At 37.8% G+C, this 144,179-nt stretch overlaps 2 protein-coding genes and 1 long non-coding RNA gene across 8 annotated transcripts; 2 read left to right on the top strand and 1 right to left on the bottom strand.

Moving 5' to 3' along the window:
- Window positions 1-5,172: 5,172 nt before the first annotated feature.
- On the top strand, window positions 5,173-26,661 carry LOC111564639 (mortality factor 4-like protein 1). 5 transcript variants are annotated; one of them, XM_035945428.2, is made up of 14 exons: window positions 5,173-5,373; window positions 8,971-9,017; window positions 9,132-9,199; window positions 10,960-11,046; window positions 12,595-12,675; window positions 12,851-12,876; window positions 13,514-13,602; window positions 14,641-14,742; window positions 16,268-16,356; window positions 17,510-17,682; window positions 21,019-21,103; window positions 21,191-21,263; window positions 23,307-23,384; window positions 26,122-26,661. In XM_035945428.2, exons 1-13 carry the CDS (start codon window positions 5,334-5,336, stop codon window positions 23,346-23,348), a joined length of 1,002 nt encoding a protein of 333 aa, XP_035801321.2. In that variant the 5' UTR covers window positions 5,173-5,333; the 3' UTR covers window positions 23,349-23,384; window positions 26,122-26,661. The 5 variants fall into 5 exon arrangements, 4 of the variants coding, with proteins under 4 accessions (XP_035801321.2, XP_023120146.2, XP_035801383.2 ...); XM_023264378.3 differs by lacking the exon at window positions 23,307-23,384 and having other exon boundaries at window positions 5,174-5,373; XM_035945490.2 differs by lacking the exon at window positions 21,191-21,263 and having other exon boundaries at window positions 5,175-5,373; window positions 23,300-23,384.
- A 22,161-nt stretch (window positions 26,662-48,822) lies between these two features.
- On the top strand, window positions 48,823-109,920 carry uacab (uveal autoantigen with coiled-coil domains and ankyrin repeats b). Of its 2 annotated transcripts, none has more exons than XM_023264781.3 (19): window positions 48,823-49,021; window positions 79,815-79,945; window positions 87,575-87,663; window positions 90,039-90,103; window positions 91,887-91,944; window positions 93,953-94,023; window positions 95,452-95,558; window positions 97,439-97,620; window positions 99,003-99,040; window positions 99,513-99,569; window positions 99,768-99,875; window positions 100,295-100,327; window positions 101,369-101,461; window positions 101,687-101,717; window positions 101,818-101,867; window positions 102,288-104,996; window positions 105,225-105,377; window positions 105,800-105,865; window positions 107,435-109,920. In XM_023264781.3, exons 1-19 carry the CDS (start codon window positions 48,974-48,976, stop codon window positions 107,504-107,506), a joined length of 4,161 nt encoding a protein of 1,386 aa, XP_023120549.2. In that variant the 5' UTR covers window positions 48,823-48,973; the 3' UTR covers window positions 107,507-109,920. The 2 variants fall into 2 exon arrangements, with proteins under 2 accessions (XP_023120549.2, XP_023120628.2); XM_023264860.3 differs by lacking the exon at window positions 48,823-49,021 and adding an exon at window positions 78,944-79,084.
- A 10,748-nt stretch (window positions 109,921-120,668) lies between these two features.
- On the bottom strand, window positions 120,669-131,646 carry LOC129348677 (uncharacterized). The gene is made up of 3 exons (XR_008601306.1): window positions 131,226-131,646; window positions 130,448-130,606; window positions 120,669-122,025 (listed from the first exon to the last, which is right to left on the bottom strand). It is a non-coding gene; the product is annotated as an uncharacterized LOC129348677 (long non-coding RNA).
- Between the last annotated feature and the right edge of the window lie 12,533 nt (window positions 131,647-144,179).

Raw genomic sequence — 144,179 nt, 5'->3', positions numbered from 1 at the left:
GGGAATTACTGGGGTTGATTTGGGGTCTAGGAAGTTCTGCCTCTCGGTGATTCTCTTGGGTATTTAATGATACAAATTAGAGCTTTTGTCAGCAATTGTCTAATATATATATATATATATATATATATATATATATATATATATATATATATATATATATATATATATATATATATACATAAACCCATTAAAAACTAAAAATCGATTCCATAAAAATAAGAAATTTTGAGTATTGGGTCATTTTGGTAGAATTTAGTTTTGTTAGTTTTTCTTGTAAACAATAAACAAAAATATCACTTATACTTGTTTGTGTCTGTCTAATCCAGCCACACCTTTTGAAATATAAAAAAGATTTTTCCACAAATACTTGATAATGTTTGAGATCATGTAAAATTTTAAGGGCGTCTGAAAACTTTTTTCCATCGCTGTGTTTAGAATGTTTTTCCATGATAGCAATCCCTTCATGACTCAAAATGGCTCAAATGCAAAATGCTGCTTCCTTAAAAAACTGTTGAATCTATAAAGTCCCCACGCATCTCTCTACCCTCCCCTCTGTCGCTTCATGCAGCTCGAGCACACCAGCTCACCTACGACTCAAACACTGTAAATCTGCTCTATGGTACACAGTGGCACGTGGTGGAAACGCCCAGCCATGGTGTTGGCTGCTTATTTCTCTCACAATGTGCATGTAACATAAAAATATCAGAAGAACATGTTAACAAGGTTAAAACCCTCGGAAGTGGTTTCTAACAACCTTCACATGCAGCATTGATGCAGATGTTTCATAACTTGGAAAAACACTCTGTAAAGGTTTTCAGTGCTTTAACCCGAAGGTGAAGGTCAGTGCTCAGGTGTCTTGGTCTTGTGTTTGCTGTTTGTACATTTGATGCTGCGTTGCATTTATTCTGTGCTGTAAAGAAGAAATTATGATTCATTTGGAGAGCTTTCCATTTCTGGCAGCACAATGAGTTGCTGTCTGTGGTTTATCCTGCAGATGTGGCTCATCAGAGGGCAGTCAGCCCTTCGACATCCTCAGCGATGAGTCAAAATCACTTCTCTGTTTTATGACTGCCTCACATCAAATACGCTTTGGACAGATATGAACTAATTTGTTGTCGCATCTGTCGCGAAAAAACATTATACATGCTCTTAAAAGCTACATAAATTCCTTTTTTAAAATTGTAAAGCTTAACTATTAACACAAAGAAGTCCTCCCTTATGTACCCTTCACAGGAAACAGTATCTTACAGTGTATATAAACAGTATTGGCTCAGTGCTAGACTGTTGAGTGAATGTTTTTCACAGGCACTGTACATCTCCCTCTGACTGAATGTAACTTATGCAAATCAGAAAAGAAAAGTTGGATATTTTATTATGCTATGCTATACTATGCTACTGAGATGTTTATTCAGGGCTGATAGATTGTTATTAATGGAGGAAACCAATTTCTGCAACATGTTTTCAATAAAAATGAAAATCCTGGTATCAAAATTTAGAACAACACAAATTGCAACATAAAATTTTGTCAAAAAATCTTACAGCAGGTCCAAGTAGCTCATCTTCAGATTCATTTCATCAAAAATATTTTTTTAAACTATATCGACCCACCGATATTATCGGCCCGATATTGGCATAAAAATGTAATATCAGTCAATATCATTATCCTTTTTTTGTCTATTATGAAAACCAATAAAATAATGAGTGGATTTCGCTGGCATTTACCGGACTCATAGAGGGAGGGAGAGTGTGAACTGTTGTTTGAGGCAATTAAAGAAAATAGCTTTGGCATTTTTTCCATAACTTCAGTTGAAATTGTTTTCTTATTTTGGAAAGCCTTACTGCCTTTGAGAATGCATCCAATGGGGCATCACAATAAAATGAGGCATGTGATGGAGATATGTAATGTTACCTAAAATTAGTTCAACAGTCCACATATATTGGTATCGGTTGATATCGGAATCGGAAATTGAGAGTTGGACAATATCAGCACATCGGTTATTGGCAAAAATACCAATATTGGATATTCCTAACAAACTATACTGACAATTTAAAAAATGCTGTATATTGCCTTCGATAATCGGCCAATGACTGATGTATCCATACTATTAACTACTTAATGACTGTGTTCTGGTAGTTGATATTTATTTCTGCTACTTTTATTGCTATTCATTGATTGATTTTATAATATTATACATATCTAGCGGATGACAACGCCTGCATGTGAAGAGATGTTGTTCAGTTAGGAAAAGAAAATTGCAACAGCATGACTTCCACTTGATACAATGCAAAAATGCACTAAATGTATGTAGATTTATTGCTGCATTGAATATTTATTATTAAACAAATGTTTTCAAAACATAGACATATTTATTATTGTCAGGTAAAGCAATATTTTATGTATTTTTTGTATTTTTTCTAATATGTAAATGGCCCACATCATGGATAACATTGCGACATCTTGACCCCAGCATTTAAACTTGTTGGGTTTCTCTCTTACTGGACGGTATTTGAATGTGTCATATTAAGCGAAATAAACAAACAAAAAATATCTTTACTTAAATATTTGAACTTGTTGCATTACATGTTAGGATTTTATTTTATTTTTGGTTTATTTTTGATATCTTTCTAATTTCTGATCATTCTGATTCCAATTATTCTTCCTACTGTTAATACTCTTGCCAATACTAGTGCTAATAATAATAATACCTGTACCAATACTACTACTACTACTAGTACTACTACTACACAAAGGCTCATAGATTTTGCATCAACTGTCAAAAAGAAAAAAAAGTGGCACCAACTCCAGAAATGTCTTGAAGATTTTCATTTTAATTTTTTTTTTGGTCTTCCGTCAAGTGTTCTTGACATTCTATAATAATTCTTTAGTGTTTCTCACATCAGTTCCCAGTTCATAACACAATTTGAACTCGTTTTTTCTCCTCAGCAACAGATAAACAATATTCGAAGGGTTGAAAAGATGTTTACTGGACTTGGAAGGTTAATTAATTTCACACTGCAGCTTGTCTGTTCCTCTGGGGATGTTAGACTTGCAGCTGCGCTCAGTGGGGTTTTTCTGTATCTTTCACAAAATCTCAAACACAGGAGATTGAACCATTTATCAAGAGTCAAGACCTTAATTTATCACAAACACAATTATACATAGTGTAATGTGCAGTGAAATGCATTGATGAAATGCATTATCTCCAGGTTGATTCAGAGGTCTTCATTTTCACTACACACTTTGAGTCATTTTCTGCTTTTCTTTAAAATGCCACAACATGGGAAAAAATGTCTCTTAAGTTGGCCTTTCATAATCAAACGCTGCTTTGAGAAGACATGTTGCGGCTGCTCCCCGGATGTCCTGATTAATGATCATCGAATTCATTTTGAGGCCTGTTAGTGCGAGGAAAAATATGACACAAAAGTATGCTGTGCTTCAATTCACATGACAATGTGACAACTTAGTAAGTTCATGAGAAATGTGTGACCCTGAAAAACTTGTTTTCTGACCAGAGGCTGAGAAACTCGGTTGTGGTGACTCCATAAATATGCCATCCTTCTTAATCTGTTGCTCAACATGGCTATGTTTACTAAAATTAAAAAGGCTGTTGGGAAATTTGGAAACTTTCAGGAAGAAGGGGATCTTATACTCAGAAACAACTTCATATTAAAAGGTCAAAGGCCATGGTTCATGCATAGAAAAAACATCTTTTACCAAAGAAGCTGATGGTTAGAGGCTGTTAGTCAGACTAGACAGATACAAGAAAATGTCCAAATCACTGAATATTCCTTGAAGTACAGTTAAACCCATCATTAAGAAATGGAGGGAATACAGCACACGTATAGATTGACATAGAGCAGTCCTTCCTCAAAAACTGAGTGACAAAACATGACAAAAGCGTGAAACAAAATGACAAAAACGATACAGAAAACGATGAAAAAAGTAAAGCACAAAATTACAAAAATGAGACAAAAAACACAAGCAAGACCAAAAGGAAACACAAAATGACAAAAACAAGAAACAGAACAACAAAAACATGAGGCAAACAATAAAAGTCAGACAAAAAACAACAAAAGCAAGGCAAAATATTACAAAAATGAGACACAAAACAAAAGCGAGAAATAAAATGACAAAAAAGAGTCAAAAAATTTGACAAAAAAGTTACAAAGCAACAAAAAAATGGACAAACGAAATAAAAAAATGACAAAAGCATGAAAGAAAATGACCGAAACGAGACAGAAAAGAACGAATAAAGCAAAACACAAACTGACATGAATGAGACAAAAACACATGCATGACCAAAATGAGACACAAAATGACAAAAAAATGAGACAAATGATAAGTCAGACAAAAAAGACAACAACAAAAAAGACAAAATGTTACAAAACGAGAGACAAAGCGACAAAAGCTAAAAACAAAGTGACAAAAAAAATAAACGACACAAGCGAGACAAAAAGGAAACACAAAACGAAAAAACGTGAGACAACAGACAAAAATCAGACAAAAAAGACAAAAACAACAAAAACAAGACAAAATATTTCAAAAACGAGACACAAAATTACAAAATAACAATGGACAATCTGGTATTTTACTTTATTGTCAAAATGACAAAAAAAACTATTACGAAAACAAGACACAAAATGACAAAAGTGAGAAACAAAATGACAAAAATAAATGGACAAACAGACAAAAAAAGACAAAATGACAAAAACTGGACAAAAAAATGACAAAAGTGAGAAACAAAGCAACAAAAACATGAGACAAAATCAGACAAAACAACAAAAACAAGACAAAATATTTCAAAAACAAGACACAAAACGACTAAAGAACAATCAGCAAACTAGTATATTACTTCATGATCAAAACAACTTGTCATGGTCTAGAAATTATTTTTAATTTATAGTTTTACAAATTTACAATCTGCAGTTAATGTCTTCTCTGTAATTTTTACACTTTGAGGGCCGGATTGGACCCTCTGGAGGACCGGTTTTGGCCCGCGGGCCGCATGTTGGACACCTCTTGCCTAGCGTGACGTTAAAAAAACCGTGAGACATTATGCCATCCTGATGCGGTCTCAGCATGTCGAGGTATCCAGGTATCTTTGCTGTGCCTCTTCTGTGACTAATGTTCGTTTTTACGAGTCTGCGCAGGGACCCTGAACACAGCACGGCGCGGACGCTCCACGGCGGTCAGGTGACCCGTAGCAGGCAGGCCAGTCTGGGCTTCAACCGTCGCTTTGGCTCCAATGTCGGAGGTGTTTGTGCCTGGAAGAAATGGACTCTGGCAATGCACGCATTTGATCATTCAGAGATCCGATCAGCTGAGTCTGTGAATGGCGCCAAAACAGGACCCTAAACCTAAATTTCAAGAAGGTAGGAGTCGGAGGATGTTAGCGGCTGGAAGGGGGCGGGTTTGTTGTTGTTGTTGTTGTTGTTGTTGATGTCCGCCGCTGTAGCTCGACAATAGCGGTCTCTAGGGAGGCAGACAGCGGTTTTACGACAGCTGAATATGTGGACAGGTCAATTAAAACACACATTAAAAGTACCTAACGTATTATTAAACCAAATAAAGCTAGCTGAAGGTACGCCACGACGCTAATGCTAGTCTAACGGCTAGCTAGCTTGTTGCTATTGCTATGTGTTCGCTGCCTGTGTTAAACTGACGCACAAAAAGAGCCATTAATGTGCCTGTTTAACATATATTAGCTGAAAATCTGAAGCTGGGAGTTTGTGGAGTCAATATACTGCAGTTTTAGTCCATGGGCCCAGACCCAAATTTCCAGTATCGGTGTTCCAGTTTAACTGGTGATCGGGTTAACTGGCGATGGTTTCCGTCTCCAGATGTTTCGTCCGCAGATTCGTCACGATCAGACCTGGATTTACGTGAAATAAAGATACCAGATAAAGAAGACCTCGCCGAAAAACGCCGGCATCACTACTTAATAAAGTCTATATCCATGTAAATTTCATCTACAGACAGTAAAAAGAAACGTGCGGGCCGAAATAAAAAACACGTATTTTTCAAGTAGGTGAGAGGATTCGAAACCACGTAATCCAGCGATAAAATTACGAGACCACCGTTTTACTCATCGTGCTACTGATAAGCTCTACAAACACTCCGCTTCATCTACATAGATCGCTGTCATTCTGTCAGGTGTTTAACACCTGGTGATTGTTCAGGAATCACGTCCATGTCAACTGGAGATAATCACAACTTAACACAGGCTGCCTGGTTAAGAACGAGTCAGAAAACTATTTATTGTCTCACCAAGAAAACCCACAACATAGAAGCACGTCCACTGCTGTGTTGTGTGTTATTTTGTGTGTTTAGTGGAACAGATCCAGAGCAGAACTTCAGGTTTAACTCGGGTTTGTTCTCAGAAACACTCAGACCCTCAGCAGCCTCCCATCAGAACAACACGCAGCACAACATCAGCTGGATTTGCTAAAATACATCGGAACAAACTGAGACCACGTTGTTTAAACTAGTCACTCAGAAAACAATAAAAACTTGTTCAGTCATCCACGTCCTAACCGTCATTCAGTGCACGTTAACCGCTGAAAATACATTTTTTTAAAGGAAGGGATCCGACCTGGTCAAAACAAACAATATATTTGTGTGATTTGTGTCTTCCCAAACACCCTGGCTGGTTTAGAAATGGCAGAAGATACTTTTAATGATGTCGCAGAGGAAGACTAGAGTGAATTGTGGTGTTTGACAGTATTTGATTTAATGACATGTTCCTAATCCACCTTTGAGTACATGTAGGCTAAATATACAAATATGGCAGCACAATATCTTCAGAGTCCAACAGGAATATCTGTAGCTGTAATGTTCAAATGTGACTGTAGTCACTTCAATACCTCCAATAGGTGCTTATGGCTCACTGTGTAGAGTGAATAAACCATTGTTTGGTTTGACCAGATCGAATCCCTTTACTTCCTTTCAAAAAAATTATTGTCAGTGGTCAAAGTGCACTGAATGACGGTTAGGATGTGGATGACTGAACGAGTTTTTATTGTTTTCTGAGTGACTAGTTTAAACAACGTGGTCTCGGTTTGTTCCGAAGCATTTTATCAAATCAAGCTAATGTTGTGCTGCATGTTGTTCTGATGGGAGGCTGCTGAGAGTCTGAGTGTTTCTGAGAACAAACCCGAGTTAAACCTGAAGTTCTGCTCTGGATCTGTTCCACTGAACACACAAACTAACACACAACACAGCAGTGGACGTGCTTCTATGTTGTGGGTTTTCTTGATGAGACAATAAATAGTTTTGTGACTCGTTCTTAACCAGGAAGCCTGTGTTAAGTTGTGACTATCCCCAGTTGACATGGGCGTGTTTCCTGAACGATCACCAGGTGTTAAACACCTGACAGAATGACAGTGATCTATATGGATGAAGCAGAATGCTTGCAGAGCTGATCAGTAGCACGATGAGTAAAACGATGGTCTTGTAATTTTATCGCTGGATTACGTGGTTTCGAATCCTCTCACCTACTTGAAAAATACATGTTTTTTATTTCGGCCCGCACGTTTCTTTTTACTGTCTGTAGATGATATTTACATGGATATAGACTTTATTAAGTAGTGATGCCGGCGTTTTTCGGCGAGGTCTTCTTTATCTGGTATCTTTATTTCACGTAAATCCAGGTCTGATCGTGACGAATCTGCGGACGAAACATCTGGAGACGGAAACTATCACCAGTTAACCTGATCACCAGTTAAACTGGAACATCGGTACCAGTCGAGGTGACCAATTCTTTTTAGTGTTTTTAACCAGCTATATGTCTCTAGTTTGCATTTTGATATGAGGCCATTACAGACTCACAGCTTAATATATGTTATCACTCGTTTAATGGACACAGTGAAAGAGTCTGAGCCAAATGTCCTAACAACACGACAGGATGAAATTTGATAGGATTTTTCCTCATTACGAAAAAATAAGAAACGCCACATGCCACACATCATCATCTGTATGAATAACTTCACAGCACGGAACAGTACTACAACAAACTTGAGACCGAGAAAGATTTTGTTGCTATGGTAACAAGATTGTCTGTGACAAAAACAAGACGCAAAAAGACAAAAACAAGACACAAAATGACAAAGAAAGAAACAAAATGACAAAAACGAGACAACAAAAGCGAGACACAAAATGACAAAAGCAAGACACAAAACGACAAAAACAAGACACAAAGTGACAAAAACAAGACGCAAAATGACACAAGTGAGACACAAAATAACCAAAACTAATAAGCATGAAAAGAAAGTACAGACAAACAAGAAATGCATTCATTTGGGTCTGATGTTTAATTATTAGAATATATTAGCCTTTTCTCAAGCAGTTTTATTTGATTATTGACTCATATTAGATGTGATCTTTGCAGACAGTGAGGTTTAAATGAATTGTACCATACAGCGGTTATGGTGAATGTGATTATTGACTCATATTAGATGTGATCTTTGCAGACAGTGAGGTTTAAATGAATTGTACCATACAGCAGTTATGGTGAATGTGATTATTGACTCATATTAGATGTGATCTTTGCAGACAGTGAGGTTTAAATGAATTGTACCATACAGCAGTTATGGTGAATGTGATTATTGACTCATATTAGATGTGATCTTTGCAGACAGTGAGGTTTAAATGAATTGTACCATACAGCAGTTATGGTGAATGTGATTATTGACTCATATTAGATGTGATCTTTGCAGACAGTGAGGTTTAAATGAATTGTACCATACAGCAGTTATGGTGAATGTGACCGTTTCACTAATCAGTGATAAAGCTGCCAGTATGGAAAGACTCTCACATCCTGATGTACTCATGATAACCCAACGTACATTTTAGTAGCACTTAGGTTTGGTCACCTGAGATGGTTCCAGTATCTGGTTCGGCCCATGTACTATTTATTGTCTTATTTTGTGCATCATGTCTTGTTTTCTAACATTACTTTCCCCTCTTTGCAGGTGAAAGAGTCCTGTGCTTTCATGGGCCATTGCTCTATGAGGCAAAGGTTTGTTCAGCACTTTATCTGTGTGTGTTTGTGTTATTACTGGTGGTTTATTAACTGCAAAGCAAAGATGAGTTATTGACTGAACTGACCTGTGTGTGTTTTCTTGTTTTACAGTGTGTCAAAATCAACATAAAGGATAAACAGATTAAATACTTCATTCATTACAGCGGATGGAACAAAAAGTGAGGCTCTTTGGTTTGGTTTTGCTCTGGTTTGCTGTCTGTATTCCTCTCTGAGTGTTGATTTCACATCCACTACTGTATCAGTGGTTTTGGTATATGTGTGTGCCATGTATACGAGGCAAAAACGTAAATGCAGCATGGAATGTTTGATTAAATATCATCCATTCTTTTGACACCGGCCAGGGGTGTCAAACTCATCTTAGTCCAGGTTCCACATTCAGCCCAATTTGATCTCCAGTGGACTGAACCAGTAAAATCACAGCATAATAACCAATAAATAACCAATAAATAACCACAACTCCTAATGGTTCCTTTGTTTTAGTGCAAAAAAGTACATTCTAAAAATGTTCACATTTAAGGAATTATCTTTTTACAAAACATTATGAGCAACCCGAAATTTTTTAAGAAAAATAGATTCAGTTTCAACAACACTATGCCTCAGTTTATCATTTCCACATTACAACTTCCAAATCACAGAGTGTCTACAAAGGAACACAACATTTAGTCACAGCTATCTGGAACTGAATGATATAGGATTCTAATTTAAAAAAGACAAAAAACAACAGAAGTAAGAGACAATATTACAAAATGAGACACAAAACAACAAAAAATTAGCCAAAAAAATTAAAAAGTGACCAAAAAATGGACAAACGAGACAAAAAAATGACAAAATGTGAAACAAAATGACAAGAACCATCCAGAAAACAAGGGATAAAGAAAAACTCAAGATGACAAAAATGAGACAAAAAACACAAACGAGATCAAAAGGAAACACAAAACACCAAAAGTGAGAAACAAAATGACAAAAGAGACAAAAAATTAGACAAAACATTACCAAGCAACAAACTAACGGACAAGCGAGACAACAGAAACAACAAAACGACAAGAATGTGAGAGAAACGTTAAAAATCTGACAAAAAAAGACCAACAGCAACACAAAATATTACAAAAATGAGACGCAAAATGACAAAAGAACAATGAACAATTTAGTATTTTACTTCATAATCAAAACAACTTTTCATGGTCTAGAAATGATTTTAAATTTCTAGTTTTAATAATTTACAATCTGCAGTTAATGTCTTCTCTGGAATTTTTACACTTTGAGGGCCAGATTGGACCCTCTGGAGGACCGCTTTTGGCCTACGGGCCGCATGTTGGACACCCCTGACACAGGAAAATCAATTATTTATTGTTTCCGCACACTGTATCCCTGCAGCAGAATAGACGTCAAGAAACATCCAAGTATGCCCTATACTGGAAATGATAATTGACAAACTGAGACCAAGATCATGGACCAGAATTTGCATCAAGTAATGCCACGTGTCTGCGTCGCATAGAGTTAATGAGGTTGTCGATGCTGCTTCCCAAAGGGCTCGGTTAAGTTTGTGAACATTTTCAGGCACAGCATCATCTTCCATCTGAAGCTGTCAGAAATAGAAAATTTTCAGACAACAAATTGTTGAGTTGTGGACGATCAAGTGGCTCACTACAGGCCTAAATGATTTGTCGGCATCCAGCTTGTCCAAAGCTTGTTCTTGTCTTTCTTTTGTCATCTAAAGCTGCATTTTGAGGTGGAATTTTATAATCACTGGCCCAAACAGTGTCTTTGTGCTGGTCATTTAAAGCCACCAGTTATTTTTGGCCTTTTTCTCTAAGGTAAAAAGAAAACCTTTTGCATGCTGTGTTTATATTTTTGTTCATTTGTAAAGAGGCCAGTGTGATTGAGTTTCAAGGTGTGAGATGTTTCTTTTCTTTTGCAGCTGGGATGAATGGGTTCCTGAAAGCAGAGTTCTCAAATATGTGGACAGCAACCTTGCGAAACAAAAAGAGCTTCAAAAGGCCAATCAGTAAGTTTTCTTTTTTTTTTTTTTGCACACAGAGTCGAGACAACAAGGACGGTGATTTTGCAAGACGTGGATTGTTTCTGAGAATATATTTGGGGGGGGGTTAATAAAAGTTAATTATTTTAACTTTTTAATGCAGGAATTTCAAAGTTATTTTGCATGCAGCTGACCATGCAGGCTGCTAGTATATCATATATGTCTATATCTTGTCACAACTTCCACTGTGGATACCGGAGCAGATTCTAGTTCTGCAAACTATTCAGGAAATAGGCTACAAATCCCAAGCCTTAAGGATGGACCGTTGTCCATGTTTGCCTCATATATGCCTTTAAAATTGGAAACGCATAAATATTTACAATATCCAAATGTCCAAAATTCTTTATCTTAACTATTAAGAAAGCTCAGGGGTGCTTTTTGTGCTTTTCTGATGAAATTTAGGCCAGAACCAAGGGAAAATCACAAGAAAATCTCAAAAATGAATTGAAAATTTAAAAAAAAAAAAAAAAAAAAAAAAATCTCATTTGTAAATCAGTTTAGTTGATTAGGGTTTTATTTCCTCCAGCATAGTAGACAGAAATAAGATAAATAGAAGATAGAAATAACTGAAAAATTCACAGGCTTCTGTCAAGATAAGGCCTCTCCACATGCATGGTCAAACCTCTGCAGATGATCCAGAATACAGCAGCACGTCTGGTTTTCAACCAGCCAGAAACAGCTCACGTCACCCCGCTGTTCAGATCGCTTCACTGGCTTCCAGTTGCTGCCTGAATAAAATTCCAAACCTTAACACTTGCATTGAAAACTAGAAAGAAAACAGCTCCCTCCTACCTGAACTCTCTCATTCAGGTCTACACTCCCTCCATCTCATTACCCTTGGCCAACAAAAGGCTCCTGATCCAACCTCCACAACAGGTCCAGAGCTGGACTCTTCTCCTCTGTGGTCCCCGGTGGTGGAATTAGTCTCCAAACTCTATTCAATCTGCAGAGTCTCTCTCAGTCTTTAAGACTAAAAACCAGCTCTTCCCTGAACACTTTTGCACCTGACAGACTGCAAAAATATAAAAAATCCTACTTCGTCTACTGCCTGTAGACACCACGGTCCTATTATGACTGTTGAACTTGTTTTATGGCTCTTATCCAGGTTGTTTTCTCCTGACTAGATCCTTGCTTGTGTTGTTTCTACTCTCAGATGTGCATCGCTTTGGATAAAAGCATCTGCTAGATAAAATTGTAGAGTTGTAGAACTCAGACTTGTCTTCACGATATGTGGAACAATCATGTTTATGGTCATGCATCACCATCCAACAAAGAGCCATTCTGGCCTGAAAATACCCTGCTGATGTTAAGTCATTCAGAAGACATTTTCTCAAAGAGACTGTATAGTTACTAAAGAGTAAGATTGTTTGCACTCAGTAGTGCACTTTGCATTTTGCATGTATTATTTCCTGCTTTAGGACTGGAACATAGTGCTGTGGACATTACATTATATGTTCAGTAAAAGCAGTTTAAGCCATGTCATGTAATTTTCTTCACTCTTTCTTTCGTTCCCAGGGACCATTATGTTGAGGGAAAGATGAGGGGTTTAGCACCAAGCAAGAAGATTGCTGCTGTGCAGCAGAAAAATGTTGATCTGTAAGTGTGTGCTTTCATACCTCGAATGATTCATTCTGTAAGAGGCTGACCTGACAGCTGACAGAGTATTTAACAAAGTAGTGTCTGCATGCATGTACTGAATGTACCAGAGGACTTTACAAGGTACATATTTTTATTGTATTGTCACTTATAATGTCCTTTTTTTGCATCCTAGGAAAGTGAAAAAGGCAAAACAGAAGAGTAAGTAAAATGTTTGTACATAACACGTTTGTCCCAACTTTCATAAGACAAAAGATTTGGAGAGTAACATTTTAATATAACAACCAAATGTTCATATGCTAGTTCAGAAAGCTCCAAGTAATTTAAAGATGGAAACAAAATGTCCCATTATTTTTCTGTATAGCTTCAGTTTGTATTTGCATTTTGGGCTTTGTGTGTTTTATCACAGCTGTGGCTGTTAGTTTAAACAGGACATAACGTTATACATAATAGAAGAAAAATATTATTTGTGTAATACATTATGTGTATTTGCAGATTAGCCACTTTTCACGTTTAATCCTTTATGTAAAATGCACTCCATGCCATTAAGTCATTTGGAGGCACATTGAATCTGTGAAAATCACCAGGAAAACAATATGAGCATTAGTGAATTAGAGGCTGAAGTTCTACGTTAGGGCAGCTAAACGTACAAAACAAATAACATGCTGTTTTTCTGCTCATTCATTCTGTCTACTAGCTCTGTCCTATTTTGGGAATCTGTTGTGGATCTGTTTGGTACAAATAGAAGTTATGGAAACCAAATTGATCTCACAGACTTTTTAATTTAAGTCCTCAGTTCTGCAGGATTAATGAGTCGTGATGGATGTTTTGTTTTTAGCCCCCGGTCCGGGCGAAGGTACCAGCAGTGGAGAACCGCCCCAGGGACCACGGAAGAAGAGGGCTCGGGTTGATCCTACTGTGGAGAGCGTACGTATCATCAATTAATAGAAACATTATGGAGGCACATGATAACACATTCACCTCATTACACAGCTTCAACTGTCATGTTAATGTCCCCCTCTAGTCATTGATTAAACCCCAAAAACATCTCTGCGTATCAAAATGACATATTGAAATATTTTTTTCCACGGAAATGATCCCTTCATGTCTTGAAATGGCTTAGATGTAACTCCAGACATGAAACACAGACTGTCTGAATCTGCAGCTTTACGGTGAAAATGCTCAACCTTTGCTTCTTTCACTCATGATGTGTCTTCTAGCTCATAAAGAACAACAAAAACATGTTACCATGATGACAAAAAAGCAACCTGACATACCTGGAGGAAGCTTTTAAAACAATGGGGATTATTTTCTACAGTCAAATATAGCAAAACCTATAAAGTATGGACATATTAACTCTGTAAAAAATGAGAATTTCCCTATAGGCGGTCTTGGGCTTTTGTACAGTAATGACCAAAGCTGATTACTTGACTCAATGCTCTTTTATAAACCTGGCTTTGGGCCACAGTTGGATGATTACTGGAAGGCTTTCATTATAAGGGTATTTGTTATACTGTAGATCGGGTGAAAAGACTGACAGAGAGGAAGAAATAGCAGAGGATGGTGGCATGACACAGCCAACAGTTTGCAAAAACCAGGAAGCTGCTCATCGCCAGCGATCTGGACTGTTGTTAACACTTTTATCCTCTTTAAATAGAATCCCGGAAATTCCCAATTATACAGCTACAAAATATTAAAATATGTCAGAGTGAAGCTTTGCAGGTCATGTGTTTATGTGAAAGACAAAAATTTGAAATGTTCTGTACAGTGAAGGAGAGGTAAAATACACAAAAATAATTACCAAAATACAAGCCCAAAAAGTTTTTTATTTGTGTGTGTGTGTGTGTGTGTGTGTGTGTGTGTGTGTGTGTGTGTGTGTGTGTGTGTGTGTGTGTGTGTGTGTGTGTGTGTGTGTGTGTGTGTGTGTGTGTGTGTGTGTGTGTGTGTGTGTGTGTGTTTTTCTAGGAGGAGATGTTCACCAACCGTGTGGAGGTGAAAGTGAAGATCCCTGAGGAGCTGAAACCCTGGCTGGTGGATGACTGGGACCTCATCACACGACAGAAACAGGTGAGGAAAAACTGGAATTCTTCTACTGCTTTACTTCGGCTGTGTTGACCTGTGGAGATTTGAAATGAGGTTCAGATGGACATGCTGCTTTTAAAACGTACCTGTGATGAAATACAGGAATTTACAACCATTTTTATACTTATTGATGTTGACCTGAGCCAGATAGTGGATGATGGCTGTAAAAATTAATACACATTCTCAAGTTTTTGGACAGAAAATGCTTTTGAAGAGAACAGCTTGCAGGTTGTCAACTCCAGTGAATTCATATGTCTGAAAATGAATGAGAAACTAGATTTTTGAAATATATGACACAAGAATGACACATAGAGATGTTTTTGTTAGAGTTCAAAAAGCAGGTTCTCCTTGATGATTCCTGGTTTAATAAAGGTTAAATAAAAACAGAAAAACACACAACTTGTTTATGACGTCACCAAAGGAAGAGCATCTAAGTTGGTTTAGTGATAAGAAATATGGATCCCCACTGTAGTTTGGACACTGAAGAGGTCTAAAATGTATATTCATGGACATCTGATGAACACAGCTTTATAATTACGAGACTGCTGGTGCCACAGAGCAGCAGCTTCTTCCCTCATTTGAATCAATAAATCGACCCAGAGGCATTCACTTTGAAAATTAGTCTCTGAGATTCTACAGATTCCACACAAACACTTTGAATAAATGTCTTTTAAAGTGAAACACCATTTTAAAATACAGCTGCTACAAAAACTAATCCAACAGAAAAGGTAATTAAAAAAAAAGCTCAGAATTTAGCCTCGGAAGCTTCATTAAGCAATGAACTGTGAAAAATTCAACTTAAAGATGCTTAAAACATGATTATATGTCAGAGTGTTCATTTGATTATGTACAATATACTATAATACAACATATATATTAAAGTACAGAAATATTGTACATATACAGTATAGTACAGGGGTATTGTACATGTATAGTTTAAAGACATAAATAAGAAATGCGCTTTTCCTTTGCTTTTAAAGCGACATTTAAAGCGACATTAAATAGATATTTCAATATTGACACATTATTTACTTTTATTTTAGTTATAAGCACATTTCTTCTTATTTTTAAATTATTTTGTCTATATATTTCTGCTTTTATTAACCTTTTCTTTAATGAATTCATTTTTTGATTAATATTTCTTCATATGGCAACATTATTTTTTTAATTCCTCTTTATATTTCCACTTTTATTTGCATATTCTTTAATAGATCTTTTTTTTGTAATTTGGCACTCTCACTACTCCATAGATAGCACTGAACACAAAAATTTGTCTTATTCTATCAGAACCATAAAAATTATAACCTTCAAAATAGCACGAGAGCCGAGCAACACACAGGATGCACTAGCTGAAGAATGCAGCCGTATGTGGAACCTTTTGTGCTTCAACAATATCCTTCAAAGTAGATCTTTGAAGGATTTTTTTTTTTTTTTTTTTAAATCAACATTTTTGACAATGTTACTGATAAAACATTTTGGATAAAAAGACATATTTTCTGTGGCTTTGCAGTTATTTCATCTGCCTGCTAAGAAGAATGTAGAGACCGTCTTGGAGGACTATGCAAACTACAAGAAATCAAAAGGAAACTCAGACAATAAGTAAGAAAACACCAAGATGTTTTTTTTCAAATACGAAATGGCAGAGAAACGGTGGTGTCCTGTGATGATAATGTTCAGCGTGACAGCGTGTGTCCATTTTATCACCTGTTAAAGAAGAAATTTTACCCATTAATGTCTTTAACTTCCTTCTGTAGTAGCTGCTATATTTTAGTGCTATTTTTACCACTGCCTCAACCATAATTACACACCCTGTGGAATTCTGTGTCATTAAATGAACACAACAAGCAAATCATACACTAAAGTTCAAAAGTTTGGGGTCACCGAGACGATTCCATGTTTTCCATGTAAACTTCCATGCACTGACATAATTGCACAAGGGTTTTCTAATCATCAATGAGCCTTTCAACACCATTAGCTAACACAATGTAGCATTAGAACACAGGAGTGATGGTTGCTGGAAATGTTCCTCTGTACCTCTATGGAGATATTCCATTAAAAATCAGCTGTTTCCAGCTAGAATAGTCATTTACCACATTAATACTGTCTACACTGGATTTATCATTCATTTAATGTCATCTACGTTGAAAAAAAAAATTCTTTTCTTTCCAAAATAAGGACATTTCTAAGTGACTCCAGACTTGTGAACGCTAGTGTACATCAGTGTGATATTTTATATAGAAATGACATTTGTGTTTTTTTCTAGAATATCATTTAGTTTTATGAATCCCAAAAAATTATTGAAGTTAAATTTCCAAGATTAGGTGTTTGCTGTAAATACATAGGAACGTTAAGTTGTTTTGTTGTTGTTCAGTAATCTGGTCAAAAATACACGGATTTGAAATTGTTTCCTGGTCTGCTGCATTCATGCACTGTATTGGAGAACAAGATAAATAACTTTCTTGTTTTCAAGGATGACTCATTTTCTTGATTTTTTAAAATTTATTTATTGGTGGTTAACATTATATTTCACTGCTTTTCCACAGCAGAGTCACTGATTTACGGCATTACAGCACAACAGCAGCAGTACCTTTACAAATAGTAAAGGAAGAATCAAGAAGGACTTTAGCATTGATTCATCCCCAACCTTGAGCAAGTTTTCAAATCCATTCAGTTAATGGTTCTCTAAGGATGTGACTGCTACAGTCTCCGTGTTGGTTTTCTCCAGTGAATTCTCTCCTGTCCGTTCGTTTAGGGAGTATGCAGTTAACGAGGTGGTGGCGGGGATTCGGGAGTACTTCAACGTGATGCTGGGCACTCAGCTTCTCTACAAGTTTGAGAGGCCGCAGTACGCTGAGATTCTGGCTGAACACCCAGACATGCCGATGTCTCAGGTGTACGGAGCGCCACACCTGCTGCGTCTGTTTGGTGAGCACCTGTACAACACACACAGGAAACACACAGACGGTCAGCATGTAGGAAACTCACTCTCACATGTGAACACAGAACAACTAAAGTGCCTTCTGATGTTTTCTAAAGTGATCTATTTCTCTGCGAAACAAATGTGAAAGGTTTTCTGCAGACGCTTGTTTCATTTGTAATATCTAGACCAGGGGTCGGCAGCCCGCGGCTCCGGAGCCACATGTGGCTCTTTCATCCATCTGTTGCAGCTCCCTGTGGCTTTGGAAAATAAATAATGAGGATTTAATTCAAATTTATTTCATTTTACTTCGTTAGTTTTTAAATTGTAATTCTAAATTTGAGGATTGTGGTCATCTTGTAACATCAAAATAAAACGTGTTTAATGTTTCATCAGTCAAAATATGTGTGAGCTGAATCCTGTCGATCTTCGGATCCACATACGTATGTAAGCAGGTCCTCTCCCACATGAGCTGCAATAAACACAGACATCGCTTACAATCCTGTGTGAAGATGAAGGTGACGTAATACAGACGTGATGTTCAGATGCTGTACGTTGAGGTTACAGGAACAAAAATCACATTAATCAAGTCAGATAAACATTAGTGGTGGGACGGGATTAAAAAAAGAATCGAATTAATTCCAGGCTTTGTGATTAATTAATCGCTTTTTTTTTTTTTTTACCCTCCTCTTGTCCACATTTACAGGCACCAAAAAGTATTGTTTCCTTGTCTAAAAAAATCCAAAAAATCAGCAAACAATTCCCCAAATTTCTGAAAATTTGTAAAACTTTCAGGAAGAAAACTCCAATAATTCCTTAAAAGTTTCCCTTACAAGTTTTATTTTTAAAAAAATCCCCCAAATTTGGCAAGAAAATTCTTGTAAATATTTTCAAAAAATGAATAAAAATCTTCCAGAAAAATCCTAAAAATATGTAAAGTGATCCCATATATATCAGTAAAACTTCTAATATTCTCTTAAGAACATTCACATAAAAAATTATGTGAATGTTCTTAAAGAGATATTTTTAACATTTCTTTTTTCCACAAAAAATGTTCAAAGATTTCCTAAAAATGTTGAAAATGTGGACATCAGAAGTTTCACTGTGAAAATATATATTTTTCCCACATTTTCAAACTTTAAAACGGGTCAGTTTTGACCTGCAGGACAACACGAGGGTTAAATTAGAGTTTAGATTGGGTAAAATAACTTTGCAAATACCTGTAGTTGTGTCAGAAGCTACGACAGATAGGAGGCGGAAGTGGTTTGCTTTTTAAACATACAAGTTTTACTGCCGTCAGAGCAGCCTTCTAGTAAATTTCAAACGTCAAACTACTCAGATTGATGTTTTCAGATATCCACAACTACTATTTTGACTAATCAGAACTGAATTTTAATATCTTTGACTGCTGTTTTGATTTGTTAGAATGACATTCTAGTTACCTTAAATAAAAAAATCAGTCTAGTCACAGTTAGTTAAAGTGATTTGTTAATTCTGGATATTGAAACTTGGGTATTAAATGTTTTCCGCGTGTGTCCAGTGACTTAAAGTGCTGCCATTTGAAAATTGAATGCTCCACATTCAGATTTATGTGTGTGGTTTTGTCCATTGGTAAATAATCTTCTTGTCCAAGATAAATCCTACTTCTACAGTAAATTAATTTACTGCTATTAAATATTAATTATTAATTAATTAATTATTAATTATTCTACCTATTAATTTACTGCTTCTACAGCAATAAATTAATCCTTGACCAAGCTGTTATATACCAGTATTTTTGTGGTCATAGTCAGTTCTTTGGATCTTGGAAAAGGACTTGAGGTGAGAAACAATAATAAGAATTTATTCTAAATGAAAGTGTGAGTGAGAGTTCTACAGTTTCTTTTGATGCTCTAATTAGGTCACATTTTAAAATGACATGTAGGTAACAAATAGGCTCAATTATAATGACAGCTCCTGTTTATGATACGGCGAATGCAGTTATGGCTGCCGATGTTAAGCTGCACTACCGAGGGCTGGGCAATTACACGCTGCACACTGAAAATACAGATTTGTCATCTGGTAGAGGTTGCTATGTGGCTGTCCATTTTAATGCTGATTGAACAGCATTAGGGATCATATAAACCTGCTTTGCTTTTTTTGTGTTACTTTTGTGTACCTTGATTTGTAAAATATTTAATTTACATGACTAGCCAAGAAGCTATAGGAGCACATTGCATTCACAAAAAGACAAATTAAACCTTGTTATTGATTTATGATCTCATATTTATGAGGCATTCTGACCTACAGTCGCCTGTACAGCGGAGGTCACTTCACAGCGTCTCATTCTAGAAAAACAAGCTTGAAAGCCATGAGAGCAGACAGACAGAGGATGGCTCATTTCACACCACAGACTGCCGTGGATGCGAGCAACACTGTCAAAGCTTAAGGCGCAATATAGTGATGGAGTATCGTGTCCCAGTTGTGTGCAAACTCCATTTACTGTAGGCAGCTTCATTATGTACTGAACAAGCAAGTGATTGGAAATGCAGGGTAGGTGTTTGTTAAAGACCATGAAGGAGAAAACGAAACAAACAAAACTTTCTCCTTTAAAGAGAGAAAAATTAAGGGAGGTTTTCAGGGATTATTTTCAGTTTAAAAAGTTAGCAGTTATTCTTTCATGCCACGCAGTAGCGGACATGTTTCATGATCATGGGATGCAAAGACAACAGAGAAAGTGGAAACTACTGATTAGTAGTCCGAGGTAAATGTTGGTTATGTCAGAACTTATTGACATAAATCATTTCCATTTTTCATTATACACATCAACTCTTTTTGAAAAAGTCAATTTTCCTTCCTTCTTTCTTTCCTTCCATATTTCCTTCCATATTTCCTTCCTTTCTTCTTTCCTTCCATATTTCCTTCCTTCCTTCCTTTCTTCTTTCCTTCTTGCCTACCTTCTTTCTTTCTTTCTTTCTGTAAATACTTTTTTAGTTGAAAATGTATCATGAAACTTATCACTGTTGCAAAATAAAATCACTTTGAGGACAATTATTGTAGCTCTAAGTAAGGTTTCAGTTTTAGGTTGCAAACTGTTTTATTTTTTTTAAATAGCAAATTTACCTTATTATGAAGGTTTTGTCAACATGTTTGAAATATTTTGCCATCTGCTCAGACTCTGTATGTATTAAATTTACACACCAATATATAATGTAGAAGTTGTTGTCAATAATTTCTGGTTCCAAATGATTAGCCTAACAAACAGAAATGTTTATTTTAACATTTTTCTGTAACACACATCCGTTGTGACTCTCCTTCAGCCTCTTCCTCTGCATTGATCCTCTTATGTTTCCCTCCACCAACAGTTCGTATCGGAGCCATGCTGGCCTACACTCCGCTGGATGAGAAGAGTCTGGCTTTGCTGCTCAGTTACCTCCAAGATTTTCTCAAGTAAGGTTTAACTCCCACCGCGCCATCAGATTCCATATCATGTCTGACTGGTTCTCAAACGTTGTGTTACATCCTCATTCCTTTTAGTGCCGCCAGACTGGGTGCAAATCCTCAAAACGTGGACCATGAAATCGATTTTCTGCTCCGGATAATAATTTGTGTGAGAACGACTGTTTGCATCACAGCACATTATGACAGAAGGTGTTTGATATTGGCATGTCCAGGAAGTGGTTTAAAATGAAATATTAACATTAGGGATGCACCAATCCACATTTTTTCACTTCCGATCTGATCCCGATACCTGAATTTGGATATCTGCTGATCCGGTACCAGAGCTCTGTTTGCTTTAGTATTATTATTATTATCCTTATTGTTGATTTTATGTGAGGCTGTAATAAACTCCTCTCTACAGGTAAGTATGATATGTACAAATGTATGCAAAGTATGTCCCAAAAGGCAACTTGAGGTGAGTATAAGGTCAGAAAAACAGGTCATCATGTTAACAGGAAAAATCCCATCCTAAAAACAAATATGCAACTGTAAGGGTTTCAAATTGACTGTCAATATTTCTTAAATCCAAGACAGACACACACAAAGGGTAAACTTTTTGAACACAATTTCTTAGAAAATTAAAATGTCTGGTGTTCACTAAAGACTTTTCATCTCTTCAGAAAAGGGCTTCTCCATTTTAAACACATTTCAGCAGCTGAACCTGAAGAAAATCACTCTAAAACTGGACAAATGTTGAGTAAATTCTCTAATTATCTTAATGTTTAACGTAGGAGGGTTAATTTGCGGTGTTTCTAGCGTAAAATATTTCCACACAGCAGACATGTGGTGATGAAAAGTTGGTTAGCCACGGTGCTGCTCAATACTCGCCTGCTAGCTGGATGCAAAATGTAGAATGGATTTCCTGAACGGAGGCGTCACTCCTACAGAGCAGCCGGCAGGGAATCACTGTGGAGTCATTTCAGCAGACAACATTAAAGCACAGACGTGGATCATGGATCGAAAATTTACGATCAGTGAATTACGTTGGTATCGGAACCCGTAATTCACTGATCGTAAATACCGATGCTGGATTGGATCGGCCCCATCCCTAATTAACATTGGCCCAAAGCCAGGGTTTCTGCAGGGCATTAAAAAGCATTAATAGTCATTAAATTGATTTTGTGAAAATTAAGGCCTTAAATGACATTAAAAATCATTAAATTTGATTCTCAGTGGCATTAAAAATTCTTTCTGCAGTTTTCAAGAAAAATATTTGACAATAATAATATAATAATATATAATTACAGACTGCGATTCGTCAGATATGTGCATCTGTGTAAACATGCTGAAGCATTGCGAAAATTGTTCCGGCTGGTCGGGTACAATTGCCAAAAACTGCATGTTTGTAAAGTGTCCGGCAGACTGGAGCAGGTGGAGGAGAGCTGGGAAATGGGGAAACGCAAATTCCAGCAAAAATGGCAAGAAAACGTGGATTTCAGAGAATGACTACAGCCTGTTGGTGGTCAAAGGTGGTTTCCTGATTCAGAAATAGTGAAATGTAGGGACAGTTTTCATATAAAAATCATCTTTAAAAAAAAAAAAAAAACCCAAACCCATGTAATTTGTTGTGTTCACGGTCAGGGCATTAAAATTTTTACAATCTAGCATTAAAATGGCATTAAAAAGCATTAAATTTGGCTAGTTGATTTCTGCAGAAAGCGAACACTGATGCCACATGGAGTTTCCAGTTTTGGTTTCAAAATGTTACTTTAAAATAAATAAGCCATGTTTTACTTCTAAGGTAAAGCAGTTTTCATATTCTGGTGACAGAATGTACTTTTCTAAAGCTCTGTATTTTATAGCTGCGTCTTCCAGTGGCTCTCACAGTAAGAGCAGATGTGTTAATTCCACTGCAAGAGAGACCTGAAGTTCTCCACAAATAGAAGGAAAATATACACCAGTCAGCTACAACAATACAACCACGGAACGGGTGACGTGAATACCACCGATTATCTCGTTCAAGTGGCACCTGTCAAGGAGTGGAATATATTATTCAGCGAGCAAACAGTCCGTTCTTGAAATTGATGCGTTGGAAGCAGGAAAAATAGACGACCGTATGAATCTGAGGGACCACAAAAGGCGTCAGTTTGTTATGATTAGATGAATGGATATAAGCGTCTATAAAACGGCTTTCTTTGTGTTGAGCTTCCAGTATGCAGAGGCCAGAAATGTTGTAAGAAAGGACGACCAGTGAAGCAGCAGCAGCAGGGTCGTGCTGTGAGGAGCAAAGGTGAGGAAAAGTTGTTTAATCACACAAAAGAGCTGCAGGAGCACAAACTACTGAACACCTTAATGTGTAGGAGCACACGGAGCATCAGCAGCTTGTTGTGTAGCTGCAGATGGGTGATTCTAATGACCTCTGACACGTGAGACGTGGACAAAGGAAGAAGAAGGAGGAGGTCTGGTCTGATGAGTCATGTTTTCTTTTACATCATGCGGACGGCAACGTGTTTCTGTCTTGTTTACTTGGAGAAGTGATGGCAGCAGGATGCATTATGGGGAGAGGTGAAGCTGAGAGGCAGCGTGATGCTCTGGACCATGTTCTGCTGGGAAACCTTCAGTTCTGCAGCCACGTGGATGTTTCTTGACCACCTCTTTTTGACCACCTACACACCTTCATGATGACTCTTCCTTGAGGTCATCCACGCTGCAAGTTCCAGGTGTCGACTCGTCCTGCAAGTTCCCCAAATCTCAGTCCGACTGAGTGTCTGTGCGATGTTCTGGAAAAACAGGTCCAATCTCTGGATCCCCCACCTCACCCCTAACAGGACTTAACCCTCCTGTTGTCCTCATTTACAGGCACCAAAAAATATTGTTTCCTTGTCTGAAAAAAATCCCCAAATTCAGCAAAAAAATTCCCCAAATTTCTGAAAATTAGCAAAACCTTCAGGAAGAAAATTCCAATAATTCCTTAAAAGTTTCCCTTACAAGTTTTTTTTTTTAAATCACCCAAATTTGGCAAGAATATTCTTGTAAATATTTTTTAAAAATGAGTAAAAATCTTCCAAAAAAAATCCTAAAAATATCGAAAGTGATTCCATATATATCAGTAAAACTTCTAATATTTTCTTTAAGAACATTCACATAAAAATCAACCAAAATCCAGTGAAATTTGCTGAATTTTGCTTGATTTTTTTTTTGTGAATGTTTTTAAGAAACATCTTTAACATTTCTTTTTTCCACCAAAAAATGTTCAAAAATTTCCCAAAAATGTTGAAAATATGGACATCAGAAGTTTCACCGTGAAAATGTATTTTCCCCACATTTTCAAACTTTTAAACAGGTCAGTTTTGACCCGCAGGACGACAGGAGGGTTAAGAAATCTGCTCCCAACATCTTGACACCTGATACTACCAGACACCGTTAAATGTCTGTAAAGTTGAAGCTTTGAGCTGATTTCAGGCACAATTTTATGCTGTTGGTGTCGGCAATCTGCCAAAACTGCCTCTAAAATATTGTCAAGTTTGATTGTTTTTCTGAATTATTTAACTCCAAATCAGACTCTATTGCTTTCTGAACTGAACTGTTGACAAACTAAATGCAGTTAGTGTTTAGCATCAGGAATGGTTTGTGTGTTGCATAGAACTTTAAAGCAATAAAAAGCAATAAAAAAGAAAATAATTCTGAGCCAAAAATAAAAGACCTGCCATTTTTATATTCTCCTTTTCTAGACATAATCTTTTCAGCTGGAGCACCAGTCTACAAATTTGATAAATGGTGATAGAAAGGTTTTCTGTTCTTCTGTACTGATTTGTAGTATTTTACTCCATTTTATTTTCATTTCTCATCTCATAATCTCACTGAATGTCCTCCAAACTCGTTGAGACGCAGTAACACAAAAGCTTATGAACAATTTCTTACATACATATGTCTTTCTATAGGGTGTAGTCTTGAGCCAGTTCACCCATAGAAAATACAACTCTCTTTCCCATGAAGATCTTCTGTATATCTTGCAACATTTTATCGTCAAGCAGAAAAATCTTAAGTTGTGTTGTGTGTGTATTTTTTAGATCGGGGTGTCAAACTCATGTTTGTTCAGGTTCCACATTCAGCTCAGTTTGATCTCCAGTGGACCGAACCAGTAAAATCACAGCATAATAACCTATAAACAACCACACCTCCTAATGGTTCCTTTTAGTGCAAAAATGTGCATTCTGAAAATGTTCACATTTAAGGAATTAGCTTTTTACAAAACATCATGAACAACCTGAAATTTCTAAAGAAAAATAAGTTAAATTTCAGCAACATTCAGCCTCAGTTTATCATTTCCACATTACAACTTCCAGATCACAGAGTGTCTACAAAGGAACACAACATTCAGTCATCTGGAACTGGATGTAGTATTTAACTTTATGATCAAAACGACAAAAGTCAGACAAAAAACAACAAAACAAGATAAAATATTCCAAAACTGAGATGCAAAACGACAAAAAATGAGACAAACGACAGGAAACAAAACAAAGACAAAAAAGTGAGAAAGCGACAAAAAAATTGATAAACGACAAAAGTGACAAACAAAACTACAAAACAATAAACAACACAAGCAAGATAAAAAGGAAGCACAAAACGACAAAAACGAGAAACAAAATGACAAAGTCATGAGACAAAACAAAAGTCAGACAAAAAACAAGACAAAATATTCCAAAAATGAGTCTCAAAACGACTAAAGAACAATGAACAATCTAGTATTTAACTTTATGATCAAAACAACTTGTCATGGTCTAGAACTTATTTTAAATTTATAGTTTTATTAATTTACAATCTGCAGTTAATGTCTTCTCTGGAATTTTTACACTTTGAGGGCCGGATTGGACCCTCTGGAGGACTGCTTTTGGCCCACGGGCCGCATGTTGGACACCCCTGTTTTAGATGTTTGCTTTTATTCAGCTGCTCATTAGTTGGAGGTTTCCAGCTGCACCAATCACAGTCGTGCTCCTCAGTGACCGTCCGTTCTCCGTTTCCTGTAGGTACCTGGTGAAGAACTCGTCCACCCTCTTCAGTGCTGGTGACTACGAGGTCGCACCGCCAGAATACCACCGCAAAGCCGTGTGAGAGCTCTCAGCACAAAACGCTCCCTCCTTCCCAGATCACAAATCCAAACATCCATTACTGTCTTTTTGAGTGCAAACTTGGATGAGATTTTTCACTTGAACTGATTCGCTTCCTCCACACAGGTCTCAGGAGCTCGTCGCAGTTAAGGGAAAATAACAGGGAACGCATTTCAGCTGAATTGCTTTTCTGTTTTTACCCTTTCTCCGTGTTATATAATTTGTATTTTTTATTTTTTGCAATGAAAAATATGTTTCTCTGTGGTTCGTGTCCACAGGCAGCTCTTTGGTGTTTTTGTGCATTCCAGCTGGTAGATATCTGTTGCATGTGTGTATTTATTAGTGTTTATTACTGTTCTACACAGTCAGCACTCAGCAGTTCAAGTTTTTGTATCTGTATCTTGTGTATTTGTATCAATTTGTTAAAAAAAAAAACAAAAAACATGTTTTTACACAATCTCTACGTAGTTCGCTGTTTTCTTGTTCACATCCTGCTGCTTGTTTGATGTTTTAAATGTTCTTTCAAGATGCGATTTGCAAAAAATAATGGAGGAGAAGCTCAGCTGCTGTCCTCTGCTTCCACTATAGAATCTGGTTTCACATTGACCTGACAAGACTGTTCTAATAATATATTCCTGTCCTCCACTGATCTCTACAAGTCCAGGGGAGCATAAAGAGGTTATTTAGAGGAAGATGAAGCTTAGCTACTGAGGCTAGGAGAAAGGTGAGTCATAGTCTATAAACTGGTTCAAATCATACCTGGAAAGGTTAAGCTGGTGTATTTTTTTTTTCTTTTTTTAATGTTGCATTCACATTCAGAATGTATGGTCTTCATTTAGGGGCACCAAAAAATACTGTTTCCTTGTCTGAAAAAAATACAAAAATTCCCCAAATTTCTGAAAATTTTCAAAACCTTCAGGAAGAAAATTTTAATGATTCCTTAAAAGTTTCCCTTAAAAGTTTTAAACTTTTAAACTTTTAAAAATCCCCCAAATTTGGCAAGAAAATTCTTGTAATTTTCAAAAAAAAATGAGTAAAAATCTTCCAAAAAATCCTAAAAATATCTAAAGTGATTCCATATATATCAGTAAAACTTCTAATATCTTCTTTAAGAACATTCACAAAAAAACCCAATGAAAATCCAGCGAAATTCTCTGGATTTTGGTCGATTTTTATGTGAATGTTCTTAAGAAACATTTTTAACATTTCTTTTTTTTCCACCAAAAAAATTCCCAAAAATGTTGAAAATGTGGACATCAGAAGTTTCACTGTAAAAATATATATTTTTTTCTCCACATTTTCAAACTTTAAAACGGGTCAATTTTGACCTGCAGGACGACACGAGGGTTAAATGTTCTTTCAAGATGCGCTTTGAAAAAATAATGGAGGAAAATCTCAGCTGCTGTCCTCTGCTTCCACTAGAGTACGGTTTCATGTTGACCTGACAAGACAGTGAGCAAAGACATTTTTTCTGCATCTGTCGAGTTAATTAAAAATGTAAAGTCCCATGTGAAGCAAAAATAATCTATTCAGGTCTTAGTTCTTGCACTGCAAACATCCAAAATGCCTGCAGCCACAAACATTTGACCCACTGTGATTTTAATATTTCCTTTTTAAGATTTCCATGCTCAAGAAGAGCACCGCTGGCAGCAAGTTTCAACAACACAGATCTCAAGATCAATAAGAATAAATGGTAATAAGTTCAACAAATACAGTCAGAAACAGAAATTCAATTCTAAAGCAAATGTTTTAATTGTCTTTGAGTCTGAGTCTGGTGGACCATTTCAAAGGAATATGTTCTTGGAAGTTAGATTTAAAGATATAGAAGATACAGATCAGGACTAAAAAGTTAAGTTTTTGTTGTTTTTTAACATGATTTGTAGATCAGGGATGTCCAACATGTGGCCCGTGGGCCAAAAGCGGTCCTCCAGAGGGTCCAATCTGGCCCTCAAAGAGTAAACATTCCAGAGAAGACAGTAACTGCAGATTGTAAATTAGTAAAACTATTAAAATAATTTCTAGACAATGACAAGTTGTTCAGATCATAAAGTAAAATTCTAGATTGTTCATTGTTCTTTTGTGTCTCTGTATTATTTTGTCTTGTTTTTGTTGTTTGTTGTCATTTGAGAACATGAGAAGGTGTGTCCAAACGTTTGACTGGTCGTATACGTTCCCCCGGTGTGTCTGGAGACCCACAAAAGTTTCTTTCTTTGTCTGTAGATCAGAAAGTGTCTGACAGAGCTGCTGCTGGAGGACTCATTCTAATCCTCTGGGCTCCTCACTGAACAGAAGGTTCGTCTCATTTCTCTCTTTTGAGCCTCTTCATCTCCTCCATCCTCCTGCCTGCAACCCAGAATCAATCTTAGCGTGTCACCTTGAAGGAAGTCTTAATTCCTAACATCTGTCTTGAGGAGAGAGGAGATGGATCTTTTACCTTTTCAGTGACACACACCTGGAATATACAGTGTTGGGAGCATACATATAAATTATACATAGCATAAAATCCACTCCTTTGGGTGTACGATGAGCCTCTGACTGCAACAGAAGGATCTAGATGCTTTCACATTTGTCAAATGGATGAACCAGCAGCTGTGTCAAAGTGACCCAACCAGCTGTTGAGCTGCAAATGGACACCTAACAACCACTTTCACACATTATGAACAACCCCACAGTATGCTACAGAAACAGCTAGGCACTATCTGGAGTGCAGGTCAAACATATAGATGCAGCAGAGCACAAAGTACCATCATTTCCTCTGGAAGTAATCCAAAAAAAAAAAGGAAATAGGAATATTTAAATAGAGCGCAAGTGCCTTGAAATTGAGCCACAGTACCATAGACAGCACATGCTGCAGTTCACTGGTAGATTTTACAACATATATCCAAATAAAACTTCCACAGTTTCTTACTAACAATATGTAAAAATGAAAATGTAAAAATTCCCTAATTCATTTTATTTTGCACACCAGAAATCTGACCATTGCATAAACCCCACCTCAAAATTCTGTCTTAACCCTCCTGTTGTCTTCATTTACAGGCACCAAAAAATATTGTTTCCTCGTCTAAAAAAAATCCCAAAATTCATCAAAAAAAATTCCCCAAATTTCTGAAAAATGTCAAAACCTCCAGGAAGAAAATTCCAATAATTCCTTAAAAGTTCCCCTTATGAGTTTTATTTAAAAAAAAAATAATAATAATAATAATAAAATAAAAAATTTGGCAAGAAAATCAATGTGAGTAAAAATCTTCCAAAAAAATCCTGAAAATATCTCAAGTGATTACATATATATCAGTAAAACTTGTAATGTTTCTTAAAGACCATTCACAAAAAAATCAACCAAAATCCAGCGAAATTCGCTGGATTTTGGTTGATTCTTTTTCTGAATGTTCTTAAACATTTTTTTAACATTTCTTTTTTTCCACCAAAAACATTTCCCAAAAAGTTGGAAATGTGGAAGTTTTCACTGTGAAAATATAATTTTTTTCCACATTTTCAATCTTTAAAACGGGTCAATTTGACCCTCAGGACGGCACAAGGGTTAATTTTGCTGACATACCTGTATTAGAGTGAAAGGTTTATTTTGAATATCTCTTTTTTTAGTCACTTAATACATCAGAAAACACTGTACACAGCCAGAAGAAAAAGACGGAAAACAAAAAAATTTTGCCTTGTTTTTAGGAATAAAATGTCTTATGAATAAGGTTAAAAACCTTCAGAACAAAGATTTTTTTCTTTTTATATTATATTTTCTGTTTTGTTATTTTATTTTGTTTTATTTTATTTTGTGTTACCCTCACTTTATATGTGACCCTAATATTCTGTGTTGTCTTGTTGTTTACCCCCTTGTTGAATATCCAGCTGCTGTAACAACAGAGCTTCACTCTGTGGATTATTAAAGTCTAAGTCTATTAAGTTATTAAGTTTTTGTCCCGACCAGCTTCATTAGTTTGTTTTTTTTAATGACTCTGTTGAACCACAATTCAAAAGCAATGTCTGATTTTCATGAGTTAATTTTCAGTAAATTTTTATTGTTCTTTTTGTCAGTTTCAAGTTATTTCAGTGGCCATTGTGGGTTTTTCTTTCTTTAATGGAATTTGTCCAAGTGTGTATATGTCTTATATAAATATATGTGTATATAAATAATAGCCAGGAGATGAATTTACATAATTTATGCCGTTTAAAACTGAGACGTTCAGGCATTGCTCAGACCCGGACAACAACCTCTGGCCTGCAGGCTGTGATTTACAGACCCACATGTGTCCTCAGGTCGGTTTGTCTTTGTGCCGAACGGACGAGCAAAGGTCTCCATGGCAACAGCACTGTGGCTACTGTTGCCATGAGACACTTTGACAAAAGCAGAGACACACAGAGGGAGCGGGTAATGTTAAGTTAAATATTTCCTCAAAGTGTGGAGGAACATTTAATCAACAGGAGACGCTTAATTATTGATCCTGGCAGGAATTTAAACATCATGTTTAATGTCATTCAATAACAGGACGACGATTCTAGTTACAGTCCATTTATTGCTACCACAATGTCACCATGTTTGCTTCTAACTTATTTATTCATTGACTGATTTCTTTAGTATTGTATGAACAGATCAGGATGATTAGAGACCACAAGGAGGCAGCATTTCATCCTCATTTTGATTGATTTTGGCTACTTCCTGTAGCCCTCTGTGGATTTAGATTACACTTAATTAGGGTCCGAGCACCGACTGGTGCGAAGACCCTATTGGAATGCAAGGAATTATTTATTATTATTATTATTATTATTATTATTATTATTATTATTATTATTATTATTATTATTATTATTATTATTATTATTATTCTTTTCCGGACTTTTGAATTGCCTTTTGGGTGGCCTTATCATACCCCAAAACGCGTCAAACTTGGCATGCTCATCAGGCCTCGCGAAAAATTTGATATTTTATGGGAGTTGCGCATGTGTGTGGCAAAGTGGCTCCATAGCGCCCCCTGGAAAATTGAAAATTTGGTCATTAGGCCAACTTGCACGATGTTTCATGTACAGCTACAAAATTTTGTATGCGTATTCAGCACATCAGGAAACCCAAAAAAGTCAATCATGACCACGCCCTAACACCAACAGGAAGTCGGCCATCTTGAATTAGCTGTAAATTTTTCAAAATTAATAACTCATCGGGGATAAGTCCGACAGACGTCAAATTTGGCCAATATATGCAAACACGCGACCTGATGAAAAATTATCAAAATGTTCATTTCATTTCAAAGGGCGTGGCCATGGCGACTCCCAAAAAAATGGATCCTTCGCCATGAAACAGGAAGTGGTGTCTAACTCAGCTGTACATGCTCCAATCTGCCTGAAATTTGACATGTGTGATCAATGTCCAGCCCTGACGACATCCATGCGGTCATGTATATTCACAGTCATAGCGCCACCTTGTGGTAGCAGGAAATTGACATTTTTCACACTTTGATGTACTATTCTTAGCACGTTGATCAGATTCACCTCAAATGTGGTGACATAAGCCTGAACACATTGATGATGATTCCCAAAGAAAATGGTGACTCGTCGTCAAGGGGCGTGTCTGTGGCATTGCGGCGAATTTCGATTTCTCGCCATAAAAATTGAATTATTAATATCTCAGCTGGAAATGATCCAATCCGGACCAAACTTGATGTGATGGACACCAGTCCGGTTCTGAACACATCCACATTCATAAATTTAGAAATACTCATAGCGCCACCTATTGGCAACAGGAAGAAATTGTCATTACATATGCACGTGCCATTGCCTGATACTTTGTCATATGATTCTGAAAATTGGTCAGGTGAGTGACCACACATTGACGATGGCACAGTGTGAAGATTTTGACGATTCATAAAACGCTGTTGCCGTGGCAACGTATCGTTGCCGGAATAAACAAAGTACTTTTTGACAGGTTAAAAATGCTCAAATGCTCGCCAAAATTGCCACACATATCTGGACCGGCAACCCATTTCAGATTTTAGGGAAACTGCACATGTGTTTGGCAAAATGGCTCCATAGCGCCACCTGGAAAATTTCAAACATTTACTACGGCCAGTACGTGTCACCTAGAATTATGAAACTTGGTAGGCATATGTAACTCGTCAAGACACACCAAAATGTAATTGACAGCCATGCCCAAAACCCAACAGGAAGTCGGCCATTTTGAATTATATGTCATACGTTTTGACGATTTTGGGTCATTTTTGTACATTTTCAAAAGCTATAAACTCACATAGGGTAACACCGAGAGAGCTGAAATTCGGCCAGGATGTAGTCCAGGCATGGGTGATCAAAAGTTATGAAAATGCTCACCTTAAGTCTGAGGGCGTGGCCATGGCGGCCTCGTGAATTTTGATGCTTCGCCATGAAACATCAACTGCTGTGTAACTGCCCTAAACATGCTCCAATCTGCCTCAAACTTTACAGGTGTGATCAGAGTCCAGTCCTGATCACATCCATAGGCCGACATAAACTCTCGGTCGCAGCGCCACCTGGTGGTTGGAAGGAAATGCTCTATAACTAGCCTGGACATGGTCCGATCTGCCTGAAATTTTACGTGTGATCAGAGTCTGACCCTGATCACATCCATAGGCCAATATACACTCTCGGTCGCAGCGCCACCTGGTGGATGGACAGGAAAAGCTCTAGAAGTAGCCTGAATATGCTCCAATCTGCCTGAAATTTTGCACGTGTGATCAGAGTCCAGCCCTCATCGCATCCATAGGCCGACATGCACTCTCGGTCGCAGCGCCACCTGGTGGATGTGCGTGGATTCGCCGACCAGCAAGGATGCGAGGACCCGTCCAACGCTGCTTGCAGCTTTAGTTTACTTTTTGATCGCAACAACTTGTCAAGATATGGAAATGATTTTAATTTGATATTCATTTCCACGTGTAGTAATCCTGACACCACAGCATACAAACTAAACAGGAACTATTAAGGAAGAAGTTTCGGTTATCTCCCTGCCTTGTAAATGGAGAAAATTTATTTTTAAAAAATGCATAAAAGTTTTCTTGGTGCATGAACTGAGGCTGCTGACTGACCTTATATTGCACAATGTTCAATGTCTTTAAATATTTTCACAGTAAGGATTCATCTGTCGATCTATCTATACCTGAAACCTGATCCTCTGTATATAGTCTTCTACATGTTTATTTATTTTTTTTTTTTTTTAAGAATAAAGTCATCTGTATATAATGCTATGGGCAATTTTTGCACCGTTTTTTTCTTATTTATTCTTGCACTGCCTTTATACTCTTATACTTTCTCCTTTCCTAAGGAAGAAGTTTCGGTTATTTCCCCAGTTATGTTTGAAATGTAACATTACTTCTTCAGCTCAGTGCATCAGTGATCATATTGGTTTAGTGGTTGGAAGTCAATAAAACATTAGCGTCAGTCAAATTGAATGCGTCAGTGGATGGAAGTGGTGGTTGCCTTGTGCTGCTCTTCACTTGACTGCAGCTCCATGGCTCCATCTGCTGGACGGACAGAAGTGCAGCAGCTGATGGCAGCTTCTTTGACCTCACGCTGCTGTCAGACCCACAGATTAGGGTTTATTTCAGATATATATAATAGAAAATAGTAATTAAAAAATAAGCTGATGTTGTATTTTTGCAGCAGTGAGTTTTACAGGGTTAAGAGCAACCAGTCAAAGGTTATTACTGAGGATTTTAAACAAAAACATTCAGGCAAACAGTTAACATCATAGGGTGCCTGACATGTTTGTTTTTTTTCCGGGTCGATACAGATTTTTTTTGTAATCAAGGAGATCAATAACCAAGATTTGGAATCACTACACATTTGCAGAAAAAATAAAGTTTTTGAACAGCACATAAAGTTAAGTTAAAATTAAAATAATCACGAGTTGCAGCCTTTGCTTATTTATGTTTTACATGCTGAAGTTGTCCTTCAGTGTTTCACTGATCAGATTGTGCTGTGGGCAGGAACAAGATCAGAGGGAGGCAGCTGCAGCAGACCCAAAGTAGTTTCACATTCATTTATCTGATCAGATTTCAGGGGGCTTTTTTTTTTTTTTTTTTTTTTTAAGAAATGGGACCAATAATTGAAAACATGCTAAATATCAGATGGGATCATTGGTGTCACAGGACATCTGCAGACACAGGTCAAAGATTACAAGGAGTTTATTTAACGAATGAAACTAAAACCAACACAGAAAGGATAACTAAACCAAGGTGAAAACAAAAAGGGGAAACCAGACTAATTGTAGGAGAAAGGTTCTGGTTTCAAAGTCTGTGGTCTGGCAGGGAGCGGAAGAATGAAGAACCGGGCCTTCGTGGATTAAGGTGATTGAGAACAGGTGAATCAACCCCCACATCTGTGAGAGAGATGGATGGATGGATGGATGGATGGATGGATGGATGGATAGATGGATGGATGGATGGATGGATGGATGGATGGATGGATGGATAGATGGATGGATGGATGGATGGATGGATAGATAGGTAGGGAGGTAGATGGACCATAGATAGATGGATGGATAGGTAGATCCTGCAGTGGGGAAATTTTCAGTGTGGCAGTAGCAGATAGGAGAAAAAGTTAAAAAAAAAAAAAAAAAAGCAGCACTCAGTGCACAGATATAAATAGATGCTTTCTCCTTAGAGAAGAAATAGAAATGCTTGTAAAAAAAAAAAAAAAAACCCTGTAAAATTGCACATATTGACTTATTTACATTTTATTGCAGTTACTTCATGGGTGATCTGAACTACTGGGAGCAGGCTTGATTGAACACAGTCTGACTGCTGCAGGAAGGAAGGACCTCCTTCAAACATCGTGGGTGAAGCAGTCTGTCCCTGAAGGAGCTGCCGGTGATGGTCCTGTTTCCTGCAGGGGGTGGGAGATGTCCTCCATGATAGACAACAGCTTTGTCATCATCCTCCTGTCTACCACCAGCCCAGGACAGAGCTTGCTTTCTTAACCAGTTTCTTTAGTCTCTTCCTGTCTGCAGCCGTGATGCTGCTGCTCCAGCAGACCACTCCATACAGGATGGCTGATACCACCACACAACCATAAAAGGTCCTCAGAATTGCTCCCTGCACCCCGAAGGACCTCAGTTTCCTGAGCAGGTGAAGTCTGTTCTGACCTTTCTTACACCGTGCGTTGGTGTTCTATCTCTAGACATGTTTGAATGTCTTTATCAATAAATGCTCAAACACATGTTGAGTGTCAGCTCAGCTCTTTGTTCCATACATGTAAATGTTCCTATGTGATTGGTGTCTTGCAGTCAGAGTGTAAAGAATTGAAGCTGTCAGAGGCTTTCTGTGGTGAAGAGGCTGCAGGACATCAGCTGCTCCAACAGGTGAAGCCTTTGTTCTTTGGCTCCAACAAGAAGCAGCAATAAATCAGCATGAGCTGCAGCTTATCCACCTCATAGAGTGTATAATAAAGAAACCAAGAGGTTTTAGTTGATAGCTGTCGCTAGCAGTGTGTTGTTCAGGTTGTGAGGAGAAGTAAAAAGCTTACAGCACCTGGTATTCCCAGGTAGTCTCCCATCCAAATACTAACCAGGCCCAACCCTGCTTAGCTTTGCAGATCAGATGAGATCTGGTGTATTCAGTCTCAGAAACAAACCTCACATGATTCAGATCTCCACTCACACCTTTTATTTGTCGTTTGGTTGCGCCAGTACTAATTGATAGCATCATTTAAGCAAAGTTAGAGCAACATCTTGTAGGACAGGTGGTGTAGAGGTAAGTTTTTTGCCTCCCCAGTACCTTAGTACCTTTATTATCTTCACTTCCTTAATACTTTTGTGTACCATCATTTACGAAAACTAACAGCTACACCCAGTAGGAAGGATAGTGCAGTGGTAAGTTATCTGCCTCTCATCCAGGAGGTCCTTGGTTTGAATCCAACTCAAGGCTCTTTTTACACTTTTTACACATCCACCCTGCAAGAAAGAGCGCTATCGCAGGTCCTTCATTCCATCTGCTATAAGACTTTACAACATCAGCATCACTGGCTGATGTTAACATAAACTGGACTATATCATTACCACCCCAAACCATAAAATCTGCACTGACATTCTTGCACTGCACATCTCTGCACTTTTAAACTTTATTTTTATTTTTTCTGTTAAGCCACTTTACCCTCATCTGTCACCCTTGTATATATTGTAAATATTATTACTATTGTTCTATTATTATTTTATTCTTATCACTATGTCTACTGTTACATAAGCTGCTGTAACAATGTAAATTTCCCCTGGAGTGGGGAGAAATAAAGAACTTTATCTTATCTTATCTCTTATCTTATCTTACACTTTGGCTGCATGACAACCTCTTGCAACCATCATTACAACAAACTCCACCAGGGACCTTGTGTGACAGATAGCTCACACAGAGGGTGTGTGTCTGTCATGTGGATGGTCACGGTTCGAATCCCTGCTGGGAACCTTGTGGAGGGTGATAGTGGAGTGGAAAGGTTGTGGTGTGGTGTGGAGTGGAGTGGAGTGTGACTGGACTGGATCCGGTAAAAAGGAAAACCAGGAGATTTACCCATAAGCAAGGCACGAAGGCACGAAGGCACGAAGGCACGAAGGCACGAAGGCACGAAGGCACGAAGGCACGAAGGCACGAAGGCACGAAGGCACGAAGGCACGAAGGCACGAAGGCACGAAGGCACGAAGGCACGAAGGCACGAAGGCACGAAGGCACGAAGGCACGAAGGCACGAAGGCACGAAGGCACGAAGGCACGAAGGCACGAAGGCACGAAGGCACGAAGGCACGAAGGCACGAAGGCACGAAGGCACGAAGGCACGAAGGCACGAAGGCACGAAGGCACGAAGGCACGAAGGCACGAAGGCACGAAGGCACGAAGGCACGAAGGCACGAAGGCACGAAGGCACGAAGGCACGAAGGCACGAAGGCACGAAGGCACGAAGGCACGAAGGCACGAAGGCACGAAGGCACGAAGGCACGAAGGCACGAAGGCACGAAGGCACGAAGGCACGAAGGCACGAAGGCACGAAGGCACGAAGGCACGAAGGCACGAAGGCACGAAGGCACGAAGGCACGAAGGCACGAAGGCACGAAGGCACGAAGGCACGAAGGCACGAAGGCACGAAGGCACGAAGGCACGAAGGCACGAAGGCACGAAGGCACGAAGGCACGAAGGCACGAAGGCACGAAGGCACGAAGGCACGAAGGCACGAAGGCACGAAGGCACGAAGGCAGATTTTGCCCAAATGTAAAAAAAAAGCTTGAGCAGGGTGGGGGATCAAACCTGCACTCTCCAGGTTCCAAACCACCACCACTACCTCTGGACTACCAGTCCTACAAACCCAAATACAGGCTTTTCTTCTATTCGTCAAGGTGGTGACATCAACACTGAAAGAAAAAAAAACAATCCACAAAATCAAGAAAAGAAGATAATCTACCTACAACTTTTAAAGAACACGCTAAAAAACACAATACTAAAAAGTCACACTCTTCTCCTCATCACTCATTTTTACATTTTAACACAATTTCAAAGCCACACAAATCACATTCTTCATGTCAAATCACTTCTCTTCACTACAAATGGGAGAGAACAGCAAACAAATAAAATACAACTTATGGCTTAAATATCTTCAAAATCTCTTTGCTATTCTTCTACATTCAAATTCCTCAACACCACTCAACAATCACCTGCAGGATCTCTTACTTCTTTCTTAGCTCTGACAAAACATCTTCAAAATCTCTTTGCTATTCTTCTACATTTAAAAGTTTATGGTCGATTGTATCGAATGCTGCACTAAGGTCCAATAAAATAAGTATAGAGACCAGTCCATTATCTGACGCTATGAGAAGGTCATTAGTAACTTTCACCAGAGCTGTTTCTGTGCTATGATGCACTCTGAAGCCTGACTGAAACTCTTCAAACAAGCTATTCCTTTGTAAATGTTCACATAATTGATTTGCAACTGTTCTTTCCAAAATTTTGGAGAGAAATGGGAGGTTGGAAACTGGTCTATAGTTGGCTAAAACATCTGGATCTAGAGTGGGTAAAGTAAAGGTTTGATTACAGCAACCTTAAAAGCCTGTGGTACATAACCTGTTACTAGAGAGAGATTAATCAGATCTAACATTGAGGAATCAGCTCTGACAGAGTGTTGCTCTGACTCCATGTGTGACTGAGGCTGGAGTGAACAGAGCTGCTGCTGCTCAGATGCAGCTTCTTATTAGCACAACAACAGACGCTGCGTTCACTACGTCTGTGGGTGTGGAGCTGATAAAGAGGATCTTCACCACTGACCTGAGCTGCTGCCACACGGTGAGACGTCCAACAGAGTCACTGAGCAGCTGATGATGAAGAAGATGAAGGCTTCAGGAGGAGGTGGAGGAGGAGAAGCTGCAGGGCCACATGAGACACTGAAGAGACAAACCAGAAATGATTCACACACTAGACATGAAGAAAAGAAAACATCAGAGAGTGTAAAATACAAGAATGAGTCCTGAACATCACAGGCGTAACCCGTAGAGCTACATGACCACACATGTTCTGGTCTTGAAAACGTGTATTAATCCAATAGAAAGTCTAGGGGTAGGGTTAGGGTTGGAGAGGAAGGTCCTTACAGTTGTAATGAAAAAAATAGGGTAATTAATATTACACATAAATATTTTTAATGTTAATACTAAGCAGCCGAATATTCTGAGAAATTAATCCGTGGTTTTTCCTTCAGCCGTTGTAGATCTAGATAACCTAAAGGTACAGTGCAACCACAACGGCTGAAGGAAAAACCCCAACTTTATTCTAAGAATTTTTTGGCTAGTGTGACTTAATATTAAATTATGAAAAAATGTATAATTTTATATCCATGTTTTTGGTACATTGCTACTGTCAGGACCTTCCTCTGTAACCCGAACCCTACCCCTAGACTTTCTATTGGATTGATACACCTTTGCTGACAGCCAACATGTGTGATCATATAGCTCTGCGGGTTAAGCCACTGGCGCATGTAGTTGGTCCTCAATGCTGAGGCCCTGGTTCGATTCCCGCTCGCAACCCTGTGCTATATTAGTTGTTCTCATTCTTATTTCTACCCCATTGTCTGGCTGTCTTTCACTACGCCTATCCATCAATTAACTGCAAAAGACTACAACACTTATTTACAAATTTCCTGTTTATTTATTAAATACAATTCTTTAATTTCTTACATCTTCCCCCCCCCATACTTTATAAAAGTTTAATTGTCTTAACTTTTTCCCATTTATTTAATTGCTTCTTTTTTATGTATTTTCTTTCTTTAATCTTCTTCTTCTTTCTAGAATTTAACACCAACCTTCAATTTTGGGTCATTTTTAGACATTTTGAAAAGCTATCAACTCAAACAGGGTAACACCGACAGATATGAAATTCAGCTCCACAAAAGTCTGAGGGCGTGGCCATGGCAGGCTCCCAAACTTTGATGCTTCGACATGACACATCAACTGCTGTGTAACTGCCCTAAGCATACTCTAATCTGCCTCAAACTTTACATGTATGATCAGAGTCCCGCCCTGATGACATTCACATGCTGAAATACAGCCACAGTCATAACGCCACCTGGTGGATAGAAGGAAAAGCTCTATAACTAGCCTGGACATGGTCCGATCTGCCTGAAATGTTATATGTGTCATCAGAGTGCGGACGTGATCACATCCATAGGCCAATATACACTCTCGGTCGCAGCGCCACCTGGTGGACGTGCGTGGATTCGACGACGAGCATGGATGCGAGGACCCGTCCAACGCTGCTTGCAGCTTTAATTTAATATAATCATGTTAACCTAGAACAGGGTTGTCAAAGTCATTTTAATTCAGGGGCCGCATTCAGCCCAATTTGATCAAAAGTGGGCACAATAGAGCATAATAACCTATAAATAACCACAACTCCAAATTTTTCCTCTGTTTTGGTGCCAAAAAGTACATTCTGAAAACGTTCACATTTAACAAATTATCTTTTTACAAAACAATCATGAACAACCTGAAATTTCTGAAGAAAAATAAGTTAAATTTTAACAACATTGAGCCTCAGTTTATCATTTCCACATTCCAACTTCCAGATCACAGAGTGTCTACAAAGGAACACAACATTTATTCACCTGGAACTGAATGATATAGTATTTTACTTTATGATCAAACGACAAAAGTAAGACCAAAAAAAGGCAAAAAAACAACAAAGACAAGACAAAATATTGCAAAAACGAGACACAAAATGACAAAAAATTAAACAAAAGACAAAAAGACAAAAATTTGATGAGAAAAGTTACAAAATGACAAAAAATGGACAAAAATAAGAAAAAAATGCTTAAATGACACAAACAAGACAAAAATGACAAAAAAAACAATGGCAAAAATGATGCACAAAACTACGAATAAAGCAAAACACAAAATGACAAAATAAGATGAAAAATACAAAACGACAAAAATGAGAAACAAAATGACAAAAGAACAATGAGCAATCAGTATTTTACTTTATAATCAAAACAACTTGTCATGGTCTAGAAATGATTTTAAATTTATAGTTTTTACTAATTTAGGAATTCTGCAGTTAATTTCTTCTCTGGAATTTTTACACTTTGATGGCTGGATTGGACCCTCTGGAGGACCGATTTGGCCCACGGACCACATGTTGGACACCCCTGACATAGAATAAGAAAACAAAGCATAAAACAAATTTCACTAAATTGGTGGCTGGATATGTTTCCTGCCACGATATTTAAGACTTTCTGTTTTAAATTGAACAGTATATTAATATAGTTCTGAGTCAATTTTCCTTCAAATGTCTTGCCAATAAATGTCTTAAGATGGACTTGTGACAAAAGCAGCCAATTATAATTAACTAAACTAGAGTTTTCATTCATAGACAATTCTATCTTGTATCTAAAATGGTGTAAATAAGAAATATTTTGGCTATATTTAACCCTCCTGTTGTCCTCATTTATGAGCATGAAAAAATAGAGTTTCCTTGTCTGACAAAAATCCAAAAATTCTGCAAAAAATTCCCCAAATTTCTGAAAATTTGCAAAACCTTCAGGAAGAAAATTCCAATAATTCCATAAAAGTTTACCTTCAAAATTTTATTTAAAAAAAAAAAAAATCCCCCACATTTGGCAAGAAAATTCTAGTAAATATTTTCAAACACTGAGTAAAAATCTTCCCCAAAAAATCCTACAAATATCTACAGTGATTCCATATATATCAGTAAAACTTCTAATATTTTCTTTCAAAAAGAAATCAACCAAAATCCAGTGAAATTTGCTGGATTTTGGTTGATTTTTTGTGTGAATGTTCTTCAGAAACAATTTTAACATTTCTTTTTTTCCACCAAAAAATGTTCAAAGATTTCCCAAAAATGATGAAAATGTGGACATCAGAAGTTTCACTGTGAAAATATTTTTTTTCCCCACATTTTCAAACTTTAAAAAGGGTCAATTTTGACCTGCAGGACGACACGAGGTTTATCTACATCTTCGGTGTAACGTTACATCACTGGATAAAATCACAATATTTGTTCAGCTTAAGCAGGAGCTGATGGACATGTTTTCTGCTGTGATGCAGTGACTCTTTACTAAATCAGAGTATTATGTGCTGGTCTGTGTGAGCTTAATGGATTTGTAAAAGCATGTTCCACAAGGAAGAGCCCAATAATAGTACCAGTATTATAAAAAAGACACTTGAAGCAGCCGTCTCTCAGATGGATGGTTTTTAGCCACATTTTTTTTGACCAAAGAGAATTATTTGACAGATGAAAAACCACCTGTGTGGTATTATGGAGGACTCCAAAATACTGCCAAAGCAGCTCAAACCTGCTGAGACTCCACAATAGTAGAGATATAAAAAAAGAAAGAAAAACCAACAACAACAACTTTTTTTTGAGGTTGAGGTATGTATGTATGCATGTGTGTATAACAAAAGACAAAAAACAAACAAAAAGACAAAAACAAAACAAAAAAGACAAGAAAACTAACAAAAAAGACAAAAAAGGCAAAAACCAAAAAAGACAGCAAACAAACAAAAAAGATAAAAACAAAAGACAAAAATACAAAAAACAAATTTAAAAAAGACAAAAAACAAAACAAAAAAGACAAAAAACAAACAAAAAGACAAAAAAGGCAAAAAAACAAACAAAAAAGGACAAAAGATGAAAAAAGACAAAAAACTAACAAAAAAGACAAAAAAAGATAAAAAAAAAAAAAAACAAAAACAAAAAACCCCAAAAAAGACAAAACAAAAAAAAAAAAGACAAAACCAGAACAAATCAAAAAAACTATTGGACAAAGTTGATTGGCTTCCAGTTCATATTGACATATTTTAGTAAACAACATGCAGTAAATGATGGTACATTTACAGACTTTTTAACATTTAATTTTTAACATTTCTTTTTTTTCCACCAAAAAAATTCCCAAAAATGTTGAAAATGTGGACATCAGAAGTTTCACTGTAAAAATATATATTTTTTTCTCCACATTTTCAAACTTTAAAACGGGTCAATTTTGACCTGCAGGACGACACGAGGGTTAAATGTTCTTTCAAGATGCACTTTGAAAAAATAATGGAGGAAAATCTCAGCTGCTGTCCTCTGCTTCCACTAGAGTACGGTTTCATGTTGACCTGACAAGACAGTGAGCAAAGACATATTTTCTGCATCTGTCGAGTTAATTAAAAATGTAAAGTGCCATGTGAAGCAAAAATAATCTATTCAGGTCTTAGTTCTTGCACTGCAAACATCCAAAATGCCTGCAGCCACAAACATTTGACCCACTGTGATTTTAATATTTCCTTTTTAAGATTTCCATGCTCAAGAAGAGCACCACTGGCAGCAAGTTTCAACAACACAGATCTCAAGATCAATAAGAATAAATGGTAATAAGTTCAACAAATACAGTCAGAAACAGAAATTCAATTCTAAAGCAAATGTTTTAATTGTCTTTGAGTCTGAGTCTGGTGGACCATTTCAAAGGAATATGTTCTTGGAAGTTAGATTTGAAGATATAGAAGATACAGATCAGGACTAAAAAGTTAAGTTTTTGTTGTTTTTTAACATGATTTGTAGATCAGGGATGTCCAACATGTGGCCCGTGGGCCAAAAGCGGTCCTCCAGAGGGTCCAATCTGGCCCTCAAAGAGTAAACATTCCAGAGAAGACAGTAACTGCAGATTGTAAATTAGTAAAACTATTAAAATAATTTCTAGACAATGACAAGTTGTTTAGATCATAAAGTAAAATTCTAGATTGTTCATTGTTCTTTTGTTGTTTTGTGTCTCTGTATTATTTTGTCTTGTTTTTGTTGTTTGTTGTCATTTGAGAACATGAGAAGGTGTGTCCAAACGTTTGAGTGGTCGTATACGTTCCCCCGGTGTGTCTGGAGACCCACAAAAATTTCTTTCTTTGTCTGTAGATCAGAAAGTGTCTGACAGAGCTGCTGCTGGAGGACTCATTCTAATCCTCTGGGCTCCTCACTGAACAGAAGGTTCGTCTCATTTCTCTCTTTTGAGCCTCTTCATCTCCTCCATCCTCCTGCCTGCAACCCAGAATCAATCTTAGCGTGTCACCTTGAAGGAAGTCTTAATTCCTAACATCTGTCTTGAGGAGAGAGGAGATGGATCTTTTACCTTTTCAGTGACACACCTGGAATATACAGTGTTGGGAGCATACATATAAAATATACATAGCATAAAATCCAGTCCTTTGGGTGTACGATGAGTCTCTGACTGCAACAGAAGGATCTAGATGCTTTGACATTTGTCAAATGGATGAACCAGCAGCTGTGTCAAAGTGACCCAACCAGCTGTTGAGCTGCAAATGGACACCTAACAACCACTTTCACACATTATGAACAACCCCACAGTATGCTACAGAAACAGCCAGGCACTATCTGGAGTGCAGGTCAAACATATAGATGCAGCAGAGCACAAAGTACCATCATTTCCTCTGGAAGTAATCCAAAAAAAAAAAGGAAATAGGAATATTTAAATAGAGCGCAAGTGCCTTGAAATTGAGATTAGTACCATAGACAGCACATGCTGCAGTTCACTGGTAGATTTTACAACATATATCCAAATAAAACTTCTACAGTTTCTTACTAACAATATGTAAAAATGAAAATGTAAAAATTCCCTAATTCAATTTATTTTGCACACCAGAAATCTGACCATTGCATAAACCCCACCTCAAAATTCTGTCTGAACCCTCCTGTTGTCTTCATTTACAGGCACCAAAAAATATTGTTTCCTCGTCTAAAAAAAATCCCAAAATTCATCAAAAAAAATTCCCCAAATTTCTGAAAAATTTCAAAACCTCCAGGAAGAAAATTCCAATAATTCCTTAAAAGTTCCCCTCATGAGTTTTATTTTAAAAAAAAAATAAAAAAATTTGGCAAGAAAATTCAATGTGAGTAAAAATCTTCCAAAAAAATCCTGAAAATATCTCAAGTGATTACATATATATCAGTAAAACTTGTAATGTTTCTTAAAGACCATTCACAAAAAAATCAACCAAAATCCAGCGAAATTCGCTGGATTTTGGTTGATTCTTTTTCTGAATGTTCTTAAACATTTTTTTAACATTTCTTTTTTTCCACCAAAAACATTTCCCAAAAATTTGGAAATGTGGAAGTTTTCACTGTGAAAATATAATTTTTTTCCACATTTTCAATCTTTAAAACGGGTCAATTTGACCCTCAGGACGGCACAAGGGTTAATTTTGCTGACATACCTGTATTAGAGTGAAAGGTTTATTTTGAATATCTCTTTTTTTAGTCACTTAATACATCAGAAAACACTGTACACAGCCAGAAGAAAAAGACGGAAAACAAAAAAATTTTGCCTTGTTTTTAGGAATAAAATGTCTTATGAATAAGGTTAAAAACCTTCAGAATAAAGAATTTTTTTCTTTTTATATTATATTTTCTGTTTTGTTATTTTATTTTGTTTTATTTTATTTTGTGTTACCCTCACTTTATATGTGACCCTAATATTCTGTGTTGTCTTGTTGTTTACCCCCTTGTTGAATATCCAGCTGCTGTAACAACAGAGCTTCACTCTGTGGATTATTAAAGTCTAAGTCTATTAAATTATTAAGTTTTTGTCCCGACCAGCTTCATTAGTTTGTTTTTTTTAATGACTCTGTCGAACCACAATTCAAAAGCAATGTCTGATTATCATGAGTTAATTTTCAGTAAATTTTTATTTATTGTTCTTTTTGTCAGTTTCAAGTTATTTCAGTGGCCATTGTGGGTTTTTCTTTCTTTAATGGAATTTGTCCAAGTGTGTATATGTCTTATATAAATATATGTGTATATAAATAATAGCCAGGAGATGAATTTACATAATTTATGCCGTTTAAAACTGAGACGTTCAGGCATTGCTCAGACCCGGACAACAACCTCTGGCCTGCAGGCTGTGATTTACAGACCCACACGTGTCCTCAGGTCGGTTTGTCTTTGTGCCGAACGGACGAGCAAAGGTCTCCATGGCAACAGCACTGTGGCTACTGTTGCCATGAGACACTTTGACAAAAGCAGAGACACACAGAGGGAGCGGGTAATGTTAAGTTAAATATTTCCTCAAAGTGTGGAGGAACATTTAATCAACAGGAGACGCTTAATTATTGATCCTGGCAGGAATTTAAACATCATGTTTGTCATTCAATAACAGGGCGACGATTCTAGTTACAGTCCATTTATTGCTACCACAATGTCACCATGTTTGCTTCTAACTTATTTATTCATTGACTGATTTCTTTAGTATTGTATGAACAGATCAGGATGATTAGAGACCACAAGGAGGCAGCATTTCATCCTCATTTTGATTGATTTTGGCTACTTCCTGTAGCCCTCTGTGGATTTAGATTACACTTAATTTAATATAATCATGTTAACCTAGAACAGGGTTGTCAAAGTCATTTTAATTCAGGGGCCGCATTCAGCCCAATTTGATCAAAAGTGGGCACAATAGAGCATAATAACCTATAAATAACCACAACTCCAAATTTTTCCTCTGTTTTGGTGCCAAAAAGTACATTCTGAAAACGTTCACATTTAACAAATTATCTTTTTACAAAACAATCATGAACAACCTGAAATTTCTGAAGAAAAATAAGTTAAATTTTAACAACATTGAGCCTCAGTTTATCATTTCCACATTACAACTTCCAGATCACAGAGTGTCTACAAAGGAACACAACATTTATTCACCTGGAACTGAATGATATAGTATTTTACTTTATGATCAAACGACAAAAGTAAGACCAAAAAAAGGCAAAAAAACAACAAAAACAAGACAAAATATTGCAAAAACGAGACACAAAATGACAAAAAATTAAACAAAAGACAAAAAGACAAAAATTTGATGAGAAAAGTTACAAAATGACAAAAAATGGACAAAAATAAGAAAAAAATGCTTAAATGACACAAACAAGACAAAAATGACAAAAAAAACGGCAAAAACGATGCACAAAACTACGAATAAAGCAAAACACAAAATGACAAAATAAGACGAAAAATACAAAACGACAAAAATGAGAAACAAAATGACAAAAGAACAATGAGCAATCAGTATTTTACTTTATAATCAAAACAACTTGTCATGGTCTAGAAATGATTTTAAATTTATAGTTTTACTAATTTACAATCTGCAGTTAATTTCTTCTCTGGAATTTTTACACTTTGATGGCTGGATTGGACCCTCTGGAGGACCGATTTGGCCCACGGACCACATGTTGGACACCCCTGACATAGAATAAGAAAACAAAGCATAAAACAAATTTTACTAAATTGGTGGCTGGATATGTTTCCTGCCATGATATTTAAGACTTTCTGTTTTAAATTGAACAGTATATTAATATAGTTCTGAGTCAATTTTCCTTCAAATGTCTTGCCAATAAATGTCTTAAGATGGACTTGTGACAAAAGCAGCCAATTATAATTAACTAAACTAGCGTTTTCATTCATAGACAATTCTATCTTGTATCTAAAATGGTGTAAATAAGAAATATTTTGGCTATATTAACCCTCCTGTTGTCCTCATTTATGAGCATGAAAAAATAGAGTTTCCTTGTCTGACAAAAATCCAAAAATTCTGCAAAAAATTCCCCAAATTTCTGAAAATTTGCAAAACCTTCAGGAAGAAAATTCCAATAATTCCATAAAAGTTTACCTTCAAAATTTTATTTAAAAAAAAAAAAAAATCCCCCAAATTTGGCAAGAAAATTCTAGTAAATATTTTCAAACACTGAGTAAAAATCTTCCCCAAAAAATCCTAAAAATATCTACAGTGATTCCATATATATCAGTAAAACTTCTAATATTTTCTTTCAAAAAGAAATCAACCAAAATCCAGTGAAATTTGCTGGATTTTGGTTGATTTTTTGTGTGAATGTTCTTCAGAAACAATTTTAGCATTTCTTTTTTTCCACCAAAAAATGTTCAAAGATTTCCCAAAAATGATGAAAATGTGGACATCAGAAGTTTCACTGTGAAAATATTTTTTTTCCCCACATTTTCAAACTTTAAAAAGGGTCAATTTTGACCTGCAGGACGACACGAGGGTTATCTACATCTTCGGCGTAACGTTACATCACTGGATAAAATCACAATATTTGTTCAGCTTAAGCAGGAGCTGATGGACATGTTTTCTGCTGTGATGCAGTGACTCTTTACTAAATCAGAGTATTATGTGCTGGTCTGTGTGAGCTTAATGGATTTGTAAAAGCATGTTCCACAAGGAAGAGCCCAATAATAGTACCAGTATTATAAAAAAGACACTTGAAGCAGCCGTCTCTCAGATGGATGGTTTTTAGCCACTTTTTTTTTTTGACCAAAGAGAATTATTTGACAGATGAAAAACCACCTGTGTGATATTATGGAGGACTCCAAAATACTGCCAAAGCAGCTCAAACCTGCTGAGACTCCACAATAGTAGAGATATAAAAAAAGAAAGAAAACCAACAAAAACAACTTTTTTTTGAGGTTGAGGTATGTATGTATGCATGTGTGCATGTGTGCATGTGTATAACAAAAGACAAAAAACAAACCAAAAGACAAAAACAAAACAAAAAAGACAAGAAAACTAACAAAAAAGACAACAAACAAAAAAGATAAAAACAAAAGACAAAAATACAAAAAACAAATTTAAAAAAGACAAAAAACAAAACAAAAAAGACAAAAAACAAACAAAAAGACAAAAAAGGCAAAAAAACAAACAAAAAAGGACAAAAGATGAAAAAAGACAAAAAACTAACAAAAAAGACAAAAAAAGATTAAAAAAAAAAAAAAACAAAAAACCCCAAAAAAGACAAAACAAAAAAAAAAGACAAAAGCAGAACAAATCAAAAAAACTATTGGACAAAGTTGATTGGCTTCCAGTTCATATTGACATATTTTAGTAAACAACATGCAGTAAATGATGGTACATTTACAGACTCTTCCTCCAGGTATTTGGGCTTTCAGGTGAGCCTTACGTCACCCAGGTTTCCTGCTGTCCCAGGACGCTTCCAACTCCCAACGGCTCTCTACAAGGAAGTCCCGCCTCCTATCGCTGCTGATTGGCTCAAAAGTCAACCGGGTCGCTCATGGTCCAGTCTGATTGGCCAAGCAGGTTGTCAATCAAAGCGCGATTAGAGTCGTGCGGTTTAGGCGTCAGGTGAAACTCGCTCCGTGAGGAAAAAGAGGACAGATAAAACTTCCTTCGCGTGAACTTTTTGGAGAGTATCTGCCTTATTTATGAACTACTGCAGAAAAGGGAACTTTTAAAAGCGGGAAGCGTCACTTTACAACATGAAGAGCCTCAAGTATCGGTTGAAGAAGCACGAACTCACCATCACAGTAAGTTGATAAGACTTTAGTTTTGCTCCTATGTCCGTATGCTGCTGCTGTTTTGGCCTCACATGTGTTCAGAAACCACGCTGAGGTTGTGTTTTACCGCCGGTGGGTTATTGTTTGGACCGTGTGTGAGCCTGACCTTCCCTCCTAACGACCACTTTAACCGCGGTCATGTTCCCACGGTGGCTCCGGTAAAAAAACAACAAAAAAACACCGCCAGCAGTTTGAAGCACCTGCAGCTCCGCTCCGGTGGAGGATGTGTGTTTTTCCACCTCCTGCTTTATGTGTCCCAGCCTGACCTGACCGTGTTGGAGTCATTCACAAAGCTCCTGAAATCAGTGCTCCACCGGGGCTTTATCACCCACCGGGGGACTTCTGTGTTCTGTCTGTAAACTGCAAATGACCTCCAGAAACAAGTTTAGACTCTTATTGAATCCAACAACCACTGTGTGCTTCTTGCAGGTCTTCATCAGGATGAAGGCTCAGGTCCAAACAGTCACCACTTCATTGTGCACATGAAGCTAAATCTAATGCATTTTATTAATTCAATGAAACAAGTCCTGCACAGAGGCCCAAGAGTCTTAATATTCTAACCTCCTGATTGCACTGCTTTCAAGTTATTTCAGAGTTTTATTTGACCTTTATTTTAGCAGATAAGAATGTTTGAGAACCAGTTCTCATTTGCAAACATGACCTGGCCAAGACAAGCCAGCAGGAACAAATACACATGTAAACTACAGACACAAATAGACAAATAAACATAACATAGAACAAAAGTAAACAAGAAGCATGGCAGCATATGCATGTGAGTGAAAAAATGTGTATGAGGTGTAGAAAGTGTGTGTGTATATTAGGGCTGTTAAAAATAACATTAATTTTAATTTTAACAGCCCTAATATACACACACACTTTGTACACCTCATGAACATTTTTTGTGCTGCAGATGTGTTAATTGTGTTAAAGTTTTTAATGAGGTGAATCATGATGATGGATTAATCTGCATTATCGCACATAAATTTTGACAGCCCTAAAATGTGTATGTATATATATATACTATATGTATATGTATATATATGTGTATATATATATATATATATATATATATATATATATATATATATATATATATATATATATATAGTGTGTGTGTGTGTATGTATATATGTATGTATATACATACACACACATATATGTGTGTGTGTGTGTGTGTATGTATATATGTATGTATATACATACACACATATATATGTGTGTGTGTGTGTGTGTGTGTGTGTATGTATGTATGTATATACATATATACATATATATAGTATGTGTGTAAGTAAAGTCCAAAGTGATCAGCAGGAGCATTAATCACCTATAATCTGTTGGAGTTTAAGCTTGAAGGTGGTGAGTGGAGTCAAAGCTGGAAGTTTGAGGATGTTTTTAAGGAGTTCCAGTTGTTAGCTGCTGCAAAGATAAAGGAGTTACAGCCAACAATAGTGGAAGTCCTGGAGATTGATGTGTTCACTAGACCTAGTAGGATATGAATTATGGTTGAGGTGAAGAAGAGAGGACAGGTAGGGAGGAGTCTTGTCCAGAATTGACTCATAAACAAAATGAAACCAGAGGTGAATCTGCAGGGTATGAAGGGAGGGAAACCTCACCAGTTTATAGAGATCACAGTGGTGGGTGTGGAAAGGTGGATTAGTGACCAGGCGGATGGCTGATTGATAAAGAGGTTTTTGAACATGTTACTTGGGGCCATTTTGTAATGATGTTGTCATAATCCAGACTCGGGAGTATTGTCATCAGGGTGTATTTGGCAGCATGAGTGAAGGAGGCTTCGTTGAAGAGGAAGGCTAGTCTGGCTTTGAGTTTCATCTGAAGGTTGTGAATGTGTGTGGTGAAAGACAGAGATGAATCCAGCCAGAAGCCTAGATGTTTGTAGGACTGTACACGATCAGCTGTACAGGCAAGCCATCTGTACAGCTGATTGTCGGGGGGGCTGGATGCAACATTCCTCCTGTCAAAGATGATGCATTTGGTTTTACTGATGTTAAGGTGGAAGTGGAAGTTGTGAAAGGACTGTTCAGCCGAAGTGAGGCTGAGCTGGAGTGGAGTGAAGGGCCAGATGAGTATAAGATGGTATCATCGACATACAAATGAATCTGGGAACTGCCAGCTGCTTTTAGAGAGAAGTGAACACAAGATGTTATCCCACTTTCTTTCTATGCACAGCCCATGTTCCATACCAGCAGGACTGCACAGTGAGATTTGCATAGCTATATTTGTCAAGGTGTTTGTATTTAATAGTAGCTTGGTTGTCACTTGAACTAGTCCAGGAGAAAAGATGCAGGTGCTGGTGAATGGAAAAAGTTCATCCATAACACAGTATCCCAATAAATATCTCAAAATATTCAGAACAAATCTTCTTCCTGTATTAATAATTATAATATTAACAACTTATCTAACTACAGTACAGCAGTAAGTAGGTGTTTCATTAATACTCGGCTGCTTGTTGCCATATTTTGGTACTTAATTGATTAGAGCGGTTATGTTTTATATGTAGTTATGGGAAGTATCAATGCACACAGTAGTGTCACTGCTGCAAAAATCCTACTGAGAGACTGTGAAACAGAAAAACAATAATGATATTTATCTCTAATAATCTAAAAAAAACAGTTGAGATGACAGGAAAATATTTAGACTTTAATAAACAGATCAGACTTTTGTCAACAGTAAAATAATAATTAAAAGTTTTTGATCATCCTTACATTATTTTTCAAAAGCAGCAAACTAAAACGTTTAGATCTGGGGCCGTTCATAAAATATACGGTGCTATCGCCTTGACTGTTCCTGCACTAAATGAAGATTATGTTTACCAATAATTATTTTCATTGTTGATTAGTCATTTATTTTCCCATTTAATCTGTTATTTGTTTAGTCTAAAAAATGTCAAAGTGATAAAAATGTGAATCAATGTTACTCAAAGCCTGAATTGACTTCTTTGGATGCTAGTCTTATCCACAAACCAAACATGTTCAATTTATTGTCCTAGAGAAGTAAAGAAAACAGAAAATAGAGAACTTTTGCTTTGTTTTGTTAAAAAATGAGTCAAACTGATGATCAAAATAATTGGTGATTAATTGAATAATTGACAATAACCAATTAACTGATTGTTGCAGCTTTAGTTTCATAATTTATTCTAGAAATGCTTCAGAGAGGATGTTTAATCAACTCCATGGTTATTTTTAATGCTGTAAGCTGTGGTGCTGCTGAATTTTATTGACTTATACCAGGAGATGTTTCCCATATTTTGCCTCAAAAATCAACAAGAATAGATCGAATAATGAAGATATTTATCAGTAGAAGAACACTTGCACAAGTGCTAAACATTTCTTTCTAATTCATTCAAATATAGCTAAAATTACACTTCAGTTATACTTGATGACTGATTTTAAGACACTGGACCAACAAAGTTGAATTAACACCTCTTTTTCAAGAAAAACTGTACATTGTAAGCTTAACCCTGCAAAACCCAAATATTGAGAAATAGAAAAAAATGTGTATGTGTGCTATTATTTACATATATATATATAATAGCAAAAATAATATAGATATATGTATAGTAAATAATATATATAATATTTAATATTTTTGCAACAGTGGGGTTAATGAGGTGATAGAGTGAAGTGATAAACTTTCCTCTATTTACTAAAAGCACTCCTACAACAAAATAGACAAAGTTGAGCTAAAAGTATGACATGAAAACCTTCCATTTCTATGGTATTTATTGCGATTGTCCACGGCACCGTGGCTACACCATTAGTGCCTCCAGGAATGTTAGTCTGCATGTTGTGTTAGAGCCGAGAGAACTGAATGCATTTCTGTGTACAATTAGTCAGACTCTGTGGAAGATCCATCCGTTCTGTGCTCTCCATCTAAACCCAGTAACATTTTCATAAACCATAGTGCATTAATTCTTCACAGGCCAGCTATGGACTATGAACTCCTCTTACGATTCTGCACAGTTCAGCATGCAGGGCTGTTTGGCAGCGCACTCTGTTTCAGCTCCCAGCAATTACCATGAGAAAGGCACAAAGCCAGAGGAGCTGTGTGTGGTAAACTACCCGGGCCTTTTTTCAAGAGAAAAGAAGCCTTTCAGGTTTGAAATGGAATTGTATCTGCATGGATAGCTGTGTCACCGCCTCAGCCAGAAGAAGAGCCTCCCATTTTAAAGTTCAAGCTAAAAGAAGGCTGCTCATTGCCCCACAGCGTTTTCTGTACCGTTTGTTTAGAAGCAACCTCAGGAAACGCTCTGGGTGAGCCGTGTTGAGGAAACAGACGTGACATTTATGCAGGTCTGCATGATGGTCCATAACATTCCTACTGCATTCCTCTGTGACGGCAGATTCCAGGGAAAAAAATGAAAGATATTAGCAGACTTTGAGGCATCACTGAAGGTCTAAGCTGCTTTCACAGTGCTTAAATTATTATACACTGTAAAAAGAAAAAAAATCAGTAAAAGAAAGGAAAGCTTGCCAGACTAAACACAGTAAAGAGCAATCTGTACACAAATGAAAATAATGGCAAATATCTGTAAATTAATGATATTTTTAGCTTGTTTAAGTACAGTAAAAGGGTGTCATTTTACACTCATTGTTAAAAACAACAGGTTTTTAATGTATAGTTTTTTTACAGTCAAAGTAATACTTTTTTACTAACTACTTACTTAAATGACAGTAAAACATACATTTACAAATTGTCAGTTCTTAATGTTTTTTTCTTTCAGATAACTGCAGATATCTTTAAAATAATTATATTTGTAACTTATTTAAATACAGTAAAAGGGTGTCATTTTACACTCACACATTGTTAAAAACAAATACATGTTTTTAATGTGGACTTTATGTACAGTTTTTTTAAACAGTCAACATATAAAGTAATACTTTCTGTACTTTAGTAAAACAGGGGAAATCCGTAAAATGACAGTAAAAAAATCTCTACAAAATTTCAATCTTTAAAATGCATTTTTTCTTTCAAATATCTGTAAAATAATACTTTTTTTTGCTGATTTAAAAAAAATGTTCTGATCAAATGTTGTAAAAGAACAAATTATTATTTATAATAATATAGATTTTTAATGTGGATTTTATTTCCAGTTGTGGTCTGTTTTCTCATGGCTAACCTGAGCCAAATGCATGATTATTTTTCTGTGCTTTTACGAGTTACTACCTGTAATTTAACTAAATCTTGTTAATAAAACTACAGTTAAAAAGAGTTTTTAAAAAAACGCTAATTTTTACAGCGTACCTTGGTTTTGTGTGCTGCCAATGATAAAAACATGGATATAATTATAATTATAAATCAGTTTTACTGCCATCCCGAAACATTTGGTGTTAATGAAGCATAAATCAATCCGTCAGTGAACATGATAGTAAGCGAACAGCATCAGGTCTTACTGTAAACTATTTAGCTGCATGCTTTGCTCTTGGGAACACAAAACCTCGGAGGTGAACTCAGTCTCTCCTAGTGGTGTGACTAATAATTAATAAATGCGTCTACATTTTTCAAGTGGGAGAGGCGGGAGAGAATTCAAAGGAAACTGGCTTTTAGGCTGTGAACAAACACGAACTGTATTCTGGCCAAGGAAACAAATCAGTGGAGGAAGCAGTGTCTTTTTCCACTCCTTGTCCAGTGTGAGTTTTTAATCCTTTCTGTCTCCTCTTGTAAGAATTCAGTGACTTTTTCAAAACAATGAAACCATGAGCAGCTCCTTCAAACCCTACATGGTCTTAAAGGTATTCTTTCCTTATCATATTCTCCATTATTCTCCCATCAGGACTGCCTGCCAAACATTGGCAGTAATCTATTTCAGCTAAGGAATGCCAGCTATGCCCACCAAACCGTTTAAGGAAGCTGGAAAGCAAAGCTGAAAACTTAGTAACCAGGTTCCAACATGCCAAGGCATTCATTCGCTGAATACCAGCTGGATGAGGTCTGTTGGTTTGGCTCAGGTTTGCACCAGGCACCGCTCCAGTTTCTGTTTTTCTTTTGTATAGAAGCCTATTCTTCATTTGAGAGTAAATAATTACAAGGCTTCTTGTGACGAGCATTGCCATTCACAACCGGCACGCTCTGGCAGCGGAAAGAGAATAAGAATTGTGTTTGTAAGCGTGACAAACGAGCAGTTCTGACAGGGCTGCAACTCATGATCATTTTCACAATCACTTGTTCTGTTTATTATTTCCTTAATGTACTAGAGTTAAGAAAATACTGAAAAATGTTCACCTCAGTTTCACACAGTCTGACCTGACCTCTTCATGTGTCCCTTTGGAGCAGGAATGTCAAACTCATTTTAGTTCATGTTAGTTCCACATTCAGCCCAGTTAGATCTCCACTGACTCCAAATTTATCCTTTGTTTTAGTGCAAAAATGTTCGCATTTAAGGAGCTATGTTTTTGCAAAACATCATCAACATCCTCAAATTTCTTAAGAAAAATAAATTCAATTTCAGCAACATTCAGCCTCAGTTTATCATTTCCACATTACAACTTCCAGATCACAGTGTGTCATCAAAGGAACACAACATTTAGTCATCTGGAACTGAACCAGAGAGGATTTTACTTTGTGATGAAAACGACAAAAGTCAGACAAAAAAAAGGCAAAACAACAAAAACAAGACAAAATATGACAAAAATGAGAGAAAGGATATGAAACAAAAATGAGACAAAAAATTAGACAAAAAAGTTAGAAAGTGACAAAAAGAATGGACTAACGAGAAAAACAAGACAAAAAATTGCACAAATGACACAAGCGAGACAAAAAATGACAAAAGCGAGAAACAAAACGACAAAAAAATAGACAACACAAGCGAGACAAAAAACACAAAATGACACAAACAATATACAAAACAATGAATAAAGCAAAACACTATGACAAAAGTAAGACAAAAAACACAAGCGAGATAAAAAGGAAGCACAAAACGACAAAAATGAGAAACAAAATGACAAATACATGAGACAAATGATGAAAGTCAGACAAAAAAAAGACTAAAAACAAGACAAAATATTAAAAAATGAGACACAAAACAACAAAAGAACAATGAACAATCTAGTATTTTACTTTATGATCGAAACAACTTGTCATGGTCTAGAAATGATTTTAAATTTATAGTTTTACCTATTTAATTAAAGGTTAGTATATATTCTGAAAAACCTACTGCACAATATAAAAAATATTTCTAATTTTAAAATCTATAGAAATACTAAATGTAGTTAAAATTCAAGAAACAATATTTACGTATTTTAGAAGTTGTGTCAAAGATTTTGGCACTAAATTGAAAATCTCAATCATTCTTTTGTTGAAAATCATATCAGTTTATGCAAAGCAGATCCTTATCATTGTAAAAACAAATATAAAAGAAAGCGAAAGAGAATGCTGAGATAAGAATGTGTTCAGGAAGATCAGATGTCTGGAGCTGGATGGACCAACATTCCTCAAGCAGCTCTGTTGGCTACAAACCCAGATTTTAAATGCCAATATAGTGAAAATGTTTCAAAGATTTGTGGTTTTCCAGGTTGCTTATCTATGGAGGTAGGAGTAGAAAAAACATGTCCTGAAGGACAGTGAGAGAAACTGGATTTCCTGGTTGGTTTTGAGATTAGTCTGCTCCGTCACACACTCAGTAAACTTCTGTACTGTCAGCTGGGGAACTCCACTGGGTTTATGTACGGAGCTGCTTCATATTATTGTCTCCGTATATTTAACTTGTCAGTCATCAATTCTGCAGCGTCCATAAAATGAAGTATTTATGATGCAGATCCAGACCGCAGAGAAGCAAAACTGTGGTCTGGATCTGCTTGGGCTTGTGTCACAATAATTTTATGATTCTCAAAATCAATTTTTTCAAGAGCTTCAGTTACTTTCTGCTCATTGGAACTAATCATCCTGAAACATTTGGTATTAATTCCCTGTAGATTATTCTCTCACTGATTGTGTCTGATGTAGGGCCGACTGATATGGATTTTTTAGGCCAATTCTGATATTTGGTAGAATAACTGATTCATTTTAAAAACATATAATGAATAAAGCAACTTCTTTTTGGGTCCCTTAAGGCTTCCAACAACAAAGATATGAATTACAGGCAGAACATTTTACTGTTTTACTATATTTGTCCTTTAGTATTTGTTTGACTTCACAACAGAGAGGAATTTTCAAGTACAAAAACTTGCAACAAAGCATTAAACCTCTGGGAAATGATATAATCTTAAAAAAGAGTCAATCTGTAAATGAGTTCTTGTTGCTGCAGAGTAGAGGTAGATTATATATATATATACAGGGTGGGCCATAAGTTTCTATACATAGGAAAAATAAACATTTTATGTTGGACAACCATTTTTATTTATATAATGTGCTCGATATGATTACCATTTTTTTCGAAAACACATATTAATACGTGTTTTCCACTGTTGATGAACTCACATTAGCACAGTTCTGCTTGTAACGGCGTCGGTGATACGTTCCTGGAGATGATTTGTGTCTCATATCTTCACCTGATACACCATGGCCTTCAAGTGCCCCCAAAGATAGTGTCAAATGCATCTTCTAGGGTATCTGAAACATAAAAGAATATACATTATACATTACACAGTTTGTTTTAGAAAGTACGCTGTAATGGTTGTCATGTTGTTTTGACCAGTTCTGTACAACAGGTGAGGAATAACATGGAGCTCTGTGTGAAGAGAAGTTACATCTGCTTCTCTTTTGCCTGTGTTCTGTCATTACTGCTTTTCACTCCGTAAATCACCTGCACAGTTATATAAAGGTGTTGTGTAATATTCAGTGAATTGTTGTTTCATTTTAGGGATAACTGTGTCACTACTGTTTCTGCTGTCACCTATTATCAACATTATTATCACTTATTATTTAAGTCATCTGTAGAACAGTGGTTGTTTTCCTGATTTTCCCAGTTATATAAGCTGACGTGGCCTCGTTTAAATATGTGTCAGAAGTGTTATGTTAATTCAGATTTTAACAGTCTAAATTATTGTTTAAATAAGCAGCTGGAGGAGAGTGTGTTTTATAGGTGCTTCAGGTTCACCTCACCTGTAATCGTAAAGCGTCCCTGCCAAAGCTGCTTCTGGTAAATTAGCACTGAGGCTGCTTTTGTCACCCATAAATTTCATACTACTCAGCAGCACTCATTCAGCCAGCTGCTGCAGGCCTGTTTCTGTCTACGGTTACTGTTGTTTGGGTCCGACAGCAATCTTTTTTGACACAAAACAAATAAAGTTCAGACTTGTCAGTGTCATGACTGATCATCAAAGTAATTTGAAAGCTTTAGTCAGCCCTCTGATGAGTCAAACACTCACCTAATGAGAAGCTAGCCTGAAGCAAAGACTCAGCAGCACAGTGTAATGAAAGGGTTAAGTCAATAATAACACATGCATTCTGGTATTTGCTGTCTCGCTGTGTAGCCATCCTTGTTCTTAAACTTTAATTATATTAAGGTTTACGTAGCACATGTGACTCAGACTTAGCAGCAGAAAGGCTAGTTATGAAACATGTCTGTATAGATTCTCCAGGTCATGGTAATACTAAGAGCTTCAGTTAAGCAATTCAAAAAGCAACTGGACCTTTTTTTTTGGTTGTTGAAGTTGTTTCACCCTCATCCTGAAGAAGTCCAGGTCCTTTTTTCTAAAGCTCTTAAGGTGGCTTTTTATGAAATCTACCAGGAATGATCAGGCCTCACATTGATATCTCTTTGTGTCTGGCTTTTCTGCCTCCAGATGAACTCTTCTGACGTTACTTTAGCGTCCACTTGTATATTCAGGATTCAGGGTTTTGGACTTGGAGCTCGATCTTTGTCTGTAAGGGGCGTTTGCTGTTTGCCTTTCTTCTGCTTGCTCCTGATCACACCCAGTTTTCTTCTGTCTTGTTGTCCAGCATCCATGTGCCTTCAGGGTGGAATATAAGAGCCTCCCTCATCCTTGAAGCAGAGTTGTCTTACAAAACAAGCAGCAGGGCTGGGAGGGTTGATGATGGTTTAGTACTGTAGGACAGAGGAGCCAGTAGTAGCTGGAAAGCTGAAGCAACTCTAATTTCAAAGCTGTTTTTAACAAAAGGAGGGTGGAGATGGAAAGAAGGAGCGTGATGGCTCCCAGCGTTTTGCAGCAAATCCAATCTACTGTTCCAGTCATGTCAAGTGATCAAATCATGAAGTTGCTGAAAGTTCTCAAATTAAACAAGCTTTTTTAAAAACATTAATCTCATCAGTCGGAGATTTCATCAGACATCAGAAAATCGGAGATTTTTTTTAGGCCATATCGCCCAGCCCTAGTTTGTATCATAGTTGACATTTTTGCTGTTTTCAGGCCTAAAATCAACATTTCATCTATAACCAAACACCACATGACATTTTAGAGAAAGATTCTTCTAAATATTATATATACAACTGAATAAAATTGAAATGTAAAGTTATTTCTAAAGATATTGTAGTAAACCTGTTGACTACTTTATATTAAATAACTCAGAAAGCCTTGGAGTCTGGCCAGTCTTTTCTTCAGGAGGAAATGACATCATGTGGAGCAGGTCATGTGATCTGGAATTAACACACTTCCTGGAGAGGTGTTTTTGTAATGGAGAACTTAGTGGGAAGGGATTTCTGGGGCACAGATACAATTAGATATTTTCCATATAAAATTTGATATATTGCCAAAAAAAAATCTGTCATGATTATCTCAACTTAATAAAAGAACACAATCCAAACTATTTCTGAATCAGCTCATTTTATTATTGATTATAGCTAATTAGAAGGTGGTTGTTATTTAATTCAGACGGTTATTTAGTTGACATTTTAGTTATATCCAGTCATTGGGTCTGTGTGGGAACTTGTGCATTTTGCATCCTCCTAAACCTCCAGGAATCTTTCTCAAGCTGTTGAGCAGCCTTTACAACCCTGAGTACCTACTTATCAAGTAGAAGCTCCTCCAGCACGTTAAAGCTCCAACTTAAAGAGACCCAGCAGGCATTCTTACCCCTCTGCTGGTGGGGTGAGATTTGCTTAAATCCTCTTTTCCTCCCTCCCTCATTTTCAAAGTGTGCATTTTGTTTGCTTTTCAGAGCTGAGTTGGTATAGACTGACTGGTTCATCTGAGTTAATCCTGGGTCAGACTAAAAGGCTGTTCAAATCTCCTGACAAGCATCTGTCAGGCTAAATTACTGGTCTGCATGCTGCCCTGTCACAAAGATGTTCAGGCTTCACAATGGAGTATCAGTGCAGGTATCTCAGAATGCCTCATTTTGTCTTTAGAAAACCCTGTTCATCCACTACCGTGAACCTGACATTTAGAAAATTGCGCTGTCTCTTACTTCGTGGTACAAAAGCTTAGGATTTCACGGCTGATAGAACCGTTTATCCAGACACATTAGCCATATTTCTATAAACACTACCAATCAAAAATATGGACACCACATCATTCAATGCTTTTTATTTGTTTGTATTATTTTCCACATTGGAGATTAATCCTGAAGATTAACACTTTTTTGTTTACAGCATAATTCCGTATGTATTCTTTTATAGTTTGGACATCTTCAGTATTAATTTAATTAAATAAAAGCCATAAAGTTAAAAAATGGGTCCAGACTTTTGACTGGTAGCGTAACTGTGAAGCAAATTTGAAGCAGACTTTTAAAATGTCACCAAAAAACCCCCTAAACGGATATTTGACTTGTTGCCTTTTACTGCTTTGGAGAAAATAATGTCGTCTGCATAGTGTTAGTGAAGGTTGCAGTTTATGCTACAATATGCATGTTGGGTGTTGGGGTGTAAAAACAAGAGGAGAGTAGTCAGGTCAATAGAAACCATAATACAGGGGGTCCTCGACTTATATCAAACTTCCATTCCTACAGATCGATGTAAGGCGATTTTCAATATAAGTCGGAACTCCAGCAAAAATGTAAACAAAGCCGTTCTGTGCATCACGATATCGATTATTTCTTCATAAAAGTCATGAATACCAATGACTTTCATGCATGTATGAATCATTTTACTAGAAGATAACAGAATATTTTAACGGACTGATATTGTTGTTGATGTTAAGGTTTCAATGCTTATTGTTCAGTTCCAGATTTCCCTAATGTCAGTGAACGTGCCATGTTTAGTTAGCTCACCTCTGATTGGCTGAGAGTCAGCAGTAGAGAGAGCTGGGAACGGCGGCTAATTCTGGAGCTAAGTTCTGGGGTTTTTCTAGTTATTCTGGCGTTGGCTACGGTCCACAGTAACCTGTGTGAAGGTTCAATAAACCAGCAGAGAACCAGATAAAGTCTCACTCATTCATCACAGAGGGTTGCTACAATATGTTGACCTGTTTTTACAACTTGATCCATGTTGGTCGGTGTTTCTTCCTGTTCCCAGCGTTTTATTCTATCTAATTTCACTTCCATGGAGACGGCTTTCCTTTTCTTCCAAGCATCAGAATAGTCTGACTTACGCTGGGAGCCATAATGAAGGACAAAAAGTTAGTGAATGTAGCACAATCCAAGGTGGAGTACAACCAGAGAATGGAAGCCGTCTGATAGTGCCACGTGACGACGTATTCATCCGCTCCGCTCGTCAGTTAGTTCCACGTAACCAGTTCTGACGAAACGTTGTAAACCGAGGACTCCCTGTACCGTCTTACAAATGTACTCAAATAGTAAATAGTTTGACTTGAAGAAGCATAATGGCATAGAGCCTTCCGCTTCCTACTCAGAGACTACAGTGTTAATGGTAAAGCCATGCTATGAAAACCAATTCTCAGCAGCCTGCCTGTTAGACCATGATATATGTAGATAATATATAAGATTATATGCAGCTGTACTGTTAATAGATGTAGTGTTAATCTGAATAGTCTGACTTACGCTGGGAGCCATAATGAAGGACAAAAAGTTAGTGAATGTAGCACAATCCAAGGTGGAGTACAACCAGAGAATGGAAGCCGTCTGATAGTGCCACGTGACGACGTATTCATCCGCTCCGCTCGTCAGTTAGTTCCACGTAACCAGTTCTGACGAAACGTTGTAAACCGAGGACTCCCTGTACCGTCTTACAAATGTACTCAAATAGTAAATAGTTTGACTTGAAGAAGCATAATGGCATAGAGCCTTCCACTTCCTACTCAGAGACTACAGTGTTAATGGTAAAGCCATGCTATGAAAACCAATTCTCAGCAGCCTGCCTGTTAGACCATGATATATGTAGATAATATATAAGATTATATGCAGCTGTACTGTTAATAGATGTAGTGTTAATCTGAGTGGGGGTGTAAGAGGAACACTCGAAGGGGGAGAATGAAATTAATTGCGTCTTCAGGGCAAGTGCAAAATTACCAGATGGTGTAAAACTCTTGGGGTCAACAAAGTCATTAGAGGACCATGAAAACCTGAATCAGATTTCACAGCAGTCTGGCCAGTAGTTGTTGAGCTTTGACCAAATTATCGACAGAGATCTGGACTCTGTCTGACTTCACATGTGGTCTTTTCTCTTTTACTTGCATCGGCCATAGGAGGCAAGTGGTCTGACGGGATCAGCACCAGTTTGTTTTAGACTGGATGTTGTGTTGGCTGTATAGTCTGTGGTAGCGCAGCAATCTGTGTTTTTAGGATTAACTTGTGGCTCCATGAGAGGAGCCATGAGGTCATCTCAGCAGCGTTGGTCGTCTGCGTTCCCATGCAGAGAGCTCACGCTGTGGACCAGCCACCGGGGAGCAGCGTTTATGATGGCAAAGTTCATGTGTGCCTTTGTTTGTGTCATGTTTGTTTGTCGAGTGTGAGTCCGGGGCACCTTGTGTTCAGCCTCGCTGTTCATGTGTTCATGTGTAATATGAACTGCGTGAGTCGGCTCCGTGATGGGGAGATTACCGATGCTGGGGGGAGGTTAGTGTGTGAGAGGGGGGCTGAGTTTATTGACTGACTTTGGGTGGGCTGCAGTTGACATCAGCCCACACACACACGGACACACACACATACACACACACGTACACACACACACGTACACACACACACAGGCACACACACGCACACAGGCACACACACGCACACACACACCGTCAGTCATGCCGAGCAACACAAAGATTTTGCTGATGACCGACAAACTGCTGTGCGATGGCTCCCACTAAGCCTCATCAAGCTGTGCTCTCTGTGCGTTTGTGTATTTCTGTCTCTCTGCAGATTAGACAAGCACCACCACATTATGAAATGTGTGAAGACATTTCAACCGCTTTGATACTTTGTTAGTCTTGTTCAAACAAAACTGTCTGAGAAAGAAAGTGGTGAAGCCAATTAGTGCGATTGTGAGCACCGCTGCTGGCTCCAGTGTAGTCTACAGGCTGAAGGTTAGATATCTAGTCAAATCCTGTTTGTCTTTTTACACCTTAAGATGTTTAGTTGACCATTGCTTGATAAATTACCTCATTATTTCTCCACACCCCATGCAGTGTCTGTTGCCCCAGTCGCATTTTTACTCTTTATGGGCTCATTTTTGATTGCAAAATAAAGTGTTACACCTCCATGGAAACAGAACAACCGTGAATAGAAATGGAGGGAACTCACAAATGTCTTTTGTTTTAATAAAAAAAAGAAACAAAAGCTTTTAATTTCTTTTGTTATATATTTAAAAAAGTGGACTAAAGGACTGTGGCAGGAAGAGTTCTTCAGCAAGTCCTTCCAAGATGGGCCAAAAAGTTGGGGAAGAAATTTGCATGTCATGGTTTTGTTTAGCAAAAGCAAACTTTTAGAACTGAAATCATGTAAGAAAGAAGATTTTACTTCTTAATTAAGCAGGTTGGGGTGGACAAAAGATACCTGGATAAGATCAGCCACAATCAGTCACCATTTTAAGGCTACTCCCTTTCTTCCAAAGCGTCCTCCCTATCATACAAGTGTCCACAGATGGTATTAGTACAGGAAAACAATGGTGACTCCACATATTATAGATGTTTTACTGTCTATCCCTACATGTCTTCTGTCTGCTCTGTTTAAACACAGCCTGCAGTTCAGCCCATTTCAGCCAAAAACTCTCTGAACTTTTAATTTATTTATTTATTTGTACGGGACAGTGTATATTAATGAACATACAGTCTCATAATAGTTTACACAAGGTTGCAGTAAATACGCCGGATTTAGCACTAGGCTAATTTCCATCCGTTGTCCCACACATAAAAGAAAAGAATAAAAATAAAAAATACAGTGTTACAGACATATAAAAACAATATAGTAAAACAAAGACAACAACAATTAATACTAACTGGGTTAAACCTACCCTAAAGTACTACTATTTTAGAAAAGTGCTTTCTAGGCAGAGTCTGTCGTAAAATGCATATAGTTGAAGAGACTGTTTTCAAAATATCTGATTTTAGAGTGCCTGAATTTACCATGATTGTTGGTCACAGCTGTGTTAGTCATGGCTTTCCAGTTGCACCAAGGATCATGTTTTTTTTTTATTTATTTTGTTCCCAGAATCTGGTTAGTAAGTTTATTTTTGATAAATTTTTTAATGAAATATGTAATTTTGATGAAATATCACAATTTTTAGCTCAGATTTGGTTAATTTTCCAGACAGATGCAGAAGTGTGATTAGTTCAAGGACTGTTGGAAACTTGAAGACCCAATGATTCTTTCAGAATCATCTGAGAAGTACCTACAGCTTTTGGATTTCAGAGGGTTAAGCACATCAAATCACATCAGTCACCAACTGATCTAGAATAATGAAATTATGAATAATTACGTTTTAGTATTTGAAGGTAGTCCATTAAAATTAGCAGCGTTAATGACACTTGATTTTACCGTTGCCTGCTGTCACAGTAAACAAGAACACAAATACTCCATAATTATAAGACTGTTCTGTTCATTAACTAAGTTGTTTGATAAGTTTGTGTTGGGAAACATCTCGTATAGACTGAACTGCTACTATATTTAACGAAATGTCTAGTATTTTAGTTCTTACAGATAGTAGACTGTCTTAATTTTCATTTTATGCATACAGCATAACTTTATATTGGTTCTGTTTAGTGAACCTTGATCAGAAAGACGAGTAGAGATTTTCCAGGAAGAACTTCTCAGTCAGAACTTGGTCGTAGTAAAGAATAGGTGCATTTGACTTGTTAAAGGACAAGTCTCAACCTGTGCTGCATTTACCTGATTCTTATCTTCTGCCACAGGATTTCAGCTTTTTCCAGATATTACATTGCTTTCCTAAAATGGAGTCTTAGTCATCCGTGGTAAAAAGCAACTCGATTTCTCTTTCTGTTTCTTAGAGCGTTTCACATCTCATCCAAGTAGATTTTTCAGTGACTTCCAGAACTGAAATGTCCTCAAAAAGCAAAAATATCTTCAACAGCCTAAAGCAGGGGTGTCAAACATGTGGCTCCCGGGCCAAGATCGGCCCTCCAGAGGGTCCGATCCGGCCCATGGGACGACTGCAACTGCAAACTGTACATTTGTAAAACTATGAATTTAAATGATTTCTAGACAAGTTGTTTTGATCATAAACTAAAATACTAGATTGTTCATTGTTCTTTTGTCGCTTTGTGCCTCATTTTTGTAATATTTTGTCTTGTTTTTGTTGTTTTTTGTCTGTTGTCGTTTAGTTTCTCATATTTGTCGTTTTGTGTTTCATTTTTGTCTCGCTTGTGTTGTTTGTTTTTTGTTGTTTTGTTCTTGCTTCTGTCTTTTGTTGTCTCGTTTGGGTCATTTGTGTAATTTTTTTGTCCTGTTTTTGTCGTTTGTCTATTTCTTTGTCGCTTTGTAAATTTTTTGTCTAATTTTTTTGTCTCTTTCTGTGTCGTGTCGTTTGTCTCGTTTTTGTCATTTTGTGTCTCGTTTTTGTAATATTTTGTCTTGTTTTTGTTGTTTGTCTTTTTTTGTCTGACTTTTGTTGCTTTGCTCATGAAGTAAAATACTAGATCGTTTATTTCCAGAGACCAGTGACTGAATTTTGTGTACTTTTGTAGACACTCTGTGATCTGGAAGTTGTAATGTGGAAATGATAAAATGAGGCTGAATGTTGATGAAATAGCATTTACTTTTCTGACAAAATTTCAGGTTGTACATAATGTTTTGTATAAAGATAGTTTGTTAAATGCGAGCATTTTCAGAATGTACGTTTTTGCACTAAAACAAAGGGAAATAATGTGGAGTTGTGGTTATTTATAGGTTATCATGCTGTGATTTTACTGGTCCGGCCCACTGGAGATCAAATTGGGCTGAATGTGGAACCTGAACTAAAATGAGTTTGATACCCCTGCTCTAAAGGAAAAGTCCAGTTGATTTTTAAAAACAGCGAACAAATAAACAAAAATCTTAGGATTGCTCTTCTAGAATCTTTCCATCAGCTTTAATATCATTTCTACAATTACATTTTGTGTTGTATTCAATATATTTGTTTGCTCATCAGAGGTGTTTTCATACAGGATACACATCCACTTTGTGATCTGCAGCGATTTGCTTCAGTTTGTATGAAATCCGGTCATTTTGACCAACCCTCCAGTCGCATTCCTCTCCCTGCCCGTGTGAGTGATGACTTGTGAACGCCGGCCAAACAAGCATCAACACCGGTCTTTATGCCCAAGTACCAGCATGCCCAAAGAGTCCCTCGCACCAAATACAGGCATTTAGAAATCCTGTAGGTTTTGCCTCAATGTTGCCTCATCGTTCTCTTGAGGTGAGATCAAACAGTAGCCTTCATTTTTCACAATACTCCCTGCAGGTGAATAACATTATGTATGCTACCACATGTATAAACATGCATGTATATACAATTTTTCTGTCTGTTTGCCCATCTGCCTACATGACGGGCTTAAAATGTAAATTCTATTTTTCAAAACCAACCATATGAATTTATTGCAGTGTTTCTGGTTGTATTGACCTGAATATGATCTCACTGGCTGATTGGAAATATGTTTGCAGCTCCACAGCTCTGATTGCCCTGTTCTTTTTTTTTTTTTTTTTTAAATCTCCACAACATCAGAGCAGCTGGAATAATATCAGTCACACCAGCAGGCATCTAGAGCCTCATAGCCCTGCTTGTTTTTAATTCCTCTGCTGTGGGACGTTGTTATTTCAATGATGGCTGTTAAGAAGTGTCCACAAAGCCGCTGGCATTTTACAGGAATGGATATTTTTCACTCCAGGTTTCATAATAGTTCTAAATGTTTGTTGTTGTTTTTTAAAATCTACATCTTTAAGTAAGTTTCCCTCTCCCTTATGAAAGGTGCCATTGTCTTTCATGGACGATCTTCCAGAAACCATATTGTGGCCTTGTATTTTGTACTTTTCATGTTAAGGACAAGGGTCACAGGGTTGGACGAGTGGAAAGCTGATCTCTTCCCTTGAAGCAGGGTTCGGAAGTAGGGGAAAATAGCTAGGAAAAGCTCTGCCCTCGAGGTCATAAGTCATCTAAAACGGTGTGACCTAGCAGCTGGATGGACTCCATTTTGCGTCTCTGGGCAACACAAGTGAGGGTATTTTTAGAGGCTCATTAGATCACTTCCAGTAATCTACTTGACAACTTCAGTTTTATTGTTTTTTCAGCAGGCTCAGGCTTTGATAAAGCATCATAAAGGACCTATGTTATCTGGTTGTGCTCCAGGCAGACTTTTCAGCAAAAATGACTTAATGTGCAGTTAGCTTCACTGGTGCGGACTGAAGTGCATCAGGGTGCTAAGAATGCATTTTTGTGCGTTTGAATATTTAGTTTTTTTATATTTGAGGGTGCTTTTTGCTCTGAAGGATTGTCCCTAATACTGTTTTTTGGTTTCTGAAGCTTCAGCAGCATAAACGGTGATTATCTGAAGCATCGGGTGGTGTGGTTAGAGGGCGTGTTAAATACTGCCGTGTTAGGAGAGTGTGGTCTCATTACATCTTCTTGGTGATTGTCTGAAAACTTTGCCTTTGGCTACGTTAATTGGTCCTGTTTGTGTCCGCAGTAATGAACTCCACTATGACATGTGTGTGTTTTCCTTTATTGCTTTTTGGACCTCCGGGGTCTGCGGTGTAGTTTTGGGTGTGGTTGAGGATATTGGTGACAGTGATGCCTTTGGATGCAGCTATGGAGAAGTTATTATTCCACTAGGCTACTATGTTTTTATGTCAGTAGTTACTTTTGCCCCCGATGTTTCAAAATTATCCTTATGTTTTGTCTTTCAAGCAAAGTAAGTGCAAGTTTTTCTCATGTGTAACATGTTTTCTAGCTCTTATGTTCTCTGATTTTCACACCATCAAACAGTAGCCTGCTACTTACAGCGTTCAATTGAGTTTCCATGCATTGTTGTACAGCCCTGGTAGGATAGTTTCAAGTTGCATGTTTGGCATGCAATAACCAAAAGGATTCTATTCAACATCAAAAAAGTAACTTTGTGCAAAAAAAAAAAAAATTCAATGTAAAATGCATCTTAAAAGAGCATTTCCTATTTCAGCGGCACAAGTATCACACAAGTAATGACCAAACTGTCAAAAATAAAAACTGTTTAAGGAGGTTTAAGGTATAAACATAAGGAAGAACGTGTTGCCTTTATTTAGTCCAAAAACGAAACAGAAAAAAAATCCAAATAGAAAAACTCAATACGTACACAACAATCAAATATCCAGATAATGAAATATTTGTCTCAGCTGTACTCTGAAGGTTGCAGGGTCTGCATTTTTGACTAAAAATAGATGCCCATTAAGTATAACATGTTTCATAACATCATTCAGTGAAAGCAGGCTGAGAACACAATAACTCTAATAAAAAATATTAAAATTCATTCATGCAGCACCTTTAAAACCAAGAAAATGAAAGTCTGTAAAAGTGGGTTTTAAGAAGTGATTGTAAAAGAAGCCACTAAGGTTGCTGAACGACACGATCACTCTTAATGAAAACACTTTGTTTTTTCCTTTAATTTGTCAGTTGTTGGTAGAGTTGCTTCACATCCTCTCGTACAGCATTACTTTAACTACTGACAGTAATGTTAGTAATGTAAAGAGACGAAGGGTTCTCTGTCATGTAAAGAATCAACACTGAGGACAACATTTGTGCTCCAGTGTTCATCCTGTTATTTTTCAGTTTACCACCAGAGGGTGCTTCTGTCTGTTCTCCTGCATCCAGTCAGAGTAGGCTGCTACATACATACCAAAAACTGAGCGCCTCTTTCCTCTAGACACCTGCCTGAACCATCAGTGGGTGTTCCGCCGATCCGAGAGAGATTGTCGTTCTGAAGCGCTGACTTACCTGTTTGATAATGACAGATTTACTGCCAACATGCTGTATCTTGTCCCCCTCACAGCTCTTCACTCCTCTCCACATTTTTTAATCTCACATATTCCTTGTCTTTCTCTCCTCCACCCTTTCTGTCTTTGCCCCTGAGGGGTTTCAGTTACACGCTACATGCCCAGACGGTTGCTCAGTTCGCCGCTTCGTGCATCGGTCTACAATCACAGATTAGAGACGTGCTGAAGAGGGTGGAGGTGTAAAACCGCTACTACAGACAGCAGTCTAAGTAATTCCCTGTTGATTGGGAGAAAGTGTCAGTAGAATGGAGAGAGCTGCTTGTATTTATCAATAACAGAGAACATCCTTAACCCCGTGTCGTCCTGCGGGTCAAAATGACCCGTTTTAAAATTTGAAAATGTGGGGAAAAATATATTTTAACAGTGAAACTTCTGATGTCCACATTTTCAACATTTTTGGGAAATCTTTGAACATTTTTTGGTGGAAAAAAGAAATGTTAAAAATGTCTCGTGAAGAACATTCACCAAAAAATCAACCAAGATCCAGCAAAATTCACTGGATTTTGGTTGATTTTTTTGTGAATGTTCTTAAAGAAAATATTAGAAGTTTTACTGATATATATGGAATCACTTTAGATATTTTTAGGATTTTTTGGAAGATTTTTACTGATTTTTTAAAAAATATTTACAAGAATTTTCTTGCAAAAATTGGGGGATTTTTTTAAAAAATCAAACTTTTAAGGGAAACTTAAGGAAATATTGGAATTTTCTTCCTGGAGGTTTTGCAAATTTTCAAAAATTTGGAGAATTTTTTTGCCGAATTTTTGGATTTTTTTCAGACAAGGAAACAATATTTTTTTGGTGCCCGTAAATGAGGACAACAGGAGGGTTAAAAAAACAAAGGGTCCTACGTATTTAATTGGTGTGACCTTCAGTTACTTTACAGCAGGGGTGTAAAACTCATCTTAGTCCAGGTTCCACATTCAGCCCAGTTTGATCTCAAGTGGGCCGGACCAGTAAAATCACAGCATAGTAACCTATAAATAACAAAATTTTAGTTAGTTTTAGTGCAAAAAAAATAGATTCTGAAAATGTTCACATTGAAGGAACGATCTTTTTACAAAACATGAACATCCTGACATTTCTGAGAAAAATAAATTCAATTTCAACAACATTATGCCTCAGTTTATCATTTACACATTACGACTTCCAGATCACAGTGCATTTACAAAAAAACACAAAACTTATAGTCACAGGTATCTGGAACTGAATAATGTAATATTTTACTTTATGATTAAAAAAAAACAAAACAAAAGTCAGACAAAAAACAACAAAAGGAGACAAAATATTGCAAAAATGAGACACAAAACAACAAAAGCGAGAACTAACTGGACACCCCCTTCTATCATTTATGCTTTTCTTTTTTCTTCCTGGATAACTCCTCAGCATTGTGTCCGTTTTTTGGATAACAGCTGCAACTTACATAATTTCCAGAGATTTCTGTGGCCCAGTTTCTGGTATCTGAGCTCGCTCTTAAGGCTCTCATTAACACTGATGCAGCAAGCGTTTTGGCTTTTAACTGCCATGGTATATTACACCAATAAATCAAATAGTCACTGAGCTATTCACACACCATGCAGCTATCTTAATGTCACAAACAGGCATCTCTGGGGATAAATGGTAAAAATAGAAGCATATTATTAGTCTGGGTCGTCTCCTAAACTAGAGGTAAAGATCTTGTGCTCAGGACTGCAGAGGGATATTAGTCATCATCTCTGAAACACCTGCAGTCTGTTTGAACTCATGACAGGTAATTAGTTTGTGTGGTATCAGCATGTTTACCTCATAACAATTATCAAACAAAGCAGATGTGCATCGAAGCGACATAATTATTTAGATAAACTCTTAATTAAACAAAGCCTAATCCCTGCCAAAAGCTGTTCAAGCAGAACGTTATGAAATTAATTTTCAATGAAATTCCAGCTCTGGATGTCACAACGTCACCACTTGAGTGCTTAATAAGATCAGCGATGAATCCATTAGGTTTGCTGTTTGCTGTGATGTTTGTTATAATGATTCATAGTTGTAATCTCAGTGGGAGTTTGTTCTATAATGACATCATACCATGTGAGTAGTATGTCTCTGGGATAGTAATGTATGTCTGTTTGTCAGTTCATCACTTTGGTACAGACTGAAATTACACAGCAACTGTTGAATTTGATTGCAATAAAGACAATTAATCCCTCTGACTTTAACAAACTTCTGACTACCTTTAGTATCCCATAATGTGTAGAGCCTTGAGACGTTCATGCCCCCTCATGAGGAACTGAAATAATTTATGTAAACCTTCCACTTTTTGTCTAGTATGTGAGAAATTAGTGCTTATAAGTAAATGTACTGGTGGGCATGGAAGACATGATAGCAAATAAACTTGAGCTTGTTGGCATGATGACCTTAACGTTCAGCTTAAAGCCGCCTCAGACAGCATGACTGTGGAGTCTGGTGACTTGTTAAACTGCAAATAGTAATTCTAATGCCTCTATCACTATCTCACACTGCAGATGCAGACGATAATGCCATACTAACAGAGGTGATGAGATTTACATATATATATAGTGTCCCGGCCTTCCCAGGATCTTTCTGCATGGAGTTTGCATGTTCTCCCTGTGCATGCGTGGGTTTTCTCCAGGTTCTCCAGCTTCCTCCCACAGTCCAAAAATATGCTGAGGTTAATTGATCATTCTAAATTGCCAGTAGGTGTGAATGTGAGAGTGATTGTTTGTCTCTGTATGTAGCCCTGTGACAGACTGGTGACCTGTCTAGGGTGTCCCCTGCCTTCACCTGAGTCAGCTGGGATAGACTCCAGCCCCCCCATGACCCTAGTGAGGATTAAGCGGTGTATAGATAATGGATGGATGGATGGATGGATGGATGTTCTAGTCTTGACGTTAGTCCTCTGAACCCCAAAACTCACCTGCAGGTTTGAAAGGCAAATTTTCTTTAACCCCTTTGACACCTATTGTTGCAAATTCTCATCATACCACTTTGATTCAGACTGCAGCTGAGATAGTGTATCCATTCCCCCAATGCTGGTTTGTGCATGTTCAGTACGTACCTTGGAACCTTTTGCAAGCACTGGTTTCTGGTAGGACCGGTCGAAGTGGGACCTAATTATTATATATCTGTTATTATTATTATTATTATTATTATTATTATTATTATTATTATTATTATTATTATTATTATTATTATTATTATTATTATTATTATTATTATATATCTGTGTATCTATGTTCTATGTGTAATAGATAAATTTACAATCAACTTATTTTAGCATCAGGTGGAAAGCAAAAACACAAAATGTTTTTTAATTAATTTTAAATAAATTCAGGCGTCAAGAGGTTAAAAATCCCAGAATTAGATCATTTATCAGAGACAGAAACTGTAAAAACAGAATTATTTGATTGTCATCCTTCTGACGGTACTTGAATACATTGTCCGTCCAAGTCTAAAAATTGGGAAATTTGATTAAAATCACTTCATTTTATATGTATCATTTTAGAAATTCTCAAAAAATATACAGTATCATCAAAAAAACAAAAATTCGGAATTTCGCAGCACAAGCAAGAAGCCATGAATAAGGCCGGTATTAAACTTTCCAAGTTCCAGAGTTATGGAAGGGTCATTTCCCTAAGTCCTCATGTAGCGAGCCTCAAGGCAAGACTGCACATGCTTTGCAGCTGCATGTATGTGCATAGATACAGGCTATTGCGCATATATGCAATGCAGTCTTCCAAACAGACTCACATGGACCAGGAAAGCAGTACGAAAACAACTGTGTCCATGAATACATCGACAAGGGAGTGTACTCAAGGCTTAGCTCAGCTGCAACCAACAATAATGTGACAAACATTCTGTGAGGTTTTAGGTGAAGTGGAGACTGTGTTTACAAAAAGCAGAGAGGACAGAATATGACAGATTAACAGGAAACGTTCTTGAGCAAATATCGTGAATGCAACACGGTTCAAAAACAGTGGACTGAGGGGCATGTTGTTACCATGTTAGCATGTTGAGATATCCTTCTAATGTTGATATGCAGAGTAGTGTGAAAGACCTTTAGAGTTCTCTCTACTTTCAGCCATCCAAGGTTGTCTGTTTCCACATGTATGCATTTGACAAATGCAATGTGAAATGAGCCCACAATGAGTCGAAATGGGGCCGAAGAAGAAAAAGGGGTTAATATAAAAACAGTAAGAAATGGCTTTAAATAGATAGTAATACCCTGCTTTGTTATCTGCAGTTCTCAGAGCCCAAATTGAGCAATTTGGTGTCACATTATATGTCTTTATCTCATCATGTTGTCCAAATTAAAGGCATTAAAGGACAGGATCAGGTGTTTCAAAGCTGTCCTAATACAACAGTCTTATGCTTATGTGTTCAGTGTCGGAGTCACTGATAGCTGTAATCGTTTTTCTTGTCCATACTGTCTGACTCACCAGATGTAGGTATTAACCATTTCAGTTGGCTTTGTCCTTCCTTCCACTATCTGTGTGTTGCCATTGTCAGGTTTTGCACAGGATTTTGGTTGTGCAGTAAGGCAGCCCTGCTAGCTTTTTGTGGTGGAACTAGAAAAAGAAACTATTGAACTTTGGCAATTGACTAGAAAAAAAATCTTCAAAAAGTCAAAACCACCTGAAGTGAGCTTAAACTCTTCTTTGCAAAATTGGGGACATTTTTTTCAAATTTCACAGTTCTGAATGTAATCCAGTACTTAAAAAAGTACATAAAAATACATCACGGCTAGTGTTTCTTTGATGATTTGCTGTGGAGGTTATCTTGTATCGAAAACATACAAAATTGGGAAGATATGCACGTGATTTACTTGAGCCTCGTGTTACCTTCAAATGAATTTGGAACGTATTTTAGCCCAAAAAGAGAACGTGGGATATGTTTTCCTTTACTTTTCCATTGGACTCATTCAGTCCAAGTGCAAAAGTGCTCCTTTTGTCACTGTCATACTCTTTTAACACATTTTGTCCTTAATTTAAAGCAGTAAAAAAAAATGCTGCTAATGGTTTACACTTCCATATACTTTTACGCTTGGCCCATAAAATGCCAAAGGTTTATATTTCATGACATAATGTCTGTCTCTTTGCAGATGTCTCCCATGATCATGATAATCCTCGTAGTAATTATCGTTTCAGACCTCGTCAGTAACTTCAGCACTGGATCCCACTATCCCCTAACATATTGGCATATAGCTTTATGTTTTGGTCGTTGCTTCAGTCTGTTATTGCATGACAAGTTAGATATTTCCTGCTGGTGATTTCATCTGTGAGGACATTAGAGACCCATTAGTCGGGCCAGAGACTGAGGCAGGAAGCCGAGGTGTTGGACAAGTGTCACAGCCTGGAGAAAGTGATGGAAAACCTGGACTGAAGATGACAGGAGACCTTACTGAAGCATTCCCAGACTCCCAGAATAATCTGTGAGGACAGGTAGAGGCCTAACCTGCCTGATCCAGTGTCAGGTGATGTTATGTCCCTTATGTCACCATGTTAAAATAGAAACTTTAGGTAATGTGTTTGTCAGCGCCAGACAACTCGTGTTGAATATTGTTCTGGCATCAACAATACAATGTACTGTATGCATAATATATTTGATAAATGCATTGTGAAGCTGACTGCTCCAAGATAGTTTGTGCTCTTCTACTTTTTTGCAGCCTCAACATGGCTCTAGTAAAAACAGTCAGTCAATCAGTTGATCCACTGCTGCAGTGGAGACTAAGTTCAATTGATCGCAATAACATTTGATCTAGATATTCAGTGGTTGCCAGAAGATTAATCCTGACCAAACTGAGGTTTTGACTGATATATATGGACAAATACTGATAAATTACCACAAAATACTTAGGTTTATAACCAAATACAGAGGGTCCTCGGTTTACGACGTCCTCGACTTACGGCGTTTCGTTGTTACATCAGAACTGGTTACATGGAATTAGTTGACAAGCGAAACGGACGAAGACATCGTAACGCGGCGCTATCAGCCGGCTTTGTTTCCATTCTCTGGTTGTACACCACCTTGGATTGTGCTACATTCACTAAGTTTTTGTCCTTCATTATGGCTCCCAGCGTAAGTCAGACTCTTCTGATGCTTGGAAGAAAAGGAAAGCCGTCTCCATGTGTGCTGTCTTCACTCCAACTTAAAAGCTGCAGCTGTCCGACTAGTTAAACTCGTGCTTGCAAAATGAATCGTGAGTCGTAGCAAACTTGACTTCTTTACTGTGGCTCTTGATACACATTGCAGAGTGAAAACTGCAACAAAAACAGAAATAAAACAACATAAATGATGTAAATGAATCATTTTAACTTCACCAAAAATGAAATTACTGCAACATTGCCGCTGTGGTGTTTACAAAATAGAGAGCCATGCATCCAGAAAAGTATGTACGTGTGTAAAGTAAACATCAAAATAGTGGACAGGAAGTAGCAACTGTCAACAGACAACTTCAAAATAAATGTTTTTCAAAATGAAAGTACATCGATAATTCTGCCTTTAAGGGCAACACACCGTGAAAGTGAAATAAGATTTAATAAAACACTCGGAAAAGAAACACCAACGAACATTGGGATTATTTGATCAAGTTGTAAAAACAGTGCAACATATTCTGTTATCTTCTTGTAAAATGATTCATACATGCATGAAAGTCATTGGTATTCATGACTTTTATGAAGAACTGATCAATATCTGGATGCATCTAATGGCTTTGTTTACATTTTCGCCAGAGTTCTGACTTACAAAGAAAATCGACTTACATCAATCTGTAGGGATGGAGCTGTGACTTAAGTCGAGGACCTCCTGTACTTGAAAATGTTCCTCAGCCGTACTAATTGTTTAGTGTCATTTTACTGCATTAGCACTGTAAGCCTTACTGCGCAATTTTGATTTGTTGCTCAGATCAGATTTTTGTTCGTTTGTTCAGTTCAATATTCACTACAGTACTTCACAAGATCAAAACAGTGTTACTGCCTCAAAATTAGAATGGCACGAAACATTACACCACTAGTGTGTGTTAAATTACGTAACAAGATCCTTATATTTACACATTTACAGTTTGAAGGTCTACATATTCATGCCACTTAACAGCCTGTCAACCATTTTGCTAATTTGTTGGGGTTTTTTTTCCAACTTTCTGGCACACTGATTTTTGTAATGCACTGCAAACGTTTCTACTTTTTAGAGAAAGAAGGGGTTTTGCAAACACCAAAAAATCTGACCTTTATCTGATTTGCAAACAAAAAAGCAGATCTGTGACTCATATGAACAAAAATGTTAACGCCGGTTGTGTTTTACTGCTCGTGTTAGAAAATCCTACTCTTCTGCAGATTTTTGCATGGAATCAGATGCATGTCAAATAACCAGTCACAGTGAAATAAAAACACGCTACTAAAGCATGTAGTTTTGCTTTTTGCATTGACATTGCAATTAGAAAATAGAAGCAATGAAAAATAAAAAATGCTGTTGATTAAAAAGGCCACTTCTGTCATTGAGAAGTGGCGTATTTTGGTTTTAAAAGACATTGAACAAAAATTTGTACATTTTTTCTTACAGTTCAGCCTCCAAAAATGAAAATCTGTAGTTATGTGGTAAAATTTTGTAAAATAAACATATCATGTTTTCCCCCAGTATCTTTTAGCTCTACAAACAACTCAAATTTTATGTTGTCAAGCTCAGTATTTATTTTTTTTACATGCACCAAGCAAATATTTCTGTGCTTGAATTTGTTGTCATTATTTCAGCAGTGTCCAGTTCCAGTATAAGACAGTAAATCAGGGAGACAGACTGACATCACATTGACATCATGATCAGTAACTGCATATGTCATATGTTACTATCATCGTCTTTGCTGGTCTTAAAAGTTGCAGTACAGTGAAGAGGTTCAAATTCAGACCATTTAAATGCTGTAAGTAAAAAGAAAATCATCAAAAGCATCATAGCTAGAAAACATTTCTCACCCATGCATAGTTTAGACTAGTTTTATTACAATGGTGCAAAAAGTTGTATCATTGTGTACCATTAAAACCTGTTCTGATCCCTGATGTGATAATACCCATCAGCTCTTCTTTGTGACAACTCCAGTGGCGACTCCTGCTTGCTAACAGCCCTATTATTAACTAGTGCATAAACAGATTCCCAAACAAATACACACACACCAGCATGCCCATGTGAGATATTTACGTGACCCATGTATGTAATGGCTAGGTGCCATTTTGGCGCCTTTGTCTCCATGCTAGGCCGAGCAGCTTTCGTAAGTTGACACCTACTTCTTCAGATGACATGTCATGCGGAGGAGGTCTTTTTGCATGTTTGTGGATATCAATGTTGCTCTGTTAACGCCAGTCTGGCAGCGGACGGTAACACGAGCCTGCAAGGAGCTGATGCAGTGTGTAAATTAAACGGGTGCCCTTGTGCCTCTTCTTCCTTTCCCTGGGTGACTGTGTCTGTACCTTTTTCCCCTCATGTTTGATGTTTCATGAAAGAGAAAGTTGTGCTTCTGAAGTGTTTGCTGTGTGGGTATTAGTGGAGGTGAAGAGGCTGTATAGTTGTAGTTTTTGGTGGTGCTGCGTCTGCGACGGTTGATTGTAAAAAGGCTGACATCTAACCTTGCTACCATGCAGCACACACCACCCTCTTTAGATGGATGGGTTAACAGCAGCCTTTGGCCCAGTGGTGTCCTTTGAGGGTCAGTGCCAAGACCACTTTAAATGTGCAAATCATAATCCCCCTCTGACATTAATATTTTCAGATGGAGGCAAACAGGGAGAATGGTGGGGGGTGGCAGTGTAAGCAAGGTCTTTTTGGCTGGCCTTGTTTCATGCAGGCAGTGGTGATAGACATTAAAGCCATTACTCATGGTGCAGGCATGTCCAGAATGTATTCTTAGCCCCTGTCTTCCTATCAGTCACTACAGAAAGGTTGGAGGGTCAAAAAATAAAGAGGTAACCAGTCTACAGGGCTGTCTGCACCGCTGCTGTTTACCAGGGAGGGGGTGATATTTTAAACCCGGGAGAGCTCACATATTTACCCCACTGAGCCTGACTGACCTTGCCATTTGGTGGGGTGAAGAAGCTGGAGACCACTGACGGAGCACAGAAGAGGCAGAGAGGAGTCCTGTAGTTACTGCTTGATAAGCAAGCAGCGTGCAGCTTTTAGAAAGCAGTGCAGCAAGCAAAAAGAATACCAAACCAGAAGAAGACTGAGTTCAGGAAAAGGTGTAAGGATAAAGTCGGGAGCAGAGAAAGCGGCGTTTGGGGGAGGTGCGAGGTAGCCAAGCTGAGCTGACTTCCCCCCTGAGGAGGAGTTGCAGTTGCCGGCCAGGGCAGGTCCCGGTGCTGGCAGGGCTGGTCCTACTGCTTCTCCACCTCCATTCCTTTCTCCTCTCTTACTCCTCCTTCTCCTCCCTTTAGCCATCAACCAAGCTGCTGTGCAGTGATGAACTTGCAGGCAGAGCTCATGAGCAACAGAGGAATGCTTAGAAAATCTGGCCAAATGAACTTCTGTGGCTCCAGTGAGGGAGACTCCCGAGGTTGAACCTTCAGTAGAAGGAGCTCCACTGCAGTACAGACTCTCACCCTTCGTCTCCTCATCCATTTTTGTTGCACTCACTGGTTGAGTGCATGGAGAGACTGAGGGGTATTTTTTATGTATTTCGTTTTTCTCTTTTTTGTTTTGCTTTTGTAAACCGGAACAGTGGCAACTTTTTCAGTAGCACGGTGCAAGGACCAGCTGCACTCACCCAAGATGAGCCGCTGGCTGAAATGCACCTCCATGCACTTTGTAGGTATTCTTTATCAGCAATTTCACTTTGTCATCAAAAGCTAATTTTACAGTTCTGTATTAATTATTGTTTCCTCTATACTTATTATTTCATGGACAAGGTGAATTACCTTTTAGCTTTAACAAAGTGCTAATGTGGTGAAAGAATTCTTCCTGAGGCATCGGACAATTACTATTGACTGATCTGTTTGGTGACTCTTTAATTGCTTCACACCTACATTGTACATGCTGTCAAAATGATGTATATGTAATATTATTATCTGTTTGATTTCATTTCATTGCTGTTGTGTGCATGCAAATTGGTTGTGCTTGAACCTCAGTTAAGACTACAATGTGCTCGTGTTCTCTTCAGTTTGACCTCCTGTATAAATCATTATGCTTAAATGTGCTTCTCAGAAGTCTAAAGGGTTTGTTGTTCCCATGCTTTGTAGCCATCACTCATACGGGGGATTTAGTGGTACTGCAGGACTGCACATTCTTAGCATGTTCTGTATTAACTTCTATTCTAGTCTATTATTGTAGTAGAAAGGGAACAGTGACACAGACATCATATGTGTTTATAGCTAGAAATGAAATGAACACATTTGTATTGATTGAACAGATGGAATCAATAGAAACCAAATGATAAGAAATACTCTTACCTCAAAGTTAAATATTGATTTTACTGTTTGGTTTAGGAGAAACTGTCAGATGCTCTGTATGTCTGATAGTTGAATGTCATCCTTGTCAGAACACAGACTGGAACAAGTACGATGATCGGCTGATGAAGGCGGTGGAACGTGGAGAGGTGGACAAGGTAGCTGCTGTTCTCAGCAAGAAGGGCATCATCCCCACCAAGCTCGATGTGGAAGGACGCTCTGCGTGAGTAAACACCGACACACACGTCTAAATACAGACACACACACACACACACACACACATCCATGCCCAGTAAGTGGACACATGCAGTCAGAGAAATGGGATTTTCTGCATCACACTTTGAGCAGGTCAGACAGTATTTGTAGTACAGTGAACTGAACATGTGCAGAGCATATGTTAGTAAAACATGTATGTTTACATGCACAATTGTTTGTTTTCTCTTCACTGTTACTATTAGTTTGTCTTTCTGAATATTTGCAAATGCAAAAGCCATGAGCATGAACAATTCCAAACATTGCAGTGGTCCCTCCACCACATGACACTCCTGACCCCCTTTCCTAGATAGAGCATCTTTAGATGGGAATTCCTTTGTAATTAGATCACTCTTACTTAAAAATACTTTTATGCATTACCTCCTTTTATTACATAAATGCCATGTGTCCCTGCATGAACCTTAGGGGTCTAAATGTGAATGAAAGCCACTGCAGTTGCATATTATTATGTCTCCATTTTTATATTCAGAAAGTTCCCTTGTAGTGTCCGTCTGACTCGAGGTCAGTGTGGGAGTTGGTTTGAAGAATGTTTGTGGTAACGAAAGGCTTGACCACATTGGCCAGAGGTTGTTTATGCTGTCCTCACAGGAAATGACTCCCTGGAAAGTCAGATTAGATCCACTGTGGTGTTCACAACACCAAGTAATACATTTAGGCCCAGCTGCAGGCCATTATCAGGATCAGTTGGCAGCTTGAAGGACTGTGTTTTGTACGGTAGGATTTCTCAGTGGGAGCCTGAGGTTTTTGGGGATTGTACTTTTCAAACAATTGGATTTACACCCCTCACAAGGTTTAGACAGAAAGGAAGGACAGGAAGATATGAAAGGTGTGGGGAAAGCCTCGGTCAGTGTAACAGAAACATGAACAAGGAATCCCTGATCTTGTGTCTCATTGGGACCTTTATTGGGGTCCTATTAATGATCATATGGCCGGGCCTTGAAAAACAATGAACTGAGCTGTTTAAAAAAGGTTTTTACTTTGTTTTCTTCCTAAATTTAACCAGATTCTAACGCCAGCATTTCGGGAGGCCAGGCGTCCCCACTTTAATCCCAGATATATGAAGAAGTCACCAGCTTGTGCTGGATGTTTATTTTGACAAAGGCTTTGTTAAACCATAAAACTGTGGAGCGCCAGATCCCAGAAGCAAAGGTGCAGAGTATTTTCAGCAGTGTGTGAAATTCCCTTGTGGCACCGTTGCATATAGCAGTGATTGTGTACATGCATGCATGTGAATAAACAGAATTATACACGCAACGTGATAAATGCCTGCTCTCATAATAAGGTGCTAGAATTTGTCAGAACTAAATCCAGAACCATGGCTGCCAGTGAGAGAGCTCCGGTTGTCGTACCCAAACACAGGCTCTTCCTGTTGTATTGTCCTGAGGGGCACACTGGTCACAACTAGTTACCACTAACATCAGCTTGACTGAATATTTGGGAAAAGAGGTCATGCTTCAGCCATGTCTACCCAAAACAAAAGTGAACCACAATCACAACTCAGCATTTCTGCTTATAGTTCAGTGGGCCACACACAGACAACATGTGTCTGTGGCATCCTGGCCTTTGCAAAAGCCAACGTAGGAATGCTGAATGGTGATTCCTTGTAATCATGGACCTCTGTGGGGAAGCTAATTACAAACTGTTACCCCCAGTATATCATTGGGTGTGCCCCGGATTAGCCTCGCTGTGTTCGGCTAACGAATTCAGCTCTAACTATTGCTCCCAGCTGAGTAAACAGTTTACATCTCTGCCGTGGCATTAGCAGGATCCCAGTGAGGTAAGCCCACCCGTCACCCTGCTCATTCTGTGCAGTAGTGATAGCTAGCTGACAATGGCTTAGCGGTGAGAGAAGTCCACATGACGGCACGCCACTCGAGACGGTGACTCGCTCGGCCCTGCAGCATGAAACGCTGAGTGAAGACGCTGCTGTGTGCCCGTTGTTTGGCAGGATTAGCGGGAATGAATTTTGCGCTCAAATGTCTTTTAAGAATAACAAAGCAAGCTGTTAGTTTCACAGTTGGAGCTTCATGATGTTGAGCTTAATCTAATGACCGACTGAGAACAGACTGAAATTACGTGTTTTTTTTTTTTTTTTTTTAATACTTCAAATGGCAATTAGGTTTTTGTGGACTTTATTTAGAATACTCAAAAAAACACTTGAAGTCTTTATCAACTTGCATTTCCTAACTGCCAGATAATCTCTGTCATTACTGTTGTCATCGTACAAAAATCAACCAACAGAAGATTTGGATCTTGCTCAAGACATATAATTTATCCCAGTCAGTCGACGACAGACATGATACTGAAATATTTAGCATTTCTACACTGCTGTAACTTACAGCTGTACACATTTATGTTACTGACCTTTGCCTGACATTTGGTATTGATGTAGCAGACAGTTAACAGAGGCTTATTTTCAAAAAGCACTCCTGCAGAATTGGGTGAGAAACCACTGTGGGTTCATCATGCACGACCAGTTTCTAAACCAGGGGTGTTAAAGTCATTTAACACCCCTGGTTCAGGTTCCACATTCAGCCCAGTTTGATCTCAAGTGGGCCGAACCAGTAAAATCACAGCATAATAACCTGTAAATAACTCCAGTTTTTCCCTTTGGTTTAGTGCAAAAAAGTTCACATATAAGGAATTATCTTTTTTTTTTTTTTTTAACAAAATATCACAAACAACTGGAAATTTCTGAAGAAAAATACATTCAATTTCAACAACATTCAGCCTCAGTTTATCATTTCCAAATTACAACTTCCAGATCACAGAGTGTCTACAAAGGAACACAACATTTAGTCTCAGGTGTCTGGAACTGAACCATATAGTGTTTTACTTTATGATCAAAATGACAAGTCAGATTAAAAAAAGGCAAAAAACAACAAAAGCAAGACAAAATATTACAGAAATGAGGCTCAAAATGGCAAAAATCTGAAACAAAATGACAAAAAATGCGAGAAACAGAATGACCAGAAATGAGACAAATGACATGAAACAACACAAAAAAGAGACAAAAAATGATAAAGTTAAGACAAATGGTACAAAACAAAACAAAAAGAGATAAAAAATTAGATTAAAAAATTACAAAATCATAAAAAAATGGACAAACAGCAAAAATAAGACAAAAAATGACAAAAGCGAGAAACGAAACGACAAAAACATTGACAAACAACACAAGCAACACAAAAAAAACACAAAATGAGAAAAACAATACACAAAACAGCAAATAAAGCAAAACACAAAATGACAAAAACAAGACAAAAAACACAAGCGACACGAAAAGAAAACACAAAACAAAAACGAGAAACAAAATGACAAAATCATGAGACAAACAACAAAAGCCAGACAAACAACAAGCCAAAATAGTACAAAAATGAGACACAAAATGAAAAACGAAGAATGAACAATCTAGTATTTTCCTTAATGATTAAAACAACTTGTCATGATCTAGAAATTATTATAAATTTATAGTTGTAAAAATTTACAATCTGCAGTTAGTGTCTTCTCTGGAATTTTTACACTTTCAGGGCCAGATTGGACCCTCTGGAGTACCGGTTTTGGTCCGCGGGCCACATGTTGGACACCCCTGTTATAAACATACATAGTCTCAGATTCAATAATAATTAAACTGAGTAATACAGCCTTCAGAGTTAGACTGGTGACCACACAATACAGTCGACTTTCTAGCTTAGAGATAATCAATGTTGTGGTTTCTCTTAAAACAAAGTTCAGCAATGATTGATTAAACCTGACAGGAAAACCTTCCAGATTAGTAGATAGAACCCAGTTAATGTGTAAAATATGAGGGTGGACAAAACAGTACAGATTCTAGTGGAGCTGTAAGGCAGCATAAATAGTCATCAGTGTCAGAACAAAGAAGTATCTGAAGCATTGCGGCCGCTGTGTTTTGACTGTGGTGCCCTCAGAGAGAAACTTCATCACATATGGTTCAGCTACCAGCGTGCACTGTCCGTTTACTCTTCCATTTCTACCGGTTTAAAAATAGCAGCCATATCCTGTAGACAGTCAGCCTGAAAGTTGCCCAAGGAGCAGGTGTGAAGATGAAATGACAGCGCTGAATGTGCTCTTTTAATGCCAGACCCATTAGTCTCTAACCATGTTTCTGTGCTCTCCAGAAGGGTAGACTCTATACGTCATCACCGAGTCAAGTCTTTGTTTTTGGTCGGTGTCTGACATTTTTTAAGATGGATTTTTGGCATTTTCTGCCTTTATTTGAAATGTGGTGAAAGAGAGCAGGGGAATGACAAACAGCAAAGGTTTGGCCAGGCGGGATTAGATCTTCAGCTGAAAGGACATTTTAGCCCTTCTGGTATTTGGCCTCATCACCCAGCTGTCAGCCGCCAGCAGGAGACATTTTGCTGTTTTGTTGGTGTCACTGATTTTTAGTTGCCAGTCCTGTATGTGCTCACCTCAGTTAAGTTGTTGATGCAGAGCAATCACCTAACAACCTGTCTTATTTTCAGTCTGAAGCATTTTAATAGCTGTCAGTTCTACTCACTGTCAGGCATCATTCCTGAACCCTCCTGCTGTCTTCATTTATGGGCACCAAAAAATATTGTTTCCTTGTCTGAAAAAAAGCCAAAAATTCTGCAAAAAAATTCCCCAAATTTCTGAAAATTTGCAAAACCTTCAGGAAGAAAATTCCAATAATTCCTTAAAAGTTTTATTTTAAAAATCTCCAAATTTGGCAAGAAAATTGTTGTAAATATTTTCAAAAAATGAGTAAAAATCTTCTAAAAAATCCTAAAAATATCTAAAATGATTCCATATATATCAATAAAACTTGTAATATTTTCTTTAAGAACATTCACATAAAAATCAACCAAAATCCAGCGGAATTCGCTGGATTTTAGTTGATTTTTTTTGTGAATGAAATATTTTTAACATTTCTTTTTTCCACCAAAAAATGTTCAAAGATTTCCCAAAAATGTTAATAATGTGGACATCAGAAGTTTCACTGTGAAAATATATATTTTTTCCCACATTTTCAAACTTTAAAACGGATAAATTTCGACCTGCAGGACGACACGATGGTTAAATGAACCCTTATTTAATTTCCAATTATATCATTTTGTTCTTGGTCAGAAGTGCTCCTTCAGTGACCTCATGGAAAACGCTGTGGCTCATGAACTTGGCGCGTCACACCGCTTATATCCCTCTAACTTGGATAGCTCCGGGCTGCTTCCTGTCTGCAGTTTGCTCCTGAGGTCAGGACCCTCCACGGCTCCCCGGAGGAGCAGCATCTTCTGGCCATCAACACGGCTTTTAATACCCACACCAGTGTTGAGGTGACAGCCTAGCTGTCTCCTTGGCAGATACCTCGGGGTTAGTGTATAAACAGGTTCATGCAGCTTGTTGGGTGACAGACTGAGATTAGTTTGTACACAAGTGCTTTGCGGACCTTCATGGCGAGTAGAAGAAGCAGAGCTGCTGTGGGTTGAATCAGAGAAGTGGAAGAAATGTTTCCAATCATAGATAGATAGATAGATAGATAGATAGATAGATAGATAGATAGATAGATAGATAGATAGATAGATAGATAGATAGATACTTTATTAATCCCGAGGGAAATTCAAGTGTTCAGCAGCTTACATACAACAACATAAAATAACAAAAAGGCAGGTTAATCACATTAACCCTCCTGTTGTCTTCATTTACGGGCACCAAAAAATATTGTTCTCTTGTCTGAAAAAAATCCCAAAATTCTGCAAAAAAATTCCCCAAATTTATTTAAAAAATTGCAAAATCTTCAGGAAGAAAATTCCAAAAATTCCTTAAAAGTTTCCCTTAAAAGTTTTATTTTTAAAAAAATCCCCAAATTTGGCAAGAAATAAAAATGTAAAAAATAAAATAAATAAAAATTGTACAGATTTTTAAAAAAGTGAATAAAAATATTCAAAAAAAATCCTAAAAATATCTAAAATGATTACATATATATCAGTAAAAGTTCTATTTTTTTCTTTAAGAATATTCAGAAAAAATCAACCAAAATCCAGTGAAATTCGCTGGATTTTGTCTCTTTTTTTTTTTTTTTTTTTTTTTTTTAAACATTTCTTTTTTTCCACCAAAAAATTTTCAAAAATTTCCCGACAGTATTGGAAGTTTTCAATGTGGAAATATGTATTTTTTTCCCACATGTTCAAACTTTAAAACGGGTCAATTTGACCTGCATGGCGACACGAAGGTTAATATTACAGGTTAGTATATACTCAGTAGGCTATTAACAAGGGGATGTGCAGATTTTGTGGCAATTAAACATTATAAAAAACATTTAGAAAATATTTACATTTCAACTTTTAATCTACTACCTGCTTTGCGGCTGTCAGTGGAATCACAGGATCCTCATTAGCAAATGAAATTTGCTCATTTACCATGAAAATGTTAATATACACGCTTCATTCCCATTCTGGGTATTTTATAGACTCCTAATCCATGCTACCTTGAAAGTTTCAGGCATTAGCTACAGTTCAAAGTTTTAAATTAATTATTTAATTGTTAAATTCCTTCCATGCTGGCCATTTAATTTCTAATTCTTCAACTTGAAGTCTTAATATCGACATACACTGGAAAAAATGACCCTCTCAAAACAAGAAAAAAACTAATTCCAAGGAACTTTTACCTTGAAATAAGTGAAAAAATCTGCCAATAGAACAAGTGAAAATGGCTTGGTCAGATTTCTTGAAATAAGATGTGATATTTAGAATATTGAGATCTTAAAATTAGCTGAGAAAACTTATTTTAAGCTCTATTTTACCAGGAATGTCAAGCTGAGGTGTCTTAAAATAAGCCAGCTAAAAAAAAAAAAGCAATTTTCACTCAAAAATAGATTTTTGCTTTTAGGTAACCCCCTTTGAGATGCATTAAACTTATTTGAGTTTTCTTGTAAAATTGAACTCAAAACAAGATAATTTCAAGATTGTTTGACTTAACAAGATATTTAAGATGCATTGTCTTAAAACAAGTCCGTCCATCTGCTGAAATGTCTCTTGTTAAGAGAATTTATCTTAAATCAAGTGGGATGAGATGTTTTGACAAAAAAAAGACAAATAGACTTGGTAAGATTTTGAGTTTTTGCAATGCAATATTCTCTAAATTTGAACTGTGCCAAATGTGGCTCCTTCACTGCCATAAAATAATGGAGTACACAATAAGTAAAAAATTAAAACATGTTGTATTTGTGCAGCTGTTTACTGCAGGTAATCTGTATCTTTTTTTTTTTTTTTTTTTACATTTGATCGTGCTCACATGCACATCAAAGCTGATGATGTGGGGAGATGATGTTTGTGTAGCTCGTGGTTGTCATGGACTCCTTACAAACTCTGAAGGTCTTTGCTCTTTGCTTCAGAATGCTGATCTTGCAGCTCTCCAGGAGCCAGGCGTCCGTTTGCAGCCGCTCTCTTGTCCTTAAGTTTCACCCTCTCCCCCCTTCTCTTTACACCCTATCACGTTTTCACTTGCCCTTCTCAACTCTGCGCTGTCTACACTTTGCCATGCCAATCCGTCTCTTGCCCTGTCCTTCTTTCCGGTCTTAATTTTTCTCCGTCCCTTTTATTTCCAGGTTTCATTTGGCTGCGACACGAGGACACGTCGACTGTCTCAATCTCATCCTGGGACACAATGTTGACGTCACTGCAAGCGATGCCACCGGTGAGTTCAGATTGGATGAAGGAAATGTCCTGGAGGTCCATTTGCATTCTGCTGAGTGTCTAATCCAGGGGTGTCCAACATGCGGCCCGCGGGCCAAAAGCGGTCCTCCAGAGGGTCCAATCCAGCCCTCAAAGTGTAAAAATCCCAGAGAAGACATTAACTGCAGATTGTAAATTAGTAAAACTAGAAATTTAAAATCATTTCTAGACCATGACAAGTTGTTTTGGTCATAAAGTAACATACTAGATTGTTCATTGTTCTTTTGTCATTTTGTGTCTCATTTTTGTAATATTTTGTCTTGTTTTTGTTGTCTTTTTTATCTGACTTTTATCGTTTGTCTCATGTTTTTGTCATTTTGTCTCTCGTTTTTGTCGTTTTGCATTTACCTTTTTGTCTCGTTTGTGTTTTGTGTCTTATTTTTGTCATTTTGTGTTTCGCTTTATTTGTTGTTTTGTGTATTGTTTTTCTCATTTTGTGGGGTTTTTTTGTCCTGCTTGTGGTGTTTGTCTATTTTTCAGCCGTTTTGTTTTGTTTTTTTTTTCATTTTTGTCTCAATTTTTTCTTGTTTTTGTCCATTTTTTTGTCGTTTTGTAACTTTTTTTAATCATTTTTTTTAATCTCTTTTTTGTTTCATGTCATTTGTCTAATTTTTTGTCATTTTGTGTCTCATTTTTGTAATATTTTGTCTTGTTTTGTTGGGTTTTTTTGTCTGGTTTTAGTTGTTTTGATCATAAAGTGAACTACTATATCATTCAGTTCCAGATAGCTGTGACTAAATGTTGTGTTCCTTTGTAGACACTCTGTGATCTGGAAGTTGTAATGTGGAAATGATAAACTGAGGCTGAATGTTGCTGAAATGTATCTTATTTTTCTTCATAAATTTCAGGTTGTTCATAATGTTTTGTAAAAAGATAATTCCTTAAATGTGAACATTTTCAGAATGTACTTTTTTTGCACTAAAAACAGAGGAACCATTAGGAGTTGTGGTTATTTATATGTTATTATGCTGTGATTTTACTGGTCCGGCCCACTGGAGATCAAATTGGAATGAATGTGGAACCCGAACTAAAATGAGTTTGACACCCCTGGTCTAATCTTTTGCCAATTATATGTTGGTAGACTTAATAGTAAAAAACTAAACTGTTTTATAGCATGATGCAATTCAACAACACCCCAAACGTTCAACAGTTGTCTTGTTTTATGGAAGGTGATGATGATGTGTTTGGCAGAAAACTGGGCTTATTAGTGGTAGCATGTTAATTTACTCCAGAGTGCTGCTGAGCATCAAACGTGTTCATTTTCTTCATTATGACAGCTTAAAGTAAGATGTGAAATTAGGCTGAATAATGAGCAGCAATATTGAGCTGATCCATCCTTGCTTTCACAGCCAGCTTGAACAAAAGATTCTCTTTCAAGTCCTTTTAACCTTTAATCAGCAGCGGTAATGGCAATACAGATTTCAGTAATTGCTTTTTGACTTGTTATATTTCCAGGCGAAAATAACCTTAATGCAGTTTTGACTATCTGCAATTCTAATTAATTATGTCTGCCACTCAGTTCTCACAAGTCCAAATAGTAATTATTGAAATCAGCATGTCATTTGACTGGTGGCAGTGTTTATTGTCGATATGATTTAATTGTAGCTTGTAAGAATGTAGCTTCAGGTTCGAGTGCAACTAGTGACAAATAAATTTGTACTAGTACCAATTATATTGAAGATAAGAGACAAGATAGAACTTTCATCCCAAAGAATAATCTTATGTCTATGTATATATGTGTGCAGTTTCTTTTATAAATAGTTAGAATTAAGTTTCAGATGGCAAAAAAAATCTTTGATATCTATAATCAAACTAAAGATTTCTGTGAATCAGTTTTAACTAGTTGAAATAACATTTTTAACTACTAAAAATCACATGTTGACATGTTAAAATGGCATTATGACATGATGAAATGTCATTTCCACAATTAAAAACTAAACTGCTTCCAGTCAGCCTCATTTATTTATATTTTAGACGCTACAGTTGCTGCTACTGCATTCATAAAGTGTCTGACCTTCCTGGTCTAATGTGACAAAATAAACACATTTTACTTTTATCTGAGTCAGTTTTCAGTAGAATTTATCACTTGGCCACATTTTGAATGACATGCATTTCCATTAGAACTGCATGACTAACAAGTGACTCATTAGTTTTCCTTGCTTATTCATAGTACCTGATGGAGTCCTTTACTGTACAAACACATTTATGTCAAGCTGTGACTCAACAATGAGGGATTATTGCACATTGAGGCACATTGGCCCTAAATAATACAAACCTGCAAACCCCTGATGATGAATGTAAGTCATATTTTAAATTGCTGAAATGATTGTTTTTCAGGTAAAAACGCCCTTCATCTGGCCTCCAGACACGGACATTCTCTGTGTGTGCAGAAACTCCTGCAGGTAAAGTGCAGCTGATCCCTGCAGAGGGGAAAATAAATGACAATATAATGTCTCTTAACCCTCCTGTTGTCCTCATTTATGAGCAACAAAAAATATTGTTCCCTCATCTGAAAAATAATCCAAAAATTCAGCAAAAAAATTCCCCAAATTTCTAAAAATTGCCAAAATTTTCAGGAAGGAAATTCCAATAATTCCTTGAAAGTTTATTTTAAAAAGTCCCCCAATTTGGCAAGAAAATTCTTGCAAATATTTACAAAAAATGAGTAAAAATCTTCCAAAAATATCTAAAGTAATTCCATATATATCAGTAAAACTTCTAATACTTTCTTTAAGAACATTCACAAAAAACCCCAACCAAAATCCAGCGAAATTCGCTGGATTTTGGTTGATTTTTTTGTGTGAATGTTCTTAAGAAACATTTTTAATATTTCTTTTTTTCCATCAAAAATGTTCAAAAATTTCCCAAAAATGTTGAAAATGTGGACATCAGAAGTTTCACTGTGAACATATTTTTTTTCCCCCCACATTTTCAAACTTTAAAACGAGTCAATTTTGACCCGCAAGACGACACAATGGTTATAGAAACATTTTTTTTTAGCATTTTTTTTCCACCAAAAAATGTTCAAAACTTTCCCAAAAAATGTTGAAAATGTGGAAGTTTTCACTTTTTTTCCCCACATTTTCAAACTTTAAAACGGGTCAGTTTGACCAGCAGGACGGCACGAGGGTTAATGATGGTTGCCACTTTGTGCCTTGTTTCTGCTGCTGATGTAAAGTTGATATTTATTTTTGTGTCGTAGAGCCGCTAGCCAGTTGAAGCAGAGCCCCCTTAAATAATCGTCGGCTGCTGAGCCCGCTCCATATCGGTCAACAGTAGGCCCTGTTGAGTCACCGTGCCCCACTGAGGATTTCTGTGTTTACAATGAGGGGGCCATCGCTGTAATATTGTACTCTCATAGTGTCGTAGCCCACCCCCCTCCAACCCCCCGGCTCCACCTCTCACGTGATCTAATGGAGGTCGCGGCTGTTGGCAGGAGGTTGTCGGCAGTGTTGACAAGCCTGCCCTCCTGCAAACCTGCCGTCCATTCTTAGTACCGTCATCACACCAGACATAGCAGCTGGACGCCACCACCTCTACTATCTCCCTCCATCAGCCCAAACCCTCAAGGTATAGGGTATCCCCCCTCCCCTCCATGCTCCGCTGTCAGCTCCCGTTGCCGTTCTCACACCCCCCGTCTTCACTATGTCATTTGAGCGTGCTGCTAATTTTTGGCCCTTGTTGCTAGAGAGAGTTGGGTTTTTATAGTGGGGGGCTCAGAGCTGGCTGGCTAGCTTACCCAGCAACATCAGGGCCCTGTTAGCATTGAGTCCTCAAGGCTTTCATAGCGGGCCCTCATCACCACCGTGGTGCAGTGGCGGGTGTCCGACCGGCTGACTGACTGTGTAGAGATGTCACAGGGATATCAGCACAGCGCCGCTTAGCCTAATATGACCTGCCTGCTGGTGGCTGGCAGGTTCCACTGCCTAGTATTGGAATTAAATGCAATATGATGACGTTTTCCTCCACAACTACAGCACTGAAACGAAGTCAGTTTGTATACTTACCGTATTTTTCAGACTATAAGTCGCGCCAGTCAAAAAATGCATCATGAAGAAGAAAAAAAACATATGTAACTTCATCTTTCACATGGATGACTTTTTAGAGCTTTGAAAAATGATACTTTGCCATGATACTCTAAAATACACTAAAAGTTTGCCAAACAATGCTTATGTTTTTTAACAGCACAACTGTCCGGTTGGAAACGTGGACCTACAAGGGAGAACGGCTCTGCATGACGCTGGTAAGACTCTACTCCACTTTACTAGGACTAGATGTAGTAACTGTAACATAGTGCTCAGTATACATCCCAAACTTACGCTTTCCTAATCTAATCTAGTCCCGATTCTGCTGTATTTAGATACTATATACCCCACTCCAGGTTTTTTCTATCATAAACTCATAAAACTCAGAAATGGTTGAAGGTCCCTTCAAACCTGTCCTGATTTAGTAAGAAATTGTCCGAAATGACAAAAAAAATTCTGAAAGGACTCAAAAAATGACTCAAAATTGGTCCGATATAACTTGAAACAGTCTGAAATTACTCAAAACCGGTCCAAATAACTTTAAATCCGACCAGATTTGCTAAAAAATTGTCTGAAATGACAAATAAAGTCTAAAAGTATTTGAAAACTGTTAAAAATGACTCCGATTTTTGCCGAAATGATTAAAAACTGGTTCAAAACGACTTGAAACTAGTCCAGATTTAGAAAAATGGTCTGAAATAACTTAGAATCTGTGCACTTTTGGCACTCCCTAAAGACATTTTTCGCCGGGACCAAAATAAAATCACCAGTGTTAAAATGTTAATTATTGAAAATAAAAATATTTGAATGTATTTTTGCCCAGGTTTGCTAATGGAGTTTTGTTTGGTCTTTGTTTCATTCAAATGCTTAGAAATGACAAGAAGGTCAGTCAGGCAAAGAGTTTTCTGCCCTAGAACTGGCAGTTTTCTACTCCAGTACCATACAAAAAGGTGATCTACTGTATGTTTGTTATTGAGGCCATGGTGGGTGATGCATAAAAAAATATAAAGATGTTATAGTACTCAATCAATTAACAATTATCTGTAAATAACCATTTCTTTTGCTTGCTTGCCAGATTTTTATGCAGCAGAAAACCACTTCTAGATGTGATAATAAAAATATATTAATATAGGGCTGGGCGATAAATCGATTTTATCGATTAAGTCGAGTTTGTACTTAATGTCGATTTGTTTTAATTCATCAACATCCGCCACCAACGCCTTCCCGCTGGGCTCCCGTAGTTCAGAGTGCTCCCCCCTCCCCCCCTCCCCTCCGCGCTTGATACACAAACAACATGGCGGCAAGCGGTGCAGATCTAAAGGCTCGTGTCCACTAGATGCTATTTTCCCGCACGGCAACGCACACATCTGAAAATCACACGGACGGCGGGTGGTCACTAGCGGACCACAACATGGTCACATGACAGCGCTGACCAACAGCAGGCCGCTATGTGGTCACATGACCGAGCTTTCAGCTGGAAAATGGATAAACACAGCGGCTCGGCCGCAGATTTTCCCTTTTATTTCAAAAACATGTCAGTGAAAAGTATTTCTGAAAGCATTTGAAGCGAGAAATAATCTGTGCAGCAGCTGAATCTGTCCTCGTTTTAGGTCACTGACGCCTAGTTTAGAAGTTCGAGGACAGTTTCACGATGCGTGGAATCTCCGCACGCAGCATCCAATTTGCATAAAGTCTACTTTATGCAAATGAGCTGCGGCCCTGTCCAGGTAAACACACCGGATCACAGCTGCAAACGCACCGCAACCGGACCAGCATGCCACATGCAGCGCTTCCAGCTGTGATCCGGTGTGTTTACCTGGAGGGCTGCAGCTCATTTGCATAAAGTAGACTGGACTCCTGCATGAGGAGATTAGGTAGGGGGTAAAAAAGAAACGGATAAATCGTGAATCGGGATTTTTTGTGAAAAAATCAGAGATTTTTTTATTTTTTTTAGGCCATATCGCCCAGCCCTATATTAATATGAAGCAGTCTCAAAATTTGCTGCAAGAAAGTGAATTTTCAGTTTGTTGACTGTAAAACATTCAGCAATAACTATGCAATTGGGAGTTTCATGGATGTTTAATTCAAAATTCAAATCAAGCCAGTGGAAAAACCAGCAATTGATGAGGCCTAGAAAGAATTGCAAAACTAATTTTTTTCTTGTTGGAATGAGAGAAACCAAATGGTGTGAAATAATTCTAGTTTTCTGTGTGTTTTTCTCCACAGTCATGGCCGGCTGCCCCTCCAGTGTGAAGCTGCTCTGTGATAGTGGGGCTTCTGTCAACGCCATTGATTTTGTGAGAATTAATCTCACCCCTCATTTCACACAATGTGCTAAAGCAACCCTGGCGATTTTTCCCATGAGTGTAGTTGTCATTGTAGAAAAGCAGAGCTGTCGGTTTGCTCCTTAAAGGCTGTTAACCCCATCAATAGAAAACATTACCTGCATGTCAGATCAGCACAAACATGTATTCTGTAGTCTGGAGTCCTTTATTCATTCACTGGGTTTTTTGTCTCATTTTTGTCATTCATTTTTTTTGTTGCTTTGTAACTTGTCTAATTTTTTGTCTCTTTTTGATTTATTTTGTGTCTTTGTCTCATTTTTTTGACGTTTTGTGTCTCATTTTCACAATGTTTTGTCTTGTTTTTGTTTTTTGTCTTTTCTTGTCTGACTTTCGTCTCGTGTTTTTATCGTTTTCTCATTTTTGCACTGTAAAAACTCTAAATCCTACCAAGTCTATTTGTCTTATTTTTAGTCAAAATGTCTCATCCCACTTGATTTAAGATAAATTCACTTAACAAGAGACATTTCAGCAGATGGAGGGACTTGTTTTAAGACAATGCATCTTAAATATCTTGTTAAGTCAAACAATCTTGAAATTATCTTGTTTTGAGTTGAATTTTACAAGAAAACTCAAAATAAGTTTAATACATCTGAAATTAGGAGGTTACATGAAAGCAAAAATCTATTTTTGAGTGAAAATTTTTTTTTAGCATATCTGGCTTATTTTAAGACACCTAAGCTTAACAATCCTGGTAAAATAGAGCTTAAAATAAGTTTTCCCAGCTAATTTTAAGATGTCTATATTCTAAATATTATATCTTATTTCAAGAAATCTTACCAAGACATTTTTCACTTGTTCTATTGGCAGATTTTTTTCACTTATTTCAAGGTAACAGTTCCTTGAAATAAGGTTTTTTCTTGTTTTGAGAGGAGCATTTTTTCCACTGTGTCTTTTTATGTTTCCTTTTCGTCTTGCTTGTGTTTTTTGTCCTATTTTTGTCATTTTGTGTTTTGCTTTATTCATTTTTTTGTCGCTTTGTAACATTTTGTTAAATTTGTTCTCTCTTTTTTGATTTGTTTTGTGTCGTATGTCAAGTTTTGTTGTCGTTTTGTGTCTAATTTTTGTAATATTTTGTCTTGTTTTTGTTCACTTTTGTCGTTCGCCATGTTTTTGTCATTTTCTCGTTTTTGTCCTTTTTGTCTTGCTTGTTTTTTTTGTCTTATTTTTGTCATGTTTTTTGCTTTGTTCATTGTTTTGCGTGCCGTTTTGTGTTTTTCACTTAATGAGCGCTGTCTACATTCTGGAGCACTGTGAGCGCTTTATGTCTCAGAGGAAAAGATTTTTTGGACAGTATAGGACTGTAATAGGTTACAACCTTTTGGTTTTTGTGGAGTGTTGTGTATTTGTGTATTCATGTGTATGTGTTTGGTATTTCTTCAGGATGGCAGGACTCCTTTGGTGCTGGCAACCCAGATGTGTCATCCACGTATTTGTCAGCTGCTGCTGGAGCGAGGGGCTGATTTCACCGTCCGGGACAAACAAAACAAGTAGGAGACAGAAGCCGTCATGATGTTTGGTGGGATTTGTTAGTTTAACCCTCGTGTCGTCCTGCGGGTCAAAACTGAACCGATTTAAAGTTTGAAAATGTGGGGAAAAAATAATATTTTCACAGTGAAACTTCTGATGTCCACATTTTCAACATTTTGGGGAAATCTTTGAAAATTTTTTGGTGGAAAAAACGAAATGTTAAAAATGTTCTTAAGAAAATATTAGAAGTTTTACTGATATATATGGAATCACTTTAGATATTTTTAGGGTTTTTTGGAAGATTTTTACTCATTTTTTGAAAATATGTACAAGAATTTTCTTGCCAAATTTGAGGGATTTTTTCTAAATAAAACTTTTAAAGAATTATTGGAATTTCCTTCCTGAAGGTTTTGCAAATTTTCAGAAATTTGGGGAATTTCTTTGCAGATTTTTTTGAGACAAGGAAACAATATTTTTTGGTGCCCGTAAATGAGGACAACAGGAAGGTTAAATAACTGAAACACACAATAGGAGGCTTTGGATAGAGTGCATAGGTTGATAACTTAAATAAGTCATTTACTCCCTGTGACTCTGACAATCAAGCAAGCTATAGGAGACAAGTCAGAGCACTCAATTAACATATATAATAAAAATCATAATAAATTAAATGAATAATTGACTAGATTAGCATACATAACAAGAAAAGAACTAGGCAATTTAAAAATTATTAAAGATTAAGATTGAGGGTTAAAATTAGAAATTAAAAATCAAAAAAGTCAGAGAATTAAGAAATTACAGAGATGACATCACACCGAAGAACCAGGCAGCTAAAAGTAAAATAAAAACCAGAGAGAACATCTAAAATAAACAGGACATATTACAAAATAAAACACTAAAACTGAATAAAGCTAAAAGTAAACCTCACATAAAAGCAAGTCTGTAAAAGCGGGTTTTAAGAAGTGATTTAAATGAAGATTTGGGACATTATTAGTTGCAGATAATTTGGTAAAGACAGTGCTAGCTGTTAGCATTGAGCCAAAATTTATTCCTGAAAGCCCTCATAGCTTACATCACAACTATGGACTATACAAACTTTTTAACGAAACCAGAATTAGACAGATGGCAAATGCAAGTAAGATTAGAAATCAGAGAATCAGAGCAGTTCTATCACTGTAAGTTTTTAAAGGACGTTTGTATCTTTGTTTTTTAATATGAAATCTTGAGTCACCATAAGTCAGCTGGGATAGACTCCACCCCCCTCCCGTAACCCTAATGAGGATTAAGTAATGTAAAGATAATGAATAGATGTTCACTGCTAAACTGAAAAACACTTAATTAGCTAGTCGTTAGCTGTTGGCTACCTGGTGTTTGCATACACACGAATCAGTGCTAAACAGTTTCATTTCAGACCAAAATGAAAGCTCTGCTGTGCTTCTGGCTTCAGAAATTTTGAGAAATGTAGTTTGTGTGTATGCTATGGCACTGCTTAAGCCATTAGAAGAGCTTTGCTGCTGAAAAGTGCTTCAGTTCAGAAACCAGCTGTGTTAGCACCACACTGCTGAAAAATGACGTTAAACTGGTCCTGATGCTGCTGTCCAGTACTGCTACACTCAGCGGTAGAACAATACACGGAATTCCTGACTTAGGAGTGAACCTTGCAGTAAAGTCATGATTTTGTGCTCCGTCTTTTAAAATGTAAAAACAAACAGCTTTATGTGGCAACAGAAACAGAGCAAATCATCCCAGTTCTCCCACCATGGCACTGAATTAGTCAGCAGCGGTTCAGCTAAATACATGTTGAAATGTTTTGTTCTGACAGCCTCACATTCAATGACAGGGCTGTTCCAAAGCTAGTTTGTGCACGTTCACGCTCACAGGCTGTTTCTGCTGTCTCTGTCAGGACGGCGCTGATTCTGGGCTGTGAGTTCGGCTGCAAGGACGCGGTGGAGGTGCTGCTGAAGAGCGGCGCTGACGTGAAATCAGCTGACGGCTTGGGTCACGACGCGTTTCACTACGCTCGACTCAGCAAGAACCCGGAGCTTGTTGCTGTTGTCAGAAGTTACCTGGACAAAGCTACAAGAGGTCAGAAGGCAGAAAAACACTAGAGACAGAACATTCATAAATCCTTTCGATCAGGGGTGTCCACCATGAGGCCCGTGGGCAAAAAGCAGTCCTCCAGAGGGTCCAATCCGGTCCTCAAAGTGTAAAAATTACAGAGACGACATTAACTGCAGATTATAAATTAGTAAAACTATAAATTTAAGATAATTTCTAGACCGTGACAAGTTGTTTTGATCATAAAGTAAAATACTAGATTGCTGTCACATTTTTTTTTTTTTTTTTAATATTTTGTCTTGTTTTTGTTGTTTTTTGTCTTTTTTTGTTGTTTGTCTCATGTTTTTTGTTGTTTTGTGTTTCCTTTTTGTCTCCCGTGTTTTTGTCTTATTTTTGTCATTTTGCATTTTGCTTTATTTGTTGTTTTGTGCATCATTTTTGTTGTTTTGTGGGTGTTTTTGTCTGGCTTGGGTTTGTTTAGTTTTTGTCATTTTGTTTCTCACTGTTGTCATTTTTTGTCTTGTTTGTCATTTATGTAATTCTTTGTCTTGTTTTTGTCGTTTGTCCATTTTTTTTGTCACTTCGTAACTTTTTTGTCAATTTTTTTCTCTTTTTTGTTATTTTGTGTCTCGTTTTTTGTAAAATTTTGTCTTGTTTTTGTTGTTTTTTGTCTTTTTTTGTCTGACTTTTGTCGTTTTGATCATAAAGTAGAATCCTACATGGTTCATTTCCAGATAGCTGTGATTAAATGTGTTTCTTTGTAGACACTCTGAGATCTATAAGTTGTAATGTTTAATGATAAACTGAGGCTGAACGTTGTTGAAACTGAATTTATTTTTGTTTAAGAAATTTCAGGCTGTTCGCGATGTTTTGTAAAAAGATAATTCCTTGAATTTAGACTTTTTCAGAACATAGTTTTTGCACTAAAACAAAAGAAAAAATTGGAGTTGTGGTCATTTATAGGTTATTATGCTGTGATTTTACTGATCTAGTTCACTTGAGATCAAGTTGGGCTGAATGTGGAACCTGAACTAAGATGAGTTGGACTTCTCTGGTTTAGGCCTTTGTTTGACCTAAATACATGAAGAGTATATTTATCATAACTATTGATAGCAACAATGGCTTTTGATTTCCACTGGTTTGTTTACATATATTTGCACTGCTGAATGTGAAATTATTGTCAGAGATGAATGTAATTATCATGGCCAACGATTTTCATTGTTTTCTTTATGTCAGTAAGTGTTTTCCAGCAGTTTGCAGTTTTAAGATTTCATTTGTCTCATTTATCAGTTATATTTTGGTTTGTTTTTGTCCTTCTTGGGTCCATTCTTTGTTTTCTTTGTCACATCTTGCTTACAAACAGTAAGAGAAATGACATTTCAATGTGCTGTTTTCTCATTTTGTTGCAGATAAAGAGGCTGCAAAGATTGAGCAGTGGAAGCGTCAGGTAATGCTGCTGTTTCCAGTTTCATCCATTAAACCACACCTATAATGAAAAGCATATTTTAATCTCCACACCGCTTTGCAGACATACGTTAGAGAACCTTCATTAGTACAAGTAGCTTGAACGGAATAACAATGGAATGACATTTTGTTTCCAAAATCATTTTGTTAAAGATGACAATGGTCACAGTCGCTTGCACCTCAAAGCGATTGTTGACATCAGTTATTTCTGTCCTTTCATTACCAACCTTCAGAAGGACACAGTAAAGCCAGTCTTGTCAAACCCTCTTCTACTGGGTTTTCTCTCTGCTGCTCCACATTTCACATCAATTACTTTTGACTTGGTGTTGTTTTTCTCAGCCTTTCCTACTTCAGTCTATATGCTGCTGCTCACCCGTACATGACTGCCACCTAGTGGTTCAAAATGTAAACAAGTCTTTCAAACACGACTAAAAAAGATCTTCTCTTCTCCTCAGCATTCAGTGGAGAGAACAGAAGCAGCTGAGGCTAACAGAAGGGATCAGATCATACATGTAAGTGCTGTTTAATTCAGCCTCCCTCTTTTACACAAACATGCTTTTATTTTGGTTGACAAAGACATTTTTGCACTATTAGAGATTGACGCAAAATCAGAATGAATCACCAAGACATCCTAATCCATTAACTCTTGATGCATTTAGTGTTTTTAGCCTTCAGTGAATAGAGTTTGATGGGTTTGATTTGTGCTTCAGGACCTGGAAAGGCAGAACGACACCCTTCAGGAGGGTCTCAGGAAATACCACCAGGAGCAGAAAGCTCTGCTGGATAAGGTCAACATGCTCCAGCAGCAGCTCACACAGGTAAATCCAGGTTAATACGCTCCAGCAAGAACGTAGGTGTTAGACTAAACAGTTCAGTAAAGCCCTCCAAGCTTGGGGCTTGTTTTATTTAGTACACATTGTCAGTATATGCAGATATCATAATAAAAGCTCAGTTGAATCGAGCTGTCTTGGCGTAATATCATAGTCTCAGATTCTGCTGAGATAAAATGTGATTTAGGAAATGTGTAATAATTTTCCAACCTGGGGTGTTTCTTCCAGAGGTCTCAGAGCAGGTTGCTTATGTAAAAGATTGATGACTGACTTTCCTCATTGTTAGCTGCCAGAACAATTATCCTTCACAGGAGAACAAGGAAATTAAATTAAATTAACTTCGTTGACATTTTTGTCAATTATTAATCCCTTAATTGACTCGATGTACGATCCTTTTTCATCTGCAGGAAAAACTGGCTGTGGAAAACACTCACAAAGAGGTATGAAACAAAGTCATCCCTTGAGTTTTCATCCTTAAATTAGTTTTATGAATTTTAAACCGGATGCACACAACAGTCAGTTCATTGTTTTAGTACATTAACTCATAAAGAAAGCAAAACGTAACGGCAGCAGAGGGCAGTAAGGAAGCGTCCAGCTGCTAATTTCAGGAGCATATGTGTTTTATTAACAGAACTAATCATCTGTAAAGGAAGGTAGCACAGCTGAAGCCAGGTGACGTTACCTAAAACTGAAACTAATTAATGATTCACCAAATGAGTCACAACAAAACATTTCCATCAGTTTTTTAATTAATCAACTTTTTCTATAAACTGCATCTGTGAACAGACTGAAAGTCTTACATTTTCCCTAAAAATGTCAAGATGTCTTTTACCTTTTTTTTTATTAATCCAAATAATTGGATGAATATACATTTGTCCATAAGGTTTAGTGCCTCGGACACAGATGCTGTTCTGTCTTGTAAACATATACTCTCCTCCAGACCAGCTGTCCTCTCTTTAGGATTGCCTTAATTGCTGTGTGAAAAACTTTGGCTTCAAGTTGCTGCTTGGTTTATTTTCTGCATTTTGGAGGAATGTTTTGCTCCAAATAGCTTCACTGCACTCTTTTGATGCAACTTTTGTGAACTTGTAAGAGTAGTTCCAAAAACACAAACTGTAGAGTACTGAATAAATTAGTAGGTCTCAGGTGTTGGAGTTTTCAAAAGGTCAAAGCAAAACAGTTCACACAGCATTTCTCAAAGCTTTAACAATATTGGTTTGCATAACATCTAAATGTATTTTTCATATTCTAAAATTAGACACCTTTGCCACTCACTAATACATAGTAATGTTGTCTCATTTGTTCACTTGAGGATTCTTTATCTACTTTTAGGACTTGTATGAAAATCAGATGATGTTTTAGGTCATATTTATGCAGAAATCGAATCAATTCTAGAGAATTTACAAGCATTATAGCGCTGCTGTGTCTGGTTGCTTTTGTTAATTCACTGCTGCCTTTGCTTTCCGTTTCTAATTAACCAGAAGGAGCAGTTGAAGTTGCTTCTCAGTGCCAAAGAAAGAGAGGAAGGAGCTCGAGGCCCAGAAACTGTCAAAGTCCAGCTCCGGAGTACTTTGGTCAGTGACTGTAAACAATGTGATTTCTGTTCCAAGGCCATAAGTCACAGGGAAATTAAAGCATTTAAGATTATTTAAGTTGTAGTTTCATATTAAAATTCTCTCCAGTTAATTGTTTAACCGAATAAACAGGCAAAGTTACCTTGTTTACCTTAAAAAATAATGATAAGCATAGAAATATTGATCTTTCAACTGTTTGCAATGAATTTGTGTGTTTATTTACAGGGGGAGTACTCTGGGCAGTCTGTTATCAAAGGTTGGCTTCCTTCTGTTTTTTTGGCTCATAAAAATATTAAATTTAAAGCTTCACCAGCAGAGTCTGATATGATTTAAATGTCATGTCTGTTATCTTGCAGGTAAAGAAAGCATTTTGGTCAAACAAGCTCACAGCCTGGATTCTGATCATGTAAGTGTTTTTCTGTGGGATTGTTTCATTGGAGTTGTAAATATCTGTACAGCGTTTGCGTGTCAGAGTCTAAGAGTTAGCAGCGGTGGGCTTACAGAAGGCTGCTTCTACATACAAATGAAACTGCTAATACAGTATTCAGACCTTGATTGGGTTTCTTTTTTCATTGCTCTGAACAAAAGATAATTGTAACCCATTCACTCCATAATCTGTACGGAGTAATCAGTCTGGAGTGAAAAGATACACATCAGTGGAATTGTACTTGAGGTAACCTTACAGAGCCTTTTGTGAATCTAACACAAAGCACACGTATTCTATTCTCCAAATAAAGTGGTAGCTTATCTATAAAGACAACTAATTATATGTATTTTGCCACATTAGGTGTGTAATTGTGTGACTGTATGTCCTCTTTCTCTGCAGATGCTCCAGAATCCTGCCATGTCTCGCTCGCTGTCCAGACCTCTGGAGAAGAGTCATCCCACCATCGGCTGGGATCTCTCCGGTGAGCTGGAGGCGCTCCGACATGAACTCGAAGCCGTCAAGAGAAGACAGCAGGCGGCAGAGGAGGAGACGGCACGGCTTCAGGCTGCACTGAACCGCAAAAACCGAGAGTGCCAGGAGCTGGTTCAGAGCCGGGACACCATCCAAAAACAGGCTGACCAGCAGGTTCAAGAACTGGAGGACGCTTTGGGAGACGTCCAGAAGAGGATGCTGGATTCTGAGTGTAAAGTCAAGCAGCTGCAGGCACATGTGGTAGCTGTGAAGGAACACTTAGGAGGCCAGGCGACCGAAGAACTGCGTTCCCAGCTCCTGGACATCAAGGCAAAGTATGAAGGCGCTTCAGCTGAAGTCGGTCGTGTTCGTAACCGCCTCAAACAGAGTGAGAAAGCCTTGGAGGAGTACAAGAGCAGTGAGAGTCAACTAGCTGCTGAGACGGAGAGGCTGAACCAGGAACTGGGAGTTCTGACTGCAGAACGAGATGAACTTGCAGAAACCCTTGTAGAAATGGAGACCCAGCTGAAAGAGGCGCAGACTAAACACGGCAACACAGTGCCTGCTGAGAAGTTTGACAACATGAAGAACCTGCTGACCAACGCAGTCGATGAGAAAGAACGGCAGCTTGCAGAGCTGAGGGAAGACTACGATCGAGTGCTGGAGGAGGTGGCAGAGCTGCATCGGAAACTGGACAGTCCATCGTCTCAGGGCGGATCACTGGCTGACGAGGAGCAGCAGAGGATACGAGCAGCTCTCGAAGAACAGAATAGTTCCCTGAAGAGGAGGCTGGTGGACGTGACCGCTAAAAGCCAGGCTCTGATCCATGAAGTGGAGGAGAGTGAGGAGGAGAGAGATATGCTACGAGAGCAGCTGGATGAGATCAACAGCAGGATTGATATGGACTTTATACCCATAAAGGACCACGAGGAAGTTCGGACAAACATGGTAACAGCTCTGGAGGAGCTCGAGGACAAACTGGTGGAAGCCAGTGAACGATATGGAAAAGCAGAGGCACAAGTAGAGCAGCTTCAGACGGAGAGAGCCACACTGCAGGAGAACGTCAGCAGCCTGCACAGTGCCAGTGAGAAACACCAGAGTGAAATGGATGTTCTGAGGTCTCACAATGCTGACCTGATGAAGAAACTTGAACTTTTGCAGAAGACGTGTGAAGACAGAGATAAAGAGTGTGAGCAGCTGACTGCACAGAGCCAGACTCTGAGACAGAGCCTGGAGGGACAGTATGTTCCCAGACAGCAGCATGAGCAGGTGAAGATGGAGTTAAGTTCCGCTTTAGAGAGAGTTAAAGCTGAGATGTTAAAGACGGAGACCAAGGAAAAAGAAAGTGTGGAAGAATTGAAGAATGTGAAAGAAGGAAATGAAAAGTTGAAAGAAAAGTTTGAAAAAGTTCAGCTGGAGATTAAAAAGGACTATGTCAGCATTAAAGACCACAGAGCTGTGACAGACAAGTTGAATGCTGCTGTTGTTGAGGCGGAGAATCGAGCAAACGAAGTGTCAGCAATGTATGCATCGGCTCAGGAGGAAACAGTAAAACTAACTCAAGAACTGGAGGCCCAGAAGAAAGAACTAGACACCATACAGGAGGCTATTCAGTCCAAGTTTGTCCCACTGACAGCAGCTGAGGAGAAAGAAACCTCTTACAGTGCACAGGTGAAGGAGCTGACAGTCAAACTGTTGGAAATGGAAGAAAAGTACAACCAAGAAAAGACCGCCAGGGAGAGCAGCAAACAGGAGAAAGAGAAACTTAAAGCTGAGATTGAATCTGTTCAGCAGCAGCTGGACTCTGCTCTGGTTTCCAGTGAAAAGCACAGAGAAGTGGAGGAAGAGTTCAGCTCTAAATATGAGGAACTGAACTACAAGTTTGTCAGTTTAGAGCAGGAGCACCAACAGTTAACATGTCAGAAAGCTGAGCTTCAAGACCAGAATGCCCTCTGCAACACTCAGATCCACAACCTCCAGGAGCGTCTGAAATCAGAGCTGACTCGGATAGCGACGTACGACTCGGAGCTTCAAGCTCTCCATGACGCCATGCGGCAGGCTCAGTCCGACTGCAAGAAAGCAAGAGAGGCTCAGCAGGAGGAGACCCAGAAGGTTTGTGTCTTGCAGAAAGAACTTCAGGAACGCCGTGGGGATCACGCTGCTCTGCTGCAGCAACACGCCAAGGCCAAAGAAGCTCTGGAGGCTGAAGTCGCGAAGCTTCAAACGGATCTCCGTGAAGAGGAGGAGAGCAACACCCAGAGGGCCGAGGACATATCTGCCCTGCAGTCTGAACTCCTTCAGGCCACGGAGGCTCTCGAAGAGATTCGCTACAAGGAAGACCAAATGAACCAGCTGAAGAAGGAGAAGCAGCAGCTGGAGGAGGAGGCTGCCAACCTGAGCAACAAGCTTCTGAGCTTAGCAGAAGAGTGTGAAGAGGCTCATCAGGAGGCGACGCAAGCTAGAGAGGGTGAGAGCAGTGCCAAGACGGAGATGGAGGCGGTTCAGGAGAAGGGACGAGCCATCGAAAGGGAGATTAGAGACCTGAAGGAGAGGTATGATGAGTCCCTCAGCACCATCTGTGATCTCCAGAGGAGGATTCAGACTTCAGCTCAACAGACTGAAGCCAAAGACAAGAAGGTATAAAAAATTCACTTTATATGGAATTATTAGTGGGTTTCTGTGGGCTCAGTCATGTTCTATCAGTGTGTATACTTCACTGTAGTTCAGTACAATGACTAAAGATGAAAAAATAAAACAGAACATGTTTATGTCTATCTCTGTGCAGTAAGATGGATCTCCGGTTTTATGCTGTTTGTACAGTAATGAAAAAATGTGTTAATGTAAATATATGTGCATCTTTGTCAGATCACAGAGTTGCTGACGGACGTGGAGAGATTGAAGCAGGCGCTGAATGGTCTGTCCCAGCTGGCATACACCAGCAACGCACCCAATAAGAGGCAGACGCAGCACATCGACACACTCCAAGCCCAGATCAAGAGCCTACAGCAGCAGCTGGCTGTGAGTGGATCACACACCAACGTATACATCCCAGAATATTAGGGAAATAAATGCTTCTCCTGCTTTATGTGTGGTTAGGTTTACTGCACAGTGACGGCCTTTTCATCAGGGATGGAAAACAACTGTAGGAGCTAATAAATAAACTGTCATAGTTCCATTTTTGTGGTGAAGTTAGTACAGTAACACATTCTGGTTGGTATTTTTGCTCTTAAATTTCCCTCGGGATTAATAAAGTATCTATCTATCTATCTTATTGGCAAATCAGGTTGAAAAATGAGTGACAAATTCATAGCATTGTGTATACTGGGTGAGTACACAGAAAAATAACAGTTCAGCATCTCCACTGCTGTGCTCCAATCTCTCCACACATTGAAATAATAACTGCTGTTTTCTTATCTTTCTCCTCCCTCCTGCTCAATCAGGATGCTGAGAGGCAACACAGAGAGGTGGTTTCAATTTATCGAACTCATCTCCTCAGTGCAGCACAGGTACGTTCCTCTCATTAACAAGCCCATATTATGCCTTCTTTCTTTATTGTGTTCCATCATGTTTGTGCCTGTTAAAGCCCACCATAGAGGAAGTTATTCACTCCTGTAGAGAACATTGCCACTCACCTGCGCAAAACACCTCATTTTTCTTCAGTGAGTCATTATAGCACATCCTCAGAAAAGGATGAGTCACTTCCTTACAGTCCACCGTTATTTCTTCACTGGAGCCACTTCTGCTACACATTCAGGTTCCATCTTTCTGCCTGTACATGTAGATCTGAGGTTAGAGTAAAAACATTAATGTAACTGAGGGACTTTTGAAGTCCATGGGATATATCTTGCATACATTTTTATTAAAAAAAATGTAAAAACTAATGTTTTTATGTTCATTATGATCATGTCTTTACAAATTTCATAATTATTTATTATGGAAACAATCATTTATTAATAAAAAATGACTGGATATCACTAAAATGTCAACTAAATAACCGTCTGAATTTAATACCAACCACCTTCTAATGAGCTAAACAATAATAAAATGAGCTGATTCAAAAATAGTTTGGATTGTGTTCTTTTTATTAAGTTGAGAAAGTCATGACAGATATTTCTTTTTTGGCAGTTTGGAAAATATCCAGTTGTATCTGTGTCTAAGAAATCACTTTCCACTAAGTTCCCCATTACAAAAACACCTCTCCAGGAAGTGTGTTAATTCCAGATCACATGACCTGCTCCATATGATGTCATTTCCTCCTGAAGAAAAGACTGGCCAGACTCCAAGTCTTTCTGACTTATTTAATATAAAGCAGGAAACAGGTTTACTACAATATCTTTAGAAATAACTTTCCATTTTACTCAATTGTATATATAATATTTAGAAGAATCTTTCTGTAAAAATGCCATGTAGTGTTTGGTTATAGGTTGATTTTAGGCCTGAAAACAGCAAAAATGTCAACTATGACACAAAAGGCCCCGCAATTATATATTGACCTTAACATACTTTAATTGGACCAGCTGACCAAAAAGAGAAAGTTAGACTTCCTGGGAGAGGCACTGTTAAGAGACAGGGACTAAAATGAAATACATAGTAAGAAAAGACGCTTCAGCAACGTACAGTATGAAAAAATAATGTGATTTTTATACATTAAACCAGTGGTGTCAAACTCATTTTAGTTCAGGTTCCACATACATCCCAACTGGATCTCCAGTGTTCTGGACCAATAAAATCACAGCATATTAACCTATAAATAACCACAAAAAAGAACATTTTGAAAATGTTCACATTTAAGGAATTATCTTTTTACAAATGTAAAAAGACAATTCTCCATGTTCTAGAGTGTTGTGAATTGATAATTTGAAGCCGCCTTTGCAGATGAACTGAGAAAATGTAATGAGAGCTGTAAAGTCCAGTGAGAGCTGCCTCCAAAGGATTTAATCACATCAGGAAACATCAAAAAAGAAAATCTGCTGCTACAATTTATGTGTAAATGTAAATACACAGAAGGTTTGAACAACATCTTTAGTGAGAAATGTGATAGAAATGAAATAACTGAAACCTGTTTCCTGTCCCAGGGCCACATGGATGAGGACGTCCAGGCTGCTTTACTACAGATCATCCGCATGAGACAAGAGTTTGTATGCTAAGGCTTGAAAACACGATGCTTCCTGCTGACTCAAATTCACCATTTTCACACCCTCCTCTGTAAAATCGTCCCCGCTGAGGCCCCTGTGGGTGCCCAGTGTGCCTTTGTCCACAAATTTCTCCAAACAGGCTATAGTGAAATCCATTTTTTGTGCCGTCGCTGCACTGATTCCCACATATCTGTGTGCTGTGCTGACAGGTGAAGAACTGCAGCCTCTCCAGGTACAAATGTGTCTTTTCAACTTTAGTTGAACCATCAGAATAATAATAAATCACTGCAAGCCAATGATGTGCATAAAGCTGACCAGTGAAAACCTAATCAGCTGCTATTATTGAGTTCTACATTTCAGTTAAATCTTTTATAAATGATGCAAATCTGTTCATTTCATGCAGCTTTAGCTCTATAATCAGTAACATGGAAGATCCCTTTAATACGCAGAGACCACTTTTCACATTCCCACCTGACAGTCAGCTCTCATACAGCATGATTTCATATTCAGCCGGTGTGTTTGATAGAATTTAAAGGACAGGTTCACATGTTTGCATCCCACTGAGGAAGTTACTGGATGCTGTAATGATTCCTCCAACAGCTGACACAAACTGTCAGATACTAATTTACACATAAAATCAATCTGAGCGTGTTAATATGACAGTTATAGAATGCGATGAAATGCATAAGCAATATCAAACTCAGCGGAGGTGCATTATCTCTATATAGGAGCTGAACAGAACATTTTTTGTTCTGTGGCTTCTGCATTAAAACTTCAGACTCCATCCTGTTCAGTCTAAAACTCCTGATGGCATGAATTTAAAGTCGAGTGGACGTGATAATCCTGTTTGCTTTTTGAGCTGGGGTTAACATGTTTTCAAAAGACTGAAATCTAGCAAATAAGTTCAATGCTTTCAGTAAAATAAATAAAATGCCAGCATTTTCCAGAGGAGTTTAGTTTATGTTGGCCGTAGAGATGCAGTGGAGTCTTTTTCATCCTGACATCTGTACTTCCTTTGTGAAAAAGGATCATTTTACTCTGAAAGACTCTCTGTGGTTTCCTCTGAGCTGCAGGGAAGACTACATGTTGTCGTAACTTCAGAAGAAACTAAATCTGATTGCTCGAAGCCTCATACTGACCCTGGAGTTAATTTTTGAGTGAAGATTTGATCTCCGTCTCGTACATTAGAATAACATTTGACACGGATCCCTTCAGAGCCAGAGAGGATCACAGCCACCAGTAAATCAGTCAGTATTCAGACAACGTTGGAGAAAACGTGAACCTGTCCTTTAACCTCGCTCATGTCATTCTTTGAGTCACTTATCGTCTTCTGGAGGTCCAAACTAGCCAGATACCAAAGACCTGAAGTTGATCCAAATCTCTTTGTAGCCGACTGTTTGCGGTACGTTTGGGAGCGTGTTCAGTCCCGTCACATGTTGCCGTGGTCGTGCTGGGGTTGTGGAGTGGAGATCTCTTGCTGTGTCCTACAGTTTGCAGTGGCACGTCGTCTTTTTGTTGAAACCAGAGTGTCCTCTAGTGGTGAGACTTGGCAGGCCAGGTTGATAGAAACTGTAATAATCCCCGCGGCCCAGAGGCAGGCAGCTGTCATTTTTGGAGGCTGTGATGTCTGCACAGAGTAGAGATAAATTAACCATAAAGCTTCCAGATAGATGTGAGAATATAAAATGTGAACTGACAGCTTTATCTACTAATATCTGCAGGACTCCATTTAAACCAGGCCCCTTTCTAAAAGCAGCTGAAGCTTCATTTAATTGGTGCAGCTCTCCTGCAGCGACGGTTGCGTACCTCTGAGCCGCCTCGTTGTGACTCCTGATGGATGTAGTGTCGTGGTGTTGTGATTGTTGAGCGAGTCTCTTGTGCCTTTACACTGATATATTTTTCATAGCTTTGTACTACTTTAATTACTGTACTACAGTGTGACATTTCTGATATTCAGCAGGTCTGGACGTAGAACGGCACAAAACATGTTCAGGGTAACATTTAGTGTAGGATGTCCTTTAATAATAAAACAGCAGATCCCTTCATATATGTGGATAAATCACCCCATTAGTTATTTGAAGCACTCCTGTCTTTAGCACTCCGCTAACACTCTTCACTAGGTAGAATTTCTTGCTCTCTGTTTTTATATTTCAGTCAAAAAACTCTACATGAATGATAGTTTTTAAAAAATGACACTTGTTGCATTTTGCTCTGCAGATGTTAAGGATTAACACTGTTTTTATGGGATATCTCTTAGCATCTTCCCTCTAACGTTAGCAGACGATAAACTGAATCCAGTTAAATCTCAAAATAGTAAATGTACCGTTTAACAAATCTGTTTGAACTGGATGTGTTCTCTGACAACAATATTTGTGTTTGTTAATCAATCATACAAAGTCAATAAAAGTGCCTAACATAGAAAACTACATTATTTTCTGTGCATTTTGTCATTTCTACACTAAACCTTCTGCAACATTATCCTCACTAGTTGTGTAGTCCAGACTGATTCTTCAGCAGTTAGAGGATGGATTGTTATGAAATCTGGCTTAAACACGCAGATTCTGCAGAGGAAGAATCCCACTGATCCTTTGGTGACCTTCTGACTTCCTCTATCACCAAGACCTGGTCAAAATGTAATTTCTGCAGTACTTTAATCATGAACCAATGTACTGGAAGACTAATGACTTTCCAGATGTTTTCTGAAAACATCTCTGGCTTAGACTGTATATAATAGATGGACATAGCCACTGGAACACCACCTAAGTTAGAAATTCTGATTGATTAAAGAGCATCTTCACAGCTATTAAAACCAACTGATAGACAAGTGTCTACTGTTGCAACACCTCCTTTCAATAATCAAAAGCCAGCAGCCATCAACAGCAAACAACATGTGCTGTTTTCACAAAGCAAATCTTAATTTCCTTAGGTAGCTGCTGGGTTCACTGGTCTCTAGTTTTTCTTATTCATCCTTTAGCACTCAGTGAACCGTAAGCAGTTCATTTGTCTATGTGACATCTTTTCTGTGATTTTTTATACACTCGGAATAGTAAAACACCCAGTAAAAAACATGTTTACGTTGATGCACAAACCATGAATCTCAAGGTCAGTTCACAGCTTCCAACATGATAAAATGCTACACGCCTGTGTTGCTGTGATAATCTGTAGGCTGCATACTTGAATGTCTGATTGGAGAAATGAATAATACTGAAAATAAAATACCTCCCAGGAGTTCAGAAAACCTCCAGAGGAAGTCTCCCTGGAGGATCTGAATCCGATGTCCAAACCTCCTCAGCTGGTTCCTTTAGAGGTGAAGGATCAGCAGCTCTACTCTGAGCTCCCTCCAGATGTCTGATCTTCTCCCCCTATCTCTAAGGCTGAGCCCAGACACCCTACAGAGGAAGCTCATTTCAGCCGCTTCTATCCAGGATCTCATTCTTTGGGTCACTACCCAGAGCTCATGACCATAGGTGAGGATTGGAAGGTAGATGGATGGTAAACTGAGAGCTTCTCCTTGCAGCTCAGCTCCCTCTTCACCATGACGGTTTGGTACAACATCTGCATTACTGCTGACGCCACCAATCCTCCTGTCTATCTCACGCTCCATTTTCCCATCACTAGTGAACAAGATCCTGAGATACTTGAACTCCTTCGCTTGGGGAAGAAATCCCCCCCACCCACCCAACCTGGAAGGAGCAGACCACCGGTTTCCAGCAGAGAACCATGGTCTCGGACTTAGAGGTGCTGGTCTGTATTTTAGCAACTTGTCAACCTTAAAGTAGCTACAGCCTAAAAATACCCTACTTTATCATCTGGTTTACTCTAATTTGGACTATAATATGCTAAATGAACATCATGCTGTATTTAAAGAATCATAAAACTAATGATTGAGAACATAAGCTCATTAGGAAATAGTTTACTGAAGTAACAAATCCAATGTCATTTTCTCATGGACTTCTACTCAGACTTCTTTTTGCAACCAGAAGAGTTGCCCCCTGCCGGCTGTTACACAGAATGCAGACTAAAGTCTCCTTGGTGTTTGGCTTTATTTTTCAGGCCTGGCAGCTACATCCATCTTTTATATAAAGCTGATGATTTCTGGGTCAAGGACTTAATTATTTATGACTGTAAGCCTGAATACCAACTACACAAGTGAGTCACATAAAAATTCATCCTCTGTACAGTTACAGCTAAAGAGACTCAAACTGCTTCTTTTGTACCAGGCTGTAGACATGTTTATTTCTGCTGTAAAGTTGGCTTTCTATGAGGCCTGACTCACTTTGGAGTCAGCCTCCAGTGGCCACTGGATGAAGTGCAGTTTTTGGCACTTTTTCAGCTCCAGATGTTGCTGCTTAAGTTCTACATAAACACAGAAGTCAAAACAGTTGTGGTTATTTTACATCACAGATTTGTGTATTTGTGTCTTTGGTTCCTACACTTCAGTTGCTGTTCATGAATGAGGCTTTGTTTCAAAAATTGCTCTCGAATGTCTGTGCAGCCGATCACTGGATTTAAACTGCACGGTTGTGGGGTCACGTCAATCAAATCCCATCAAACGACGCCCACAGTCTGAAAGAGCAGTTTGCTGCTGAGCTTTAAAGCTGATAGTCGCTCATTTAGTCATGAATATTTCATGTAACAGGAAAACAGCACGTTTTTTGGGTTCTTTAAGTGGTGGAGTGTATGTGTGCTTTTAGCTCTCACTCCCTTTGTGGGAACAGCTCAGTTCATGTGGTTTCACTTTAAGCACAATCAACCCAGGAATGAGAGCGAGTAGCTCTTTGGCACACAGCGCTCACTTTTATCTTTAAGCCTGTGCCTCTATTGATTTGTCTGTTGCTCTTTTTCTCTTCACAAGATTTGTTTTTCATTAAAGCTCTTTTCAGCGGGATGCTGAGAACAGAGGTCAGGGCTGTATCAGTTTTCTCATTTCGGATAAATTCATGGCGTGCAGGGGAGTTTTTCATTTCAAAAGTAGAATGTGGCTCAATTGGCCTCTGCTTTTGAAAATAATCAAGCTTACTCATACTGCAACAAGGGAAGAAAAAAGGCAGATTAATACCACCTTTAAGCAGAGTTTATGAGTGAGATCTAACCCATCCGTTATCCCATCCTCTGTTCACACAAACATGCATCGTGCACACACCCTCTAATTGATACAAGACTTGTCCTGGGTTTGATTTCTTTGAGAACAGCTCGCTGGTTTCAAGTGGCAGCCCTGCCTCCTCCTCCTCCTCCGCCTTCCTTGGTTTTATGATTCCCTTTTTTGCGGTCTGCACTGAATAAGCTGTTCTCAGCAATTATGGCAAATACAATTCAATCTGCTGGTAGATCTCTCTTTAATCTCATTTCCAGGCTCCTAATCAGTCCCATACATCCACTTGTGGCCACTCGGTTAACCATTGTAACCCCTTTCCTCGCCGCAAAGAATCCCATCTTTATAAAATTCGTCATCCCCAGAAAGGATCAGAGACATTATTTATGTTGGAATAAGCCCCGGCCGTCCACTGCATGCCTCATGAGTGGTGAGCTGGCTGAGGAGCCGGCTGGGTGGTTATATACACATCAAATACACGCCCACGTCTCTGCTTGCAGTCCTCTGAGCTGTCACCAACGTTTGTTATCTCACACAGCAGTCTTCCTCCTCGCCGGCTGCTCCTCTCTCCTCCAGACACTTGTTCCCAGAGGAGCTGCTGCGCTTTGTCAGCCGTAGACCAAACTCAGAGGCCTCTCCTCGTATCTGGCAGGAGCTCTGATAGCTTTTTGTTGTTGTCTCTCCCACATGTTAAATACTTTCATCACCTGTGCAGGTCTTCCTCTCCTACAGATTAATGCTTCTCATTAAAGGAAAACTCCACTTACACTGGAAAGAATGCTCCTCTCAAAAAAAGAAAAAAAAAACTTATTTCAAGGAACTTTTATCTTGAAATAAATGGAAAAAAATCTGTCAATAGAACAAGTGAAAAATGGCTTGATAAGATTTCTTGAAATAAGATATGATATTTAGAATATTGAGATCTTAAAATTAGCTGGGAAAACTTATTTTAAGCTATATTTTACCAGGATTGTCAAGCTTAGGTGTCTTAAAATAAGCCAGACATGCTAAAAAAAAAAAAAAAAAGTAGTTTTTCAATCAAAAATAGATTTTTGCTTTCATGTAACCTCCTAATTTGAGATGTATTAACCCTCCTATTGTCTTCATTTATGGGCACCAAAAAATATTGTTTCCTTGTCTGAAAAAAATCCACAAATTCACCAAAAAAATTCCCAAAATTTCTGAAAATTTGCAAAACCTTTAGGAAGAAAATTCCAATAATTCCTTCAAAGTTTCCCTTAAAACAATGTATTTTTAAAAAATCCCCCAGATTTGTCAAGAAAATTCTTGTAAATATTTGCAGAAAATGAAGAAAAATCTTCCAAAAAATCCTAAAAAATATCTAAAGTGATTCCATATATATCAGTAAAATTTCTAATATTTTCTTTAAGAACATTCACATAAAAATCAACCAAAATCCAGCAAAATTCGCTGGATTTTGGTTGATTTGTTGTGAATGTTCTTAAGAAACATTTCTAATATTTCTTTTTTCCACCAAAAAAATGTTCAAAGATTTCCCAAAAATGTTGAAAATGTGGACATCAGAAGTTTCACTGTGAAAATTTATTTTTTGCAAGATGTCTGTGTTTAAACAATTTTGGATATTTTTTTGCACATTTTCAAACTTTAAAACGGGTCAATTTTGACCTGCAGGACGACATGAGGGTTAAAGGAAAACTCCACCTATTTCTCGTTTGTCTCCTTTAAAGGCTGGAATATACTTTCCGCACGAACGAGCCGCGGGGAAATCAGCTGCACGGAAATCCGTTAGAGAACCTGTGTGCATTTATACTCCGTGCGCGTCTGCTCCCAAACTGCAGGGGGCAGTGTATCCCAAACACACGTCTACGTGGTCTACTCTAGTAATAAACTAGTGAAGAAGAAGTCTGCTTCCAAACTGCAGGGGGCAGTGTAGCTCAAACACACGTCTACCTGGTCTACTCTGGTACTAAACTAGAGAAGAAGAAGTTTGCCATTGTTTACACCACTTACAACACGGCATTTTACCGAATAAAAGCATTTCAGCAGTTAGTTTTATTTCACCCCATGAATAGTTCATAACCCGGTTACCACGGTGATCTCTGTGTGATGAATCGTTTAAGTTCACTCTCTCAGGATGGACGCTTGAAGCATCAGAGTTCATGCAGGAGAACATTTTGTTCTGTTGGTCAAAACCTCCAAACTTTACCCACAATGCACCGTCAGTCAGATCTGAGCAGCGGCTAATGTAGCCTCTGGCTGCAATCCTCCAGCTGAGATGAGGAGCAGGCTTCAGAGTTCAGTTTTTCATTTTCCAACTTGTAGTCTTTATCACTTCAGGCAGTTTATCAGACTTTGGGCAGTTTCCTCTGGAGCCTCATATATTGTAGAGTAGTGCTCCCCGAGACCTTCAGACAGACTTTGATGTGTAAAATCAGTGGAGTTCCCTTTAAAACGCAGTGCAAACACACACTACAGATGGCAGGTTCACTGTGTTTTACAGGAACTCTGCTTGCTGCCACAGAGCTTCTGTTTATCACTTAGTTTTCTGTTCTTTAACACAACTGTGTTTAGGTAAATTCACCACATGAGGACTGTATAAAGTAAAACAACAGGCTCTTCTATAAGAGGACATACTGGGATTTATCAGGTAAAGTTGGTTGACCAAGCAGCTACATCCAGGGTTAAAGACTTCCTGCTGTTTTACCTTTTCGTCTCTCATCCTTCCTTCCTGGGTAATTCCTCAGGTCGGCCCAGTCCAGAGGTCTGAGCCGTATTTGTCTCCCTGGTGTAATTGCTAACTATTTCTCTGTCACTAATAGGCCATTACTCAGGCAGCGCCGGCCCAGCAGCTTGTGAGGCTACACCGAGGGCAGCGAACACGAGGCCAGGGGCCCCGCTTTTTTCATTAGTCCCTTGAGGAACTGGACTCCTCTTGGCTCCGGGCCGAGACAGGCGAGGCCCCTTTAATGTTTTTGCAGAGCTCCAAAGCACTTTGTTGCCTCAATAAAGTTCATTTATGGGATAATAAGGCTCTGGAGGACACATGGAGCTGATTTGAGCCGAATGGTTTCAGCATGGCTCACATTCCCAAAAAAAGCGGCGCTCTTGTCTCTCCGCCGGCTCTACGTCTCTTTCTTTTATTTCATCTTGTTTCCTTTTCTTTCTCACCTTCCTCCTCACTCCTCACCTCACCTCCCCCCGGCTCTCGTTATCCGCCGTCATTTATTATTCTTCTTTCTAACACTTTGGCAGTGTAGCCGTCTGATCCTGGGCTGACCCTGGATTTGCACACCTGGGAATGAGTAGCAGCGAGGGGGCAGGAGGCCCTCTCATTTCCCAGGATTTATTCCAGAGCTTTGAGGGGGAAGGTGGTGGCAGTGAGGGGTGGATGAGGGAAGAAGAGAGGTGATCAGAGGAATGAAAACCTGCAAGCCCCAAACGCTGGCAGAAGGATCAGGCTTTACATGCCAAAGCTACAGGAGAGCCAATCGCCGCTGAAGGCCTGGTGCTGAATCAAAGGTGTGGAAGTACATGTATGGGATACATGCGTTACAACAGACCCAGGACGGGTTAAGAAACACTCACAGAGAGATTAGAACCAGAACCAAGCTCCTCTTATCCTTCTGGTTATTACACATGAGGCTTACGTGAGTGTTGGCCGTCTTCTCTGAAACCCAGTCAGGACATCGTACACCCCTGCATGCTAAACGGTTTCATCTGACTTCAGTGTTTTTCTTTTCCCTCATTAGTAGTTGGTTAACCGCTAATGCTTAGTGTATCTGCTCAGCTTTTCTTCCTCCCTTCATTGACTTAGCAAGAAACAGATGGGCCCTGAAACCGCCACATCTCTCCCCCCGACCATCATCCTTCCTCACCACTTCTCTTTACAATAATCTCTCGCTCTCAAACGGAAAATCGCCTCAGTTTTCGGTTTTGCATGTCTGCTCGCGGCGCAACACATGAGACGGTGTATGTGGTTTAATAGGATGAGGCTTTTGGGGTTGCCTGGTGCTTGGAAACATGACAGAGGCCACCTCTGGCTGCTGCAGTCGTCTTAAAGACATCGGGTTAGGCCTGAGGGTGTTAGCTCCAGCTTGTTAGTGTGGTTGGAAAAGGCTGTGTTTGATTCAATGATGAGGTCTGGATGAAAAGCTGTGAGTCTGGAGGACTGGCGCTGATTTGATGTCGGCGTTTGGGAGCCGCTCCATTTTCAGCTGCGGTATCTCGGGATGAAATGCTGGTTGGGGAGCCAGTTCAGGCAAAACACACCGCTGACACGAAGGCTTATTACATGTAAATGTCAAAAGTGTAACGTATTAGTCGGGTTTAAGATAGACCGATAGAGAAGTGAGCTGTGAAGATATTTCAGCTTTGACTTTCTGCAGAAGTTTCTCTGTTCGGAAAAAGTTCCAGCAGCATTTCAATCCATGACTTCTACTGACTGTCAACTCTGTAAAGATCACAGCCAGTTATTTAAAGCACGATAAACGAGTGAAATGTACACTTCACTGTGAAACCAACTAACATAACATGTTGTTTAGTGAGTTTAGTGTTTAGTTTGAGGTAGCCCTATTTGCAAAAATGATATACTCTTTGTTTATATTAGCAAAAAGAAAGAAGTGGGTGGAACTACAGACTGTGTTCAGAAATACTCAGGTTTGACTAACAAATCAGAAAAACACAGCATGTTTTACAGTAAGTGGTAACACAGTTTATTATAAAAAACATACAGCAACTGAAGCTACAAAAATCTACGATTGTTCCTTTTAACTATAATAATTGCCAAATATGGACATTTGCTTCAACATTTAAGTCGACTTGCTAACTTTTGTAGCAGAGACTTTGCCAGATCTATTTAGATTAGAAGGTGGTTGTTGTTAAATTGGGACGGATATATAGTTGACATTTCAGTGGTATCCAGTCATTTTTTATTAATAAGTGACTGTTTCCATAATAAATAATGATGGAATTTGGAAAGACATGATCATAATGAACATAAAAACATTAGCTTTTTAAAAAAACTTTTAATAAAAATGTATGCAATATATATCCCATGGACTTCAAAAGTCTCTCAGTTATATATTAGCCTAGCTTAGCATAAAAATTGGAAAACCAACCAGGTTGTATCCAGATTTAAGGAGGTCCACCTACCAGCTGTTCTAAAGCTCACCAACAAGCACAATCTATCTTTTAGTTTACTCCACAGACAAACAGAAAGGTAAAAGGCTTTATGAGGGCTTTGTGTTGGATCGTTCCTCCACAAACAACAGCTGGATGCTTGGAAAGATGATCTGCGTTTGAAGACTGTACAAACAGTTTAACCAAATCCTCCATTATTGAACTGGCTGAGCGACACTCACCGATTGTTTTCTTTCTAACAGAGTCCAGACTGAGACTAATTCAGAGCATCCAGCTCTTTGCCTAATTTGCTGCATCTTGCTCAACACGAACAGGCTTTTAGTTTGTGCTTTGTAGTGGATTGATGATGATATAGTGGTTCAGAGGGTTCATTTCCTCCGCAGAGCCTGGATTCAGTAGCCAGGAGGTCAGAAGGTCAAACCCTCAAAACCTCGTTCCTGTCTGAGCCGCGGCTTCAGTTGCTGAGTTATTGTCATGCTGGATCACAGATATTAACTGACTTCACATCAGCTTTATAGGACGGAGCCGGTGCTTAAGAGTTCTACAAGGCTGTATTGTCACACCATCTAATTAAACACATAAAAGCCGACTCTTTTCTCTGGGCAGGAGTTCACAAGATGTAAACAGGCTGTAAAACTCTAACATCTGCATTCGTTTTTTCCTTTCCTCCACATTTGGTAATCTTTAGTCTGCACGGCTCAGAATTAAAAACTGTTCAGGGTGGATCGGGCCAAATAAATGTTTGGATCATTTGCTCTGAAGGATGTTAAATGAAGGCTTTATTTTATTACTTTCAGCCAAGGGTTTCACTGGAGTTGTGTCAAATATGCAAATGAGTTCAGGACTGAATATATGTCATGGGTGGTGGAAAACGCAAAGCTAATCCCAGCTACTTCATGGATGACTTTATTACTGTGATACTCATGCTATCAGGGGAAAATACTGCACTGACAGTTACTATTTACTTTATAGATTTCACAACCATCTAGTATATAAAATAGAAAAACATGACTGCCTTTTTAAATATAAGACGAATGAGGGATTATAAATAAATAAATAAAATACATATGTAGTGATTTAACATACTCATGCAAAATACTTTTATTACACTAATTACAGTCATATTTTTAATTAGTTGACTTTACTTTGGACAAATCTGGTTTCACTTTGGCATGAAGGAGTCTTTTTTTGTGAATTCTTGTCAAAAATTAAATTGACCACAATTCCAGGTTAAAAAACGATAAAGAGGAAAACTTTGAAGAGGGTCGCATACTTTTTAAAGACAATATAAATAGTTTGCTGTGTATGATTGTCTACAAAGTGTGGCTACTACAGAAACTCAAAAGCTGTGTAGCTAACAACAATATAGAATTTTATTCAGCTCACTCGTATCGCATGTTTAGTCAGACATTTATGTTTACTGGGTGTTTAAAAGAACATTTGGTTGGATTTTATCGACTTAATCAGAACTCATTTTACATCATGTATAGGTGGACTGAAGTGTTTTCTGGGCCGATACCAATTATTGCTGATCAAGAAGGCCAATAACTGAGAAGAATTGATTACAACTGATGAACATTCACAGTAAAAATAAAAATCTTGGGGTCAGTTGGACAAATAGCAATATTGATCATCTGAAAAATGTTGAATATCAGATCCGATAACTGGTCAACAATCAGTCCACCTCCAATCACGTGTACTTTGTCTATTTTGCTTATAATACTTTACTGTAGTATTGCTACAGCACTTTTGTACTTTAGTTAAAGATTGCAGTACTTTTCCACCGTTGATTCTACTTCTTCAGTGATTCTTTATAGCTTTCACATGCTGTCGTCACATTTTCATTCATTTTCACGTCAATCTTTACTTAAAACTCTGAGACGTCAGTGACCTTTGATCCAGATTAAAAGGCAAATATATCATCATGTATTGATAATATGGGCCTGTGATAGACTGACCTGCCTCAGCTGGGATAATTCAGCTCCAAAAATAAATTCATCAGTGAAAAAATTGTTGCTACTCTTCTATGTCCAAACTGCTCTACATGCCTCGAATTGCCCCCCGGGTACAAATAAAGTTTTTTTGAACTGAATTGAATTCAATGAATGCAGTTTAAACTTAAAATATTTATTAAAATTTCACCTTTTGAAAAGATCCCTAACGAAATATCACATAAGATCAATGTTCCCTGTAATTTTTCCTGAGTGTGAGCAAACACAAACTCCCTCAGCGTTCCTTGGACCACTGTGAGCAACATCAGACGTGTGCACTGTGGTCACACCAGCATCACATCCATTCAAGTTACATGGTTCATTAAAAGAATCAAATTACAGCATTTACATTTCTGTTAAAACACTTTGTCAACAGGAGCCAGTTGAAGGCTGCAGTGATTTTAGTGACACTACAATGTATAAGAGTGAAGTTATTGAATATTTGTCTCTCTTTACTGTTGCAGCAGTTTTGCAAATTGCAGACGGACCCTGTTCACTCCATAGACACCAATGTTATTCCTGTAGCTTGAAAGACAGCTACTTTTGATAAAACTGGGCTTGTAGCACATTGTCTGCCTTGCAACAATGGGAAAGAGGCACCGTTTATGTTTTGACAACCTATATCTAATGAGTTATTGATGCTGGAAGTCCGAATCTGTGAATATCTTTCCAACTTTACTGAACTTGGGGCCACTACCACCTAAGGAGTGATATATTTAATTTTGAAAAAAGCATTTAGCCATACTTAAAGCTTTAAGTGCTTTATTAACACGGAACTAAAAATTTTGTATTGTTTTATTATCACAGGTTCTGTCTGAAAAGAGGTGGCATCATTTTAAACAGTGAAATCAAACTAACAAAATGTAATGACCAACCAGTGAGTAATACTGGATTCTGCAAAAATATAAACAACTTTTTAAAAAATCTAAATCTTATCTTAACACAGTTAATGTATGAACTTATTTATGTGTGTATGCATGCATTTATTGATTTATTTAGTACTGTTAACATATCAGAGTTCTGAGTGAATTTTTCTTAAGATAGGCAAAGGCCATTTATTGATTACATATAGGCTGTTAAATTTTTATTAAAAACTAAAAAGCATTTAAAAAAAAAAAACAACTTAGGCATTTATTGAGTCACTAAAATACTGTAGAGTACAGACCACATCAGCATGATTATAAGCATCTTCTGGTAAATGAACAACCAGATACTGATGTCTCTCACCATATGGACTTCAGGAGATGATTAGATGATGATAAACTGTGACCTACTGGTTGGGTTCTCTCTGTTCTCATGTTTCTTACATGTTTGTCCCCTGACAGCCGGGTCCTAATGTTTTTTGAGCAACACACCATACTATGATGTTTTTACAATGATGGTTCTACTATGGAACCAGTTTGACATGTTCAGGTGTTCTTTGTGTGAAAACTCAGAGATTTCAGGGATCAGAAGGTGGTTTTCAACTTTCTTTGTTAACTTTCTGCTTCAACTTTAAACTAAATTTCCTTCACTAACCCAGCCCTCTGGACTTCCAGGAAGCTGTGTTCCTATTGGCTGTCCAGGTGGCTGCTTGGTGTTATCAGGAACACCTGAGCAGCTCGGTGTCTTCCTGCTTTATTTAGCTGCAGACAAACATTTCCTCTGCTTTTCTTCACAACAGAACTGGGTTTGGTTCCGTTACTTTAGTTTGTTCTTTAGACGTTGGCTTGCAGCTTCCAGCAGTACAATCATCTTTAATGTGTTTCTTGGTGTGTTTTAGGGCTTTGTACTGGATATTTGTCTTGGTAAATGTGGTTCTTTAGCCACAGTTAGCACATGGTGCTAATGTGTGCAGTGATTAGTGGATTTGGTGCAGCTGAGTTGTGTCTTTATCTTGGCTGTAGTGAGTCTTTAGAGGTTTCTGGTCAGACACATTCTGTATTCTTGTTTGTGAACCAGCGTTGGTTGTCCAGAAGGTAAGAGTTCCTGTCCTGATTCTCTGTTCTCAGAGGTTCTCTGGTAGGCTGCAGGAGACTTTAGTGTTTAGGTTGTACTAGTTTGGTTTTTGTATGGTTTCATTTGGACGACTATCTTGAGGCCCCTCCATGTGGTTTAGTGAGGTTTTCTGGAACAGTTCTGCAAAGCAACCTGCAGCAGAAGAGACTTTGAGAGTTTTTAGGAAGTTCTGGAGTCCAGACTTTAGAGCAGCAGAAACATTTGTCAGCAGTTTGAGCAGGAGAAGGTGAGCTTCAGAGTAGAAATGAGACAGAAACCTTCTTGACCCGTGTGGTGAGGTCCTGTACCAAGAGTTTGAGCAGGTTGTGAAGAGTCTGTAGTTCTTTGGTCTGAAAGCACAAGAAGAGTCGACTCATTAAAGGAGAAAACAGTAGATATTGTTGGTTCTTCTGTCGCTCTGCAGTTTCCTTAGACTGAATATCAAGTTTATATTTTAAATGATTTACCATGTGAGCCCAAGAAGACTTCAATAAACTCCCTCCATCCCCTGGACACAACATATTTTATTACCATGTTAAATCTTTTTTTTTTTTTTTTAATGTTTTTGAGTTTTAATCCTAGTTTTAGCATAGTTTTTTCTCTTTGCTTGTTTAGTTTTCTCATCTGTGTGAAAGGTGCTAAACAAATAAAGCTGAATTGATAAACTGAATAATTGACTAACTCATGATTGTGACAACAGAAGTATTTTCATTGTGATTTAAGGGTTTATTTCATTTTTAAGGTTGGGGTTAAAATCTTGACAGAAAAAGAAGATTAAAGAAATAAACCACATAAAAAAAGCAATTAACTCAAAGGGAAAAAAATTAAGACAATAAAACTTTTAATAAGTTTTATTATTAGAAACATTTAAGAAATTTAAGATGTAATTTTCTAATTGAACATTTAATTTTTTAATTAAATGTTTTGTCTTTTTAAAGGTTTAATAATCTAATTAAATGTTTTGCATGTCTGTTTAATATAATTTAATTTTATTTAATGTTTAACTCTATTAAACAGACAAAATATTGAATGAGATAATTCAACAAGATACAATACATGTCATTATGAAATTAAACAAAATTTTTAAAATACAAATATTAAAAATTACAGATAAAATATTTTCCATAATTAAACATTTAAAAAATACAATTAAACAAGAAGAATATTAAACATTTCAAAAAATGCAAAACATTTAATTAGATTATTAAACCTTTAAAAACACAAAACATTTAATTAAAAAATTAAATGTTTAATTAGAAAATTACACCTTAAAGACAATAAAACTTCAAATAGGAATAAAACAGAAAATACAATGAAGCATTTAAAAAGAAAATTAAACATTAAAAGTTGGTAAAACATTTAAAAAGAAAAACCTTAAAGATTTAATCGAAACATTAAATATTGGGAAAGGAAAAATAACTCAAACAAGCCGATAAAACATTTGAAAAAACAAATAAACATTAAAAAGACAAAACATTTAATTAAAAAATTAAATGTTTAATTAGAAAATTACATCTTAAAGACACTAAAACTTCAAATAGGAATTAAACAGAAAATACAATGAAGCATTTAAAAAGAAAATTAAACATTAAAAGGTGGTAAAACATTTAAAAATAAAAACCTTAAAGATTTAATTGAAACATTAAATATTGGGAAAGGAAAAAAAACTCAAACAAGCTGATAAAACATTTGAAAAAACAAACATTAAAAAGACAAAACATTTGGAAAGCAAATCAGACATTAGAAAAGAATAAAAGGTGAGAAAAGAGCAAAACTAAACGTTTAAGAAGAATCAAACTAAAGACAAAACATTTGAAAAGACACCAGTTAGACTTTAGAAGATCAAATTAAACAGAAGAGACAATAAAACGATCAAAAAGAGCAAAAACAGATAAAGGTCTTCAAGCGTTTTCTAGTCTGAAACGAAAACATCAAGTTGTTTCTTCAAACATTTCCTCTTTCTATGTTCTTGGTTTGATTGTGGACAGATTTACTAAGAACTCATTTCAGAAAACAGCTTTCCAGATAAAGTCTACTAGTAGTTGAAGGCATTTATCAAACTAATGTTACCTTCTGATCTCCACAAACTTTACTGTTCAGTGAAGAGAATCAAAGTTTGTTGAGGATTTCTAAAAAACCCACAGGTGAAGGTCTGAGAGGAACTCGGATGGATGGTCTAAATGTGAAATCAAGACTCATGGTCACAAGTTTTAAGGCTTCTGTTAACCAGAAAGTTCAAACTAACAGAGAAGTACTGAGAAACTTTTAAAACTTCAGCCTTCAGACTGTCTGAAGGTTCAAACTAACAGAGAACTACTCAGGAACTTACAGGATTTCAGTCCTTGGGCTGTCTGAAGGTTCAAACTAACAGAGAACTACTCAGTAACTTACAGGATTTCAGTCCTTGGACTGCCTGAAAGTTCAATCTAACAGAGAACTACTGTGGGACTTAGAAAATTTCAGCCCTCAGACTGTCTGAAAGCTCAGGTCCTGAGGACTCGGGAGGTGTGGAGGCTTTGGAAAGTCTTGGAACTGAGGGTTCAACCCTCCAGCACAAAGGCTGAAGCCCAACCTCCTGAGAAAAACGGTCGAGTCGAGACTCGAGTTAAAAAAAAACTCGAAAACGACAAAAAAATAGATGATAAATGCGCAAAAAAAAGAAGAATTAGTATCTGAGCGAGTAGCTCAGGAGGATAAGAAGAGAGCCTGCAGACTCGAAGGTCGCAGGTTCAAGACCCGCCACTGGCCTTTTTCTTTCTTTGTCTTTGTCAGAATTTTGAGAAAATTTAAGAAGTGTCTGGTCTTGAACCAGCGACCTGCAGCTCCATAGGCAAATCCTTAACTCACTGAGCTACAGATCAGATGAAAAGAAATAAATTCGTCGTCCCTTTGGCATCGTAGTTCCTCAAGTGACCACATGGGCAGAGCCAAGGCGGAGTCAGGGTGGAGTCAGGGCGGAGAGTAGGCGGGGAGGTGGGTGGCGGCCTCCCCCCTCTACTCCCCCACCTCTCCCCACCACCCACCACACCTTCCCCCGCCCGACGAGTTCTTCGAGTCTCCACGAGTTCTTCGAGTCTCCACGGGTTTTCCCGAGTTTCTTGAGTTTCCACCAGGTCGGAGGCAGAACAAGTTGTCATGAAGAGATGTTGAAGTCGGCCAGGATGGACTGACTTTTTACAGCGACTAGAAGGAAGACCACTAGAAGAGCAGGTCTTTAACCACCATCCATAAAATCCATGGAGTCGCTCCAGAGAAATGAAGGGAGGTCAACTTTTATCAACCTCCATCCACATGTTCAACTTCATATCTTTACTTGGAGATTTTTAGCACCATAAACCTTTAGTATCACACTTTATTATCATTTATTAGGACTTTAATGGAATCCACCAGCAGATTTAGTTTTTGTTGACAAACTTTATTCTTGTCATCGTGGGACTGCAGTATTTAAAACTGTTTCTTCTATTTGACCTCATGTTTATTAGTTTTAGTGGAGAAAGTTATTTTAGTTGTCGATTAGTCTCTTAAAAACCAAGTAATAAATTGGATTAGTCAAGAGGTTTAAATTTCTTACTTTGTCATATTTTAAATATGACAAAAAATATAAAAATAAAGTGTCGAGACAATTTGACCTGTAATTGGCATTATATAAATAAAATTTGAATTCAAATTGTATGTATCTTGTAACGTTGGAGTAATTCAGTCATATATGTTGGAAACACATTTTCTTCGTCCATTAATCTGTTGATTATTTTCTCCAGTAATTCATTTCTTGTTTTGGTTTATAAAATGTCAAACCCAAATATATTCAGTTTACTGTCATAAAAACCAAAAAAATTTACATTCATGATGCAGGAATCAGGCAGTTTTTCACTTTTTATCTTAGTTTAGTCAGAAAGATAGTTGGATAATGTGTGAATTGTTGCAGCTTGTGAGCCGGAAAAGGTTTTAATCTTTGGGGCCGAGTGTCAAAAAACATTTAGAAACCAACATCAACAAAACACTCAACAAAGATTTGAACATCATTAAAGGGAAATCCAACTTTTGCATGACAATGTCTAATTAAAGGACATTTATTTCCAACGTAAATGTGTGATATTCATCCTCTGGAGCTTTCTCTTCACATTGTCTTCCACCTGGACTGGTTTGGTCAGGAGCATATGCAACAAACATTTGAAAAACTGCACTTTAACATCAATGAATGACACTGAAGTTTAATCTCTACATAAATGAGACTGAGTCTGGATGTGCTGCTCTGTCATTAACTCCTAAGTTTAGGGAAAGTTCAAACAAAAGAAGACGGTTCAGATAAGACTTGAGAATGAGCTTATTTTGAACAAACATCTCAGACTTTCTGAGCCTCAGCACCTCTAGCAAGATATTTTAACAACAAGCAACTCAAGAGATCCAGAAGTTGGAGAGTTAGCTTTAGCTGAGCCAAAGTACATGTGGGACGCTAACCTAGCAAACATTTCAGACTTTTCTCTGTGAATTCTGAGAAATAATTTCCTATTTAATGACAGAGCTACACATCTTAACTCAGTCTCATTAAAACAGACTCTAATTCAGTGTCATCCATCCATATTAAAGTGCAGTTACCCAAAATGTTTGTTGCATGAGCTCCAACAAAACCTGTCCAGGTAGAAGGCCACTTTGACAAACAGGAAGTGGAAGATTCCAAGCAGATTTATAGAAGGGGGAACCGGACTGTACTAAGTGTGGTCGAGTATAGAGGGGTGTTTTGTGGGTTTTTAAGGCTGATAATGATTATTAGTGAGACATTTGGAGTAGATATTCATTTGCAGTAAATGAAAGTATTTAAAATCTTGGACTTAAATTTTGAAGAACACAAACTCTAACAGAAAACTTTGTTGATACGTTTTTTTTTTGTTTACAGATGTTAAGTTAAAGGAGTTTTGTTCATGACGTATAACCAATCAAATCACTCCAGAAGACAGAGCGACCACAGGTAGATAAAGGTTCAGAGCCAAAGTAGCGCCATTTTTAAATGTATTTATTACCGTAAATCAGTAAAAAATGAAATACTGATAATCAGTAAATCAGTCAGCCCACAATTACTACAATTCTACAATGTATGTCTCTTTCCTTTGACTTGTTATTTGTACAATATACAATGTATATGATGGTGTTTTTTCATAGCAAAGGCTATACTATGATGTTTTCTAAGAGACATACCATGCTACTCTGTTTGTTCTGGCCCTGCACTCCTCCTCTGTTGTTTTCTGTATTGTACTCAGCTTCATGCCTTCGTCCATCCGGCCTCCGTTGACTCGTCCCGCCTGCCGTCTCTGGAGCTGAAGCTGGATTGGAACAGACCAAAGTACAGTCCAATCACGATGCCAGCTGCCTCTCAAAAGGCTCCTTCATCTGGCAGGTGGAGGCACTTCTTCTGAGGGGAAACTGAGCTGGTCAGGCAGAACTTTGGAGATGTGTTCCTGTGGTTGGTGGATGTGTGGGGAGATAGAGAGGGACCTTTGAATTGTTCAGAAAGGAAAACAGGGAACCCATTGGTAGTTTTAGTTTAGGGTGCTACTGTGGTGTGTTTTTGGGTTTTAAGAGGTGAACAGGAAGAGTTTTTTTTCATATTGATTATCTTTTACTTTGTTCCTGGTTGGAATGCCCATCAATGTCAACGTGAAGTTGACTTTTAGTTCTGTTTATTTATTTTTATTTTACTAACACCCATTTGTTTTTAACCCCCTCACATGTTGTGTTGTTGTAAACTTACTCTTTCAAATAAATTCTCGTCTAACCCTCTAGAAACCAGCGTTTGGACTGTTTTTGTGTTGCTCCTCACCTACTGACAGCTGTGGACTAAAGGCTATACTGTGACATTTTTAGAGCAACATGCTATACTATGATGTTTGTTGGGCGACACACTATACTATAGGCTTTTTTAATTGACATATTACTGATGTTTTTTTTTTGTTTTTGTTTTTTTTTGTTTTTTTAGCAACATATAAGAATTCGAACAGTTTTTTTTGTTTTTCACTTTAGTTTTTTATTTCCTTTTCACACATATACATGAACAAAACAATAAACAAGTATGGGATCAGCTCATCACCAATGGGGGGCAGTTACAGTCGACTTCACAGTATTCCATTATAAAACAAAAATGTCATTCAAATGCTGGTGTCCTTGCCTGTAAACTTATTCCATTTACTCCATTTTCGATCAAAATCATCTTTTTTAATTCTTAAACAATATGTCATTTTTTCCATCACATATATTTCCTGTACTATATCTAACCATTGTTGATGTCTAGGTGGGTCTGAAGCAAGCCAGTTTCTTGTTATGGCCTTCCTGCCAGCCGTAAGAATAATTTTAACCAGATAGTTATCTTCCTTCAGTACAACTTTACCTATATTTCCCAGGTATAGAGTGGAGCACTTCTTAATAATCGTATATCCAAGTACCTTGTTCATCACAGAGTTGACTTCATCCCAAAATGTCTCTATTTTGGGGCAACACCAGAAGATATGTGTATGGTTAGCATTTATTTCACCACATTGTCTCCAGCATGTTTGCTGTTTTAGTAATTGTTTGCTTTTTAAATTTGGTGTAATAAAAAAACGTGTTAAATTCTTCCAATTAAATTCTCTCCATGTAAGTGAATTTGTGGATGTCTGTTGAGTTTCACACATGTGGTACCATTCTTCTTCAGAGATTATGACATTCAACTCTTTTTCCCACTTATGTTTTATGTACAGTGTTGATTTATTCTGACATTCCATTATACTGTGGTAAAGTCTTGATATGACCCTTGATATTTTTTGGTTGTATGCTTTAACCATCACTTCCATTCACTGGATTAATTTCTTTTGATGTAGCCCTCTTCATCTCTTTATTGTAATATTCCCTCAACTGGAATTATCTAAACAGGTCTTGGTTCTTAAGTGCAAATCTTTTCTTTAAGTCTTCAAAACTTCTTATTTCTCCATTTTCTGTAGCAGTACAAAATGCAGTCATTCCATTTTTCTTCCACTGTTTAAATGTTGAGTCATGTAACCCAGGCCCAAATTCACTATCCAGTGCTATCCATTTTAATATTTTTTGTTCCTTTTTCAATTTAAGTTGTCTGGTAAGAGCAGACCATGTTTCTAGTGTAAATATTGTTATTGGATCAATCAAATTCCTGATATATCCAGGGATTGTATTTTCTCCCAAGAGCATTTGGATGTGATAGCCAGGGATACATGTCTCGACATCTTTCCATCTGCTATATAATTTTCATCACACCAATTGACAAGTGGTCGAAGTCGAGCTGCGTAAAAGTATACCTTAAAATTAGGCAGTGCCATTCCACCTCTATTCTTTGGCAATTGAAGTGTAGTGTATTTGATTCTGGCTTTCCTCCCTCCCCAAATAAACCTAAAAACTAATTTATCTCATTCTATAAACTGTTTTGGTGGAATTTCTATTGGCAGGGATTGAAATAAATATAATAACCTTGGCAATATGTTCATTTTCACTGCACTTATCTTACTACTAAAATCCATTGGGTATGTGTACCATCTTTCTATGTCCTTTCTTATAGTTTGATTGATATTGTTGTAGCTGGCCTTATACAGATTTGATATATTCTTGGTTATATGTACCCCAAAGTATCTCATTTGTTTCAAGTCCCACCTGACACCATATTTATGCTTGATTTCTACTGAGGGAATGTGATTAAATGAGAGAATCTGAGTTTTTGAAAGATTTAGTTTATATCCTGCATAGTAATTGAATTTTTCTATAATTTCCATCATTCGTACGAAGGACGCTTCTACATCTGTCAAATATATTACCACGTCATCTGCAAAAAGGCCAATTTTGTGTTCCCTACTTCCAACAGTTATACCCTTTAATTTCATATCCTGACGGATCGCTTGTGCCAATGGTTCTATATAAATGGCAAACAATGTTGGGCTAAGACAACATCCCTGTCTTGTTCCCCTCCCTAATGCAAATCTTTCAGATAACGAACCGTTCACCTTTACCCTTGCAGTAGGTTGTTGATAAACTGCCTTGACACATTTGATTGAATCTTCAGTAAAGCCAAATTTTTCCAATGTTTGGTATAAAAATTCCCAATTTACCCTATCAAATGCCTGTTCTGCATCTACGCTTATCATAGCTGCGTTATATCCTTCTTTTTGAATTTCATGTATGATGTGTAACGTTCTTCTAATGTTATCTTGTGTTTGTCGGCCTGATATAAATCCAGTTTGATCTTCATTAATTAAATCTGGCATGAACTTTTCGAATCGTTTACAGATAATTGAAGTGTATATTTTATAGTCCACATTTAAAATTGATATGGGTCTATAGTTAGAATTCGAACAGTTTTAAAAGTTACTATACTTTTACTTGTGCAATGAAAGTATTATTCTATAGCATTTTTTAGATGACATATTATACTCTGATGTTTTCTTGAATTACATACTATTTTGACAATATACTGCATTATGACATTTTTTGAACCACATATCATACATGACAATTTTAGGCAACATCCTATCATTTTGCACTTTTTGAACCACATGATAATCTGTTTTGTTTTTTTTCATGCTGTACTATGAACTACAGGCCACACTATGTTATTCTTGAGTAAAGCATACTATACTTTGACATTTTCTGAACTACATCCTATACTATGGCGTTAAACACAGAGTGCTTTGGTTACATGTTGATTTATAATCTAGATTTTTTTCTGTTTTGTTTTTTGACAGGATTACCACAGACCTGACCGTGAACACCATTGACACCCACCTCAGGGAGACGCTGCCTAAGATCTCAAGGCTGCTTGGTCGTGGTCTTTCTGGTATGTACTCTTCCAAGATGAGCCGGGAAGTTTAACACTGATGGAATGACACCAGGTCTAAGCCGACAAACTTCCAATTCCTCCTCAACCCATAGTCTCTGGGAAACCTACATGGAGTAAGAAAAGTAGACAGACAAGTAAATAAGTCTGTACACAACATATTAAAAAATAAATCATGCTAATAAATTAAGTACAAAGAACCGAATTCGCCAATATACTGGAGACCAGAGCTATTTAATTTGATAAGTATAACCTTGTTTAGTAACATTTCAATTATTTGAGAGCAGTCCTAAAGAACTACCTGTAATCCCAATCATAAAATGGGTTTGGAGGAAGAACATAGATGGTAATCTGGATATACATGAGTTAGGCTTTATAACTACTATTGGTAGTATTGGTGGTAGTAATAGCAATATGACTACTACTAGTAGTACATTAAATGCTGCTGATACTGGCACTGCTACTACAACTTGTAATACTATTACAAATGCTGATACTACTTCTATGACTCTAACAGCTGTTTATACTACTACTGCTGCTTGTACATTTAGTATTACTACTACTGCTTGTACAACTATACTACAGCTACTATTAATCGTCTGGTATTTGGTTGTCAAGCTGCTAGCTCGCCTTAGCGTTTTGCTAGTGGCTAACTAGTTAGCTCTCATAGACTGGAAGCTCTCAACAAGATTTAATAATGAAAAAAGAGCCAAAAACTATTCTTACCTATGAAAAGTCATTCCAAGTTTCCTTGTCTCAATCGTACGACGTAGTGTGTAACTGTATGCAGCACAGTGAGCCGGCATACTTGTTGTTTCCGTTTTCACGCCGTCTACATCAACAGAATGCACTGAAACTTTGCCCCCACTAGCTTAGCCTCGCTGTAGCATGCAGCACAAAGGGGCGTGTCCTATCTACTCATTCATATCTATGAGAACAAAGGTAGCTGCACATAAGGACGTCTGACGTTATTAGCTGCGTAAATACCATTATATACAGTCTATGGTAAATACGTATGTGAATCGCATCATTGGCTGCAGCAGCCAGTCACCGGTCACTCACTGACTCACACTGAAAAATAGCACAGAATGAATTGTTACGTGTTTATTTTATTTATAATTTAGGTTGGATTTTTTTTTTGTGCGCAGCGCAGATTTTCTGTAGGCGGAGACCGTGTCAGCAGTGTGCAATTGCGCAGCTTAGAGGGAACAGTGCATAAGACCTTACAATATTTTCGAGATTTTGTGTCAAATTCACCATCAGACCATTTTTTTTTAAACACAGCAATGGGGCTCCCAGATAGCTCAACAGGTTAAGTGGGTGACCAATGTACAGGAGCTGGTCTCAGACGCAGTAACCTGGGTTCGATTCCTGCTCACGGCTCTTTGCTACATGTCTTCCCCCCACTCTACTGTGCTGCACCTATCGAAAAAAAGCCAAAAAAATAGCTTCAAAAAAAAATGTAACAACAAAATAAAAGGTCGCAACTTTTGTGCAGCCTGCACCTTAAATCAACTTTTAAACACAATAAAACTCCTTAAATGTTTGGACTTTTGGTAATTATCCACAGGATCCAGAGATAATTTTTCATCTAGTTTAAGTTGTTCAGATGTTTTTGTCAGAATCAAAAAACCTCTGTAGTGTTATTGTTCAGCTAAAGGGCCTAGTCAACCGTTTTTTATTATTTCCACATCTGTATCAGGAACATGTGTCTGTAATTGATGGGAATAAAGCTTCTGATAGTTAAAAAACACAGTGCAACCCACAGTGTTCACTTTTTTCACACAGTCCACCTTTTAAGAAAAAAATCCGACCTTTCTGTCAGTATATGTTAACTAAGACATTCTTAGTTTGCTTGAAAATTTCCATCAATCCTTGAAAAACCGTCTAAATTTTATCCTAATTGTCTGTTGTGATGTTTCCACGCCGTTCTTCTTTTAATCACTGCCTCTAACCTTCACATCTAGTCAGACACCCTCCTAACGTCCCACTGTGACGGATCCTCACTTAATTGTTGGCCTTTTTTCCTAGTTGAGAGTTTAAATGCAGTGTCTTTAAATGGCATAAAGTGGCTGTTTTCATGGCAGGATATCGACGTGTTTGTGTTCAGTCGTCTGTCTTTGAGCTTTTAATTCACAGCGATTGGAGGTTTGTGCTCTCCCACTTTATAATGCGGTGGGATGCGCTCTTGTTTACCTCATCAGGGTTGTTTGACAGGCTGTGTGTGTGTGTGTGTGTGTGTGTGTGTGTGTGTGTGTGTGTGTGTGTGTGTGTGTGTCTGTGTGTCTGTGTGTGTGAGATGGACAGAAAAAAGTGTTTTGCTTATTTTAGAGCAGGTTATGTGTTTAAGCATGCAGGCATCTCGCAGCTCTGACTTTCATGGCCTCACTTCAGAGGCAGCTTTCCCTTGGCAAGATATCTGGCCCTCGGTGAGACCAAAGGGAAATATTTATAAATCATCCACACAACAAATACTGAAGCCGACCTGCGAGGCCAAAGCCATTGGACGGACATGCTCGCCAGAAATGTGCAAATACACCCCCAAGTCTGCCTGCTGACCCACAGCCGCATCTCTGACCCACTTAGCCGGCTGGTGCATCACACACACCGTTGTGACCTATTAATACCAACACACCCCCTCTGGGACTGTGAAGCGCTGCTCGCTGGAAGATCAAATGTAAACATCTGGTATTTCAGCAATGAAACAACTTCCAGCATCCTGCCTCTCAGCCTCTCTGCATCTGCTTTCTGTTGTTTTTGTTGCTGCTGTCAGAGCCGTTTCATTTCATGTGAGCTCCACTGCACATTAAATAACTTTAACATGCTGTTGGTTACATTATACTCCCATAAATCTCTTCTGTTTTGACAGCTCAAACAGTATTTCCACTTTAGTTTTGAAAATTAGAAGGTATGTTTGTCAAAGAAGTTGCATTTATAAATGAGATATTTTAAGGTAAAGTCTCCTGAGAGGCGATTTGTCCGACACACACTGAAAATACTGTTCAAAAGGACGGTGTTAGCAGGGCCAGATGTGTTTTTCCATTTATATCTGCAACCAGATGTGAGAAACTTTTACTCTGTTGACTGTAGTCAACCAGGACTTTTTTTATGAGTTTATATCTGTAGAGTACACAGAGATTTTAAGATCTTTAGCTAAGCTCTTTAGGATTAAAAAAGGAACTACACTTGAAATACTATTGAAGAGTCTACTTGAGTGTACAGTCATGGAAAAAAATATTAGACCATTGGTTCAAAATTTCTCAAAATGGGTCCAAAATGACAAAATCTGTCCAAATTGACTTGGAAATGACTTGAAACCTGTCCAAAATTACTTTAAAAAGACTTAAACATGACTCAGAATTGGTTGGAAATTACTCAGTTAGTGGTGAAGAAATGTTTCCATCAGGCCAGACTTAGAACCATCAAGAACCTGTGGACTGATGAAGAAACCAGTCTGAGTCAGAGAGACTACACATTTAATGGAACTGAACCGATTCTGTCCAGAGGAGTCAAAGATAAACCAGACGACCTTTAATAAATCTATGAAAGGACTAAAATACAGGATTGTTTTTGTTGTGACAAATATTTGTGTGTTTCACTGATTCCAGAGTTCTAGGAGTCATTCTAAACTGAAGGCTTCCGTCGTGAACATGGTCTCTACTAGTAAAGTTTAGTTCATGTCTGGACACAACTAATGACACAAGGACCACCTGATTAGATTTAGGCAGTGATGCAGCTTATAGTCTGGATCCACGGATTTGTTAAAGATTTCTGTATCATTGCAAAATAGCAGCACGGTGTCACTGTAACCATGACAACAAGTGAACGCTACATCAGCTGCCTGCTGACAATCACATGACTGTGATTCTACTACAACAACAGTTAAATCAGGACTCACAAATGTGTCTTAGCAGTGTTTTAAACTCAAGTCTAATTTAAAATCCTGTCAATAAATCCAAAGTTCTGAAGGATACTGAATAAAAAATATCTCCATTTCATTCTATAGAGCAACCGCAGAGCAGAAACAGTTTCAACATTGTGAAAAGCTGTCAATTTTTCTTTATGTTGTGATTGTTTAATGAAAAAATTAATGGAAAAATACAGTTCAAATGTTGAACTCAAACACAAGTCACTCATTATTTTAACACAATAACTAAGTCCTCGTAAAATTTATGTGCAAAATTTGATCTATGTGACTGTTTGCTGCTTTTCCTGAGTATTTATTTGTCAGAATTGATGTTGATGATTGAAGCAGCTCAGCAGTAAATGTTTTATATCTTCACTTTTTGAAATTGGTTGACTTCAGCTTTAAAGAGCATCGAAAAAACAGACCTTTAATTGTAGATTATACAAGTCAGCCACCAACACCTTCAAAGTGAAAGGTCTCCTCCTAATCCAAGCGTGTTGTTGTGGTTAAAGTCAAATTTATTTATAAAGAGCATTTTAAAAATAGCAAAAATTAAAGCCCGGAGCTGCACAGTTTAAACAGCAGGACATAAAAGACAAATGTGAATAAAAAGTTACAACACAATAAAAGATGAAGTCAAACTCTGCTTGAATCGAATCACAAGACAAGAGGTTTCTACCATCTGAGCAGCTCTTACAGGAAAAGTTAAACGCCTCCAGAGAGGCTCAGTCGTTTCCAGATTTGTGCTTCAGTTTCAGAACATCTGGTTGGTTGATCTGAAAGCTATAACTAGGGTATGAAGATGCAAGATTTCTGCTGAATAAGGTGGCACCAGTGCATTTCAAGTGTTAAAAACAGACAGTAAAATCAACCTGACGAGAAGCCAGTGGTTGGAAACCAGTACTGCTGCTGTATAATTTTGCTTTTAGCTGCATTTTAAAGCAGCTGCAGATGAATCTACACCCACATACACAGAATTACAGTTTTCTAAGTGAATTTTCTTTACTGCATGGGTGAGTTTATGTGCATATGGTTATGAAAAACGTCCAGCATCTGTTGTGTTAAAGCTGCAGCACCACCTTTTACCAGCAGAGGTCAGCATATCCCCACCTGTCCAGGTCTGATAGGGCTCATGTCTCTTTGTAAAGCAGCAGAATGACTGCGATAGGCGCCACTCCCCTCAGAGAAGGTTGTGTTTTGATATGTGAGGGAACTACCAGCCGTCAGCACCACAAAAAAAACCTCTTTAATTTACGTCTTTATGTTCGTTTTTCATCACCTCCGTCACTGTTGTGCAGCACATCCTGCTTCTTGCATGAGTGCTGTTTCAAAATCCGTGACTGCGTTTCAAAATTCCTTCACACAGAGGCTGTTTCTGAGCGTTATTCACTGTGTGAGGATGATTCCTACATGCATGCAGGCTGGAAGTAATGTAATGAGGCCCCCTCTGAGAGAAAATTCACTGCAAAATGTGATTTCTGGATATGAGGAAGGGGAAAGGGGTTGCAGGCAGAAGAGCAAAGGTAGCAGCTGAGCAGGGAGAGTCTTGTTGTTGCAGCCTGTTCTGCTGTCAGAGGACCTGACTGAACCCTGACCTCTCCGCCTGCAGCATGAGGAAGTGGTTAGTCAGACTCACAACAAGACGTGATGCAGCTGAGTGCTGAGAAAACCATGGCTGTTCCCCTTTGAGTTTGTCTTTTTGTTTTCTGGCATGGCACCCTGAGGCCACCGTCGCTGTTCCTGCTCAAACTCTCCCAGGCTGCCTGTCGACGATCAGGGCCGCATGTTCCACCTAAACCACATCTCCTCTTTCTCAGAGAGCACCTGACCTCATTTTCTGTCTGAGCACGGCGCTGTCATGAGAGAAAACGGCCACCGGTCCCATTAATTCGACCGCTCTCCGCTGACCGTGCGGCTGAAGTGCGGATTCGTAAACCAGACTGCTGCTCCATTGCACTCGGGCAGCTTCATGCTCATAAACACAGTCAGGGCTCAGTGAAAGTACACTCATCGCTGAACTTCCACCCTTCCAATGCCTTCAAACACTCCCTCTTTGCTCGGCGTGTGTGTGTGTCGGTTCACACACACACACCGTGCAGTCTGGAGGGGACACGCCAGATGTCAGAGCTCCATCTTGGAGCAATTAAACCGGTTGTTATGATGAAAGAATTTACTCGCCATTTGTTTCTCCTGCTCAAATCTAATTGAGTGATTGAGATCTTAATTAGATTAGCTCTCTTTTTTCACCTTCATTGTTTCCCAGCCGCTTTGATCCCCCATTTGTGTTTTAATCTGAGCTGTTGAAGTTACAGCTAGAGAGCAGCTAATTGTTGCAGAAGGAATGCAGTCATATATTTGGTGCAACTTTAGTGTATCACCAAAGGATCATGTGACTGGATATGGAAGCCACACAGAGAGTTAAAGAGCTCCTTAGCATCTTTCACCTCATTGTTTTGGTTTTTTAGAGTCGCAGCCTTACCATTCTGGTTCAGTTTCACTGCTCCATCTATCTGAGGAAGCTTGTCTAATCTCACCTAATCACCCGTACAAAAGTGGCCTCACACTTTTGGACCCATATACAACGATTTGTGTGACTCCTAGTTTCCCTCAATCTCTACCATGGAGACAGAGAATGTAAAGCAGGGGTGTCAAACTCATCTGAGTTCAGGTTCCACATTCAGCCCAATTTGATCTCCAGTGGACCAGACCCGTAAAATCAGAGCATAATAGCCTATAAATAACCACAACTCCTAATCTTTCCTTCGTTTTAGTGCAAAAAAAGTTCACATTTAAGGAATTATCTTTGTACAAAACATCATGAACAACTGCTGTTGAAATTCACTTTCATTAGCATTATGCCTCAGTTTATCATTTACACATTACAACTTACAGATCACAGTTTATCTACAAAGACACAAAACATTTAGTTTCAGGTATCTGGAACTGAATGATATAGCATTTTATTTTATGATCAAACCAACCAAAGTCAGACAAAAAACAACAAAAACAAGACGAAATATTACAAAAATGAGACACAAAATGACAAAAGCAAGAAACTGTTACGGGATGCAACAGAGACTCAATTGCAGGCAAGGAAACGCGGCAGAACGAGCTTGCGGTTATCGTTTATTTACAATAATAATTTACAAGAAGCTTAATGCTGAAAATGCAAAAAATCATCAAACTACATCTACGCTGCAGTAGCTCAACGAGAGGCAGGGAACTTAGCTGTTCGTGGACGGGGAAAGAGCAAATGGAGGGCGGAAGCGGCGGCGTGAAGGCAGGGAGAGTAGTCTGGAGCGGACAGGAGCTGCAGCGATGGCGTGCTGTGGTTGTATGGTGAGGCAGACGGTGAATCGGGGATTCCTGGGGAGGCTGAGCTGGAAGGCGAGCAGGTGGGAGTCCGAAGATGATTGTTGACGATCCAGCAAAGTGTAGTGGCTACGTCTGGTCTTTATGGATGAATGGTGTAGATTGAGAGACACTCCCCCTGCTTGCTAATGATTGTGATTGACATCACCTGTCCACATACTACATGCCACCAGGCAGAAAGATCTGCTCCTATTTGGCAGCTGAGGTTGAGGGTGTGACAGAAACAAAATGACAAAAAAAATGACACAAATGACACAAAACCAAACAAAAAAAAGAAAAAATTTGACCAAAAAGTTACAGAGCGACAAAAATGGACAAATGACAAAAATGAGACAGAAAAATTACACAAATGACACAAACGAGGCAAAAAGAGACATAAGCAAGAAACAAAACGACAATAAAACGGACAAAAGACAGAAGCGAGACAAAAAACACTAAACGACAAAAACGACACACAAAATAGCGAATAAAGCACAAAAAACACAAAATTACAAAAATAAGACAAAAAACACAAGCGAGACCAAAAGGAAACACAAAACAAGAAACAAAACGACAAAAATGTGAGACAAATGACAAAAATCTGTCAAAAAAATATAAAATAACAACAAAAACAAGACAAAATATTACAAAAATTAGACACAAAATGACAAAAGAACAATGAACAATCTAATATTTTACTTTATGATCACAACAACTTGGTCTAGAAATGATTTTAAATTTATCTTTTTACTAATTTACAATCTGCAGTTAATGTCTTCTGTAATTTTTACACTTTGAGGACCCGACTGGACCCTCTGGAGGGCCGATTTTGGCCCACGGGCCGCATGTTGGACACCCCTGATATACAGTTAATACCAGTCATAACCACGTTTATGGGAAGTATAGCTTGAAATAAATTGTTGTCATTTCTCGTCACAATCATCAAATCTGTCAATGCAAGAGATGAACTGGGAACACAGCGCTTAGACAGTAATCAAAAGAACTGGTGGAGACCAAAACAGAACACTAAACAGAGATTAATAGGGTGGAAGAAAAAAACACAGCTTCAAATTACCTCTAAAGATGATGCATATCTGATCAATGTGAATACATGTGAAAATTTCCACCATGAAAGTTTTTACACTGAATGTAAGTGGCAAGAAAGCGTGACTGCAGGTACGTTATTTATAGTTTGTGAGGTACAAAAAAGCACATAAATTATAATTTAGATGTTGAGACACTTGCAGTAATTAAATGCCACATTGTGTTTTTTTTGTGTTTTTTTGCCATTCTTGCTTTGTCCTCTGTTTCGTTAAATAATATCCAGTAGAAACACAGAAAAAAAGAATTAATTTACATGTTAACCATAAAAAAGGCTAAAAATGCAAATAGTGTCCATGTTAAAAATCTGTATTCTTACAAAAGGTAATTCATTATTTACCGTACATTTTTTAGTCTGTTCAGATCTGAATTTTTTTTACAGCTATTTGTCATTATTTGAAGGAAATATTATGTACACTGAAGATTAAAAATAGCAAATAGCTTTAAAACCTGTTATTTTGCAGTTTATAAAGTTAGTACAGATATTTTCTGTTTTGTCGAATGACAGATAATATCCAGTAAAATCACAGAAATAAAGAATTATTTTACAGGTTGACCCTAAAAACAGACCATGATAAAATGATAATTAGCTTTTTTTCCATGTCTGACTGTAAAATTAAACCTTTTTGCTGTATTTAAATCTATTATTTTTACGACTATTTGGTGTTACTTTCACTGTGTTTAACCCTCGTGTCGTCCTGCGGGTCAAAATTGACCCGTTTTAAAGTTTGAAAATGTGGAAAAAATATATATTTTTACAGTGAAACTTCTGATGTCCACGTTTTCAACATTTTTGGGACATTTTTGAACATTTTTTGGTGGAAAAAAAAGAAATATTAAACATGTTTCTTAAGAACATTCACAAAAAAAATCAACCAAAATCCAACGAATTTCACAGGATTTTGGTTGATTTTTATGTGAATGTTCTTAAAGAAAATATTAGAAGTTTTATTGATATATATGGAATCACTTCAGATATTTTTAGGATTTTTTGGAAGATTTTTACCCATTCTTCGAAAAGAGTTACAAGAACTTTCTCGCCAAATTTGAGGGAAATTTTTTAAAAATAAAGCTCTTGGGCGCCCGTATAGCTCAACGCGTTGAGCAGGCCATACATGTACAGGGGCTGATCTCCGACGCAGCGGCCCGGGTTCGATTCTCACTCGCGACTCTTTGCTGCATGTCTTCCCCCGACTCTTCTCCCCTGTTTCTTGTCTCTCTCACTGTGCCTATCCAATAAAGCCGAAAAAAGGCCAGAAAAAAAAAAAAAAAAAACTTTAAGGGAAACTTTGAAGGAATTATTGGAATTTTCTTCCTGAAGGTTTTGCAAATTTTTAGAAATTTGGGGAATTTTTTTTGCTGAATTTTTGATTTTTTTCAGACAAAGAAACAATATTTTTTTGGGTGCCTGTAAATGAGGACAACAGGAGGGTTAAGTGTTCTGAAAGTGAAGTGTTTCTAACTGGACTGTATCGTGACTCATTGACAGTTCCACCTTTTCTCCAAAACAAAACGATATTACATATTTGCAGAATTTAGTGTCACCCACTAATCATTGCTTCGGGGCGTTAAGTGGCTGATGATTCTCCGTCGCGGCGTTGCATCAGTCTTGGCAAAGGAGGGAATATTGTTCATGAAATCATTCCACAATGCCTCAGCTTCCTGTCCCACAACATCTGCTCAGATGGTTGTGAAAAATACTGAGCGTGGTGCCTGGCGGATTAGAGCATCCATATGACGACCAGGATGGAAGTAAACACTGTGAGATGAAGCTGCCCTTGAGGATGGCCACGAGGAAGCCTTTTCAGCACAACATTTTAGAAATTGTGTTAATGATGCACAGTTTTTCTCTAACCGCAGCGCATTATTAGATGCTTAAAACCTTCTCTGGACTCTTACAGATTTGTTTTCTTTCTCCTATAGTTTGTAAACAGCTCTCTGCTCCAGAGCCTCGCAGAGACCAGCCAACTTGTTTTCTTGTTCTTAGCCAGGCAGCAGCTGGGTAAAAGCTATAAATTATTTATCCCGTGGTTGTTAGCAGAGATACTCTGGATGCTAATAACTCCTGTGATGTCTGAGCTCCTCTGTACTTTGTTCTGAAAATAGTTGATTGTGACTGAGCTGTATGTGAAATGAGCTCCTTCATTTGCTGTGTGCTTATTGAGGCAACTGGTGTGTGTGTTTGGTTGGAAATAAAGTTAATAAAGCTTTCACATGGCTTCGGTCTAATAAAGCTTTGAGACATTTTACAGTAGGTATACGGGTCTGACAACATGTGTGCGTTTCTGAATACTGATTATTAGCAGTTAGGAGGTTTTGTAAAGCAATGCCTGCAGTCATTATTAAAGCAATAAAAGAATAAACACAGAAGGAGGGAGGGAGGACGTGTTTCCTACTGAAACCTGTTCAGACTCCATGTTTGGAGTCACGTAACGCTGGATATGCAGCATATGTTTATGTTTCTGATGCTTTTAAGGGGTGAAACATAATAAAAACTGCGATGAAAGGTTTATTGCATTGCTAAAAAGTAATATAAGCCACAAAAATCTTCACAGTAAAATTGCATTTTTAGCATTTATTAAAGTTGCCCTCATGTACACATATTTCTTAGTATTTATAACAACATCATGCATATATCCCCTAAAAACACATTTTAGTCATATATAAAGAGGTTACTTCCCCAAATAAAAGATAAAAATGAATATAGAAGAGTAAACCATGCCATGTGTTAGCAGAGGTTCTATAAAATGAGAAAAGCTGAAAACAAAGAGCCTATAGCCCATTATATATTTCCAGTTATCCCCCTGTCCCTTAATTTGGTACTTTCCTTGACATAAATAAAGACATTTTCACTACAAATCGACACAGAAAATTTACAATTTTCTTCCAGTGTCCATCAAACTGTATAATTCCTCTTCTTTCTGCAGGAATGACAGCTGAAACGTCAAACACCAACATCTGAATAATAAAAACAATGTCATTTGCAATATTACTGCATTACTTTTCTCAATAATTTGTTCATTATCAGTTTTAGTATGATGTGCAATATCTCCTTATCATGTGTAATATTACTTTAATACTTCAGGATCATTGCTAATATTATTTCTTACTTTTTCATTCTAGTTTTATTTTAGCTTTTTTTTTTGTTTTCGGTCATGTATCACACTGGCACGGCATTTATTCACGTTATGTAATTTGTTTTCTGAGCAATATCTGGAACAAGAATTTCCTTGCACATACTTTGCCCTGTGCATGCTTTTCGGTGCAATGAACCTTAAGTTTGTTAATTTTGAAAAATGTATTTTAAATTATTAAAAATCATCATTAAACTTAATTGTTTTGCAGCTTAATCTATGGATTTTTATCTAGGTAGGCTGGGAAATAATTTTTCCTCCTTTTCAACATTTTGGGGGGTTATTTTAATAAAAAAATAATTAAGCTATGCTTTGCAAAATAACACAATTGTCGTTTGCGTTTATGTTACAGCGACGTAAACAGGAGAAACAGCGCCCCTGGGATCGTAACGGTCGTTCCATATTAGTTTGTGTGGTTAAAAGTGGTATTGCACTTCCTCAACTGAATGAATTTGCTTAAGACTACTAAAGTAAGTTAGCGTGCTTTTATTAAGAAAAACAAACGTTAACTATCAGCTAATGTGTCCACTCAACGGTACAGCGATGTGGTTAATGTTGTAAGAAGACTGTGAAGGGAAGACAGCCGCTATTTGGCTTCAGAAAAAAACTGAAATTAAATAAAAGCGACCGGGACGGTTAGCTAACGTTAGCCAGTTAGCTCAGTTAGCTAGCAACAGCTAGCTAGTTTGAAGGTAGTCGGTGATGGTTTTTTTTTTTTTTTTTTTTTTTTTTTGTTCTTATGTTCTTTAAAAATGCAACTTCTGATAGTTTAGAAGAACCCGAGGAAGTTAAAGTTAACAGAAGTGATTTAGCCAAGATGATAAATTTCCATTTCAGAGAGGAAGACGTGCCATCAAATCGGCAGTCATGGGACGTATTTCCCCCATGGAGGTCTTCAGCTTCAGGTAGGTGGTGACATGAAAACAGCTCCACTGTGTCCTTTTGGACTGAACTGTGCACAGTTGTTGGTGATAATGTCAAGATGTGTGCCTGTATGTGACAGTTTTTAGTCATTTCTTGTCGCTGTTTTCCTTGCGTGTTTTGAAGCTTCATTTGTTTTGTAAAGTGTTGTGAAATAGAGTTGGTTAGTGATGCATGTATTAAGGCAGGGGTGTCAAAGTCACCCTAATTCAGGTTCCACATTCAGCCCAATTTGATCTCAAGTGGACCAGACCAGTAAAATCACAGCATAATAACCTAAAAATAACAAAAGGAACAAAACATTTAGTCACAGGTACCTGGAACTGAACGATATGGTATTTTACTTTATGATCAAAACAACAAAAGTCAGACAAAAAAGACAAAATGTTACAAAAATGAGACAAAAAAAATGACAAAAGTGAGAAACAAAACGACAAAAAAAGTAGCAGCACAAGTGAGACAAAAAAAACACAAAACGACAAAGCGAAACACAAAATTACAAAAATAAGACAAAAAACACAAACGAGACATAAAGGAAACGCAAAACGACAAAAACGAGAAACAAAATGACTAAAGCATGAGAAATGACAAAAGTCAAACAAAAAAAGACCAAAAAAACCCCAAAAAACCCCAAAATGACAAAAACATGAGACAAAACGACAAAAATCAGTCCAAAAAAAGATTAAAAAATGACAAAAACAAGACAAAATATTACAAAAATGAGATACAAAATGACAGAACAATGAACAATCTAGTATTTTACTTTATGATCAAAACAACTTGTCATGGTCTAGAAATTATTTTAAATTTATAGTTTTACTAATTTACAATCTGCAGTTAATGTCTTCTCTATAATTTTTACACTTTGAGGGCTGGATTGGACCCTCTGGAGGGCCGGTTTTGGCCCGCGGGCTGCAAGATGCATAACATGTAATTTACATCGGGTACACTTGAAACATGTCTACTTTTTTGAATGGCTGATTTTGTTCATGTCAATTTTAAAAGCACAGCTTAAAAAATGTTTGGAAAATAGCTTGCACCAAGAAATGTTAAGTCACAGATTAAAAAGATTTACGAAAGGTGTATTTGTACAACAAGAAAGTCTGAAATGCAACATATATGAACATGAAGCAAGTGCTAGTTTACGTTGTTGATGGCAATGTTTGAGAGGAGAAGACTGCCACTGGTCGGGGGCATTGAGAGGGCAGAAAAAATGTGTCTTTTCTCAGTTTAACCAATCAGGGTGGAAACCTGACTTTGTCAGGG

Source organism: Amphiprion ocellaris, chromosome 1 (genome assembly GCF_022539595.1).
Source record: "Amphiprion ocellaris isolate individual 3 ecotype Okinawa chromosome 1, ASM2253959v1, whole genome shotgun sequence".
Taxonomy (NCBI): domain Eukaryota; kingdom Metazoa; phylum Chordata; class Actinopteri; family Pomacentridae; genus Amphiprion; species Amphiprion ocellaris.
Note: the sequence above shows the minus strand (reverse complement) of the source record. Positions and strands in the feature narration are given on the sequence as shown.

Excerpts from the sequence above, each read along its gene's own strand:
- uacab (XM_023264781.3), top strand. The coding sequence starts at position 48,974 with ATGAAGAGCCTCAAGTATCGGTTGAAGAAGCACGAACTCACCATCACA. Across the intron at positions 90,104-91,886 it reads GTGTGCAGAAACTCCTGCAG|CACAACTGTCCGGTTGGAAA; the intron begins GTAAAGTGCAGC and ends GTTTTTTAACAG. Across the intron at positions 91,945-93,952 it reads AACGGCTCTGCATGACGCTG|TCATGGCCGGCTGCCCCTCC; the intron begins GTAAGACTCTAC and ends TTTTCTCCACAG.
- LOC111564639 (XM_035945428.2), top strand. The coding sequence starts at position 5,334 with ATGGCGCCAAAACAGGACCCTAAACCTAAATTTCAAGAAG. Across the intron at positions 14,743-16,267 it reads TCATCACACGACAGAAACAG|TTATTTCATCTGCCTGCTAA; the intron begins GTGAGGAAAAAC and ends GTGGCTTTGCAG. Across the intron at positions 21,104-21,190 it reads TACCTCCAAGATTTTCTCAA|TGCCGCCAGACTGGGTGCAA; the intron begins GTAAGGTTTAAC and ends CATTCCTTTTAG.